At 44.9% G+C, this 142,098-nt stretch overlaps 5 protein-coding genes across 19 annotated transcripts; 1 reads left to right on the top strand and 4 right to left on the bottom strand.

Moving 5' to 3' along the window:
• Window positions 1-17,465: 17,465 nt before the first annotated feature.
• Window positions 17,466-35,370, top strand: LOXL1 (lysyl oxidase like 1). The gene is made up of 7 exons (XM_007434134.3): window positions 17,466-19,749; window positions 25,941-26,049; window positions 29,303-29,440; window positions 30,753-30,909; window positions 31,671-31,766; window positions 32,980-33,095; window positions 35,157-35,370. The coding sequence occupies exons 1-7, from the start codon at window positions 18,561-18,563 to the stop codon at window positions 35,161-35,163; spliced, it is 1,812 nt and encodes a 603-aa protein (XP_007434196.2). The 5' UTR covers window positions 17,466-18,560; the 3' UTR covers window positions 35,164-35,370.
• Window positions 35,371-41,426: 6,056 nt separating this feature from the next.
• Window positions 41,427-58,347, bottom strand: LOC112541360 (uncharacterized). Its single transcript, XM_025170460.2, has 13 exons — window positions 58,097-58,347; window positions 53,868-56,652; window positions 51,894-51,952; window positions 50,416-50,576; window positions 49,476-49,600; window positions 48,615-48,673; window positions 48,232-48,368; window positions 47,998-48,122; window positions 47,420-47,478; window positions 46,832-46,986; window positions 46,382-46,491; window positions 44,799-44,912; window positions 41,427-43,918 (listed from the first exon to the last, which is right to left on the bottom strand). The coding sequence occupies exons 2-13, from the start codon at window positions 56,640-56,642 to the stop codon at window positions 43,874-43,876; spliced, it is 3,924 nt and encodes a 1,307-aa protein (XP_025026228.2). The 5' UTR covers window positions 56,643-56,652; window positions 58,097-58,347; the 3' UTR covers window positions 41,427-43,873.
• A 2,069-nt stretch (window positions 58,348-60,416) lies between these two features.
• Window positions 60,417-79,721, bottom strand: PRMT2IP (PRMT2 interacting protein). Of its 4 annotated transcripts, XM_015889072.3 has the most exons (4): window positions 72,309-73,075; window positions 67,288-70,677; window positions 66,535-66,568; window positions 64,027-64,209 (listed from the first exon to the last, which is right to left on the bottom strand). In XM_015889072.3, exons 1-4 carry the CDS (start codon window positions 72,406-72,408, stop codon window positions 64,179-64,181), a joined length of 3,555 nt encoding a protein of 1,184 aa, XP_015744558.3. In that variant the 5' UTR covers window positions 72,409-73,075; the 3' UTR covers window positions 64,027-64,178. The 4 variants fall into 4 exon arrangements, with proteins under 4 accessions (XP_088004541.1, XP_025026220.2, XP_015744558.3 ...); XM_088148415.1 differs by lacking the exons at window positions 66,535-66,568; window positions 72,309-73,075 and adding an exon at window positions 79,148-79,721 and having other exon boundaries at window positions 60,417-64,209; XM_025170452.2 differs by lacking the exon at window positions 66,535-66,568 and having other exon boundaries at window positions 60,417-64,209; window positions 72,309-73,074.
• Window positions 79,722-82,524: 2,803 nt separating this feature from the next.
• PPCDC (phosphopantothenoylcysteine decarboxylase) lies at window positions 82,525-125,645 on the bottom strand. Of its 11 annotated transcripts, none has more exons than XM_088148435.1 (7): window positions 125,265-125,519; window positions 125,018-125,157; window positions 124,772-124,933; window positions 122,477-122,572; window positions 121,624-121,752; window positions 119,553-119,721; window positions 82,526-84,375 (listed from the first exon to the last, which is right to left on the bottom strand). In XM_088148435.1, the coding sequence occupies exons 3-7, from the start codon at window positions 124,901-124,903 to the stop codon at window positions 84,242-84,244; spliced, it is 660 nt and encodes a 219-aa protein (XP_088004561.1). In that variant the 5' UTR covers window positions 124,904-124,933; window positions 125,018-125,157; window positions 125,265-125,519; the 3' UTR covers window positions 82,526-84,241. The 11 variants fall into 11 exon arrangements, with proteins under 11 accessions (XP_088004563.1, XP_088004562.1, XP_088004561.1 ...); XM_025170456.2 differs by lacking the exon at window positions 125,018-125,157 and adding an exon at window positions 118,455-118,553 and having other exon boundaries at window positions 84,240-84,375; window positions 125,388-125,534; XM_025170457.2 differs by lacking the exons at window positions 82,526-84,375; window positions 125,018-125,157 and adding exons at window positions 94,570-95,521; window positions 118,455-118,553 and having other exon boundaries at window positions 125,388-125,534.
• A 2,113-nt stretch (window positions 125,646-127,758) lies between these two features.
• SCAMP5 (secretory carrier membrane protein 5) lies at window positions 127,759-141,588 on the bottom strand. Of its 2 annotated transcripts, XM_088148432.1 has the most exons (8): window positions 141,421-141,588; window positions 140,875-140,937; window positions 137,285-137,356; window positions 136,788-136,916; window positions 135,364-135,520; window positions 134,224-134,325; window positions 133,688-133,805; window positions 127,759-132,206 (listed from the first exon to the last, which is right to left on the bottom strand). In XM_088148432.1, exons 3-8 carry the CDS (start codon window positions 137,289-137,291, stop codon window positions 132,012-132,014), a joined length of 708 nt encoding a protein of 235 aa, XP_088004558.1. In that variant the 5' UTR covers window positions 137,292-137,356; window positions 140,875-140,937; window positions 141,421-141,588; the 3' UTR covers window positions 127,759-132,011. The 2 variants fall into 2 exon arrangements, with proteins under 2 accessions (XP_088004558.1, XP_088004559.1); XM_088148433.1 differs by lacking the exon at window positions 140,875-140,937.
• Window positions 141,589-142,098: the final 510 nt, after the last annotated feature.

The raw sequence follows: 142,098 nt of genomic DNA, 5'->3' as shown, positions 1-142,098 counted from the left end.
CACATGAATTAATATTAAAGGCACGATAGGTTAACTAGAAATGGCGGATTTTCTGCAGTAATTCCCAGATCGGGATACAGAAGAAGGGCTTTGTAAGGGGGTGGGAAGCAGCCAAGATTCTGTTTGAATTTAAGTTTTCAAGGGAAGGTGGCACCATCTGAGTTAATCTGAGATTCCATGAATGGCAAAGCATCGCAGCTGCTTGATTTTTGGAAGAAAGGCATGAAAGTTGCAAAGTGGGTAGACTTATAAGGGATATTGATCTTGAAGAGTTTCAATCAGATAGTTTCAAAGTTTAACCCCAATACATTGACTCTTTCCTTTTCTGGACTGGCAAGCTATCTCAGGGTTTTATTGACAAGGTTGGCACCTTCTAGGAATGATGTAGCATGTGCCACAAAACTGTACAACTTTTTTTTTTTAATAGTTTGAGAAGTGTATTTGTTTTTATGATTGTGTAGGCAATATACTATGATAGGAAGAACCTGAATGGAGCTATCCAGTTTCTAAGATTTGGCAACCTATCCCCTTTTCCTTTTCAGTCTGATCAATGAAGCTCTGATAGATTTCTTAGCTGAGGCTTGACACCCATTTTTATGGACCCTCCTAAGACTTCATCTTGTTAATCATTGATGTTGGGGGAAATTAGTTAGACCTAGGCTGCATTTAATCCCCTTAGGGCTGGATTAGTAAATTGAGTCTTGGAGTCTGCATACCACATTCCCCAACCCCATCCTAAGATAGTCCTTGTTGATATGAGTCTAGCAATCCCTGCCTTGATGCTAGTTTCTATGACTCCCCTGACTGTCACAGGCAGAGAATGGTATCACCCAAATTCAACTGGAAAGACTGGGGAGTATCTGGATCTACATTATAAGGGAATGAACGCTGGGCCTTCAGCATGAAGAACAGGTGCTCTACCACAAGTCCTCTCTCCTAGGAAGAAGACCACTGCTGTAGCTTGTCTGAATTTCCCATGACGGTAGGAAGGAGAAGTGTGAAACAATACTGAAGCCTGCGCACCTTTCAGTAGAGGGACAACAGTGTGACCTTCAGAAGGTTGTCACCGTAGATCCTTCAGCAGATGGAGCAAAATCTCTTTCCTCTAGAGACAATATGTTTTCATTCTGACGGATTTTCCACTCCTAATTCAGCTTCTTTGCTCTGATGAAAAGGGCTATAAAAATCGCTCCAAGGTATTATTATTACCATCAACCAGAATCTTAGTGGCTTTTTCCCCCCCCGACAAGGCTGGCATGAAAACAAGGAAGTTTAAAAAAAAAAAAAACAGAAGCAATGTTAATTATAAGCTTCATTAGAAGCAGAAGGTGTGGGGAAGGGTTGTTGGCCTGGAGAGATGGTGGGGAGGGAGGAACTCCATGTTAATTGCTAAATGGAATGGGAAAGGATGCAAAATTGCCAGTCAGGCGGAAGGAAGGAATGTTTTTTGCCAGATTTTGAAAATGCCAACAGAGCAAGGAGGGAAGGGGACAAGGGGGCTGTTTGGGAGACAGCCCAAGAGACAGGATCTACTTCATTAAATCTTGCTCTTTCCACTTTCACGTACTGAAATGTCGGAATGTTTCAGCTGGTCCCCACCCAGGCTGCATCTGTGCTCAGAAAACAGAGATAGGGAAGCTCAAATGAACCCGTGTGCCCATACAAGGTAGCGATTCAGCGGGTGGACTAAGAAGAAGGTATCCAAGGTTCAACTCCAGGCTCCAGCATAAAAGCTGACGGATCAGCTGCAAACCAGCCTACCACAGACAGCTGCTGGGGGGTGGGGGGTGGGCGAATCAGGAGATGGAAATGCTATCTATGGCACTCCTGGTGGAAAGGTGAAATAAAAATCAAACCGGTGCATAAATGAACAAAGTGATAATGGTGTAAATGAGAACTCTGCCAAAACAACAGTGGAGACACCCACCCTCGGGTGTTCTGGGTAAGACTGTGCCAAAATTGGTCATCCAGTTTCCAAATGCTTTCTTCCCCCTTGAAAAGGAGGCCTGTGTTCTCCTCCCTCCTTCTCAGAATGTTTCCAAATTTCTATGCCATGTTTGGTGAGGTTCTTTGAGGGCTTGTTGGAGTGGCCATGGGAAGATGCTTGAGGGAGTCGTTTTTCCTTTTCTTTTTGCTGGTCTTGCCATCGCTCTGTCTTTCGGGGCTGGCTGTACTTCCTGATCTAAAAATGGCCCAGGGGAGGGTGAATGAGCATTGTCAAAATTATAAAAGCCAAGGAAGCATTCTGCCCAATGCAATTTCATGCGAGCTCTACCCCTTTCTTGCCGACAGAGGGCAGCCTTGCTAAGGCACGCAGGGGTGTTAAAAACAAACGGGATCATTTCTTAAGCCAGGATGAATAGAGAGATGAACGGAGACACTCAGCCATCGCCTCGATGATCTGAAAATCCCAGGGGCTCTTCCTGTGTGCACCAACCTGCGTGTGTTCAAAGGGCAAGGCTTGAGAGCTCCAGAAGAACATGAGCTGTGCTTCCGGTTGGTAGGGCCAAGCATTTTTAGTGAGATGCAGAGATAAAGTGGTGTTGGAGAAGACTCTTAAGAGTCCCCTGGACTGCTAGGAGGTCAAACCAGTCAATCTTAAAGGAAATCAACCCTGACTGCTCATTGGAAGGATTGATACTGAAGCTCAAGCTCAGATACTTTGGCCACCTAATGCGAAGAGAAGACTCTTTGGAAAAGACCCAATGCTGGGAAAGATTGAAGGCAAAAGGAGAAGGGGACAGCAGAGGATGAGATGGTTAGAGAGCATCACTGAAGCAATGAGCATGAAACTGAGCAAACTCCGGGAGGCGGTGAAGGACAGGAAGGCCTGGCGTGATGTGGTTCACGGGGTCCCAAAGAGTCGGACATGACTTAACGACTGAACAACAACAAGAGATAAAGCATGTGCCATTCCACCTGACGCACCCATGAGAGTGAAAACACCCTGCCTTACATAGCATCTTTTGTGCCCTGGATAGACTTTGCCCACCTCGGCTGGTGGTCAGATCCAGGGAGCTAGCCAGACCATTAAGCGAGGTCTGGAAGTGGCCTCACATTGCAGAGAACAACCAATCTTAGCTCTTATATGAAGACACGCTTGTATATTTACTGCCAGCCTTAGAAGGGATTTTCTTTCTCCTGGGCCAACATAATCTGGCTGGCTGTGGGTGCAGGGCCCCCTGACTTGGGTGATCACTGCAAACAACGAATTGGCAGCAGCATCTTCTTGGTGGGAAGGGCTATATAGACTATTATCCTTTTATGTTTTATATCAGCAAACACCCCACATTTCTTCCCATTTCCATCTCCTTTTGTACGCACAATCTTTTCTCCCCATTCTTTTTCCTTCCCTTCTGTTTTGGGCTCTATCCCCTTGCTCCCAAGGTAATTGCTCTGAATCTGTCAGGTCAGCCCAAAGAACTCCAAGAGACAATGCACATACAGTTCTGTTGCATTTATTATCTTCCACCTCAAGACAGAAATCTCACCAGACTGAACTCTAGTTCCCAAGCCAGCCATCCACAACGCCGTGAATTCCTTAGGGAGGTGCCAGCCTCATCTTCCTGAACTTCCCACGCTCCTGTTGGGGGCTAAGAACACGCTTATCTCCCTGAGCCTGGCCTTCATAAGTCCATTCCATCACAGAATCATACTTTAAAGCAGTGTTTCTCAGCCTTGGCCACTTGAAGATGGGTGGACGTCAACTCCCAGAATGCCCCAGCCAGCCATGCTGGCTGGGGAAGTCTGGGAGTTGAAGTCCACCCATCAAGTGGCCAAGGCTGAGAAACACTGCTTTAAACACAAGAGTGCCAATTTTGCTATACTGGTAACAGGACTTCCCTTAGCACAGAGGGTAGATATGCATCAGCCCTTAGAGGAAGACCACACAAGGAAGCGAAAGTAATGAATACTAATGCTACTTTTATTATAGAATCTTGCAAGTCTGAATGCGTCTCCCCACTCCCAGACTTTATCGATAAGAGAACTAGGGAGGGTTAACTCTGAGACGCTTTCTCAAATTACATTTTTGCCCCAGACTCAGATTTCTTTTATCTCACCATTGTCTTGGTCTCCGCTGTTCCTGCTGTTCCTCAAGGTTATTCTCACAGCCCATTACGTCATGTTGATCAGAGCTTCCCACAACCTCTGGCCATTTGGGAATATGAGAATTGTAGACCCCATCTCAGAGAAGGGTCCAGATTATACACTTGTCCCTTAGCAGTTCATGCCCATTTATCAACGTGCTGTGGAAAATCTCATCAGTTTTTTTTTTAATATTTGATTTGTTTTAACCCAAGAGAGAAAGGAGAAAACCAAATCATATAATCAGACATACAAACAACAGCTCAATTTTTAAACATGGCATTAAATTTTGAATACACCCTAAGTAATATTGGTCAACCCATCCATTACATGGATAGATAGCAAGGTCTTTTGATCATTTATTTATTTATTCAATTTATATAGCCACCCATCTCACATACATAACTCTTCAATAATCTTCTCTGAAACATCCCATGCTCGGTAAATCCAAAGTGGTTTGTGTATTGATCAATTTCAAGTTGGCAGTCTATAATTCAGTGTCAGCCTTCCCAGCTCCACATTAACAAACTTTCAAATATTAAACCAAAAGAAGCAATAGTAGAACAAGCCAATAAATGAATAAATATCCTGCATCGTTTTAAAATTTAAGGGTAAGAAGGTTGTCTTTTCAGCTTATCAAGTAGCTATCGATGTGCAATGCGAGAGCAATCCAAGCTTTTTTTTAATCCTGGCCTTTTGGCCACTCTGTTTTGAAAACACTGGCTTAGAGAAGTAACATCCAAAAGATTGTAAAATGCCCAATGCTTCCATTTTATATGTTAATATCTGGAAATCAAGTCAATTAAATTCAGCGGCACATTTCTGAGTAGACACATGTATGATCACGGTGTTAACCTGCCTACATTTTCATTTAACAGTGTTGTGGAAAAGACTTTTGTCTAATATTTCAATACCACCCTGCACACTTTGTCCAAGTGCATGCCTCTCTGTGGTTTTATTTAAGACTTCAAAGGAAAACACACAATTCAAAGCAGGGAAAGGTGAAATTAAAGTAGTGAAACAGCCCTTTCTCAGAATAATTCTCCATGAAATTGTTCGATGGGAGCATGTCTTGAGAATTAACTCCATCAGGAGGAAGTGGAGAAAATTCATCTTTGATTTTCTTTTAATCTTTTCTTTTCTTTTTTTTTAAGGCCAGGTCAGAAAAATGCTTTTGATTATGGAAAGGTTTAGAAGGGCCAATGGGGGAAGAGATATTTTCTAAGCTAAGATCAGCCTCAAACAGATGGCAAAGAAATCTTGTTCAAAACTTCACCAGGATCACCTCTGATTTAGACTAGGAATTTTCTTCATTTCACACAGTATATCTTAGGAAGGGTCGATTCATTGCTGCTATTAGCTAATTTCAGTCAAAAATCCTGATGATCTCCTGTAAATTAGAGGCTTATCTCAAGGTGGTTTGCCCACATCTGAACCTTTTTGAAAAGTTTGTCCTCTGTAAAATAAAACTTACACCTGGACCCTTAATCTATATCCACATTTCTTCTCTGGATATCGCTTTACCAAAGCTTAATTCATGAAACACACGCATGGGTGCCCGTAGGATAATGCTATATTTTGCTTTGAAGCAGGCAATTTTAATCATGCAACTTGGAAAGTGAAGTTCTGTCTCCCTGTATGATTCAGAACTGAAGTGGAGAGGCCCAGGTGTGCTAGCAACACCTTTTTTAAGAAAAGGGGATAATCCTGTTCAAAGATCCCCTGTGTCTCATTAAGTTTCATTGCAAGTCAAATCTCTTTAAATTATGACTGGGCCTCCTCTCTCTCCTACCGTGCCTGATTGAATTTAATCATAGAAAACTTCATCTATTTTTAGTTTTTATCTGCTTTTGATTCCTGTGATCAAAAACAACATTAAGGTAGTTAATTATATTCTGCTTTAAAGTCCAAACACCATCATCATTGATGTTCTGCAGGAAAAACTCAATCACCATTTCATCATCTGTGTAGCAAAATATGATAGGATCATCTCCAATTCCTCTCCAGGCTAGGCTATTGTAAGCAAGCTGCCATACAGAGTTTTTTTTTAATGCAGTTACTTGCAAAGTAATTGAATCCCTTCTGATGTAAAGGAATGGAAAAACCCTAGCAATTATTTTGATTTATTTGAAGTTGTCACTGAAAATGGCAAGTCTGTTTAATCATACCTTTACCTGCTAGCAAACACCTGGGAAGATGTCTCCAAGACTTTGCAACCTCTTTTCTTAAAGAAAAGCAGGATTATTATTATCATCATCATCATCATGATCATGATCATCATCATCATCATCATTTCAAAAAAGAACTTTCAGTCCTCCAAATTATTGCAAAGAGCAGGATCACTTACATAAAAGGTGAAGCTGGGTTTTGGGTTTATTCATGGGGTGTCTTGGATATTTGGTTATTTCATTTTGCGTGCGTGTATACACAATTGTGTACATGTGTCTGTGTATCCGAAGCAGATGGGCTACACTTGATAACCACTGTTAGTTTTTATCAGTTCCAGCATGGTTATTGAAATGCCTAGATGAGATATTGCCGAAACGGGTAAAATAAAAATAGCAAGTCACAGGAAACAGACAAATCATACAGAAAGAGAAAATGGATGGTTTTATTGTATATTGAAATTCATATTATAATCATATTCTGCATGATAGATATTTATTCCCGTAATTTTTGGCTCTGTGCTCATTTATAACAGAAACAAGACTGGGGGAAGAAGAGGAGAATAAATCAGGAAAACAGAAATCCACATTTCCCACCATGTTATATTGCCAATACAGTTGTCTGGTTTCATTTTTACTGTGATGAACCTCAGAACTTCTGCATCTGGATAACAACTGTACCACCAGAGCCTGGTTATTAATTGTGTGGACAACCTCCTGAAGACAAAATGAAGCAGGCGCTGAAATGTCAGGCGGAAACTAGGGAGGCTCAATCCAACTCCCCCTTGCAGACAGGGGAAGCTTATTGGAATGGCCTGTTTCTCAGCCTCGTATGGTTGTTGTAGGGAAAAAGAAAGTACGTGGGAGAGAGAAATATATATGCTGCCTTTGGGCCAAAAGAGGGAGGGAGGGAGGGAGGGAGGGAGGGAGGGAGGAAGGAAGGAAGGAAGGAAGGAAGGAAGGAAGGAAGGAAGGAAGGAAGGAAGGAAGGAAGGAAGGAAGGAAATGCTGCTTTAAAAAAAGGAAGAGGAAGAGAGAAGACATATAAATGATTATCTAGTGAGCAACAGCTTATGAATGAATGAATGAATGAATGAATGAATGAATGAATGAATGAATGAATGAATGAATCTTAAAATGAGTGTGAGAGAGATTGTGGGGAGGCTGGGAAATGAGTGAAAGTGGCAGGAGACATAAAGAATCAAGCAATAAATGGGGAGTCCATTGGCAGCTTATATCATAAATGACAACTCAGCCCAGGTGGCCAGAAACTGGGGAAGAAGCATTTCGACTCCGTAAAAGAGACTCCGCCTGAATTGATTCACTGTAAAGGAGGCTGGGAAATTCTTCCACAGTTTCCAAAATGTACCCCCAAAGAGCATTAAAGATCCTTTACTGAAAGATGTATTGTGTGGCTCTTGCTTCCATGGTCTTGCCCAGCTGAGTGGGGCTTGGCGGGGGTCTTGGTGGAGGAGCCTCCCCAGGAAAGGCCAAGAAAAGGGCACCAACGGCCAGAAGGGGGTTGCCAAAGGAAGCAAAGGAGAATTCTAGAATGCTGCTCTTCCAACTGCCGTCCTTCTCCTTCTGGGGGCTGTTGAGACCCTGCAGCCCTGGACTGGAGGAAGAGCAAATTTAAGGCAGGGAGAAGCGAGGGAAGTACACTTGAAAGAGAAGCTGACCAGGAAGGCAATAACCCTGGCTTGGACCACATGTCGAGGAAGCCTGGTCAAGCGGCGGTATCTGTGGTGGGGTTTGTTGTGGCAGCTTAGGCTGAAGTTGCCGATGCCCCTGTTGGGCCGCCAGATGCACCAGAGGATGACCCTGGGCTCAAACGTTGAACCCATGAGAAGGAACAGTCAAGCCAGACTGCAGCGCCTCCAACAGCATCTGTAGGTCAGTCCCCAAAGGAGGCCAGCGATGCTGGGAAGGAGAGCAGGCAAGGCTGAGGATTAGCCCCCAATAAGAATGAGGCCATTTGTGTGCTTTTCCCCATGGCTTCTCTTGAAAATCCCTTTTGTTAGAAACTTATGGGGCTGGGAAGAAGGAGATTAACCCAGTTCAGGTTTCCTTGCAACCCACTAGATCACCACTTGCAGGGTTATCATGATTTCGGGCAACTTGGAAGAGCACGGGGTCCTGTGACACATACACAACCTTGCAATTTGAGCTGGCATAGGTTAAAAGATTAACAGAGTCTTCCCCACAGAGGGCTCCCCAGATATGTTGGGACTACAACCCCCAATTCCAAGCCAGCATAGATGTGGTAGTCCCAACATTCCATGGCTGAGGGGGGACTAGAACCATTATACCATCCTGGCTCTTGGCCTGAGTGGGAGGGACCGGCCCAAAGTCCCCAAGAGATCTTCCATGGCTTATGGTAGACTTGAACCTGGGACTTCTGAGTCCAAGTCCACCACCTTATTCATTATACCACACATTGTCTCAAAGGGGCAGGAGAAAGTTAGACAGACACTTGTTGACAGAACATCCCCTTGGGCTTATGATTGCACAAGGAAATATAGCATGGTTGTGCAGTGAACATAGACCAAGGAAGATGCAAGTTCCTGTCTCAACTTGGTAGTTATTATTCCCACCTTTCTGCCAAGATGCTTAGAGTAGAAGAGGCAAATGTGGGTTAACCTTCATTTTAATTCTCCTTGTAGTCTTGAAAGGTAGCTTAAGCTGACAGAATATATATATGGCCAAAGCTCACCCAGAAAACTTCCTGGCTGAGTGGAGACTGAAACAAAGCCAGGCCAAATTCCACATGTATACACAGGGCATGCCACACTGAAGGCCTAACTGGACCAAATCTAATAAAAATCAAAGGATAGAGATAGTTGTTCAGAACAAGACTGGGGATGGGTGGTGATCAGGCAAGAATCTGAGATTTCTTCCTTCCTCCTGTCTCTGATGCAGCTCTTGCCATAGAACTCAAAGGAGCTGGAAAACTTAATAGACTCACTAATTCTACCCATGGAACTGATCTACTACAGATTGTAACTTAGCTTCTGTTCTCATCCTTCTGATCTATAGAGTTTCCATTCAAGATTCTCAGAGGACATGGATTTTCCCACAAAGATATTCAACCAACGACAACAGGCTTGTTTGATTGACAGCATCCAAACCATACCACCTGGCTGGGGAAGTGTGTCTAGATGCTTACAGAAGTCTTACACATTCAGTTCTAGCCAGCTGCCAGATGAGACATGGAGTCTGGCATTCCACCTCTGTCATGTAACCTAGTCACCAGTCAATAAATAACATGTTTTTCTTATCCTGGAATCTTGCCTTGGCTAGCTACATCATGGGTAATAAGACAATGGGGTCATCTCAACAAAGCTGTTCGAGATGACATTACAATGTCTCAGTTCTTCTTTATAGAAATCCCCCCCTCCCAATGTTAAGAGCATAAAGAAAAGACTTGCTAGATCAAAAGTTCAGCATCCTGCTTGCCGGAATGAGATACCAAAGGATTTTGGCAAAGGGATGGGGTGGGGGGTGCCTTGAATGTGTCTTTCCATCTCCTAATCTGAGTAAGTTAAACTGGGAAATGTTAATTGGTCCAAATTCAAGTAGTGAGCGTCACGATCAGCAAACATTTAAATTCACATCTCCCTATTCCCAGTCTGACAATTGCTGTGTATTACCCTAGCTCTAGATCATGAATACAGGGTTTGGGTTTTTTTTTTTAAAAAAAAACAGGCTGAGCATTGCACTTTGAAAAGTGCGCTGAGCATCACGGTCCCCGAAGTTTGCAGGATAAAAATGACATTTGATTTAATTGACAGTAATTAAATGACATTGCATGATTGAAATGCAGTGCCAACCGGATATACTCACAGATAAGCTGAGAATTTTAGGTTCCAAAGTACACTCCAAAAATTGAGTTTGGCTTATCTCGTTACCAGAGTTCAGATGTTTTAAAACCCATCCTGGTCTTAAAATTGCACAGTTTTATCAATAAATTTTATAAGTAAACTTTATGAATAACTCAGTAATAACAAATGTTGCTTCTGTTGCTAAACAGGCATGCATTTGAATAGTAAGCTCATATTCACTGATTCTCACATGTATAGCCCCCCAGGTCAATACTGATACACATTTCTAGACGTGCACCCTTCTCTTCAGAAAAGGAAAAATAAAGACGATATTTGTCTTATGCAAAACCATGGATGTTCCAGCATGCTGGCTAGGGAATTCTGGGAGTTGAAGTCCACCCATGTTAAAGTGACCAAGTTTGAAAAACACTGATCTAATAGTACAGTTTCAGAGTGGATGTAACTGAGATGGTCATTTTATTTTATTTTATTTTATTCATTTTACTTCTTTGTAAAGTGCCCCATTTAGGGAGGAGAAAAGGAAGCAGGAGTGTCCCTTTTTAAACAGGAACAAGAGGAAGTGGTGGGGTTGCTTTGAAAAAGCCCTCCGCATTGTTCCTCGCTGTGGCCAATCTCTCCATATGGACCGTGTCTTCTGTGCTTTGCTAACCCTCTCTGTAATCAGGAGCAACCTTGTATATTTCAAGTCATGTTGGGAGCGCCAGGGGAGAGAGAAGGGTCCCGCTACCCTCGTTTCAATTCATTACCCAGTTTAATTGCATTTTATAAAGGTGGCTGTTGGGGGGTGGGGACCTATTAAGTGAAACAAACCCTCTGAAAAGATTTCCTTTCCTCCTCTTTGCCAATGTTTAGCTTGACCTCTGAGACAAGGCAGCTTCTGCCTCTCATTCCTCTGGGGAGGATTCCTTAGATCCAGTGACTGAGCTGCCAATGAACTGAAAAAGCGGGATCAGCATCCTAACCAGGGCAACGTGCACTTCCTGGATCTTCTCCCCCTACCCCCGGCAAAGTGCATATTGGCCTAAAAGGAAGACCATCCCAAATTTAGAACATTTGCCCAGTGCACATAACCCAGAGGAAGAAGGAAAAGATTATTCTGGAAACAAAAGAGACTTTAGTATTGTCTCCACCAATCTGTGACAATCCTGCCATTCCTGATGGTAAATTATTTGGAGAGAAAAGCTCATTTTCCATCCCAATGCAGACAGGATTGTGACAGAAGAGGAGACATTCTGGATCCATAGATGAGCACTATGTTCTCCACCAAGGTCAATCTGAGGTCTCTGGCAAAGCCACAAGCTGAGTAGAAGAGCATTAATAACCTACTGTGTGAGTCACACTGTTAGGCAATTCAGAGCACAAGAGCCATCACGTCCAGGGTCCGATCAAATTATCCTACCAAAGATTGGAGGGGAACCGTTATTTAGGTTATGGCACGTCATTTAGGTTTGTTCTTTGTTCTTTGCTCTTCTTTTCTCCCATCGTTGGTCCCATGGGAATTTCCTTGCAAACGAAACATTGTGAAGAAGATCTCCTCAACTGTTACACCAGGTTTCTATTTGCACTGTGGCAGAAAACTAAGCAAAATACATCATTCTGAGGGCCACGTACCCACCTCGCAGAGTCCTGACAGCGGCGCCTGCAGAATTCAAGTCAGCATCCACGTGAGGTGGGGGAAGCATCTCCATGGCTTCTTTGAGAAGTAAACAATGGATAATAGGTGCCTTGCCAAGATGTATCTGAAAGGTACTCATTTTGGCATAGTTTGATGAGCAAGTAGATTACTGGCCGCCAGGCAGTGTCACAATGAAAGAAACTGGTGATTTAATGACTCTGTTTTTCTCAACCAAGTTTCCTAAGTTATCCTGTCTCTTCCCTTTGAGGAAGTCAGCCATGAGAGACAGGAAGAGGCCTGCAGAGAGCTTTGACTTACATATATGATTGATTGATTAATTGATTGATTGATTATGTGCCATCAAGTCATTTTCGACTCCTAGCAACCACATAGATAGATTTTCTCCATGATGATCTATCCCTAATCTGTTCTTTCAAACACAGAGACCCCAACTGCTTGGCGTGGGACAGAGGCAAGCCCAGGGTTAAACAAATAGGTCTGATGTTGTCAAGTGTACTTTGAATCTTCTTCTTGAGATGTTTTGGATGGTGGAATTCAACAGTTGCATTATGGCACCATCTAGTGCACAGTCCAAATTTCCTTGCCAGCAATACAACTTTAAAATTCACAGACTTTTAGGAGGTAAAAGGAGATCCCATGGCAAATTTTTACATGACAATGTTCTTGGGCACACATAGCCCACGTTGGATTATCAATCCCTCCTGGATCTGGGTGGCTTTTTCTTCAGAAGAAAAGTGACCATTTAAGTTTTTAAGAAGTGCATTTATCCTAATGTTTAGCTTTGTCCTGAGAGAACAGCTTTGTTCACACACTCACGTGCAAAAAACATCTATTCAGGCACTTTCATTTCCAGTTGTTCACACCCAAAACATGAGCACCAGAGGATGAGGGCCTTATTCTGATTTCCCATAGAAGGGCCTGAAAATGGGATTCGTGCATAGATAGTACAGCCAATATTTATCAGTGACAGACATCATTGTTGTGCCAAGAACTCAAATCTGTGCCACAGGAGCTATCAACACACTCAGCAAAGATTAACACAGTCTATGGATCTTAGAAAGGCATACCTTCTCCACACTGGGGTGTTTCTGCTTTTGCAAACCAAATGAGGTCTTCTAGGAACAGGATTTGAATGACAGACTCCTTGGGAATTACAAAGCTGTTGTAATATTTGCTTTATTTAGAAGCATACAAGCATTATGTCAGAGGAAGCAAGCTGGCACTTGTGAGACAGGGACAGCCACCAACTTAAGCAGCTCCAAAAGGGATCTGACAGCTTTGGGGTGGAGAAGGCTATCCAACAGCAGTTAGCTAGAAGGGCTATGTAATATTATCAGGACCAGAGGAAGTATTTCCTGGGATATCTGTCGCTGAGGGAGGATAGCAGCAAGAGAAGGCTGCAGGCTTTAGGGCTCTGGTCTTCCAAGAGTGATCTGTGGAAAGAGCTATTCATCTAGGTCAGGGGTGGGCAGGCCATGGGCTGTGAGCAGCCCCTAGTCTATTTCAACACGTCTGAATTGCACTGCTAAAATTTCAGCTGTAAAATTGCCCTTTTGAGGTGGTACAATTTCTCCTATGTTCCTCCATCCCAAATAAAGGCAAAATAAATGCATTATAACTCTGTAAAGCAGGACTCATCTATTTTGCTCTTTAAACAAGGAGGAGGAGAAGGGGAAGGGGAAGGAGAACAGCCCTGGTCACCCTACATCACTGCATCATTAGCCATGACCCCAGTAGGTCATGGAGATCTGAAGTATATGCATACATTTAAACAAAGAGAAATGTTTGATTCAGAAAGTTTACTCCCACTGAATCAAGTGTGAGTTGGTGTGAACTGGATTATCCAACAGAGCCTCTTCTGAAGCTCTTGGTTCATAGTGTCTTGGTGTCTGCCTCCTCCTGACTCACATCCTCAAACTTCCCTTTTCTAGGAACCTGCTTATTCACTCTTTGGAATGAGCTCTTCTTGCCAGCAAAAGTAGGTCAACCCCAGCATGCTGTCTTCACTGGTGGGAAAGCTGCCTTCTACCATGGCAGATCATCTCAAGCCACCTTCCCACCTCCGTTGGTGGCCCTGCTTGTTCAGCAGACAGCACTTCTGCAAGACTCCCACTCCAGGGCTTCTTTTGGTTCCTCCTATTTTGGAAGGTGAGGTACCAGCCCTGTTGCAACCCAGCATAGTTGGGACATAGCCCAAGGCAATAGAGACCCTGTTCCTGCAGCCAAGCCAAACCCAGGAGACAGCAGCAGCTTGAGGGATGGAGGCTGTTATGTTTACATCAACTAGGATTCCTGGATAACAACCCTTGGACCGAAGGCATACCCAGATCTGTTTGCATTTTCAAAGGCTTAAGTAATCTGAAACAGGATCTCTAGTCTCCACCTCTTGTAGTCTTCCTTGCTACAGTGTGAGAAACTGCACTTATTTTTACACTGTAATGTTCTTCTCCAAATTTGCATCATTATGGCCCTCCAGATGTTGCACAACTCTCAGCAGCCCCAAGCCAGCATGGCCAATAAGGAGGAGGTGGCATTCTGCAACATCTGGAGGGCCTAAAATCCCCTATCCAGGATCTAAATCCATAATTGAGCCTGGGCACTTCTGATGCAAAGGTCCATCCTCAGCTTCAGGAGATGCACCTTTCTTTCTTGGAGACTGCCATGCTTAGGTGGCCACCTTCTGAGAGGGAAAAAAAGAACTGCAGCCTGTAATCTAGTTAGACCACAAGGTCTGGGCACAAACCAATCCCGTTGCAATAAGCTTGGATCGAATCCGTGTCTCAATTTTTAAATTAGTGTGCGGATTTGAAGCCGGGGGGCGTCTGTCATCGAAGGACAATTGTTTGAATAGCCGAATGCAAACCCTTATTGTTTTCCAAGCAAGCATGTTGGTTGACTTGATCCTGCACCATGTCAGGGGGTGGGGGGGAGGGACGAGGGGAAGATGATATGGATGGGGAAGAAAATGCCAGGAAAGGCGGAGCGGAGCCTGCGAGTTTATCCAAGATTTCATTTCTGGCAAAGGCTGTCTCCTCATGACATCAGCTCTGGTATTTCCAATCCCTGAGGGGAAAACGGGGGGAGCAAGGAGGGTGGAAAAATAAATAAAGTGGAAAATAGGCCGAGATAGGACACATTTCTTTTGGTTTCTAAAGGATGCCCTGGCTTGGGGGTGGGTTCGTTTTGAGAAATGGTTGGATGGCCAGCTGTCCCCCAGCTGCAACTTGAAAAGCAGTGGCCCATCACCGCCTTTCCAACTTGATTTTGAGCCTACCGCATCTCCCCTTGGCTTGGCTGAGCTGGCCCCATTCCTCCAGCCTTTGAGCTGAGAATTGGAAGCAGCAGGGGAAAAATAAATTAAAACACAGTCAGAGTTTAAAGATACAAAATCCTTCGGTAACTTTTCTTTCAACAGCCTGGCTCCCCAGGGTGCGATGGGATGCAAGGCTCTGGAGGGCGCTGACATCAAGTTTCAGGGCCAGAATTCGGTGTTCTCCTCCATGTTTTGGAGGGATTTCTTCAAAAAGACAACATAGTTAAGCCAGTGAAGGCTTAAGTACATGTATTTTGCTTCTTCTTTCCCCCTCCCTCAATATATAAACAACACAATAAAATTGCATCACTTGGATTTCTGCATTCTGCCAAGCAACTTCAGCACCCCAGGGATTCATTAAAAGAAGGGGCTAAGCAAGGTTCCACTTTTCCCTGCGCATGGAAAATGGGCTAAGATAGATTTATTCGTCATACCCCTCCTTTCTGCCCATAGCAAGAAAGGCATAACTCAGGGGATCTTGTACAGCCAGGATAGAAGCTGTGGATGCTTGAAAGCAGGGAGAAAATTGCTGATGGAGTTACTTTTACACAGGCACAGATGACTGAAAGTTAGGAGGGGGAGGTGTGGATTCTCAGCAGCAACAGTTAGGAGGGACTGCTAGTCTGATCTCAATGGTCCCTCAAGAATCTTTAATAAACAAGGCTGCTGGGTCAATTCCTTAATTCCCCTTCCAGCTGTAGTGGCTGATGCAGAACTCTTCCTCCAGGATGCTGATCTCCCTCATTCCCACTATCCCTAAGGTGCAATCTTGGGATTCCATTCAAGGAGCACGCTGAACACCTGGTTGTGGTATTTCTCTCCTATGCAATCAGGCTGTTTCCCTCTCAAGTTGCTTCCAAGCGCTAGAAAAACCAAGGTAGATTACCTTCAAGACTGGATCAGGTACAAAATAACACTGACTCCGATGCCCAAGTCAAAACCACAGGGGTTTCCCCATCACTCCCACTCTCAGCAGCCTAGCATCACTTAGCCTGGTTCACCAATCCGATGTCTTTTTCATCCCAACGATGGACTTGAGGCCTGTTTCTGCTTCCTAGTCTGTCCTCTAGGTCTGATTTATTGCTGTGCCTCATTTTGATGACTCCTTTTTCCCAGCACCTGGGTCATCCTAGACCTCCATGCTGAGTCCAGCCTTGGCCAAACTACATATTACATTCAGCTGCTTCAGGTGTCCTCCGTGCAAAAGAAAAGTGACAGCATCACTAGATGGCAACCATTTGTTTTGTTATTGCTCCTGTTCAATGAGCTATTGGTTTAAGGAGGATGTTGTTTAAGAGCTGGGATAGATCGACCAGGCACTACATCTCAACTGTTTAATGGCCTGTTTCACTCACAGAATATAAAGGAGGCCTGTCAACCTTCTGTTATTTTCCCTTACTGACACCCATTTTTTCAAAGTTCTTTATATGCTGCATCTTTTAGGCCAGTGTTGTCCAAACTTGGCCACTTTAAGATGAGTGGACTTCAACTCCCAGAATTCCCCAGCCAGCCATGCTGGCTGGGGAATTCTGGGAGTTGAAGTCCACTCAACTTAAAGTGGCCAAGTTTGGACAACACTGTTTTAGGCCATCCCCATTTCCATGTACATCCTACGTGCTTCAAAGTTACAACATGCTCAGTTCCACTTCTGGGACACTGCCGGGCAAAGACTAGGGAAACTCAGCTGGGCCATTTTCAGCAGTGAAATTGAACAGATTTTGGAAACTGACTTCAGAGCAGGCGAAGGCCCCAAAGAAGAGAAGGGTTACTGGGGTTCCTTCAACAGGAAACAGCCCCAGAGCATAAGAAAATATTGTTGGTAAGCTGACACTTTTGTGCTCTGCAAACGGCCAACCAGGATGTTCATCTCACATTACCTAATTGTAGGGCCAGCCTTGTTCAAGAAAGAAGTTACTGATGTGTCCTTCGCTGCAGAGGCTCCGCGTGGATTCACCCTCTCCCTGCCCTTGAGTTAAATACAACTAGAAATCTAACACCTTTGTATAAACTTCCCTGCGTTCCAAAATAGAAAAACATACAAGACAAGGCCAAAGGGAGGACACTGAGACATGTAAAGAAAATTCACATTATAAGGGATTTGTGTCCTCTGTGGTAGCAACGGATCCTGAGTCTATCTATGACCTCTGACTAGCAATTCTGCCTGTCCCCTCCAGATCCCCCATCCTTCAATAACTTTGAAAATCTTTCTCACAGGACCCTACTTCATCTATCTGACGCATCAGACAGGCAACCATTTTTTTTTTAGTCTCTAAAATGCAGCAAGGTTGGCTCTGTTCACAAAACTGTTAACGATTCTGCAGCCTGATTTGCCCAAGAAGCAAGCTTTGGATAGTATTAACCCTGGTTCATTTTTTGTGGTTTAGCATGTTACACAGACTTAGCCTGTTCACAGTGTATGGTTGAATAGATTACACCCAGAAGATAGAGTTAAGTCAGTACTGTTGTGGCAGATTCCTGTGCAAGGTGGGGAGGGCAGACTATATGATCTCCAAAGTCCCTCCCAACCCTTACAGTCTATGATTCAGATGAAAAAGGTTTCAATGTGGTTTTGCTGTCGCAGAGACAAATGCTCCTTTTGGAATTGCAGAGGGAGTGCTCGTATGAATGAAGACAAAACTTGGACCGGTTTTCTTTCATGAATCTTTTTAGAAGGAGATACTTTTGCAAAAGAATCCCCGTCGACTGAAAAGCGTACAGAAAGGGCGCGTGTTCGTTCCGATGTTCCCAACTAAAAAACAAAACAGTATTTGCAGGCTGAGACAACGATGCATTAAAGATTCTGTGCACATCAAAAGCTGTTCAGCTTCCTCAATTATAAGATGGGCTATAAACTGTTTGGTTTGGCTTGGAGAAGACGTGACCTTTCTCTTTTCCTTCACCTGGATCAATGAAGCACAAGAATGCCATCTCGATACAATAGGGTAACTCCTTCTCTGCCTATTGCAGGAAATGTTGTCTATTTTTTCTCCAAATCTTTCTTTTCAGAATGGAGGGAGAGAGCAATGCTGGAAGGCTAACCGAGTAAAACGGGGTGGTTTTTAGGACCCTGTGAGCAGATGGCTTGCTGAGAGTCCTAAAACATCCCCAGCATTTCTGAGAGCTTGTAGCTTATTCATTCAGAGCAGGAGCGAAGCCATCCAGCAACTGGGATCAACCAACGTCCTTTGCAAACAGGCATTGCAGCAATGTAAAAAAAAGCAAAAACCCAAACACACAGAAGACCAAAGTCAACAAAAACTTTTGAGGTTCTTCTCTCTCTCTTTTGCTCCTCATTCCTTGCAGATTCTTCTCCTCCGCAAGCTCGAGATGAAACTTACAGAGAACTGCCAGAGCAACTTAGCAGAAGCGAGGAATGGACAGCGTTGAGATTGGCTTGCTGAGGGAAGAAGAGAAGGGGAGAGGCGAGTCATCAGAACTCGACCGCTGGGCTGCTTCGCGGTGTTTTCCTTCTCCAACAAGCATCCACCGAGGTCAAGCCTGTTGATCTTGGCCTCGCCATGACAGCTCACAGCTTCTGGGACCTCTGGGTATTGGTGGGTTCTGCTGCGTTCCTGCTGGTCCGCGGACAGTATCCACAAAGTGGCACTGCGGATAACGGTCACTGGAGGCAGATGATCCAATGGGAGAATAATGGAAGGGTGTACAGTCTCCTGAACTCGGGCTCGGAGTACGTCCCGGCCAGCCACGTAAGAGCCGAGAGCAGTGCCAGAGTGGTCTTGGCCGATGCTGCCACGAACCAAGGACGAAGGGGTCCAGGGAACACCCGGAGGCAGGCGCCAACCTTACCGGTCAGATCAGGGTCGGATACGGTCCGGGGACAGACGAGGCACCCCTTCGGTTTTGGACAGGTCCCAGACAACTGGAGAGAGGGAGCCACCGGAGACAGTAACTCCAACTCCCAACGTCCGTGGTCACCCACTCCTCGCCAGAGGCAGGTTGGGGCTGCTTCCTCCTCCTCTTCCTATGCCGCGTTTGGACAGCTCTACCCGCAGGGCTCCTATCCTCAGCCCCCTTTTGTCAATCAGTACGAGACCTACGACCAGCAGGTGCCCCGGGTTTACGACGAGAGCTACAATTACTACCGCACCACGGGGGTGGGAGGGGGCGCTGTGGCTGCAGCCGCCGCCAGTGCTGGAGTTGTGTACCCTTTTCAACCCAGGGTGAGATACGAAGAGTATGCAGAGGACCAGAATCCCTACCGAGCTCAGCCCTACCCCCCTGTCCAGGAGAGACCTTACGTGCCTACTTCCCAACAGCTTCCAGCCTCTGATGGCTTAGACAGACGGTATTCCCACAGCCTCTATCACGACACTGGAACTAGTTTGGACCAAAATGTCCCAGATCCCTATGCATCCACCCAGAACCAGGGCCATGGGGTCCCTCTTGCAGACAACTTGCATATCCACTCTGGATCGCCTGCAAACGCTGGTACCAGGTATGGGAACGAGCAATGGGCAAGGCAATATCCTCCCTTTGGGGAAGTTCCTGAAGAGCCCTACGTTCCCCCTCGCAACGTGGAACCTCAGCCACCCTTCCGGCCCTTAGACCCCCATGGGGTCCCTCGGCCTGAACCCTACCTTCCTATCCGGAATTCTGAAACTCCCCAGTTGATTCCAGACAACCAAGGAGTCAACCAAGCCCGAGTGAGCGTGGGCAGCATCTACAGACCAAATCAGAATGGACGTGGTGAGTCAATGAACCTTTGGCTACGGGAAGGAAGATAGGGAGGAGAGCAGTGGGTCTAACTGTGGGGTGGTTCTTTTTCTGGCCTCCTGAAATAGCTTCCTCTTTGGGTTAGGAGAACCCAGGTGGGTAATGTCACATAGCAGAGCAATGAAGATTATAATCAAGAGAATATACTATCATATCTGGAATAGGAGGCACTGCCATACATCAAAATTAACTACGGCAGTGCTCCTTGGAAAAGGGACTAAAGATTCATCCATTCTTCTTCATGGTCTATTCGTGGTTTCTTTCTGTTTCTTGTCCATGCTAGGCACTGCTGTTGTAACATCTGTATGGTCAAACTATGGTCAACCATTGCTTTCCAAAGCAAAATAGGAAACCATGGATTGAAATCCTGAATGATAATGACGAAGCTTAGCTTAGCATCACAGCTGACATCTGAGCCAGATGTAACAATCAGTACCTTGTAAACCAGAAGTCTCCAATAGGGTTCCTATAGATATCAAGATGCCCACCAAGACCTGTTCTCTCCCCCAAAACACTTTTCTGTTTCCTTATTTAAATTAGCTTTGCACTTAATTGTCCTTCCATCTTCTCAGTTGTCAACACACTCATCACAGTCAAGATTTATGGATGGGCAACCCTCCCGTGGCAGCCATTTTCCAAAGCCTTCCTGGCACTGTCCAACTTGTAGATGGACTCCCGGGTAGCCCAAATTTTCGGGACTGTTGAAATAAGTAAGGTTGAATAGATCAGGATCATGGTGTATGTCATGAATTTCCTTCTTTATCCCCTTCTCTCCTGAAACACTCATCTTTATGAGCTGTGATCCTTGTTGTGAGGAAGACCCTAAACCACAGGTGAAGAACATGTGGTCCACAATGCCCCCTCAAGCTCTCATGTCCTTCAATCATTGTTCCAACCACCCGTTTTACCCAATAATGCATTCTCTGGCCAATGTTGTCCAGCTGTCTGCCAGCAGTGGCTCCGTTCACTCACATTTTCCTTGGATACCTTCCACATCCCTCACCCATCTCCACCCATCTCCACCCACTTAGATCCAAACCCTTTCTACCCAACTGATCTACCACCTGGATGTTTTCTAGCCATCCTTCCCACTCACCATGCTTCTTCTCCCCACCCCAGTAAGCCTTTCCAGTCTTGCTGCTGGGTCAATCCACCCCCCCCCCAAACTGTAAAGATTGAGTTCAATCTGTTCTAAAGGTTTTAGAAGGGTTTTTTTTTTAATTAAAAAGGTTTTTTCCTCAACGCAGTGTCATGCCATGGGGGGGGGGGGAGAGTTTCAGTATTCTAGTGCCCTCTACTGACAAAGAAAAATATTGCAGGTTTTCTTAATTGGGCTATTTTTAAAAATGTGTGTATTTTTTTAAAAAATCCAAAAAGAATGCTACAGTGCAATAGAAATAATTAAATAAAAGGCAGTGTGAAATGTTTTAAAACAAAAAGGGGCCCTGCCCAGTTTTTGGCCCTGGCCCTACTCCCTGCTGTGGCCTGCAGAAAGAGTGCGCCCCCCACTTTAAATTGCTGTTTCCTGTTTCCAACAATGGAGGGATCTGTCATTTAAAGAAGCAGCAAGCCAGATTAAGCATTGGTTTGGCTTGCAGATTGCACTAAGCCATGGTTTGTAAATAAACCACAGTTTATAGCTTACCGAAGGGCATGAATCAGGCCCCCTGGCTTCTTCTTCCACAAGCCTTTTGATTAAATCGATCGGAGCCACGTTCCCAAAGCCAGGGGTCTGAGAGCTAGATGGGGCCTTGGACAGGCAATCTACGGCCTCTTTGCAAACACACCCACTCTTTCCCATAAGCCACACCTGACCCAACGACCAACAGATGCAAACCGCTCAGAATTGGCACGCCTGCCTTGGCCACATCCACGTCTCTGATTAGATTTATTTCCGTTTCATTCCTGTATATGTACGGCGGTCACTTAGCAACAGCTCAGCTCGGCATTCTTGCCTCAGCGTCCCACTGGGATTTTTTTCATGCTTGAGTAGGCGTTGGGGTGATTACACTGTCTCCTTCCTCCTTCCCACTTACTAAACCGTAGGAAGGCCAGGCCTGGGGACCCTTGTGAGATAACCTGGCCCTCCAGGTCTTCTCCCCGCTTCCCTGTGCACCCTGAGCGCATGCAGGGAGGCCTTGACCCTCTTTGCTGAAGGTGGCCTGGAGCAAATCCTCTCTTGGCTTCTTCTGGGGACAGTAATTCATTTCTGCCTGATTGGAAATTCCTTCTCCAGCTTCCATGAGTGAAATCTTTCTGCTATAAACAAGTCAGATAACATCACTAAGCACACAAAAGCTGTCCGCTCTGCCTGAGAAGCAGCAGCTTTTAACGTGCCCAGATGTTCTCAGATGTTCTAAGAAGAAAGGCAGGGCCACGGGGTCATTTCTCCAGACCCAGCAGAGGCCCCTTCATTCTGGCCTCTTTTTATAAACAAATGCGCATGGGGTCCTGCTCGTTCCACATAGCTGAGGACCCCCCAGCTTCTTCCAACTTGGAGTCCTGACACAGCAGCACCGTCGTTGGAGGCTGTGTGGGCTGAGGAAGTCGAGACTGACCAACACGGTTGGAAAAGACGGTGTAGGATCATAGACCTGGGCTTCATCTGCATGTTCTCCTTGCCCTGGTACAAGAATGGCTTACTAACCATTTCTCAAGGGCAGGTATGCACATCATCCTGCACCCGACCCAGCCCACCGTGAAGACAAATCTTCATCTTTTCTTGCTCTGCTTCATTGTTTTCTGACTTCTGCTGGCACAGAAGGGCTGGTCAGTCCATCTGCTGGGTTTCATTTCATGCCTCCACTACAATTGCCTGTTGTACCATTTGACTACTATGTTGAGAATGCCCCCTCCCCTCCAATTACTAGTCACTACATCCATAGCCATCCAGTCCTGGTCTTCTGGCCCTCTTCTGAAGGGGCCTTCCTGTGGTGGACCAGATAAACCCTAACTTATGCTACCGAACTTGGGAACAGTAGCTTTGTTTTTTTCCAGGTTCACCGCAGACAAGTGAAACAGTGGGCCTTTTTATTTTTAGCAAACCAAATGAAATTGAGCCAGTTTCTCTCTCTAGCCCAATTGAAAGGAAAAACATTAAAACTAGTTTTACACACACAGACACACACACTGGTTCACCAGTAGACATGCCAAACAGGAAGGTGTCCGATGGCAGAGAAATGTGGAATGTGGAGATAACCTTGAAGAAGACATGCAGGAACAGTGAAGTCAAGATAAGCGACAACTGACTCCTGGAAAAGGAGAAATTATTACAAAGAAACCCCACCCCGAGTCTGTTTGGTATAAAGGGGATAGAGGGAAAGCCTAGGAGGCTTTCAAAATTCTGTTATTATACCCTACAGAAATAGAGTTCCAGGAGTCCTCGCTGTGCCTGTTTTCTGACCTGGCCTACCTCGAAGGGCCCCAGGAAAGCAAAGTGTATGAGAAGGAGACTCAAGATAACTCCACTTTGATTCTGTATGGCATAAGAGGGGGAGAGGGAAACTTCATTAGCTTTTGAGATTCTGTTATTATACCCTACAACAATACAATGGAGTTCCAGGAGTCTTTGTGGTGCCTCTTCTCTGACCTAGCCTAGCTCAAAGGTTTGACATACATATGAGAGGGAGTCAATAAAGTGGGGCTCACACAAAACTTTCTCACGTGTCTTTAAAGACCAATCCATGGAAGGAAAACCAGCATGGGTGGGAGCAATCAAAAAGCAGGGAAATCCACCATCGGACAGAATGCTTGGCCAGCTTCATTGTCAAAGGCGGAGAACAACTGAAATCCAGACAGTGATGCCTTAAACCAGCTTCATTCCCTGTTGGTTTCATCCCAGGAGACAAGCAGCCTCAGCCGGGCTGTGCAGAAGAGCCCTTAGACTGGGTTCGAAGATTATGCTAAGCTGTTGAATAATTCATCCTTGGATTAACTCAGTGTGTGCTGATAAAGCCAACCACATTATGGCTGAGAGTAACGTATGGACCCTAACTTCCTCTGTGAAATGTTAGAGGGTTATCCCAGCGACTTCTAGTAATAATTGCAAAAAAATCAAATAGGAGGAAGCCACTTCTAGTATGTAGCAGAGAGAGGTAACTCTTCTGCTGGAAGGATCCCCGTCTCTGTCTTGTGTCCCTGCGACATACTTCAAAGCAATGGGGAATTTTATCAGCTAAACAGTGACAATTCCTACCCCAACCCAACCTTCAAATGCAAGTTTTGTGTCACTTAGTTGAGATCATTCCTCCCCCTAACCCATTGACGATCAGCTTCAGGAAGAAGTCTCCTCTTGGTTTAAGTTTTTTTAAGGAAACAGCCCTGCTCAAACAAACCAAAAATGTTTTCCCCCACCCCCCTAATCCTTCTTTGACTACTCTTAAAGTAAGACTCCCCAGTGGCTTACATCAGCAGAAATGATCAAGCGAGAGGCAGGAAACAAGAGCTAAACTGGTGACGTGATCCCTCGGAGGAGAACAGTCTGAGAAACAAGAAGACATTGTTCTTTCTTTGCTTTTGGAAAAACAGATCAGGGGGCTGTCAAAATCCACAGAAGAGTTTTTGGGATCCAGTCTGACTAATCTCATTTGCTCAGTTCTTTTTCGCAGAATCTCCCCGCTTTGGGCTACCTTTTAGACCCACTTTGAAAAAAAAGAATAGGTGGCTTGTCAGCATCTCTTCGTACATCACGAGGGCCTCTCTCAAGGAGAGAAGAGTCAGCCCTTGATTTGGGGTATTTACGTTCTTTAAACAAGAACTTCTCCAACGACAGAAGGAAAGGACAGGAAAAAGATTGCAATTAAAAAAAGTGAAGGTGGGATGGGAAGGTTGAAACGCCATGTCTGCAGATTTGTTTGGGGGAATTTGATGAGAGTTGCCACCTCCTCTACTCAGGCTGGTGGCTTATCTTGAACCGTCCAAGGTTGTCCACAAGATATGGTCAGAACGGTCAAAATGGCAGAGCCACCACAGTGCAAACAGAGCTCCAGCTGTTCTCTGTGTGCCTTCTTGTACCATATCCTGCAGACACCCCTGAAAATCGCTGCCCTAACCTTTATAGAATTTGACCATTATGGGTAAATGAAAACTCCACCTGCACAGGTTGAAGTTTCTTTATTTAGAAGAACTTCTCTTAATTCATTTTCATAAATGGAACTGAAAGGAAGTGGGATATTGTGTTTGTGTGCATGTAACTTAAATGAACATGAGACATGTTTAGCCAGCATGAACAACAGTCATACTCTCTAGACCGGTGTTTCTCAACCTTAGCAACTTTAAGACGTGGGGACTTCAACTCCCAGAATTCCCCAGCCAGCATGGCTGGCTGGAGAATTCTGGGAGTTGAAGTCCACATGTCTTAAAGTTGCCATGGTTGAGAAATACTGCTGTAGACACTAGAGTGGAATTTTGAAACAGTGTTCAAAGCAAAAAATAGCTGTATGTAGTTTTTTTTAATTAAATTCAATTTATCCTATGCTTTTGACATCTAAGAAAAACACTGACTAGGAAAAGGGAGCTATAGAGTCAATCAGGAAGGACAGGAGAAAAATCACCTTAGGTACACCAAGTAAGTAAATGAAAATGCTCATTTAATCTGCCGTAGAAGAAATGCCCAATATATTTTTATTAATTTTTACGTAATATTTTGAAAGCATATAAATGAAAAGACTGTAAGTAAGAGAGATCGTTATGGTTCCTGGGCTTAAACGGAGTGTCCTTGGCTAACACAGTGTGAATCACTGACCAAACTATAAACCATAGGCAACCCTTTAGAACATTACTAAAAGTCCTAGATCAAATTATGATATTATTCCATGGATAAGAAAACCCACATTTCAGATGTGGCCCAAATCCATGTACAACATGATAGGCCAAGAATGGCTTCCAATCAGAGTTAAAGAAATGCCCAATATATGCAAACATATGATTCTGATATGTTCATTCCAAAAAGGGGGTTCTGATTCAGACTGGCAGCTAAGATGGACAACCTTGGAATGGGTCTTCTGCTCTGGAGAACTTAAAGAAAGTCAGACCAGCCAGTCCTGTTGGACTGCATATGAACCCCCCTGTCTTCTCCCTGCTCAATCAGTCAATCAATCAATCAATCAATCAATCAATCTTTATTACAGTCATAGACCAGTACATCTCCCTGCTTTCCCCACCAGGTCTCCCTGACCTTATACCTGATCCAAACTATGTCCAGGCTTCCACATATGTCCAGAGAGCTCACCTCTACTCCCTCCGTTGCGCAGCAGAAGAGAAGTGCCTTGCAAGGTAACCCTCTCTGTGTTTTATTTCTTTGCTTATTCATCATGAATTCATTCATTCATTTGTTCAGCTTGTATGGCCTCCCGACATGCAGCGTCTCTGGGTGGTATACAAACAAATTAGAAACAATCATTAAAAGAAAAAAATACATGTCAAAACAGCAGATCAAATTGGCAACTAAAGACACTAACCAATATGTTACCATAGATATATTATCTATCTATCTATCTATCTATCTATCTATCTATCTATCTATCTATCTATCTCTTTCTATCATTTTATTGATCTATCTGTCATTCTATCTACCCTTGTATCATTCTATCATTCTACCTACCATTTTATCTATCTATCTATCTATCTATCTATCTATCTATCTATCTATCTATCTATCTATCTAATTGTTCAATTGTTCTATATATCATTCTATTGATCATGGTATCTACTATACTATCTGTCTACCATTCCATTTCTCTCTATATAGTTCTATTTATCTATCATTATGTCTATCATTCTATCAATATTTTTTCTATTGTTCTTTCTACCATTCTATTTTCTATCGATCCATCAATCTGTCAGTGTCTCAGATTTATCTCCTGCCTTTTCTCAGCATAATATCACGTCTTCCCCACAACAACAATGCTATGGGATTGGTTGGGTTCAGCGAGAAAAAGACTTCTGGGCCCAAAGTCACCCAGAGAGGTTCTGTGTCTAAGGATGGACTAGAACAGTGTTTCTCAACCTTGGCGACTTGAAGAAGTGTGGACTTCAACTCCCAGAATTCTGGGAGTTGAAGTCCACACTTCTTCAAGTCGCCAAGGTTGAGAAACACTGGACTAGAACCTGGGTCTTCCTGGTTCTAGTCCAGTATCTTCACCAGTACAGTATGCTGGCGCACGTTCAGAGGATCATCATCAAACGAAAAATGGAAAAGGAACAACTAGTTTATTTCTTGGTTTTTTAAACCAGTATTGCATGCATAAAAGTACATTTTGCTTCTGCTTTACAATGTGGAAATCATTTCAGCCTGCCAGCCTGAGAATCCAAGCCATGCATGTTATTCAAGGCAAGCTCTGATGCTTTTATGGTTACAGAGAACGGTTTGGAAACATTGCGTAGGGTCCCATCCCACCCTGCCCCTCCCAATCACTCTTTCCTTGCCAAAATAACAGGAGGAAAAATGCCACCCATTACCAGATTTCAAATCTAGAATCACCAATGAAAGCTCAGCGCAGAAACTGTCTCGTTCACACAGAATTAAGTCTCGTAGAGGTGAAGAAGACCTATCCCCAAAAGACATATTTGTCAATAAGTTTAATCCCCCAAAATATGTGGGGCTAGCCTATGAAAAATTAAGGAAAAGTCCAGCGTGGGAAATATTGCTCCTAATCTTGAAGACAGGTCATGAGTGTCAATAGAACCAAGGAACAATAGAGAGATTTCACTGTCAGTAATATGGAGGAAACCCTGAGTTTTGCAGAAGGGGGGGACTTTTTGAAAGGAGGCCAAAATAAAGGGGGGGGAAAGCCGTCAGGAACCGAGCGTGGTTGGGAGCCATTAATATACATGTTGAATATATTTCCTTGCTAAAGAAAAAAAAAAAGAACCTGGGAAATTATCCAGGCCACATTGACTGGCCTCCAGACTTAGATTACCAACTGGCCAGAATGATAATTAAAACAAAAACAAAAAAACCCTCAGCCTGTTCAACTCCGTTAAGTGGAGATTTAATTGAAGAAGACTTGGACAGTCCTCTTGGATGCAACCGTTCAGGAAGGCCCTTAATTAAGCTGGAAGTTTAAGTCGAGGAGGCTGAAAAAAGCTTGAAAAGATACTTGCACTGATTGGAAGAGTCGTATCTTCAAGGGGGGGGGGGATGTTTGCACAGAGTTCAAACTTTGATGGCTGCATGGGATAAAGTAAGCTGTAGTTCACGAAAGCTTCTGCCTTTTCATAAAATGTCTTGGCCTGAAAAAGGGCGCCCAGACTCCTCCTGATTTGTGGCTTCCAGAGACTAATTTGGGCTTGACCACCTCACTATAAGAAGGATCTATTGTTCTAATTAGCAGTAATCAGTGGCTGCTTTTTTTTTAATCACATGGGACAAAACAAGATGATAATAAATCAGAGTTTCTCAACCTTGGCCGCTTGGAGTTGGGTGGACTTCAACTCCCAAGAAGTTGCCAAGGTTGAGATGGGTGGACTTTAACTCCCAGAATTCCCTAGCCAGCATGGCTGGCTGGGGAATTCTGGGAGTTGACGTCTACACATCTTAAAGTTGCCAAGGTTGAGAAACCCTGCAGTAGATCAATCAGCAAGTGCAAGGTCCAGACTGAAAGTCAGCCACCTTGCATCCAGCCTTTCAATTTGTTCAGTTGTGAATTGCATTTATTTTTTTGTTATAGTCATGTTATTAAAAATTACAATTAAAAAGAAAAAAAAGAATAAAAAAGAATAAAAATTAAAAATAGACAGTACAGAAAAAATAGGAAAAAAATAAAAAAGAAGAATGCAGAAAAGAAAAGAAATATATAAAGAAGTTCCCCCTTTATCACAAGTATAAACAATTTTAGTAACTTATTACCTTCTCTTAAAATGCAACAAATAATCTCTTCTTCCCATACCCCATCTCTGATCCTTAAAGCCTCGTCATTTCAGTCCTGATGTCAGCAAAAGTCCATTAAAGGCTACCAGAGATAACAACATACCTATTTTAACCTTGATCAAATAAACCAGCTTTATATTCCTTCCTTTCACTTCTAACAGTCTTGATCTTTAATGCCTTCAAATAATGTCCTAGAACTTGATTTCTTTTTCATTTTTTCTTTATCCCTTCTCACAAAATTCTTCAAAGCTTTAACAAGTCTCTTGTGTAAATCCAATATGGGAAAGTTATCCAGGTCACTCTTTTGGTTTGTAATTTGTACATCCCTTTTAATTATTAAGACATCAGCCGGTTTCATTTGCATATCCGGTGGAGCATCTTTTTCCATTTCTAACCCTCCTTTGCCCAGGGAGCTCAAAGCAGCTCACCTGTGGGTCTCCATTCTTCATTTGAGCCCCACAACAATAACCCTTTAAGATAGGAAGGGTGGAGACAGAGCAGCTGAAACAGAAGCATCCAAGGAACTCCAGGGTGGAATGGGGACTTGGGTCTTCCTGCCCCAAGCCCAGCATCGTAACCACTAGACCTCCTGGGCTGATTCAGCTGAGCAGCAGAACTACATTCCTGCCCTCATATCTCGGTTTCACTTTCGTCCAGCACCGCTTACACTCCAGAAGCGACAGATTACGACGTCCGGGTGCTACTGCGTTTCCCGCAGCGAGTGAAGAACCAGGGGACGGCTGACTTCCTGCCCAACCGAGCTCGCCATACTTGGGAATGGCACAGTTGCCATCAGTAAGTAGGGGTCATTCATAATCAGGGTGGGAACATGTGCAGTGCTCCTGTTGAATTCATCCCAGGGTTGTTCACAACCTAATAACTGCATCTCCATCCAGCACTAAACCTGGTTAGTTGTAAGTTGTTTGCTTCGGGAAGTTTAGCCTAATGAGCGACCCCTTCTCCAGCCTGTCTGCATGGCTGAGGGTTCAAAGTTTTGGACACATCCAGAAAACATATGAGCTTGGTACTTGCTATGATCGGCACACCTTCCTTTCTTGTTCATTTGCACTCTCAGACTAGGGAGCTATCAGTGTTGGGGCCTCCTACTAGAAGCCACAAGATCTGTCCCCCAAGGAGAGCTTCTAGCTTTGTAATCCCGGGGTTATGTTCACTACAGACCAATAGGAGGCACTATACAACTGGTCATATAACGCCCCCTAATGGTCAAAAGTGAACTTAATGAACGTACAATTCAGTATCAGAAGTATCCAATTGAGCTCATTGTGCAAACTGAGCTGTTTTTGTGTCTGGGGCACATGTGGATAAATATACCCCCAGAAATGCTAAGGTACACTGAACAGCAGATAGGTGTTTTCCTCACTGCAACGGCCAACATACATCAAGCAGACAAAGTATATCAATCTGTTGCTATAATGCAAGATTTCGGCAGTGTGATGACCTTCGGCATTAAAGCAACTGTGGCATCTCCAGATGTGGAAACTTACAAGTCTTTTTAATAGATTTGTACTATGTTTATTTATTAGATTGTTTTTCTCCAGGAGCTCTAAAGGCTTATCTAACTATCTCCCTTCCTCTTATTCCAACAACAGCTTTGTAGGATAAGTTGTAGGATAGGTTGGACTGAGAAAATTGGTCCCTATGGCTGCAAGGAGACTTCAACTTGGGTCTCCCCCAGTCACAGCCCAAGATCTCAACCACTCTATCACACTCTCTTTTTAAGGCCCACATTTCATGAGATTCCCAAGAGTGGAGTTTGCTGAAATCTCATGAGATGTTGGCTAGTTCTCCTTCCATCTTTCTTTTCCTTTTGGCACCTGAGCCCAAATGCTTGAAAACCTTGTCATAATCTGTTAGAACAGTTGTGATTTCATGGTAGAACTTTGTTTCCAAAACACAGCCTTGTGGTTCAGGCCAAAAAATAGAAGCCAGGGCTTCAGGAATGAGATGGAAGGTGGGCCCAGTTCTGACAGTCATCGATAGCATTCAGATTCAAAATCTTTTATGGGCACCTTCTCATGTGAAACGCTCAAAGACCTTCCTGTATCTGACTCTGGTTGTTCCTAAGCAATTGTTCTCCATTCCCTAGGCATTATCACAGTATGGATGAGTTCAGCCATTATGACTTGCTGGACGCTTCCACGGGTAAGAAGGTGGCCGAGGGTCACAAAGCTAGCTTCTGTCTAGAAGACACCACATGTGACTTTGGGAACCTCAAGCGCTATGCCTGTACATCACACACCCAGGTGGGTCTGATTTGGAGAGGGATCGCTTCTCAGAAATCCTAGTGAAACTAATGCAAAGAGATGGATGGATGGATGGATGGATGGATGGATGGATGGATGGATGGATGAGGGATGGGGAAATATCTTTTTTCTGCCATTATTTCTGGCCTCCAAGGGCTGTGGAGGTATGGTGGCAAACTATGACATCACCAGAGAGTCAAGATTGACATTTTGGGCCCAACTCTTGGAGCTTTGAAGGGTTGGTGCAGTTACTCAGAGCAGGTGCATTAGGGTTACCCAGGGTTAGGCACATCTCTTTGATATGTGTGTGTTTAAAACTGTGCTGCATAAAAAAGGCAGTTTGCTGCAAAATTTGAGCAGCACAATCTTGGGGGCTCTCAGAGGCTTCAAACATTTCATTTTTATAGCCAAAATGTATGTGTGGTAAGGTCTAGTTCGGTTGATGAGCAGTTGAAGTCCTAGGCTCTGTGTCTACCCTTGACTGAGGAGGAGGAGGAAGAGGAGGAGGGGAAGGGGAAGGGGGGAGAAGGAGAAGGAGAAGGAGAAGGAGAAGGAGAAGGAGAAGGAGAAGGAGAAGAAGGAGAAGGAGAAGGAGAAGGAGAAGGAGAAGGTCTAATTCCCTCTCTATCATGCCTATTTTCCCATCAAGCATCTTTTCCCAGTCTGACAACTATAGTCTTTCAAATGTTATGAAGATCTGGACTGGGATTTTTTTAAATTGTCCACTTGAAGGTTCAAGCCATGCATTTGTTTTCTTTCAGGGCCTGAGTCCAGGCTGTTACGACACTTACAATGCTGACATAGATTGCCAATGGATTGATATCACAGATGTTCAGCCTGGGAATTATATCCTAAAGGTACAAGGTTGTTTGCAAGACTGAACAGAGTGAAATACTGGCATTACATCAAAGCCATTTTCCATACAAGGTTCTGCTATGCAGAAACAGTCACAAGATTGTTTCCTGCAATATTGTTGGCAACTGAATGTCACGCCACAAAATTTTGAACCTCCCAAACCCTCATGTGTTGCTTTACATCCTTTAGGGAAGTAGAGAGCAGGTTATAGGTGAGGAGAAATCTAGTTCAAGTGGCTTTTGAAAATGGAGACCAGGAGTGGCCACAGGGTATGGTGAGAAAAGTCAAGATGGCAGACACGATAGTGCTTTCAAACTTCCGCCTGGTTGTGTCGCAACACCTGTAAAAACCAGGCAGAGTTTCAATCGCACCATCATGGTTATCATCTCAACCTTTTTACCCATATCCTACAGCAGTGTTTCTCAACGTCAGCAACTTTAAGATGTATGGACTTCAACTCCCAGAATTCCCCAGCCAGCATGAGGAATTCTGGGAGTTGAAGTCCATACATCTTAAAGTAATTGAGGTGGAGAAACACTGCCCTACAGGCACCCCTCATGGGAATGGGCCAAAATACATTAAGGAGCAAAGTGAGGGACAAAATGGTATCCCCTTCCCATCTGAGAAGCCGACTCTGAGATGGCCAGAGCAAAATAGTGATTTTTGCTCCCCCACCCACCCACCCATTTTCTTCCCACATCTATGTGACCTTTTCTTCTCTAACATTTTTCCCATTAAAGCACTGGTCCGATAAACAGGAACGTTGGGAGAAGTCCAAATACTGAAATAACTGGTTTGTTTCGCGGCCTTGAATGAGAACTATTGATCCATTTGAGCATTTCAGATATTGGATAGTGCTTTAGGTAGGCCCCAGTCCAGGTGTGGGGCCTAGGAAAATTATCTCTCACCCACAACTAAGCCCAGTCCCTGAATAATGACCTCTTTACTGCATTTGAAAGCAGAAGACATGTTTATGGAGTGCAGGACGTCTGCAAGAAAAAAAGCAGCTGAGAAGAGATGATTACACAGGCTTAGGGAGAAGTTAGCATCTTCTGCTCAGTGGCCGGGTTGGTTTAGCAAAAGTGTTTGTTTTCCTTATTGCAACCTTTGTTGTTGTTGTGTTTTGTTATGGGAACTTTCACCACCCTCCTCCCCACTCCCCAGTTCCATATCTAAGAGGTTGATTTGCTTTTTCACTTTCCCTCAACATCTCAGGTTCAGGTGAATCCCAAGTACATCGTGATGGAATCGGACTTCACCAATAACGTGGTGAGGTGCAACGTTCACTACACCGGGCGCTTCGTCGCCACCACAAACTGCAAAATCTCCCAGTAAGCCTCTGGAGCCACTTTCTCTTTGGGAGCGCGGACAGGCTGAGTCCAATTTTTTTTTTTTTTTGGCAGGACAGCCTGGGTTTGAACAGGGCCACCATGACACTCTTTGAATCAGACATTCTCCACTGTCCCAAGAACAGAGCTAGAACTCATCATCTTAAATCTGGTTCAGTGCTAGTAGGCCAGTTTGATCCGAGAGCCAACAACCTATCAAAATGATGGTACTCTTTATTGGCCTGAAGTCACCTCCTCCTATGATACTTCCAGAAGGAAGGCAGATTACTTTGAGTGGGGTGGATCCCTTTCCTGCCCCTTCCCCCCCTCCCCTTCATCATCAATCTAATCAAGCAAGGTTTTTCTGACTAGCCTTCCCCAGTCTGGATCACCTCCATAAAATCTGGATTACAATGCACCTCAACATTTCTCCTTGGCCCTGTAGGCCAGGCTTGGCAGGTATTGCAGGCCCAAACATCTGGAAGGGATCCCTTTGGAGAAAGTGTTAGAAAGCATTCTCAGAAGTAAGACTTCTTATATTCAGTTGGGTCATACCATGTTTGTCAGAATGCTACCTTTGGGCCCATCTCACACTTCTCTAGGCTTATCCTTCAACCCCAACCTTCTATCCATTCCAGTGTTTCTCAACCTTGGCAACTTTGAGATGTGTGGATTTCAACTCCCACAATTCCCCAGCCAGCAGGCTGGGGAATTCTGGGACTTGGTCCACACATCTTCAAGTTGCCAAGGTTGAGAAACACTGATCTATTCATTCTTAATCCTGATAGCTAAAAATGGAACATCCACTGTCAGGAGGAATCTGCCTGAAGATTCCAGCTGCTAAATTGGGAGGACCGTTGGCCTAATCCAGCTGGGCTGTTGAAATGTTCTCATGTTCTTATTTGGACAAGCACCCAGACGTCATGAATATGCAAATCTCAATGCAAATAAAGTGTTTGGGGCAATCTAAGCCCCAACCACTCCAGGTTGCAGCTTTTCTGTTTCCTTTAGACCCAGCTCTGCCTTCCCCCATGCGTTTGGCTTCCCGGGGCGGCCCCCGGTCTTTCTTTCATGTTTCTGATCCTGGGCACTGGACAGCCAGCATAAACAGCAGCCACCTCAAAAGCACGCTGAAACGCTTGTTGATCTTGACACAGGAACTGAGGGTCGAAAGAAAGAGGAAGGGTGTGATTTCTTCTAAAATTATATAGGCATATCACAGCTTTAAAAAAAAGAAACTCCTTAAAAAGAGCTTTTTTTTCTGTATTTTGCTGCAGTTGGGGTTTTCAGGGAAAAAGCATGCAAGCAAGCAAAATCCCTTGAGTGAGAGGGGGTTTCAAAGGCAGAGAAGTATAAATCTTAACAAAAGAAGCAGCACACGCTTCTGGGAGGCTACGTTTCGTAGAAAACTCAGCTGCTTCTGGCCCATTCTAGACCAGAGACCTGATCGTTGGACCCATTTCCAACACTAGACCTCAAGAAGTAGTGACTGGTGTTGCTCCATGGTGCATTCCTTCCAGTTTTCTTCCAAGAATTGCTTAATAGACCATGCCCACAGAAGACACATTCTTCCAGGCCTGTTCTGTCTGAAGCTTGCATGCTGAGTTTTATTTTTTCAATAACTTGCATGCTTTTGGAAAACCCTAGGGTCCCCAAGCAAGTTGATTGCTCTCCCTTTCTGGGGTTGACGGTGCCACTAAGCCACATGAGGACCAGCTTTGCAGAATCTGTGAGCTGTTTGTGTATATCTCAATCTTCCCCGTTCCAGATTTTGCTGGCTAGAAATTCTGGGAGTTGTCGTTCTCAGACAGCAGGAGAACTGGGGGAGGTTGGGGGAAGCCTGGCTTGATCTGAAGCAGTGTTTCTCAACCATGGCGACTTGAAGTTGTGTGGACTTCAACTCCCAGAATTCCCCAGCCAGCATGGGTGGCTGGGGAATTCTGGGAGTTGAAGTCCACACATCTTCAAGTCGCCAAGGTTGAGGAACACTGATCTGAAGATAATTCTGCTGCTCCTGGATTTACATCTGATTTTAAACTTTGCTTCCCGGTTTCTTCTTTGCAGGTCTTGATTCCAACCAGGATGGTAACAGTTCCTCTGCCTGTCTTAATTGCCCCTCATCTTCTGCAAAAGCATCTCTCCAGGTGTAGCCCGCTAAGAGGGACTGGCCTCATCGCACCTGGGGTCTACACAGAAATGGAAATTGTTCCACAGCTTTGTTTTGAGACTATGTTAAATGAAACGTGTCACTTTAATACTTTTATAAATACTTTTGTTCTTAATCTTGTTTTTTTTCACAAATGCAGAGGGCTGCTCATGTGCAGGCCTGTGAGTTGGGGAGGGGAATCCAGGATGTAGCTATGGAGTAAATACAGGTAGGCCTTGCTTAGTGACTGCCTTGTTTAGCGACCGTTCACAGTTACAACAGTGATGAAAAAGTAACTTTGCAACCCATTCTCACATAGATGGCCTTCACAGGTCTGTAAAGCAAAGGAAAGCTGAAGTAAAAACATAAGCACAATCCTGCTTTCATTTAGCAACCACTTTGCTTAACGACCGAGTTGCCAGTCCCAATTGTGGTCACTAAACAAGGACTACCTGCACATTTTTTTCAGGTTGTCTGGTTCTATACCAGCTTTTTCCCGGCAGATACTTCCCAGAAGGGGTTGGACTACAAGTCCCACAATCCCTTGCTGCTAGCCAGGCTGATGAGAAGATTTTGCTCACAAGTAAAGGGAGATATAGACAGAGATGGATGGATGGATGGATGGATGGATGGATGGATGGATGGATGGATGATAGATAGATAGATAGATAGATAGATAGATAGATAGATAGATAGATAGATAGATGATAGAGATGGATGGATGGATGGATGGATGGATGATAGATAGATAGATAGATAGATAGATAGATAGATAGATAGATAGATAGGGATGGATGGATGGATGGATGGATGGATGGATGGATGGATGGATGGATATGACAGAGTTTATAATGATCATAGACTAAGACAACAAAAGACCACCACCTCTTGATTTAGGGTTTAGGTTGTTGTGTGAACCCAGCCAACTGTGGCATATGCAGTTAACCATAGTTAAAAGGGCTATAATCCAAAGCTTAACACAGTGTCTGAACATATGGCTGACTCTGCAGTTACGTACTGATGGGCACTTTCAAAGATTTTCTGTCCCTTAAAAAGCTTGATTCTCACAATGATTTGGTGTGCAACATCAAGAGTACAAACCATCGCCTTCTCAACGTTCAAAGCAGGAAAAAAAAGACTCAGCTGGATTTTTTTTTCAGGGAAGGACACTGAAGTCCCCACTGGGGGAAGAGGGAGGGGAAGGGAGGTGGGGGAAACAGCTGAACAAAAACACTCAGAGCACCTCTGGCCAAAGCAACAAACTATGCCCGTTGTAGACCACCAAGTGTGTGGAGACAGAAACTTTGTGGAAAATGCTCACCCACAAACCACAAAAATATTTCCCTGTAAATCTAAATCTGCAAACCGGTGCCAAGCTGGTCCACAGGACCTGTGTTTTGCGCATACCTTTTTGACACAACATGAAATCTGCCCCTTGCTGAGCTGAGGTTGTCCTCAACCAATTCACAGAAGGCAGGAGAACGTTTCAACAAGGAAGCCGCATCAGAACTGAGTACTGTTTGTTCTCCTGCAAGCATTTGTTCCCATTTACATTGTAAATCGTGAGCTGGCAGTAGCTCTTCGGGGACTCTGGCAGCCTGATTTCATTTTTCGCTGAAGTACTTTTAACCCCACGCTGTAGCCAGGAAAGGCTTTCAGAACAGCTTAACAAGGATCAGGAGCCAGTTCTGAGCTTCCAATTGAAAAGGCATGGCATCAGAGGAGGTGGGGGGAGCATGCTCACAAACCCTTCTTAGTGTTGCCATTCTTATAAGTGGAAGGTGGTGGAGAAAGAGAGAGAAGGTGCCATCTAGGAGGAAGAAGAAGACCAGATCCATAATTGGGCAGAACGATCTATGGGACCAGGCCAGAACACAATCCACAGTCAGGGAGCAAGTTCTGAACTTTCCAAAACTCTTAAACCAGGTGGAACAAAAGCCTGGCGATGGGAAGCAGAGAGATCCAAAACTTCTGGCCAGAGGATTTCAGTTTATTGCCAGCCAGAGGATGGAGGAAAGAAGAACTGCATACAGAGCGCATTACTCACTAGGTGTGGCAGGAATCAACCAAACCTAGCCTTCTAGGAGAATACAAGAATGGCCCATCCTTCTCCCCCACTCAGGGCTGAAGATAAAAAACCAGGCACCTCACCCCAGCTCCAAAGGAACTGGTTCAGGTAATCTAGGGGATTAGCTGGGGAATGAAAGCCTGACAAAGACCTCTCTTGACAGAAGTGGTTAAACGGGGTCTCACTTCCTACAAGATCTCAACAAAAAAAAATATAACCCTACTGTGATGCTAAGGATGAACTCATTCTGCTCAGCTGGAGCAGATGGGGGGTGACTTTGCGTTATCAAAAGCTAGGTCAGGGTTGGGTCTGACATGCCAGTAGAACCAACAAGTTCTCATTTTGGGGAGGAAAATATTGACATTTTTCTTTCCCAACTCAAGTAAACTCTTTTTTTTTCCTACAGGAAACAATGCCATCAATCTGCAACGACTGCACCACTAAAATGGGCTAGCAGAGAAATTCAAGAGGCGTGCAAACAAGGGCGGGGGGGCGGGAGAGATAGAGTTGGTGTCAGCCTTACGAGGTAGTTCAGACAAGAAGCACGCCCAGATGAACGAATTCTACTTTATTGTAAGGTTACCTTAACAGAATCTTGCAAGTCTGAAAGTGCCTCTCTCTCCCCTTGCCTTTACAGTCCGAGAAACTAGGGACGGTCCCTTCTGAGACGTTTGCCACACCCACATTCCTCCTGCGGGCTCAGCTGCCGTTTATCTGACTGTTCTCCTGGCTGCGGCTCTTCCTGCTTTCTCCCAAAGTCATTCCCACATACCATTACAGTTGGCGAGTTCATATATGCACAACATCTACAAATCAGATAGCCTCCCTCTGCTTTCAATTTCTGAAAGGGGGTGTAGTCATTACCATCAAATGGCAGTAGAGGGCAAACTTGCCAAGGAAATTAACTTCGTCTGCTAAGCGGCTATGCTGGTGAATTGTTTTGTATCTTAACTTCTTCCTATCTGTCTTCCACCAGAGAGAGCAATAAGCTTGTATTTTTTTCACTCTTCACAAGATCACCTTTAGTTCTTGTTTTCTTCCTAGCAGTTTTCCTACATCTGGTTTAGAGCCCAGAGCTGAAGCTTCCATGCTTGTTCTTTTAAGGGATCTTGCTAGATTGAGTAGCGCTCAGGAAGATGGATCCCTGAAGGACTTTGATCAACAGGGTTCTCAGGCTGGTTTTATGCATCTGTCATAGCGTGGTGGGCTTGGCTTGTGTATCATGTGAACCTAATCAATTGTGGTTTAGTCTACAAACCACAGTCTGGCAATCCATGGTTAAGCAGCAATGCATGAAACAGGTTGGAGAAAGCCTTTCCTTGCATCTGGAGCCATGTCAGACAGGACAGAAGCTTGCATTCTGCTAAGTCATTTGTGGACTAGACCACAATGGCTGAGTCCCCACATTGCATGAAGCCAGAGTCTGTTTTCTCAAATGCAGTGGCTCATACAGCACATCTCGTGCAGAATATTTCTCCTTCCCGTTGCTCATCTGCTCAGCCACTGCAGAAGCAGAACTGAATTTGGGCTGAACTAGGAAGGCTTTCTGCCAACTCTTCTACAAGAGATTGTAAGGTTCTCGGCTACCCAGAAAACTTGAAATCAATCAACAACACTAAATAAGAGACTTCAAGCAGGGACTTCTCTAAGCAGCTTTTTATTTGGCCAAGCAAAAGTCTGGGTGCCCACACCATGCACTAAGAGAGAGCAGGGTGGCACATACTTGGAGACAAAAACACAGCCTCTTATAGTATTTTAAAAGGGCAGAACTTATCACCATTATAATGAAGATGAGTTATACAGCCAGTCAAAGAAACTTAAGCAGAATACATTATTCCCCGCCCTTGTTTGCTTACATTAATTCTATTCCCCCTAACTCTTATACCTGATCAGTCCCTGCAGACCCTTGTTCTGGGTCCTCCTTCCCCTTATCAGGCCGCAGACTTAATTTGGGGAGGAGTTTTCCCTATTATCTGAGCTAGTTCATCTGTGGTTAGTTGTTTCCTCTTGCAATTTCGCTAAGTGCCGTTAGTATTGAAGCTTGGCTATAAAGAACTCTGTGCATGCTCTGAAGCAATGAAGCTAACATTGCCAATTTAGATATTGCCAATTTAGTTATTGATCCCTTCAAGATCAAAGCTGGACCTACGACCCAATTCAGTGCAAGGGCCCAACCATGAGACTGTAAGCCCTACATTGTTTCTATAACTCGTTATACCCTGGGTTCCTTTGGTCTTTCAAAAGGTGGAACGAAAACTCTTCCGTAAAAGTGGCCCAATTGCAACACAGCCTCTGTTTTTCCTATGGATGGGTTACCTACAAAATTGATAACTCCACAACTGGCTTTATTCTGGTTTGTTTAGTCCTTTGATAGATTCCACTCCAGGGCAAAGGACACAATCCATAACAATCCTGAGGTCAACCAAGTAGCCCCAGTTCCAGAGCTGATCCTTTCCAAGCTCAACCTCAAACCCTCTCCTGACCCTTTCCAGCAGAGATGTTTTTTCGGCCCCACCACAGCTGCAGACAGCTCCAATACCACCGATGGGGGACCAGTTCCAGGAAAGAAAGAAAATGGCTTTTTCAAAAGCTGGTGTCTTTCCTCTACCTCCTACAATGCTCCCTTACGCTATACTAGCCATTTATGCGTCCCTTCCTCAAAAGAGCAGCCTTCATTTCAGCAGGTCCAAAAAATCAGCCACTGTGACTTTAAAGTGGCAAGTCAGTAGATCTTGGGGGAGGAAGAACCGAACCAAGTGAGGATGGACAATCCGACGGACTCAGCTCATTAAAACGTTTTGTAAGAACCGTGGGACTCAGTTCCCAACGAAAGCAACTCTCATTGAAACCAAGGCAGGTTCAAAGGAAAGTTCATTTATTGGAAAGTAGCACACAGCTCTAGAGCATTGCTGGAACTGAGTCCTGGGCGTGCCAAAACTTAGTTTTCTCTCACTCCTGTTTCACACACACACCCCTTCTTTGAATCTCTCTTGCGCATGTCGAAGATTTTCTCTCTGGTTCTCACGTTGGTACGACCTTGGGCATTCCTGAGAGCCAGATAATGGTCCATCTGTGCCTAATGGTTAACCTTCCAACCTTCCCTCCCTTCCTCCCCATTGCTGTAATGGCAGAAACGAAGCAAGCAAGCGATTGATTGCAAGGATTCTGACACATTTTCCAGCCTGGTGGAGGTTTTGTATAGCAAGTCTCTCAAGATGGCCCTTTAAGCCTGGGAAGGTCCTTCCACTGACTCTTATATGAATACGTAGATGCAGAGGCGTATGTTGCTTGACCCATGATGGGGCTTGGTTCACACGTTGCACTGAGCCATCTTATACTTGGATTATGTAGACTATGGCTTATAGGAGTATGCAATGGGTGGGTGGGGAGTCATCGAGCTGCAAATTGCCCCTAAACTAAATTTCTCAACCTCAGCAACTTCAGGTTCTGTGGACTTCAACTCTCAGGATTCCTCAGCCAGCATGCTAGCTGGGGAATTCTGGGAGTTGAAGTCCACATGCCTTAAAATTGATAAGGTTGATAAACATTGCCCTAAACACTCATTTGCAGCAAGGTAACATTGTGGTTTCCCAACCCTTTTGAGGCAGAAAACCTGGAGCCTTCAAGTAGGTCAGGTCTTCAAGTTGAACTTGACTCCTGGTGACTAACTTGGTCTTCCTGGCAATTCTGAAGAAATGTTTGCCACTGCTTTGATTCTTTTAAAACCTTCGAGTCTAGTCTAAGTCAGCTTGCCAGAGGGTTTCCCATCTCCCTACTAACCAGATCTTTGCTTAGCCTTTTGCAATCAACCAAGGTCATCTCAGCATGCCCAATGGAGGCAAATGAGGCCTATAGCGGTCATTCTCCTCTCATGAAAGCGGAAAACTTTAAAGCAAAGCCTAAGCCATTAAAATATGTGATAAAGGAGGTCTCTGAAGCTCCAGAGAATCAAACCTTTAAGTAAACTGGTTCTATCGGGGAAATGAATTCAAAGTTCAAGGTAACCAGTGACAAACAAGGTAGTGAGCATAGTGGAACGAATTCTATATAGAGAATGTGAAATAAACCCCTCTGAGATTTTTTTAGAAGTTTATTTAAGGAATAAGAGTATTATTCAAGGTTCAACGTGTAATTAACATTCTCACTGTCCAATTAGTAAGATAAAGCATAAGGTTTATATACCTAGGTTTCAATAAAAACATTGTTAACTTTCTCCAAGGTATCACTCAAACTTAAGATTATCTGTCCTGAATGGGGTTTTTTGTTCTGTTTGATCTCATGGGAATTTTTTGCCACTTATGAGGTTTTGGGGCTTTCAGTGGTTACCAATTATGTGAGCTGTGTGTTAACATGGTTGCCTTGTATCAGTCTAAATCAGTGTTTCTTGACCTTGGCAACTTTAAGACGGGTGGACTTCAACTCCCAGAATTCCCCAGCTAGCCATGCTGGTTGGGGAATCCTGGGAGTTGAAGTCCACACATCTTAAAGTGACCAAGGTTGAAAAACATTGGTCTAAATAGCCATTTGGTTATAAGTTCACACCAAAACATAGATCCACAACTGAACCAAAACCAAATATACCACATTTTGGTTTAGCATAACATGTGAACCCAACCACAGAATACGGTCTGTTTTTCTGATTTAGCATATTTGTGCGAGCCCTGCCAATTGTGGTTTATTCAAGAAACCATAGTTAACTTCCCAGGATTTCAGGCAGATATCTTTCTCAAGACACATCCAGATCCCCCAATAAAGCGCATTCTGAAGGAAAGTAATTTCTTACAATTTATTCAGAACTAGATTTTAATACAACCGAAGATTTTGAATTGGTGGCCATCAGCCTGAAAGAAGTCGGTCAATTCAGCAAGCCGGTTTGACTTGCTTGCTATTAAAACAAACAATAAAGTCCACCAGATGGTGAGACCAAGGAACTTAGGACAGAGCCAAGTGCCAGGGAAAAAAGCCAAATTCAGCCATTAAAAGTGGCAGCTTCTGTCTTGAACGGCAACTCAACAAAGTGGATATTTCACCTTTCCGAAAACTGCAGAAGGGATGCAGCTGTGACAGGCAACGGGTGAAACTTCAGGAATGTTTAGACTGCAACTCCCATCCTTCCTGGGACTGATGGGGGATGTAGATGTTAACAACATCTGGAAAGCTATGTAACAGAATAAGGCAATTAAGCTAGGACGATTGCCAAGCCAGCAATAAAACGAAAGGAAGAATTAAAGTTACTGGTTCTCTACATCATCACAATAATAAATTTAAGCAAAAGATCCACTTTGCCTTAGTTGGTTCATCTACAATTCTGGTTTGCTTGCTTCTTAAAGAGTGCGCTGGACATACAGTAAAGGTTTCGGAATTCCAAACAATCCTGAAAAGCAACTTTGGAGAATCGAGCTTTGGTTGGAAGACTAGTGTTGATTTCGTGCTGGTGTTATCTTAGGAAGCAAAAAAGAGGCAGAAAGACCCCAATTCAGCTCAGAATAGCAGCAAGGAGCTGGTACGTGCATACTCTGGTTCTGCAAAGATTTAATTTGGAGTCAATCCAATTCAATCTGTGCATTGAATCAACCTTACTGGAGAGCTGAATTGAGTAACTGCCAGGGTATTTTGGTTTGAGCACAGAAATTGTCTTTTCTCCATCAGTTTGGACATTTGGATCAGTTGTCCTGAACTGATCTGAATCATCCAATCGATTTTTCAAATCCAGCCAATCCTTCAAATTGCATTTTTCCTGGTTTGCACAGGCTATGAATATAATGTGTTTTAAAAAATAAAAAAAGCTGCAGTGCCAAGTTCCTTCAGATTCCTGGAAGGGTAATGTTTTCACAGCTTCCAGATTTGTAGGTGTTGAAATGTAACCATCAGGTATTTAAACCAAAAGCCATTTTTTTCCTACTCCAAGGCTTTCCCCACCTTAAAGAAAATTCAAAATCTAACTAACCAGAGTTTCCCGCCCCCCAACACTGAACTTTTACATCTGAAAAATTAGAAAAACAGAATAGTTTCATTCTCTTTGGTGCAAAGATAGTAAGAAATACTTTAAAGACATCGTTTAAAAGATCCAACTTAGTATAATAAAAGAAGCTGTGATGCTACTTTTGGAGAAAACATCTGCGTGTGGACATCTAGCCACGGATGCAGAAGAATGGTAGAAACTTTGGCCAGCCTGCATGAGTTCTGCATCCAAACTGCCCTTCCTTAAAAGCTCATAACAGAACAGAGCCAGCTGCCTTTGACATGTCTGGTTTCAGAGAGTTTGTTTTTCCATGTAATAAAACTCAAATTCCAATTTAATAAATTGTCCAGTTATGAATCGTGGCATTGACAAAGAGGAACGGCTATGTTTTTGTTCCGGTTCAGACATTCCGGTATCCTTCCAATCTTGCTGAAGATGCAGGAAGATTCACTTTGCTTTGAGATCTGTAGGAGTAACCCTACATATTTGGAAGTCACTGTTGGCAATTCAATACTTTGGGCCCTTCAGGAGTCACCATTGTTGATAAGGGCCTTAACTCAGGATGGACTAAAATGGCTCCTCTTCATGGGAAGATCATCATCCCTTTAGCCAATGGCTTCCATGAGAACGCAGGAATGGTTGCTCTCTTCCTATGGGTTAAAGGAGAACTAGTTAGCATCTCCATAAATAGTCCTAGGAGTAAAACCAATTGTCCCACTTGATTAATTGGCAGAGATGTTTTTGGGAAAGGGATTTCAAGGGCAGATCTTATACTTTGGACCAACATAGGCTGGTCCATCAGCTGCCCAAAGTTTGCTCAATATTCAGCCTTGGCTCTGGGTTCACACACTGCCCTAAGCTGTCATATTTTCGCTAAGTGCATTGAGTGAACCAAAAATGTAAGGGTCAGAAGTCTTGGAAATCATCTAGTTCAACTTCCTGCCCAATGCAGAAATCTATAACTAGAGAAACCAGCCAGTATGGTTTGTAAACTATGATTAATGGCTTAATGCAGTATGTGAATCCAGCCAACTGGGACTTAATTAAACAAACTACATCTTAGCATTATGGGCAAGCCCAATCAGAAGGTTCACCTTGCAAAAGAGGGCAAGGAGGAGAAAGAAAATCTCAGGTTTCTGTATCCCCACTCACCCACTGGCCGATCTAGTTTCTCCACCAGTAGTGTTGACGTAGCTAGTCAGAAAAGGCCGGATTTCTATTTACTTTGGTACTAGTAACCACCACTTTTGGAAATTTGACAGGTAGTGTCACCTGCCTGCCAAAATTAAATAGCCCACAGCTTCAGACAATATCTTCAGATTCTGAGTACACAGATCAATTCAAACATCAGATCTTGTGATGCATGGGAACTGGTTTGTCCTTAGAAGAAGGCCATAGCTGCCACCGATCCCGATTACACTCGAGAAGTTCACCGTAAAGTCTTAACCAAACTACCCCACTGGACTTGATATCTCACTAGATTTTTCCTCAAGGGCCTCCTTGCAGGGAATTCCCACATTCCAAATCTACCTCTTCAATAGTCGCATGGTATCCTGGATTATCCAGCTCAAATGCCTCTACATCTACTTCAATATCACGCGCTCCGTTAATTGTAATCTTGTCTCGCCGGCCAAGCGCTTTTGGCTTAAAAAAAGAAAGAATAAAGCAAGATGTGGGTTGTAACAAGGTAGACACCTTTTGGTTTTCTGAAAGCATGCTACAGATGCATTTGCAAAATGGCTGCCTTAAGGACTTGGCTGGTCACAAAACAGAACTTTCTAGAAGTTAGACCAAACAATTGCTCCCCACCACCCTTTTCTGGAACCTCTAGCATGATCCTCACCACTTCAGCTTTTCTTTGTCTTTCCTTTCTTTCAAAGCCTTGGACTGCAGCCGTTAATCATCTCTACTTGCCTGCAGGATCCACATAGAAATAAGCCAGAGGTGTCCACAGAGGAGTTCAAGAAAATCAAAGCGGCAGGGGAAATTGAGTGGTTGAACTCCTACCCCTTTTTACATGCATGCAATGCACACACGATACCGGGTCATATTTATTGAAAGGGTACTTTGGATATAAAGTACCCTTTATAAGGGCTGGCTGAACCAAAGAACATCCATATTTGAACAGGATGCAACCTCTCAGCAGACCAGCCCTACAAATGACATTTCCTAGTGATCATAATGAATCATGGGCTTAATGAACTATATGATAAATACTGTCTAATGAAATACGTACGGTCCATTTGAGCACAGGGGTGTATGGAAATGCAACAACATGTTAGAGTAAACTAATGTGCCAAAGACCAGGAGATCAAGGTATGACTGATGGTCAAGGCTGTATCTCTCCCCAAATTCTCTTCTAAATTGTAACAATATTCCATGAGAATGTTGATGAAAACCAGCCCAGCACTTTTAGACTATAAAACAAGAGACCAGAGGAACTCTTTGTGTAAACTGGGAAAGGTGTGAGAAGTAAGGTTGTGCATGTAGCATAGTGTGGAAGAGCAGCTCTATTCTACAGCTTACTAGTTTTTGCCTACAACTTCTTTCACTTTCTTTCCCATACAAGGGAATCTTTCTGGAATCAAGGAGCTACAAGACAACTTTTGGTAACTGTATCTACTGACTAATTTACATTCATTGGGAAAGTCCTGTTGATCAGCAATATGTACCTCTAGTTGTGTTAGAACTGAGAAATGTATTAAACTGTATTCAAGCTTTGATTCAATGAACCTATACAACTGTACTCTATGCCATTGCCTCCTGTAGCGATTGTGTCCAGCAAGGACAATGATTCTGAGATGGAAAGAAATGTTCTTTCTGTTTTCCCCTCCCAAGGGTACCCACCATTTTGAAACTGTTGAACCCCCTCTACAGAAGTCCCTGAAATAAACCATGATGCTAAAAACTGGTTCTTCAGTTTGCAACAGGCCAACAGCCCATGTATTTCTTTTCATTGAAAGAACCTCATAGAAATAAATTCAGGGGGACAAGGGACCGTGTTAGACGAGAGTGGCCTCCTTCTGGAGACTCCGGTGTCTGGGGCATAACCCTAAAATATAAACTGAGTCAAGGCATTAGTTCATCATAGCACATCCAAACTTCAGTCTTACCAGCCAAATGAAGATGGGGACAGCAATTAAAGCGAGGAGACACAAGATGATGAGGGCTACAGCATAGCCAGGAACACCTGATTTTTTCAAGGAAGGCTCCAGCCCAGCACCTAAGAAATTAAAAAGAGATAAATCAGGTCACATGCCTGTGGCAAACTTTAGTTCATGCCACATTATCCCAGACAGGATTAAAGAGCCTTCCCAATGTTGCCAGGCTAGAATTCCCAGCAGCTCCAGTGGCAAGCAAAGCCAGAAAGTTGAAACTCATGAAGATCTGCAGATTCTCCTTCCCCTCTTCTAGCCTTTTAGTTGTTTGGAAGCAAAACCACCAGACATTTTCCTAGGAAGCCAGATTCAGCAGGCTTGAACAAATGAGAGCTGTAGCCCAAAGTGTGTTTACAGGACACTTGGTGCTTCCTCCTATGCCAAGAGGTCCAAACTGAATCCCACCTGCGACAGTAAAGGAGAATGGATCCACTTGAAAGCTTGATGAATCCAGGTAACCCTTTGGGCCAACCGAGAATGCCAGGGTCTGTAGGACATCCTTGTTGCTTGGAGCTGGACGCTGGAATATCACATCCCCGTGACAAACCAGAGAGCCACCTCTACAACCGCAAGAGAAGGCATGGCTGAAGAGTTTGAACTGGTTCACACCTGATGTTAAAACTAGTTTGCTGACCTCACAACAATCAGTTAGATTTGCTCACTGCGCTAACCCAGAATCCAGAAGCCATATTACAGCTTAGTTCTCCGAGCCCAGCCTTTGTACCAGTTATTTTAGAGGCTCCCAGGGTTTGCTGGTTTCAAGAAATGGGTACCATTATGGCTTCACCTTAGACCCCAAGAAGCCCTCTAAGAGAAGCTCTCCATATAGGCTGGATACCAGTATGACCAGGCTACTAATTGGCAAGCCATAATCCAACCTAACTGGTAGGCACGAAATTAAGGAAAAGTGGTCCCTCCCTGTCTTAGATGTCCTTAGTAACAGGCTACCTAATGAGTAGGCTATGAAAGATAGATGGTTCACTGTTAACTTACGTGATCTTACGGATTGCCACTTGGAGGAGATTTTCATATTTGCCAAGTATACGTGTAAGCTGGAAAGCAACCATTTTCACAAGGTGAGCCCAGACTTCAGAGCCCTCCTTAGCCTTACCATCACTTTTTCAGCTGTTATACCTCTCATAATTCCTGCCCTTTACTACTCCAGTTCCACCATGTCCCTTGCCTTATACTTTTGGAACTTAAAAAAAGCAGAATGATCTATAGTTGCTTACCCAGGGCTAGATCTCCCATGCATTTCCAAGTCATGACTAGGGGATCTACAGCTTCCATTTCATCATCATCAGAAATATTAGAGAGATGAGTAATCATGATCTCTCCTCCTTCACTAGAAAAAAATTCCTACCATTCTCTTTTCAACCCGCACTAAAAAAGAACTTTGCATGGGTTGCTTTCAGACTTTACAAACTATACACCCTTTACTGTTTTAAACAGGCATAGAAATCTCCTACTGTACATCCTTTAAGATTTACAGTACCAAGCACCAAGAAGAATTTTCAATATATTTTGTAAAGGAAGAATTTAGATTTCAAGCAAGCATTCATCTCGCCTACTGTATCAGAAAGATCCTTTGCAATGTTCTGATGTTCTACAGAAGAACGGTCCAACATCTTCTCATTGAATATTCTGTTGGTTACCAAGAATGAAACTGGAAAGACCTGAAGACTGAGCCTTGAACCTAGAATCAGAAGGTTGCACTTAAGGAAAGAGGTACGCTCCCACCTGTACCCAACATCAGGCCTAAAGTCAGTCATAGGCAGTTGTTTTTTTACCCAGTAGCTACTGACCATTGATGGAGAGCGAGATGAGGTCCACTGAGAAGTTTGAAAGCCCAGTCAGTGCTTTCAGAGCCCAGCCAATGTCCACATGAGCATCACTCTTGATGAAGATATTTCCATTTATACCAATGCCACCTTGGATATTTCTGTATGAGAGAAAGTATGCTACCTTTTGTTGATTAAGACTTGCCTTGCCTTCCAGGAGATGTGAAAATTCAGTATTTGATATCCATTTGACTATTAGCAAAATATTTTCTGCTGTTTCAAATGAACACATAACCCATTTTTGACCAGTCAAATGTCTGGCTTGGAAAATGTCGAGACCGTTGCGTTTCTCTGAGAACTGATGCTCCCCATAAATCCAATGACAGGTATGCTATATTAATACCTACCTGAGGTCAACAAGTGAGATCAAATGAACTGCATATCGGGTTCCAAGCAAATGTTTCATCTGTACAGGCAGAAATTATTGTATCATTGAGTCATAAGTTCAGTTTGCAGATGTTAATCTTTAAGGATTAACCCTGCATCTCAACAAAAGTACTTAAGACCTTTATGGGCAAGTTCTTAATTTCTCATCCCTTCCCCCCAAAAAACCTAGAGCATACTTACAACCCATTAAGCTTAAGGTTTCCTGGCACGGAAGTTCATCAAGGAAAGTTATCGGAGATCGTAATTTTGAAGCAGTAGACCGATTATGGGTGTAATCTGTCCACGGTACCTATCCCTATCTGAAGATCTTTACTGAAAGCTTCAAAGCCCTTCTTGGTGTTCTTATCTCCATAGGCTTAAGCAAGTGCCTTCCAGGTAGAATGTCTATGGTGGTGTTCTCCATAGTTCTCCATTTCCTTCAGGCTTTTTTCTCCTTTTCCTCCTCCTCTCTACCACCTTTTAAATCAGCTTTTTCCAACCTGGGGTCCCTAGATGTGTTAGGTGGGGATGAGAGGAGATACATATTCTCTTACCTCAGAAGACCCTAGGTTTGAGAAAACTGCCTTAAAGAACATGGCTTCTGGCCAGTTTTTATCGCTCTCTTATTAGCTGAGACTATTAGACAGCCTTCAGGTAATTTTAAAAAGCTGCTTTGAAAACCATGGAAAAACAAAATAAAATTGAAAGAGTTGTCACTAATAAGTGACTACCTGGGCCATTTAATTTAACCAAGCAGGATTGGCTAAACTCATCCACACTGGGCTGTCTTCTATAAGCGATTTTCCATACCTGAAGTCAAAGGCCTCAGTTTCTTCCATTACCTTGATTTTCACACTTTCCAAGTGTTCTCCAAGGATCTTGTCACCAAAGGCTGATGTGGACCTCAGTCCCAGTAGAGTGAAAGATATGGCCAAGTTCTCAGGTTCTAGATTTTTCAAGCTGAATCCTACAGAGGAAAGAGAACAATTCTAGGAAGGATGTCTACAAGGAGATACTTCTTCCTCCTCTAGTTACCAACACAAGCTCTGAATGACCCGAATGGGTTAGGGTTCTCACACTGCACCAAGCCATAATGTATCTTCAGTTTTGGCTTCAGGTTAGCCTAGCCACCAAGCTGTCTCCATGTGGCCCTCCAGATGTTGCTGAATTACATCTCCTAGTATTCTTTGGACCATGCTGGCTTGGCCTCCTAGGAGTTGTGATTCATCCAGATCTGAGAGACCACATGTTGTACATCCACTGGTATGGCTTAGAATTAAACATAAAGCCCATCATAACTTAATCAAGAAACCATGGTTCAACTATGCCAAGGCTTAACACAAAGTGAGAATTTGAAAACACTGGCAACTTTTTCTACTTTGAAGCTGAATTTTGAGTTGCTACCCACCTATAACCCCATTCTCTTCAAAAGAGAGATCAAGTAGCAATTCCAATAGTGGCTGATGGTCACTGTTGACAGCCAGTGTGGTAGAATGGTTAAGATGTCAGACTTCCTATTGAGGAGATTCAGGATCAAGTCCACATCAGCTCTGGAAATCCAGCAAAGGACTCTAGGCTAGTCCCTGTTTCTCAGCCCAACCTACCTAACAGGGTTGGGGGAGTGGGGAGAAATTGCAAGAGGGAATGCTAAGCTGGGGGAAAGGAGGGCTATAAACCTAACAAACAAATAAACAAACACCAGTAAGCAAATGAAGTTTGCTACTCCCTTGTTGCAGTAAGCAAAGGAAGTTCCTTGACCAAGCCCACTGTTCAGCAACTCACCATTTGAGTGCAAAGATTTCACATCCATCCTCCAGTCAAAAAAGGCATCCATTCCCCGGAGCTCAACCTCTGTCACAATTGTCCGGATGATGTCAGAGGGGGTGGGAAGAGGGCCCGTTGCCCGGAAGACCACCTGGCTCTCCACTGTCACGGATCCATTGCTATGGAACAGAATTCAGGAGAACATCTCCATCCACTTCTTGCAAACCTCGTGGCCCAGCCTTCACAACACAGCCCCTTCCTAGAACGTTAGAACTACTCCTCCAGGAATTGCCAGTCAGCAAGCCAGGGCTTATAGGTTCAGCCATAGGAAGGGTGCTGGACAAAGCTGTTACAGTTCCGTCTCAAACATTGATGCCATTGTGAAAAAGAGCAAATCTCTGGAAAGAAAACTCTCTGCACGGATCACTCCATTTTTCATTCTACATGGGGAGACAAGACTAATGATGGGCTAGTCTTAACACAGGTAAATCCTTTGTCTTTTCTTCCCTTGACCAGGCAACTTTAAGGGGAACTGCCCTAGCCAGCCATTCTCCTTCTACTAATTGAAAGGGAAATGGCTAGCTAGGCCTCATCTCATCTTGCCTTTTTAGATACCTACCCATAACCATAGTCTCTACCCACAAGTCCAAAATCAGCAAGGTTCTCAGATCAACAATTAAAGGGACATCTTTCTCATTGTACCTCTATGGCAGACAATGATGCCCACAGCCTATCTCTGCATTGATGCAGTGCCCCCTGGATATCAGCTGCTAGTTTCCAGTGCCAGAGTCCCTGAGGGCTTCTGTGCTTTCCAGATAGATCTCCAAGTGAATCCAGAGAAACTAAGATGGAAGGGGCATGAAGGAAACACCCTTTCATAAGCCCATTTCAGGCTGCGGCGCTGGTCAGAGAGGTGGTTCTTCATCTTTAAATAACCAGCCAGAGATCACACCTAGTCAGAAGTTTAAGAGAAGGCAGTGTTTTTCAAATGTGGCAACTTTAAGAGGAGTGGACTGCAACTCGCAGAGTTCCGCAGCCAGCATGCTGGCTGGGGAACTCTGGGAGTTGCAGTCCACTCCTCTTAAAGTTGCCAAGTTTGAAAAACACTGAGCTAGAGTTTAAAACAGTACAGAAAGAGTCAGTCCCATAAAAAGGTTCATGGATTGACTCCCATGCAAATCACCCATTCAAATGATCCAACTGATTTGAATCTGCAATTGGTCTGGCAAACGGATTCAGAGCTTCAGCTCTAAGCATTCAGTTGGGGGAATTCTATTTAGATGTAAAATCAATTTAGATGGACCAATGAAAAAAGGGCCATTATCCTACCTGCCCTTCCAAAGCTAGACCCAATTCAGAGGCACCTGTTGCAGAAACCCAAGTCAGTGCAGGGACCTGATCAAATCTCCACACCAACATCTGGGACCATTCTGTACTTAATTCCACGGGTCCCTTCCTGCCTAGAAACCAATTAATATACTCAGCACTATACTCACAAGAAATGGAGAATCTTTGTTTGCAGAAAGCTCTCATAGGTAGATAGTATCTTGTTTAACTGGAAGCAGAACATTAAAATAGCTTTATTGTTAAGGGGCACTTTGTCCAGAAGGTTAAGAATGTAGGATTCTAGCAATATAAGCTCCACATGGATTATTTTGCTCAGCATTTCTTTCCTTGCTCAACAACCAGCCTTACTGCAGTGCCGGATGTCAAAACCCACATAGACAAGATCAAGAAAGCAAGAACTACAAATTTCAGTAAGGTCTCTTTAATGCTAGTCTTGGGGTAAATACAGAGACTTGGAAATTAAGAGAAATTTCCAACCTTCGTTGATAGCAACTTCATTAAGAGAGTCCCTTTGAATGATTTGAATTCTTTCTTTATGCATTTCTCACCACCTGGGCTGAAATACCATTTGTAAGATAACCTACCAATAGACTATCTTTCTCTTGATTATTTATGTCTCCTGTCCCTTCCATTCCTTTCCCAGCCTCCTTGCACAAGACACGGTGAGGAGACAGTGTGGTGTGACCCACATTTCCCTTGGTACCTTACATCAACACCATATGATCCCATATCACCCCATACTGTAGTACTTTCTTGATCCTGCACTCTAGTTCTGTAGACTGCCTTCTAATAACCTTATCCTGTACAGACCTTGATGCGCACACACCTGCTGTCCTAGACTTGTGCTATTTATTTCAACTTTAACGTTGTTATGGACAGATGTATAGCTCTCCAAAAGGGAGGATGAATTGGTCGATACCTGCCAAGAAAAGAAAATTCCCCTGGAATGTTCTTGGCAGGCATCTCCAGGTGCTAAATCAGATCACTCTCCCTCATGAAAACATATTTAAGCCAAAAGAAGTCAGGGTGGGATGGAAACTTCAGCATAGACCTAACCAGGAAGATGCTACGTTCCAGCTGGCACAACAAGGGACCCATCTACACTCTTTTGCAGAGTTCCTGTCTGCAGAAAGTGCACTTAGGTATACATGTTCCTATAAGTTATATTACTTTATTAAATTTCTGGGCTCTTTGCTCTACATGTCTATTGTCTTGAATCCTAAAGAACGTACTGGTTCTGGCACCCATTGGGTGCCAAAACATCTCCCCACAATCTCTGACAATGGGGACTGTTGTTGACAGCATCTTCTGTGTAAGAAAAGTTGCGCAAAGCCATTATTCTGACTGAAGAAGAGACTAAATTTGTTCACTCATGTAGATTTAGCTCAGTAGTCACCGCAGGTATCCTAAGGAGAAGGATCTAGAATCAACTTCCGGCAACTTTTCTTGATGGATTTCAGGTATAGCAAAGATCACCCTCTGCAATAACATATTAGCAGATCAATGATCCAATTGGGTACCCAGTACCTTCACATTATGGCCTGCCTCCTTGCCCATGAAGAAATTATGGATACAGTTTCATCCATAGATCAATGCTATCTAGATTGGTGATTGAGAACATGTGACTCTCCAGATGTTCCCCAACTCTAGTTCCTTACAGTGCTAGGCAACATCTCCAATGGTTAAGAACATTGGGAGTTGTAATCTGATTAAAATCCAGAGGATAGTTATGTCACCTACCTCAATCTACCTAAGTTAGACTGAGGAGCAATGTTGCAGAGGACTGCTTATCTGTTCCTGCAATCTCTCTGATGCTCTTTAATATCTTTAAAGCTAAGCCTTTAAGGTCAGAAGCTTTAGCCTTTTGAAAACCCTTTTTTTGATCTTTGCCATCCAGAGCTCTCAGTTGTACCTGGTTACGCTATACAATATAGAAAGACTCGCCTCTCCCAGCGAGTCCTTTGTTTTCTTCCAATTGACTGAGTGTCACTAAAGAACTACAGAAGCACTGTAGACTGAATCAATGGAGGAATACCCTAGCAATATCAAAATGGGATTATATTCATTAAAAAAAAAAGAAAGCTTCCAGGAAGGGAAGGGAAGAGAAGGAAGAAAATGCTTACTGTTAACTTAATTTCTTTTTCCAGTTTCATGTAGCTTTTAGAAGACCTGTTCTTCAAGGAGTGTTTATATTGTATTTTGATGAGACGAAACCACAAAGATAGAGTATGCACTGTTGGAACAGGTGAGATGGGTTTACTTAGGATCAAATTCTTCTTCACTGACTGGTTCAACAGTGGAGTTGTGAATTTGGACCTGGGCTGTTGTGAAGCGTGATCATGTTGGACTCCAGTCACGGTTTTTGTTCTGGGTAACACAGTTGTCTCTATCTCTTCTGACCTGGACACCCTGGCATCAAGAGCAGCAGGGGTCACATTCTTATTGGGATCCACTGTCCCCAAGATAGTAATCAAAAACTTTCTAGTCAAGAATGGTGAGGATGTAATGACTTGACCCGATGTACTCTGAGATGGTGTGAAGACACTCACTGGGCAAGGGATGTTCTCACAAGTGGTTCTTTTAGTAGATTTTGACTCAACTGGAAGAGTTCTTAGACTGGTCAATAGTGTAGTTGTAGCAGAAAACACAGGGGTTGCCTGGGTGGATTTGGTCTCGAGGACAGATGATGGATGTGCAGGAACCTCAGAGTTATTGGATTTGGTGAATCTCGAGCTGCGTATGTGCAAAGCTGTTGTGCCAATCCTTTGTAGGGCATCTGCAGTGGAGGTACCTGTAACCTTGTATCCCAACTCACTCCCCAAGTCAAACATCACAGCAGACGTATTTACACCAACTTTAGGAGCTTTTGTAGGTAAGAACGGTGCTACTCCACCCATTGTATTACTTGATTCTAGAGAAAGTGGTGTGGCTGTTTGGGTGGCACTCAACGGCAGTGTAGTTCTAGGCACCATCTGCCCCTTCCTAGCCAAATAGCCCTCTGTAATGTTAATATACATTTTCAAAGTTGACTCAGGAACACTGATTCTAGAGAAGGGAATGGATGTAAAGTTTGCTGATAAAGAGCCATGGGATGGCATGACTAACGATCTATCAAGTTCTACCAGATCTGGAAGAGAAACTGTGGCATGAGACAGTGATGGACTGGCATGTTTCTGTTCAGTAGAAGGACTATCAAAAGACTCCACTGTAGCACTAGTGGTATGTCCTCCTGGAAGACCAGTATGTGTCATTCCAGCCGAGATTGCTCTAATTGGCTGTAGAAACGCTACCGTATCTAAATATGGGAGTGATGGAAGAGTAGAGTCATTTTTTTCAGTACCAAGACTAACTACTTTTGTCACCAAGAAATCTGTAATTGTTTCAGGCTCAGAAGACTCCTTCGATGTTGAAGACAATGGAGTAGCTCCAGTTCCCCTCTTTGGCAAAGCATCTACTGGTTGAACACTGGCCAGTTCTCTGATTGAATCAGTCTCCACAGCAGTAAAAGGAGACTTTGAGGTAGGTATCTCTTTCATACCTGCTGTGGTCTGTCCCTTTCTTCCATGATATTCAGTCTTCAATGGCTTCCTGTAATCAATAGTGTTAGCTGTAGTTTCCAACAGACCTGTCTGGAGAAGGGGAACCCTAAACCCAGTTTTAGCACTTCCAGAAAGCAGCGTGCTAAGTGGTGAAGATCTTGAAGTCTGATGATTCAAGAAACCTACACCAATGCTGGCATTTCTCAATGGCAACGTAAAACCGACTTCAAGTTGTTGAGATCCCTGCAAGATGGAATCTGCCGTGGATTGTTGGCCTGAAGAACTCACTACTGTAACAAAGCTATGGATAGGTGGGACTATGTCACTTTCTTCATAAGGAACAGCTATTCCCATATGGATTGTTGTGGAATTCTCTGGATCAGGATGGGATCTATCAATTGCAGTTGACAGAGGAAAAACCTCATGTGACTCAATAATTCTGGAAATGGGTCCATGTGAAGAAAAATGGATGTTCAGAGGTTCCAGTTGCTGCCCAGTAGAAACACCAGTGGTCTTTTCTGACTCCAATCTTGTCAAGGTTATAGAAGTAGGCACAGCAACATGAGCTATGGTTTCAACTGAGTATCTAGGAGAGACCCAAAGGGAGGAGAGGTGTTGAGTTACAGGAATGGTGACACCTGTAGGGGGGCTGGTAGCAACCAGTTGAGCAGTATCATATTCTTCATTATACATGGTAGTCTGCTCAAAGAGCATCTTCCTTGAGCTTGCAACGTAAGATGGAATAGAAGTGAAACCAGGTAAGATACTGGTAGGAGGTTTGAAGAGCTTGGAAGCAGCAGAACTATGGGCTACTCCTTCACTACTTGAATGAAGAAACACTGATCCTCCCTCAGTAGTACCAAGAGAAGCTGTTCCAATGGGAGAAACTAAGTCCTGAAGACTTGTACCCATTGAGTTAACACTAGCTGATGTTAAGTAAGGTCTTTCGGTCCTTTTTCCCTTATCACTGAGAGTATCAGCATGTTCAGGAGGAGGGGTATGAGGCTGGCTAGCATTTATCTGACCTACCCCAGTTCGATGAAATGATCTAGTAAAAGCCGAGTCCTTTCTTTGTTGGCCCGGTTGGGTGTATCCAAGGTTTGTGGGTTTTTCAGTAGAGATGATTGTGACCCTAGAAGTTGGCCAGCTGGTACCAGAAACTGTATTTAAAAAGGCATGATCTTCCTTGCTCGCGGCAGTGGTAATGAAAAGAGCAAGAATGGTAAAGAGAATGGGCCATGTCTGTCTTTTGGCAACTCTTCCTGAGATGGTAGGAGGGCATAAAACTCTTCTCTGGGCAAAGGGCAGGACTCCAGGCTGTGCTCCTGTCCCTTGACATCCTGCAGAGGAACCCAACATGGCTGCTTCACTGTGAAGTAAGAGGAAGAAAGGTCACTTGATCAGATGTGATGTCCCAGAATATCAGTCCACCCATATCAAATTGGGAGCAACTGAACGTAGCTCCTAAACCCTCTTTTTGTGCCCCCCCAGCCAAGCAACCCAATTTGGGGGGGGGAGGTTTCACAACACCCAAATGCATCTGGCTAGTTTGGGATCCATTAGGTTGTACAAGCCATTATTCACTGCAACTCCCAGACATCTTAGCTAGCAAGTTTTGGGCTGTGTGTGAATGCATAGCCCCTTCAGTCGCAAAGTTTTGCAGTTTTATCAGTTTTTTGGAGACTGCAGTTTTATCAGCTCAGGTACAGCAAACCTCCCTCCCCGAGTGTCCTTCAGGTTTGGCTGGACTGCAACTCCCATCTTCCTCAGCCAGCATGGCCAACAGCCTTGCAGATTTAAGCTCAAGGATCCAGTCTTCTGGATTATGGAAGAAAATCCCCTTTTTTGCTGTAAAAAGGCTAGGCTTGGAAACTAAGCAGAGTGAGGTCAGGTTCATACAGGGATGGGAGACCACTAAGAAACCCCAGGGCTGGAGATAGAATAGGAAGTCAAAAAGTATCCCCAATGAAGGACCATAAACTGCTTCCCAGCCAACTGAAAGGCCTTGTCCTCAAACCCCAGAAGGCTGAACTCAACTTTAAGAAGTTTTTTTCTATCCTGGGGTCTCTCATACCTGTTGCAGATGCCAAGTAGCTGCCTTCTCCCTTCCCCAAGGAAATGGAGCTTCTTTTCTCAGCCAGCCCTACTCCTGGTGGGAGTATCTGATACAACCCTACTCCTACAGCAACCCTACGCCTACAGCATCAGATACAACCCTACTCCTAGCAGAGCCCTGAATGCTGGCCCAAGAAAAGGAACCTGCAACTGGAAGGCAGTTGGCTGAAGCTGCCGAGAGCCGGCCAGCAGAGGAGAAGATAAAGCAACGGGCCCGGGAGCGCCTGGAGAAGAGGAGAATCGGGAGAAGGAAGCGAGGCGCAGACCTTGGGGAGCCAAGAAATGGCTCTCAGGGAGACTCCAAATGGTTTAAAGCCTTTTGGATTCCGCGCGCTCCAGCGCGCACACCCCCAAAGCCGCCCGGCGAAGGACGCCTGCGGTTCACGCCCCTACACCTCCGCCCAGAGACACGCGCACCCCAATCCTCCCAGGTGCGCGGGCTGGTCCGGAGCACCTGCTAACCGCATCATTTCAACCCCGCTTGCCGAGCCTAGGAGGCAGCCTTGCTCCAGAAGCGTCTCGCCGACCACGCGGCGGACTACAACGCCTAGGAGGGCCAGCCAGCCCACCCAACGGGAATTGTAGTCCCCACGCCTTAGGAAAGGCTGGTCCTGGGAGACCTAAAGATGCGCGGGGGCTAGTGGGACCCTCAAAATGGGGCCCTCACCTGGCCCCATTTCATGCAAAGCGCCGCTTACCTGCAAAGCCGCGGCCTGGAGCGAGGCGAAGTCTCCGCGCCCCTCCAAAGCGCCTAATTCTTCGGTGGGGCTTTCGTGGGGCGGGGACTGTCTCGGATTCCCAGGAGGCCAATTAGCACCTTGTTTGCAACTGATGGGCGCCTCGGGCGGAGCTCGGGAGGGGGTCGCCGAGGCCAGGTTTTGCTCGTCCGAGTAGGCTGACCGGGGAATGGATGACCCAGGAAAGCAAAGCCAGCTCGTTGAGAAACTTTGCGTTGCGGGATTGCCAATTTACTCTAGTGCTTCTCAACCGTGGCAAGTTGGAGATGTGTGGACTTCAACTCCCAGAATTCCCCAGCCAGCCTTGCTGGCTGGGGAATTCTAGAAGTTGAAGTCCACACATCTTCAAGTTGCCACGGTTGAGAAGCACTGCTCCGAGCCCTACACCTACGCCTTTAGCAGAATGACAGTGAGTCCCAGTCTATGCCTGAAGTGAAACGCAGAGACTTCTAAGCATATGGCATCCAGATTTACGCACCAACTCTGTCCGCTCCGCTGAATGTCGAACCTGCGTCCCGGGGAAGCCAACGCGGTACTCTCCGAACGGTTTAAACTTAGTTTACTAGCCGTGTCACCCAGAATAGCCATGGGACCGGCGTACTACTGGGGGTAAACCCTCTCTCCTCCTGAGAACCCCCTCGATTGAGTTCACACGTTGCGTTAAGCTTTGGCGTGGCTTCATGTGAACGCGCTTGTGCATGGCCAGCTCATTGTGGGTTATTCACTAAACCGTTGTGAAATCAACAGTGCAATACCTGAATTCAATCACAGCCCTGATTTCGGAGGCAGGAAGTGAACTTGACTGACTGACTGGTCATATTTATATAGCCACCCATCTCACAATCAAGTGACTCTGGGTGGTGTTCCACACCTGGGTATAAAAAGCTTCTCTAATTTAAAACACCTGTCTATCTTTTATTTTCCAGGTTAGTTGGCAACTCTAATTCAATAGGATTAAACAAAACCAAGCTACACCTGTCTCTGCGATGCTGTGAAACTCCACGCGTTGGGTGAGGTTCATGAGATCTTCTGCAAAAAATAAATCCGTGGCCTCACCAACGAAGATACCGCAGTAGTTGTTCACCTAATTCCTGCTGAGTAAATGGGGTGGGGTTGAAATGGTGTACCTTTCAATAAAGTATTTTGAATGGGGAGTATAAACACGATCATTTGGTAACCGTTGCACTAAATCAAATTACTGTTCAAAGGACAGATTCCATTCTGGAATGGAAAGTTTGCTATTATTTGATTTCTATATTGATGTATTTTCTACTATAATTCAGATTGAAGAATCCAAAACAATAACTCCATTAAGAAAAAAAGTGGAAACTTCTTAGGAAACGTTAAAACCCAGAGACAGACCCAAACCACCATTTAAAAGAAGTTATTCGAAGAGTGACTTTCGTCACTCCTGCAAATCACAACTAAGGAATCAGCAGTTTAGGAGAAAGCAGAAGGAAAAAGTACATCAGGCAGGGGAAGAGAGACCAGCTTTCTTGGAACCCTTAAAAAAATCCCAGAGTTTAACAAAGATTGTGAGTTGGCAGAATCTTACTAAAGAAATTTAAAGGGGGGGGGGATAAATATGGGAGAAAAGGAAGGCTCCTCGTAAAGGCTTTGTATTTGAGTTCTGGTTTGTTTCTGTGCTTACGCAAGTAGAATTAAAAAGCAGCAACACTGAATTCGTCTAAAGACTTAATTGTCATGTCTATGGGCTCAGTGGATGTGTTAATTGCTCACAGATGCAAACAGTTGTTGTGGTGCCAGAAATCTTTTGTGCACGGCTGCTAATCTATAGCGATTATCTGCAGCTCCTCAGCCTCCCTTTGACCTCACCATTTACTCTTCCTCCTCCTCCATCCCTCCCCTCCTCCAGGCCCAGGATACACCTTCACCCAGATAATAATCCAGGCGTAGGAGGAAGTGGCCCGTGATCCACAGAAGCTTGCTTAGACCATCATAAAAAGGGTTTTAAGCTGTCACAGGCCCATAAAAACGGGTTTCTGCTACAACAGGCCAACACAGCTACCTCTCGGGAGACATTCTAAAAATATTTTAAGGTTTATTAAGTAAGTGACACAAGAAGCGATGGTAACAATGGTTAGCAAAGGTCTACCTAGTCCATAGAATTATAGGTGGGAAGAGACCTTGGACTCTTCTGGGGAATTCTGGGAGTTGAAGTCCACTCATCTTAAAGCTGCCAAGGTTGAGAAACCCTGCTTTCAGAGGGAACCGTGAATGGAGACAGGAAGAGTGCTTCAAAGAGAAGTCAAGGAGATAACCAGGTCCAAAACAGTTGCTTTAATTTTAACGAAGCACCTCTTAGAAACTGCACCCTGAACCAAAAGAAAAATTAAATAAAAAGGCACATATGCTCCCGGTTTATGTACAACGTTTACAGTATTATGCATTTCTTTCCAAATGGCAGCACAGTACAATTTCATCGTCTTTGCTTTTGTTGCGGTTGGGTTGGTTTCCCTGGCCAGAGGGGGCAAGTGAGGGATGGACCTGTGGCTTCCCCACCCCCCCAAATCTGGATTGATTTGCGTGTTCAACAGAGAGGCCCACAATTTAAAGATAAGCAGGTAGAAACACATGGACGTTGTTGGAGCAGAGGATCCAAAATGCGCCTGCTGCACGTCCGAGATAAAAACGAAGCCTTATGTTTGTAACTAGCACGGCTTCATCCCCTTTCCAAATTCTGCCACAACTGGGGGGAACATGCATGTTGAACAGGTCAGCCCCCAAAGGAGCCATCGCGAAATTTCATTGCCGTTGACCATCTCAATTGGTTCAAAACAGCGCAGCCAAGAGAGGACCATCTTCCACGCTTGTCCCCGGCTCATTTTGGCTCTTTAGAAACGAACCTAAGGGTGCTTTTAGAATTATTTTATTTTTCTTCTTCGCTGCTCCCCTTCTCTTTCATTCTCCAAGCTTCATTTCTCAGAAATGAACTTTTTCGACCTGGGTGCTTCAAGGGAGCTTGACCTATCCACGTTTGATCCTTCCCACCAGTTTTAAGACACGGTTCAAGCCTGGAGCTTCTAAAATGCAGTTGCAACTGAAATCTGCTACTCGTATCAAAAGATCACACACAAAAAGTATCAAACAGGAAGTCTAAAAAAATAAAATAAAGTAAAAACACCCTTGAAATCAGCAGCAATTCCTTATAAAGGCAAAACAAATCACATTTCTAAAATGTGGGAGTTTGTGCCATGTTTATGCCCGTCGGCGTCGTGGAACTAGCACAGCCCTTCAAAAATCAAATTTAAACACGTGCATGCTGTTTCGTTTCACTTTGTAGGTACACAAAGCCGGTCACATCGTTTTTTAAAATACAGATGTTCTCAGAAAAAAGTGTAGAGTGTTCTTTGAACTGTATATCTTCAGGGGGGCTAACAGGACTGAAAAATCCTTCAAGTTGGGTTCCCCCCCCAAAAAAGGCCTGTATGCAGAAAACTAGCACGTCAGGGAGAATGCCAAGACAGAATTTCTCTTCCTGACATGCGAGCTTTCTGCATGCAGGGATCTTGATTAGTTTGTTCCAGGAAAAGTGAGGGCGTTCCTTTCCTCAGCTCACCAGGTGCAACAGGAGAGAGAAATTCCAGATCTCCCATGAGTTTAATTCTTAACTTTAACAGTGGGGGAAAGCAAACCAAGAACCGCTGTCTCTTCTGCCAGCGCAGAAGACAGAAAAACACGCCACAGCTGTTGCAACTGCATGCACTTCTGTAGTCATTGGTTGCAACACTAATGTGGCCACCCTGCCAGTGACCGCAAAGGTGCATGCAGTCACAACAGCTGTGGCAAGTTTTCCCTGCAGTGGCTACTTTCATCCTTCAAGGATTCTCCAAGCTGCTGCAGCAAATCAATCTGACATCTCTGGATACTTGAGCACGGCTCAAATCCCTTACAGTGGAAAACTCCGTCACACTCTGAGCCCAGTTGTCGAACTGCAACTAAGTGGAATGCAAGAGCTTCTTCAGAGTCCCACCTTGCAAAACGGTCTCCCTGAGTGTGGTCTTTTTCGGGCATTTCCCCCTCAAAGTCAAGTCGCTGAGAGCTACACCCCCACCCTGCTAAGTGGTCTGGCCATCGGAAGACATCTGGAATGGCTTTGCTTTCAATTTAAGCTTTAGAAGGAGCCCCTTCCTCACACCTTCCCACAATTTACCTGGGACGTCTGCCTCAAAAGCACTCATCCCCATCAGCGGTGATGGTGGAGCAGGAGTTTAGGAAATTGTTCCATGGGGGGGGTGCATAAAGCACGATCCATGCGCTATGATGTGGCTCAGATCTATCAAGTGGAATTGGAGAACATCCGAGGATCTGGAAGCCCCTACACCTGGGGAAGATTCAATTAAAAGCAGCCTTGGAAAGATCTTTGCGGCTCCCCCGAAGGTTGCCTTCTTTCTAGTAGGGCCAACTCAAGAACCTAACAATTGCAGAGACTTACAAGTATCAGATGAAGCAGGAGGGAGAAGAGGAAAGATTACTTTCAACCAGAGGACAAGCAGTTCTGATGTCCCCCAAGTACCCTCTTCCTGAAGGAGTTGTACCAACACAGCTCTGTAAAAGCAACACACGAGCAGTGTGGTCTGGGAACTACAGATACTACTTCCATAGTGTGTGCACCACTGCTTTTCTACAGACATGGCTACTCCAGTGGGGTTGGTTTGGTCAAAAATGAAGGGCTGGAACTCATCAGGGTGACCATCAGCCAACATCCCAGGGTTCCTCTCCATGCTCCAAGAAGGACAAGCAACTATCAGTAGCCATCCTCTGGGTTTTCCACAATGCCCCTGGACAAGCTTCGTTCTAAGATATTCTGGGAACTCAACAAACCCGTTACTCATAGCTGCTGGAACAAGCCAGAACTGAGCACAGAGGATGGGCCCACCAGGGAAATTTCCCGGGACGTCCTCAAAGCTCCACCTATGTAGAAGATTTGTAAAATGTACAGTGAGATTCATATTTCATCTCTGGTGTCAGTTGGGACAATATGAGGCCGTTTTGTAGACCCAGCTCCAGTTCAAATTGTTTTTTGACAAAGCAGTGACCTGAAAGCTACTCATGTGTGGTGAGTTTCTGGAAGTGACATGGAGCCCTGAGGTGTTGAGCACCATAAGAGGACTATCTGAATCAGGCCAAGGTCACCTTTCTCCATAGTGTGTCATGTGGGAAAACAGTCTTAACCTTGAAACATGATTATCCTTTCAACTGTGTTCCGATCCAACAGCAGGATAAATCAAATTGCCCCTCTTTTCTTTCACACACACGTAAACACCCATCTACTCATTCAGCCAGCTCCACCCAACCTTTCTTATAATCCTGCAGAATCTCGAGGTAATATTGCCACTCTGGCTCACTGTCGTACTTCACCTCATAAACTGTCTTCAAAGGGTTTTTGTGGCGTTTGTGGACGCGAAGCACCACACCCTGATACCAGGCTTCTGTCTTGTCCTTCTCCTCATACAAGTGCCTGATTCTCTTCCCAACAAGTTCTGGATACTCAGAGGGCAAGGCAGACACCCTGGCACTACTGCATCTCCGCCGCTTGAAACTCTTCAGGAGGAGTGCTGGTGGCACTTTCTTTCTCTTCCTTGAAGGACCAAGAACCTGAGGTCCCTGAATATCCTGAAGAGCATTCTGGAATTGGATGTGAACCACGGACTTCCGCAGGTGAAGGATCTTTGAGGCTCTGGTTGTCCTCCTAGCAACCTTAGCAGTCAGTTTCAGCTCAAGAGTCCTTGGCCGTTTATGGGATGGCCTCTTAGCACCAGAGCAAAGAGCGAGTCCCTTGGTTTCCAAGGCTGTGTCTTCCTTAGGAAGCACCTTCATCCCATTTAGCATACAATCGTGTTGGAGGGAAGGTGAGGAACATCTGAGAAGGGTTCCTGTATCTACTGGTTGGTGAGTCTTGCAATGCAAGCACACAGTGCCAAGACAGGCTGCCAATCCATATGCTTTGTCTTTGGTACTCTTCCCTCTGAAGTCCTGGCCACAAGACTCGGTGGCTGCATCTGTTCCCAAAGCCTCAACATCACTGTTTGGGATCTCCCTCGCAGGATTCCCTGGGAAAACGAAAAGCACAGAACAGTCAACCGAATGAGCATCTTCTCTCAAGGCAGAGATGCTGTCCACAATTTTGGTCCTAAACTCTTTTTCCAAAGGTTCAACAGATCTCTTCATTCTCCAACTAATCTAATTCTGTTCTAAAGGGAGAATGGATCCCATTGGCCAACTTCTAATACTTCTTCTTTTCACATGATGGATTAGGGATTCCTGGGCTATGTTCCCATCCCAAAAGATCTCTCAATCCCAGAGTTGTTATCTCTTAACAAAAGCAAGCACTCCAGATGTGTTGGAATTACAGTCTCCAGAATTTTAGGCTGACAGCCATACTGGCCAGAAGAAGGGCAGGGTAGTCCCAACACATGCTCCAGGGAAGACACCAAGTTAGAGAAGGTTGTCTTAATTAAGAGCCCCCCACTATGCCTTCTCTTCTCCTGATGCTCCTGGGGGGCAACATCTGAGCAACATAAAAACTGCAGGGACACCCATTTCTGCTATATGCTAGAAAATACTTCCCTCTCACCAATTAGATCAGCTGCTAGGAGGAGAAGTGGGCTAGAACATTTAAGTGGAGGTTGGAAAGCTACAGCTGCACATTGTGTTGCAGCTCCTTCACTAAATTGGTGGGGAGGGACAAGAGGACCACACCAAAGGGACATAATCTGAGGTTCCCAGTGATTCACAAGAGCCCACCCAAATCCCTGCTGAATTCTGCAATTCTGCAAAAGAAGGAAAAGCTGTCAAATGCATGGAGAGCACTCACAGTAGCTACGTATTCAAATCCAACCAGTACCAGCTTTTTTCCCCCGCCCCCGCCTATTTTTTGGAACATGGCCCTCAGCACACAAAAGGCTAAGTGAGGCTGCACCCCCAAATCTAGTTAATCTCCAAAATCTTTCCTGTGGAATTCAGCCGTGTTAGAAGTTTCTGGTTGTTGCTGGTTTAAAAAAAAGTAAGCTATATAAAAACGGAGAGAGCCAGTTTGGTGTAGGGGTGAAGGCACCAAGTTAGAAACCAGGAAGCTGTGAGTTCTAGTCCCTCCTTAGGCACGAAGCCAGCTGGGTGATCTTGGGCCAGTCATACTCTCTGGCAAACCACTTCCAAAATCTTGCCAAGAAAACTGCAGGGACCTGTCCAGGCAGTCACCAGGAGTCAAGACTGACTCGAAGGTGCCAATATATATATATATCGATTCTGATATATAGAATGAATATATCAGAATCCATATCTATCTATCTATCTATCTATCTATCTATCTATCTATCTATCTATCTATCTATCTATCTATCTATCTATCTATCTATCTATCTCTGCATATATTCTGTATATATATTATACATACATATATATATGTAAATAAAAAGGAAGTCAGGCCGCCGCTGTTCTATATATCAGAACAGCCATTGCTCTTCTGTACACCAGATATCTATTAACCCAGGGAAGTCAAGGACCAAAAGAGATATAAAGCCCCACTATTTGTTAGAAGATGTTCCCCGGCTTGCCAGACTCGCAGAAGCACCATGCACCATTTGAGATGTCCTTCAGGGTAGTAGGGGGACCTTCAGCCCTGTCCAGCCGCACCACCAACCTCCAAGGGCCTGTATTTTCCACCTGCAGTGGTATGTGGGAATGACCTTGGGAGACAGGAGGAAGAGCCACAGCCTAGACAATGGTCTGATAAATGAAATCTGAGTCTGAAGGAGGGATGGGGGTGGAGAAAGCAACCCAGAGGGGACCCTTCTTAGTTTTCAGGAGAGTAAAACTGAAGGAAGGGAGGGATTCTTTCAGACTTGCAAGACTGATGTTACCCTTGCGAGGTGGTCCACAGAACAAGCACAACCAGGAGTACGCTCTATTTTTATTGTTAGGTTATATTAACAGAATCTTGCAAGTCTGAAAGCACCTCTCCCATCCCTTACTTTTACTCTCCCAAAAACTAGGAGGATCCCTTCTGAGACACTTTGACCACCCTTCTCTTTCGGACTCAAATTTTGTTTATCAGATCATTGTCTAGAGTGGTGTTTCTCAACCTAGGCCACTTTAAGATGAGTGGGCTTCAACTCCCATGCTGGCTGGGGAATTCTGGGAGTTGAAGTCCACTCATCTTAAAGTGGCCTAGGTTGAGAAACACTGGGCTAGAGTGTGGCTCTTCCTCCTGTCTCCCATGGTCATTCCCACATACCCTTACAGCCCCTGAGCAACACAGCTACCTGCCAAAATCACAAGAAGTCTACCACCTCCACTTGTGCCCAAAGGCATTCCACACTCAAACTAAACCAAGCAGCAGCGAGCAAGACACACCCACACAAAGAATGGATACCTACTTGGAGGCGTGCAGGCCCGCCTGTGAACTTGGACCTGGAAAAAATAAAGGTGTCGAGAATCATCTGAAATGACAGTAGCTAGGGGACAGTTGGTCAGAGCTAACGAAAGAGAGACAGTGAGTGTGTGCGTGCACGTGCCTGGGTGTACGTGTGGTGTGTGCAACGGCATCTTATGTTCCATCTTGCCCCATGCTATCTACTGCCAGCTTTGCTAATGTAGCACCTTCCAGCTGGACTGAGACTACAACTCCCATAGTTCCCAGCCAGCCCAATTGCTGTCAGGATATAACACGGGTAAGAAAGATGTTGCTGAATTATAGCTCTCAATATGTTCCTCACCTCTGGATTAAAGGCCATTTGCCAATACTACAGGCACCCAATTCCATGCCTTCTTAGCCAACAATCTCAGAACATCCTCCCCTCTACAGTTTAGCCAACCCCGGATCTGCCAGACAACTCTCTTAAGCTCCCTTTCCCTTGTCCTCTCCCCACTTAGAAGGCGGAACCCCAACCACCTCTGGAGGAGACACAGGAATTCTCTCCCAGGCCTCAACCCTGACCACTATGTAGATTTTCTACCCATATCTGTAGGGAAGACCAACCGAGACTGTGCCCATGCAAGGGGGAAAGGTGCAGAGATCAAAGCCCAAGAAAATCACAGTTTGTGCAAGACAGAGGAGGAGGAGAAGGAGAAAAAGATAAAAATATGTTTAGTTCAACACTGAAGTTTCAAAAGAAGGCCCACGCTCTTACCAAGCTGCTGCTTGACACACTCGTGCCAGTGGAGGTTCAAGAGGTCAGGGTAAATGTCCGGCAGCTGTTTCAAAGCCAGCAGCTTCAACATCCGAGAAGTACAGCTCTTGAGGTCCAGGTCCCTCAACAGCTTCTCTTCAGACAAGGTGGTAGGACGCAGCTCTACCTTGTGGTCCTGTAAGACATGGTCAACCAACACACCAGAAAGGTTGGGGAACAGTTCCTCTTTCACCACGTGAATAGGGATGAAGGTGGTGCCAGCTCGAATCACGTGAGGAAAGGGGCACCTGTGACTGATCAGGAATGTCTCCAGCTGAGATAGCAGCTTCCTGATAAGCACCGCTACATCCTTAAAGGCCAACCAGATCTCTTTGCCCCTGGAGGGTTTGTGAGCTTCAGAGAGCTTTGGACCATTTTTGGGCTTGGTGGAACTGATCGTCTTCTCCTGCAGCTCCACAGTGGACTCGGCCATCTCCAACCATTCCTTGAGTTGATCAGGGGAGGAGGCAGACACCGAACAAGAAATTATAGTGCAGACAGACGTATGCAAAGCAGTGAAATACTGCCTGGGTGAATGTTGCTGACCAAGAGGTTTTCCAGTGGTGGGATCCAGAACTTGGGCCTCTCTAAGCACAGGAGAGCCAGCAGGGGTGCTAGGTGGCAGGGGCATTGAAGCATCTGGCGGTTTAGCATTAAAGCCTTTGATCTGCAAAATCGGAGTTTCAGATGGAGTTACAGCCTGGGAAAGGTTGGACCCAACCAAGGGGGCATTTTGCTGAGTTATCTGTGTGTCAGAACCTCTTTGGAGAGAGACATCCTTGGCCCCAGAGCCAGCCTCAGCTGCATGAGTTTTAAGGATTTTGAATTTCTTGAACAGAAATGCCGCAGAGCTGTGAAAATGTCCGTTACCCCAAGAACCGCTGTTGACAGGCAGCACCAAGGCCTCTCTGCTTGTCTCTGAGACAGTCTCCTGGCCGTTGGCTGCTCTCTCTCTCGCTTCTTCACCTTTGATCTTTGAACCTCCGCTGTCTGGAGCCTCAAGCTTCTTGGGCAGCTGCTGAAGATCAGGTCCCTCTGCCAAGCTTTCCGTTCTAAAGCTGAGATCTAACACATGGTCTTCTTGGGCAAGTCTCTCAACTCTACCATTGGAACAACTGGTAGGGGATGGCTGGCAAGACACAGGATCATTTGGATTCAAAAGCTTGACCTTGGAGCTTTCCCAAGGCCCAGCATTATCTCCGCTATCTCGTTCTACCTGGACACTATTTTTACCCACGTCAGCATCTCCAGGTTTCGTTATTGCATTGCAGGTGGTTTCTTTCCACCCAGGAAGATCCACCCTAGACTCATTGGTCAATCTTTTAGAGCCTGTCCAAGGCAGACCTTCATCTTCCACACTGTTGCCTCTGCTCCTGGGAGACAGTTCCTCAGCGTGGCAACTTTTAGAGGCATCCAGTTGCACCAAATCGGCAGAACCTTCTAAGTACGCTTGGTATGGAGCCAAGCTGAAAACGTTATTGATAACAGGCATAGGAGGAGAAGAAGTAGTTGAGGAACCTTCACGCTGTTTATGAACTGCCTTTGGTTGTTCCTCTGAGGACCACTGTACATTAGATATACATTGGATGTTAGAAGCCTTGAGAACATTTTTGGGCAGGTCTTGCTTGGAGCAGGGATTGTGGGAGATAACTGGGCTATCGGAAATAACTATGCAGGCTCCTGATTCATCTTTGTGGGTGCTGGTGTTCCTAGATTCAGAGGTTAAGGAGAATTTTTTGTGTGTCTCAGAAGATTCCTCTTCCCTCACCGTCACCTTTTCTGGTGGGCAAAGATCCTTCTTGCAGCCACTTTCCTGTAACTTTCCAACCGTGTTGTAGCAATGAGATAGCCGGTCTACTTGGTAAACAGGATGGAAATCCTGTAGACCAGAAGAATTTGTGCTGGCTTCTTTTGCAATGCGGCTGCTCTCACACCAGTCTGGAAGACTACCTCTGCTGCGCCAAGGATTATAAGCTGGAGGAGCCTTTTCAGGCAGAGCACAGGCAGAAACAGGACTCTTTGGCGCAAAGTCTATTTTGGTCACTGAGTTCTGTGGGTGCTCATGTTCCCTTGAAGAGTGACGCTCAAGGGGGGTCATAGGAGATGGGCCAACAGCCTGGTAAAGATAGCTCTCCAGATGACCAGGATAGTAGCTGCGAGAGGTTTGCTGAAAATACGACCCAGGAAACAGCTGGGCGTCTTCACTGCTTGGAGACCCAAAACCTTTGCAGGCCGCCAAAGTGAAGACCGAGTTTGATTTTTCTGCTTGCATGTAGCTCTGGTGATACAACAACATCTGTTCGTGAGAGGCGAGGGGATAGGATCCCAAGGGGTAGCATGTGGGTGATCTCTCCTGATATGCCAGATCCTGGGGATTCACCAGTAAGCTGGGAGGAGGAGGAGGAGGAGGAGGAGGAGGAAGCCTGGACCACGTGTGTTTGCTGGGGTTGCTACCCGGGGTCTCCGAGACGCTTTTCTGGCATACGGCGGGGGAGCTGGCATCCAGGGAAGAGGCACTCTGAGACCCCTGGCATTTCTCAAATGCCTTATGGTAAGGCAAGAAGCCCGCAGAATGGGCAGTGCCCTCTTTGGGCCCCTGCTGGAACTGGATGACACCAGCATCAGGCACCAAGGCTTTCTTGGGCCCCACTGTGCTGTAACTACGGCTCTTGGTGCCGGTGGGCAAAACCGAGGGAGAGGGAGGCCATTCCAGACGCTTTGAGAGGTTTTCCATCTGCATTCGCAAGGCTAGAGTGCCTTTGGGGGAGTAGCCAGATTCCGCCCCGTAAGGGTGGCTTCGGTAAACTGGTTTGGGGGCTGCCAAGGTGGGGCAAACGGCAGGGGCTGCAGGGAGCTGCTGGGTTGGGTATCCCTGGATCCAGCCTTGCTGAATGACACCTGAGTGACCCATGTAGCTGGCCCACCGCTCTTGGGTGGCACATTCGCTGACCTTCTCAGAGCCCCGGACTCTCTGACGGGCTTCCAAACCTTCAGGTTCTGGCTTGTACGTGGGTTTCTCTGTCCTTGGAGACTGGCCAGGTGCACCTCCTGTGCAATGGCTGTAGGTCTCAGCGGAGGGCCAGTGAGTTAAAGCTTTGGGCCCTTCGTGGCACTGCAGTGGGTAAGTAAAATAGGAGCCTTTGTAACTGTAATGGTCTTCCGTGGTGAGGTCGGGCAGCCCATTCGTCCTGCACAAGCCCACTGGGTGGATGTGGGTTGGCTCCACCTCCAGTCGAGGGAGCTTGCTGTAACTCATGGCACTCACCGCTTCCAAGAGTCGCTTCTCCGCCATTATACACGCTTTCTGGCCACCGGGCTCAGACAGGAAACAGAACGGTCGCTCTGGATGTTCTGAAACAGGAGAAAAGAGAGAGAGAAAAGTCAGCCTTCGAACCTGACCCTGTTATTTATGCAACTGGCCATCAGGAGGAGCACACCTGGTTGACCCATCCCTACATCACGCTCATCCAACTGACTCAATTCAACTGTCTGGGGCTAGTGAAAGGCCCCAGAAAATAGAAGTTTGGAGGATCCCATCACCTTGTTCTTGAAAACTGACCCAGTCACCTTAGGTGACGTGGAAGCCTTGAACAATATCCAGAGGCTGCAACTGGTGTTGGTTCCCCCGTGGACAGTTATGTGCACCCCCCGGATGGCACGTTACACCTCTGCTCTGTGAGTTGCGTTGGCTGCCAGTTTGCTTCCAGGTGGAATTCAAGGTGCTGGTTTTGACCTTTAAAGCCCCACGTGGCATGGGACCAGGTTATCTGAGGGACCATCTCCTTCTGATCACATCTACCCGTCCCATCAGGTTGAGCAGGAAGAATATGCTGCAGATCCCGTCTACTACAGAGTCCCATTTAGCAGGACCCAGACAGTGTGCTTTTTCTGCTGTGGCCCCCACCCTCTGGAATATCATTCCCCCTGAGGTGAGGTCAGCCCCATCTCTGTTAGCCTCCTGGAAATCCCTGAAAACATGTTTTTTTCCAGCCACCTCGGGGATCCCATGGTGAACCTGCAAGGTGGCTGTGTGATGTCAAGTGATGGAGGTTCTCCCACAATCTTGGGTTATTTATGTTCTTATGGGTTTTTTTTTTCATTCATGTTTGAGAGTTCTATGGTTTTTAATGTTATTAAGTTTTGTATGCCGCTCAGACTCATGTTTCGTGAGATGGTCAGCTATATAAATCAGATGGATGGATCCAGCAAAGATCTAATAGAAAAAAGATAGAAAGTTCTACTGTTGTCCTGAAGACTCTCTTAACAGAAGATAATCTATTTATTATTCTGAAGAGAGGCTACTGAGTTCATTTTTGCAGATAGTTATTTATGAAAGGTAGAGTTAAGTTTGCTGCTAGCTTCTACGACAATTTATGTCTGTCCCTACTGTCTTTCTGCCTCTTCCCACAAAGGATGCACAATCTATAATCCAAATCAGGAGAGCTAATTAAGGAAGGGAGGAAACTAAAGGCAAATGAAGATGAACTTGTTTTTATTCACATAGCACAATTTCTAGCAACACGTCAGGAACAGAATTAGTCTCAGCACTAAGTTTCCAGCTTAGGCTTTTAATCCATCTCTTTCTCACCACTGGAAAAATCCTACCACCAGTTTTGACTCTCTTACTCCACAATCTCTTTCACTCCATCTGTTTTCCTCTGTTTCAGAATAGGACCTTCTTCTCAAAGCAATTTTCTCATCTCGGGTATCAGCTGCCAAGGGTCCCATTTGCGCCTAACTATGAACCCCCATGGGTAATCTGGGGACACCTAGCCTACCTCACAGGGTTGTTATGAAGGCTGGGTACATCAGCTGAAATCCTTGGATGGCCAGGCGGGCAAGGGGGGAGCAGGGATTAAAGTATATGCACATAAGTGAGCAAACAGTGTGGAAACCTAACTGATGATGCAGGGACCGTAAATGAGAATATCTATGCAGAGAAATCTATGCACCCTGTTATTTGAAAGAGAGGCAGGTCCCACCTGTTATAACCTGTTTCCTTGGGTGATGCGCGCAGGATGTTCCAGCTGATGGAACCAGCTGCACGAGAAAGAATTTATTTTCCAATCTCCCAGACCTCATAAAACACAGGCAGGCAAACCCACAAGCCCTCAACTGACCACTCTGGTTGAGGCAGATGGGAACTAAAGTCCAAAGCGTTGGAGGAAAGCATAATGTTCGCCCTCGGAAAGATGCTCGACTCCTGGTGACCACGTGGACAGACTCCACGTAATTGTCTTGGCAAGAAGACCGAGGTATTCTTCGTGCAAGATTTTAAAGGTACGGCCCTGGAGGTTTCCTTGTGGTCTCCCATCCAAGTACTAACAGTGGGCTAAAATACATGGCACAAGATGGGTTTCTCTGTTTGAACCCCCAATTCAGTCCCCTTTGTGGGGGAGGAATTGGAGAAAAGATTAAGAGAAGTAGAGAGTACGTTACAAGACCGAGGGAGAACCAACAGAACAATATTTCGATCACAGGTTGCTGATCCGAACATTGCAAAAGTTAAACGTGTTCACCGCATTCCCCTCTACACAGTGACATGCCTTAGGTTAAAATCAGAAAATCAATAAAGAGCGTGACAGGCCACCCAAGGTCTGCACAAAACTTCTCAGAAAGCCTTCAAAATGCTTCGTAATTGAGATATTTTTGGTCCCTTGGCTTTTCAGAAACTGCCAAGTCAGAAGAAAGAAGAGGAAAGAAGGTATGAGTCATATTATCTAGACCAGTATTTCTCAGCCTTGGTGGCTTTAAGATGTGTGGACTTCAATTCCCAGAATTCCCCAGCCAGCCATGCTGGCTGGGGAACTCTGGGAGTTGAAGTCCACACATCTTCAAGCGGCCATGGTTGAGAAACGCTGGATTAAGCTAACCAGCCTTGGTGGTTTGGTGGTTTATCAGCCTTGGTGTCTTTAAGATGTGTGGACCTTGGTGGCTTGGTGGTTTCTCAGCCTTGGTGGCTTTCAGATGTGTGGACTTCAACTCCCAGAATTCCCCAGCCAGCCATGCTGGCTGAGGAATTCTGGGAGTTGAAGTCCACACATCTTCAAGTGGCCATGAGAGTTGAGAACACTGGATTAAGCTAACCAAATGACTCCAACCTTCAATTCCAAGGTTGAGAGTGACATCACCACTGCTTTATCTACTTATTTTTCAAGGATGAAGGAGGCAAATCCCTACTTCACAAAACCGGCACTATGATTTCTCTCCCAAGCGCAGCTGCAGGAGTTGCAGGAGGGGAAGGTACAGGCTCCCTCAGATGAAGAAAACTCTTCGGAGGCTTTCCCATCCATATGAAGCATTTGCAAGCCTTCCAGGAGATACCTGCTGACCTGGACTATCAACCCCATGGACCGCACTGAGCTCTACTTCTGGATCAAGCGATATGGAAAGTCGCCTTCATTTAACAGCCTGCTTGAGATCACTACAGCAGGCTCAATCACATCATTTCAGCCAAGGAGGAAGCAAACACTGGGGTCAACACAAACTATAGTAATCAATGCCCCAACACGACTTTGGCCAAAAGGAGAACTGGTCCTCCTGTTTCTGGGCCAAGTGTAGATGTGGTTTGTTGTTCTCTCTTCCACCAGTCCAGCCAAAGGCTGTAGAATTGACAGGTGCTCTTCCATCTAATTACTGAGTTAACCCTACTTAGCTTCCAAGTTCAAGCAAGGTCAACTTGGCAGCACCACCTGCCACGGCTGCAGGTCAACACGGACACCATCATTGCAAATTGGCAACCAATTCAGATCTTTCAGTAGAGGCATCATATGATCCCTGTATCTTGCACCAATGAGGGCCCCAGCTACCACATTTTGCACCAGATGCAACTTGGGGACACTTGTCAAGGGTAGCGTGTTGGCTCTTGGAAGTCTCCAGAGATATGAGATGGATGCTACTGTAACCTAAATGACCATCGTCGGTCACTCAGAGATATCCAAGGGTAGATGGGCATTGCCCTATCCCACGGCAATCGTTTGCCATTTTGTCTCTTGGCCTGCCACACTTCCACATAAAAATTAATCGAGCCTTTTCTTCCTGCTAGATCCCTGACAGCATTGAAATGGAGGTCCCTCACTTAAGGACCTTAGCTGCTATATCACTTTTCCACTCTTTGCCGGCAGCTATCGTACCACCAACCGTCTTGCTTCATTTTGTGTTTTTAATTTAGTGTTATATTTTGTAAGCTGCCCACTTACAACATGGAATGGGCATCTATATTAAATCTAGAGGAGGAGGAAGGAAGAAGGGGAGAAGGAGGAAGAGAAGGAAGAGAAGGAAGAGGAGGAGGAAGTTTCCCAGTGCTTAAATTTTGCAAGTTTTTTCTGGTGATGGGTCACCTACACCTGAAGCCTAACCTCACATCTCCTCCCTAAATGCAGCGTCACCATTAACTGTGCCAAAGTGAGCTGGGAATATTCAGGCAAAGAAAACACACGATTGCTAAGGCTTCCCATCAACGTGGCCTTGGCCGGGTTTTACAAGAGTAGGAATGTTGTAACCAGCTTTTATGATCGATTCTGTTTGCTAACTGATTACACGCATATAGAGAGAGAAAAAGAGAACTTATAAAAGACTTCAAAAACCCTCCGGAGGGGGAACTGACCGTAAACAGGGAGAGAAATTCAACCACATGCAATCAGAAACGTGTTATAGAATGATACAACTAGGATACATCCAGTATCACTCACACTAGTGTTTCTCAACTTTTTTTTCACCCATAGCCCCCCCAACCTTGTTTTAATTCTGTGCCCCCCTCCCCCCGTCCTGGATTAAAGACATGGGAGAGCAACTAGTGTGTTTTCTAGTGTCAACAAGACACTATTTGCAGTACTGCACACTTTGCTTTTCTGTGGCCCCCTCAGCATGTGCAATGGCCCCCATTACACATTTTTCACCTGTGGCCCTCTTGAAATATCCTTGGGCCCCACTGGATTTTTTTTTTAAAACTTTTTGTGGGATATATAAACATTGAATTATGTTGTATAGGTTTGATGATTAGAAATAATATGGGTTAATAGAAATAATGGAAGTTATGTAGTAAATTTAGAGCAAGACTTTGATGTATATTGTTACTTACATCTGTTGGGGGGTAGGTTGGAAGTCAATTCTTTTTGTGGTTATTGTTTTTTCTTTTCTGTAGTTTTGCTTTTTATTATTTTTCTTTTTAAATTTTTTTCTTTTTTCCCCGCTATTTTTTATTCTTAGTATTAGTCTTGGTTAGTTTTTATTGTTTTTTATTAATAAAGATAGAACAAAAAAAGAAAAAGAAATATCCTAGGGCCCCCAGTTGACAACCACTGACTTACCCAATATTTCATTTTAGCTGTTATTGAACCTCCTTTTCAATATGTTAATGTGTTTTATTACGTCTAATACTAATTTTAAAATATTCATAACCAAGTAGCATGGGGAAACGTAAGCTTGGGTTTTTCTAATAAGTCAACAAAGACTGCATTCTTCATCCTTAACAATCTGGGTGGCTGGTTATTGTTAATTAATATTAGTATTACCCCCTTTCCCTCTGGGGTGGAGGGGTTGAATTGAGCAAATTCTGGCAGTAGAGTCCAGCACTGGGAGATATTCCTCCCCATTCAAAATTCTCTTAATCAATAGGAAACTGGTAGCACCTTTTCAGACAATTATTAAAAGGCATAAGCACTCGTGAGCTGTAATTCACAAAAGCATATGCTTTTTTATAACTCTTGTTATTAAAAGGTGCTAGCAAACTTCTGATTTTTGGCTACCACAGGCCAACACAGCTCTCCTCCTGCAACATTTAATCTCCTAATGTGACTGTTTTGGCTAAGTGATTATTTATGGGAACATCTCTGGCATTTTGGAAGTCCAGCATCGAATTGCCCTGAGACCTATGTTCTCTGGAGTGGTAGACACACCTAATTTATTTTTAAACTGTTCTCTTAGGTAGTGTACCTTCCTCTCTCTTTTTTAGTTTAAAGATTTAGCCAATAGTTATCAATAGAATGGAATGCATTAGCTTATTACAAACAAATATTTCCTTATCTAGAGTTAAAACAGATGTCTTCTTATTTATAGTTAAAACAGATGTCTCCTTATCTAGAGTTAAAACAGATGTTTCCTTAAATGGGCATTTTATCTTTCCTATATATGTTTTTCTATACATAAGATATATGTTTTCCTTTACATAGGTTTTACTATGTGATGTGCTCCTTTATTTATAATGGCAGGAGCAAGCCTTTTCCTTTTATAAAACGGCATTACTACTGTCTCTACAATTTTTCATCAAGCCTTGATTTAAACCAATTGTAAACATATAAGGAAAATATTCCAACAATACATTCCTGGGGGAGATTAATGTTGGCAAAAACACACTCCCACATTCTGAGACCTTGGTGCATTATTTTCAATCATTCTTTTTAACAACTTTGCATCACTTCTCAGATGTCTCTTACCCAAGAAATGTGCCATGAATTTATGACCTTGACATCTTAGACTTTAGGGGTTCTCAGATCTGGTTTCACTAACATAGTACCAGAAGATCCTGGGCAAATAAATGTAAACTGCACGGATGGCTGCTGCTCCTTGCTATAGATGTCCTTCCATGTTTGATGTCATAACTCAAACCAAAGGAGATGATTCCTATTTTGTCTTCCACCCGCTTCTTTCAGGTGGAAAGAAGGCCTGTGCTTTGTGTAAAACCTGCAGAGCATTGCAGCTAAGACTCACCTAGGAGTGATTTTATAGAAATGTTACTTCTGACCATGTATTTGTTGTTCTTTTGCTTGACAGGTTCTCTGGGCAGATCTTAAAGTACTGGGTATTTGTGTTGTACATGGCTTATCTATATGTGAAAATCAAGACCCACAAACCCTAAAAAAAATAAACAAATAGCAAGTGAGCAAATATATAATTTTTGCCATCTATTGCCACCCCAACTGAAATTTGGGCACTAAAAACTCCATCAGCATCTTAAAGAGCTGGAAGACAGGACCTATTTCCATCTGAAAAGATTCTTCCTGGCTATTTTCCCCCAAAGTGCCAGTACTACCCTACTGAAGCCAGTGAACTCTACTCATAAGAAAATATGCACAAGACAGAAGATAGGCCCACGTCCTAGCTGCATTAAAAAGAAAAAGCAGAGCCAACCTGAACAACTGGGGTTCAAAGTGCCAGAACAAGCTACCTTGTTCCTGATTTCTTGACTCTTTATACAATTGTGTTTTTCGGAACAGCCCCGACCAATCAGGACCAAACAAACGTGAGCTTCTCGTCCAATCGTCGCTCACTAACTCACAGCAGTGGCATTTCCTACACTCCCCCCCCCCAGCACCTTTGTGTACCCAAGCACTATAGTTACTGCAAACATTGCTTCTGCGGCTTAACCCCTGCCTGCAACTATTCGGGGGCCACATGTAGCCTTTTAGAAGCACAGCAGGCCACGTGTCTGCAGAGAAGCCCTAAGCATGCATTATGTGTGTGCAAAGGCATATATACACACATATACACACACCCCGGCTATAAACCACAGCCGTCACTTGGGCAATCCCTAAAGAGCTCAAGGCCACTTTTTGTAACCCTCCAACAAGAAACAGATGATCTTGGGGGAGCGCATAAGAAAAAGGAAATCTCCTGACACTCAAACAGGAGGGTGTAGTCACAGTCCCTTTAAACACTTTGTCGAATGCAGAAGAAAACCAGCTCCCTTCCGAGGTGGGACTGATGCAGAGTGTGTCAGCTAAGGCAGCAGATGTGGCAAAATAAAGGCATAACAAGGAATCAGTTTGTTTGCTTTTTAAAAAAAGCACCCCTACTTTTTCTGCTCGCTCCAGAAACTCAGCGCCACCATCTTTGTTGAAAACCCAAGCAAAACTGACATTAGCAGGGCTCCTCCAAACACAACGCAGAGGCTTGGCACCCAACTTTAGCGCAGCCGATTTCGGGGAGTGGATCCTTTTTCCCACCTTCCTTCGGCGCTACCCATCTCGGCAGTCCCTTCCAAATGATCCTGGTTTAAAGCCGGCCAGTTGCGCCCAACGTGGAGGAGGAAGCGGGGAGTCACAGAGCATGACGCCGGTATCCAAGGTTCCCACCCCCAAGGCAGTGTTCTGGCCGCCTTCCAATCCCACCATTAACAGACTAAACAGGGCTTTTTTCATCGTCTTATTTTTTTAAACATCTATTTATCTGGGAAGAGACACTCGGTGCCAGCCACCACCCAAACAACACCCCCCTCCCCGCAGAAAGAACACCTGGGTGCCCTTGGACCCCCCCCCCCGCCGCAAAGTGATGCAACAAGAGAGCCTATCCTGCCAGATCTCTTTCGACACAGGCCCGTGCAGATCAAACCTCCTTCCCCAGCAGAGGCGCTGGCAGGGGATGATGGGAACCCAAGTCCCACGGAGCTGGAAGACGTCCAGCCCGGGGGGAAGCGGACGGGAGGCGGGCGCGCCTCCAAGGCGAGAGGGGACCCTCTGCACGGTCGCCCGCGAGCAGCTCCCCGCAGTCCGCCCGGGACTCCTGCGCAGAGTTGCCCGAAGTTACGCGCTCCCCAAGCCGCGGCCACTGCGACTGCAGCACCAGCAGCAATAACAATCACGACAACAACAGTAACAGTAACAACAAGCCCATGCTTTGGACCGGTCGGGATGGGGGAGGCGCCCCCGACTCCCCCGCGCCTTACTTCGGTGTAAACACGCCTCTCCCTCTCTTCCCACGTTGCGCCTCACGTGCAAAGCGGAGGCAGCCCTCCAAGCGCCGCGGGGGCCCCACTCCCTTCCTCCGCGGCCCCCGCGGCGCCCGATGGGGGTCGTAGTCCCCCCCCCCTTCCGGCGGCTCTTACCTCCCGCTCCCGCGGCGGCTCCTGCCCTCGCCGCCGCCGCATCTTCCTCCCCGGGCGGCGCTGCGCCCCGGGCGACGGGGGCGAGGGCGAGGGCGAGGGCGGTGCGCCGGGCCGGGCCGGGGGACCCGCGCGCGCGCCCGCTCGCCCGCCGCCTCCGCTCCGGAGCCCGCGCCCGGCCGGCACTCGCTCCGCCGCCGCAGCCGGGTCTGCTCGCCGCGCGCCGCGGCCCCTGGCGCGAGGCAGGTCCCGCCGGCTCGATCCGGAGCGGCGGCCGCTCCTCGCCTCTCGCGCTCTCGCCGGTCCCTCCCGCGATCGCAAGTCAAGGGCGGGGAGGGGGAGGAGGAGGAGGAGGAGGAGGAGGAAGGCGCCCGCGGGGGAGGAGGAGCCGGGACCCGGGCGCGCCCAGCCAATGGAAGCCCCGCGGGCCGGCGGCCGCCCGAAGTTTGCGCTCCTCGGCGGGGGCTCGCCCGGGGAAGCCGCGCCTGCCCTTCCTCCCGCTCGCGCCCGCGCGGGCCTTCCGGAGGGTCTCCCCCCCTCCCTGGCACAACAGCCCTGGCAGGTCAGCCCGTCGCCGAAGGGAGTCCTCGCTTCGCTCCCCCCCGCCCCGCCCCGCCCCGCCTGCAATTCGACTGGGAGGCTGCCGGTCGCCGGCTTCGTTCCTAAGGCGGAATCCGAGCTGCGACGCGGGGAGGACGCCCCTTCCTCCCTTCCGCTGCACTTCGAGGGCAGCCCGCCCAGCGTGGCACTTCCAGCCCGGCCCTTGCAGGACGCGCGGAAAGCCAGCAGAAGCTTGGGGGGGGGGGCTGGGGGGGGCACCCGCCCTCTGCCTGCCACCCGGGGGCACGGGGAATGAGTGGTGCGGAGAGGCGCGGGTGCGCACGTGCCCTGACCCACGGGGGGGGCACGGGGGGCGACCTCAAGACCAGAAGACTAGGAAATTGTTGTACGCCGCCCAGTCACCTCGTGTGAGATGGGCGGCTATATAAATGGATGGATGGATGGATGGATGGATGGATGGATGGATGGATGGATGGATGGAAGGACGGAAGGAAGGACGGAAGGAAGGAAGGAAGGAAGGAAGGAAGGAAGGAAGGAAAAATGTAGACAGTGCAGACAGGGAGAGATACCTACTAAGACTACTTCGGACGCAATATGTGGAGACCCAGCTCTCTGCAAAGGGCTGTAATTTTATTTATCTATTTTATTTATTTATGGTATTTATATAGCTGGGAAAGGGAAGAGAAAAGAAGCAGAGGACAGCCAGCAGTGAGGATTAAAATGTATATGCTCGGCCACTAGGAATAGTTTCCTGTCTCCTCACCTTCACCCAAAGAGGAAGAAAAATAGGATAATCCTCACTGGCAAATCGCTGAATTTGTCTTGCCTCTGTTTGAGGCATGGACTAATTATTTCTGTTTAGATTTCGGCTAAATCAACAAGCACTTGCTTGGCAGGGCTATCCTGAACCCATCAACTCACAAATAACTCCAAAACTATGAACGGGACTTCAGGGAAGGGAACATGACATACTTTGTAACCCTTTGAAAGAGAGCAAGTGGATCTCAAAAGTTTGCTAGCAAATGGGCTCCCCCAGCCCACTGAACCACAGACCCCCAAGCCGTCCTTTGGTGGGTTCACACAACTCCCTAATCCAGTGTTGTCCAAACTTGGCCACTTTAAGATGAGTGGACTTCAACTCCCAGAATTCCCCAGCCATGGCCATTCCCCATGGGCTGGCTGGGGAATTCTGGAAGTTGAAGTCCACTCATCTTAAAGTGGCCAAGTTTGGACAACACTGCCCTAAGCCATCACCCAAGACTTACAAATGACAACGCTGGGTACACACAGCCCTCAACCACTCAGCCACCCCAGGGATTCATTAGCTGGGGGCCCACCAATCAAAGCAGGGTTAATTCAACCCCACTTTATTATTCCACTCAATTGTTCAGAGCTTGTGCAAAACTGTGCACCGTACCGTGAGCCCCAGGGTTGGATTCGCACAACCCCCTAGGCTAAATGGGGTTGATGGGTTGACAGTCGAATGGACCCTGGGTGGAAGACCATCCTAGTGTTGCATCCCACCAGCTAAAGCATTATTACCCGTTCCCCAGCTTCCCCGCACCCCACTTTTTCCCTCGCCTTCCTCTGGCTACCCTTTACCAACCAGGGAGACTTCCAGCATGACGCAAGGCCCTTCTAGCTTCTGACAATGCGCCAATTCAGAGTGGAAAGTTTCATCTAACAAGCCCCTCGGGGAGGAAGCCTTTGAAATCCTGCAGAAGGAGCCAAGTCAGAGGAGCTCGTCCCTAGGGACAGGGCCCAGTGCTGGCTGGATTACAGCTTCCATGGTGCTCAGCCAATGCTTGGGTTGATGGGGACGGTTGTCCAGGACCCCTAGGGGACCCTGCCTGGGAAAAGGCCGGGCTCTAGAGCAGTTTCTCAACCATGCAACTTGAAGAGGTGTGGACTGAAGCCCACACCACTTCAAGTGGCCAAGGTTGAGAAACACTGCCCTGGAGGGAGGGTTAAAATGAGAGTCATGCTGTGAGATGAGCCTATAAACGGATTTATAAAACAGCGCTTCTGTTCATACATTTCTGGATGGCAGGACCTCCTCCGATGCTTCAGCTAGAAGACTCTTAATTTCTTTTCTTTTTTTATAAGAATGTTATCTTTCCAGCGTTTGCAAGCCTGGCTGCCCCTGTTTGTGCAATTCCTGATTTTAAAAAAAAAAAGTTTATTAATGAACCTATTTCAGCAATTCCCTTTTGGAGTATTTATCATTTTACCTATAGACGTGGTAAGCCACTTCTCACTGGTGCAGATCTCAGGGGTTTAACCATCACCATCCTATTAACCATGGCTATAAAATAAAATCATCCCAAGCAATTACAGATAACTTGACCTGGATCAGGGTGAAGTCTGGTAGTGTATATGAAGGACCCCAGTGTCTTAGCCTTGGATTAGAGACACAGGTATATTAGCCGTGGATAGGGCTACACACACTTTAATAGACAATTTAATCGTACTGGGGATAGCAAAACCTTTGAGTAAACCATGGAAAAGCATGCTGCGTAAATTGGTTGGGTCTGCCTAAGCTTGTTATGTAAACGTTTATTCCTTGAATTATGATTAAGCAAACTCTGGCTTTGCACAATGTACAGATCAGGTCTGTACTTTGTTGTATCAAAAAGTACAATCCGAGTCTTATTGACTCAGCAGCAGCGCCTATTGATTTAATGGGACTTGGACCCAGGTCAATGATAGAGAAATAAAATTCTCCCCGGTTATTTTCTGGTTTGCATCAGCCCTCTTCCACTCCACACACACACACACACACACACACCCAATTTTTTGTTGTGCTTATTTTACTAAGTGGCTTTTAAGTGCCTGGTGAAATGGCTTTTAGAGGTTTTGCAGTATCTTTTGTGTGGGGTCTATTAACAATCCATCTGCTTTCATTGTTTTAAACCTTTTATTCAACTTTGTTTTAGGCAACTTCGTCCCTAGAAATTCAGGGACCGGATGCATGACAACAATTACTATGATTAAGACTGACGCTTTCTTATCCTTTTTTTAAATTGTGATTGCTTGTGGTGTCTAGAACTAAACTCCCTTACAGGCCAGGTTTTATTAAGAGTGGCTTCTCTTCTCCCGGAAAGGAAAAGATGATGAAAATTCAAGTTCCATAAAAGGGGGGGTGGGGGGTGGAAGGTCGGTGTGGGACAACATCAATACTTAAGCTGCCCCAAAACTATGCAGTGATCTCAGTTTACATAATAGAAGATGCCAAATGACAAGTGGCTACTGCTTCCTTAATTCCCTTCTTTTACTTACACAATCACTGACTGCCACGAGAGGCCAGGCCATTGTTCAACCAGTGTGCCTACTTTCCGGTCCTCTAATTGTTCCGCCACTAAAAGGAACAGCCAGGCTCCTGGGCTAGATGGAATAATTGCATAATACATTTCCATTATAAACCTGAACTGGGGCTTCATTAAGGAGAACTATTCTGTTTCACCCACCCCCTTGGCCTGTCTCAGTGAGTTGGACACTTGCAATGGTGTCTGAATCTATCAGAAGCTTGCTTGCTTGCTTATTCCTTCCTTAATTAATTAAATCAATGAATCCATTTATTTGTTTATTTATATGTCACACTTATAAAGCCGTCCATCTCACACAAAGCGACTCTTTAAATGCAATGAAATCAATTAACATTTATTACTTATGATTACTTATTGGGGCGTACTTCTGAGTAAATAAGGTGTAGCATTGACCTGTTACCTCAGTGTTGTCCAAACTTGGCCACTTTAAGATTGAGTGGACTTCAACTCCCAGAATTCCCCAGCCAGCCATGCTGGCTGGGGAATTCTGGGCGTTGAAGTCCACTCATCTTAAAGTGGCCAAGTTTGGACAACACTGTGTTACCCCAATGATTTTCAAGCTTGGCACCTTTTAAGATGCGTGGACTTCAACTCCCAGAAGTCCACACAACTTAAAGTTGCCGAGGTTGCAAAACACGGTGTTAAAACTGTTGTTCCTGCTCATGTCATCCCTTCTTTAACCACATTGTAGGTCATCTCTTTCCCTGAACGTTAGCCTTGATTTGGGGGCAATATCTGTTCTGCCTCATCCCAGAGAGCAAGACCCAGAATAGCGGAGTGAACTTTCAGATTCTGACTGTTTAAAAAAGATTTTTAAGAAGTGCAATTCGGCACTGGAACCAGTTTCCCAGAAAGGTGGTAGGTTCTCCTTTGCGGGACGGGTTTGGGCAGAGGCTGAACGACTGCCCCACCAGGCCTGCTTTGGTTTGGATTTCAGTTCTGCACACAAGTTGGACTCCTCCTAACTCTGTAAGTTTAATTCCAACATTCTCGTGAGATAGGCTGGCAAGCAGACGGCAACTTTGAGTTCAAGGCCGTTCAAACAATGGAATTCTGATCAGGCTCAGGCTCAGAAAAAGAAGCAGCTTTTTATCATCAAACCCTTGTCTTGTTTTGGCTGGTTTGCTGCAGACTGAAGCCCACCTCCTCCTCTTGCATGGGCTGAGCTCTCTGTTTGCATTTGGTCACGTGAGACACGCTTCTGATGGGTTTAGCGATAAAGCAGCAAATGCCCGGTGTAACCACAAGTTTCACTTTTTAAAGATGAGTTAAGACTTTGTAGCTCTTTCTTACAAAGTTGCCACCGTCCCAGTGGATGCATTGGTCCTTGCAAGCTGGTCACACCTATTGGAGGAAGACAGCTGCGTTAGTCTATGGTGGCAGCTTTTCTGACTACTGCATTTTATTCAAAAGCATAAACTTTTGTGAGCTGCTGTTCCCTTCATCAGATGCTCTGTGCAATCTTTGGGGAGGAGGGCGAAGGACACCCTTGCCCTTGGAATGACAAACTGGGGGCTGCCCTCCAAAAGGAACGTGGCGCTGAACTCAAGTTTAAATTGGATTGGGTTCAAATTGAAATGGGACTAAACTTAAGACTGAACAAGATCCCCATACTGAATAGATTCCAATAAAGCCGAGGTTCCCAAACTCTTCAGCTCATCGACCCCTTCATGAAATTTCAGGTTGTTCGCTGAGCCCCCCAACATTGATCATATGAAAATAATTTAATAAATATGGCTTTTAACTAATCGTACTACTAATAGCAGCAGCAGTAGTGGCTAGTCCCATCAACCCTTGGGGGTTGAGACTGACCACCTGAAGACCCGTGTGTCAAACTCAGTTATAACCGGGCAGCTACTGGACGTCACAGCCACATTGGCACTGGGGGTTGTATTTTCTTAGCAGCAGGTGCATGGAGTTAGAAGTCCCCACGGTGTGGTCCAAAAAGTCAAGATGGTGGCTGCAGTAGTGAAGCTTCAACTGCACCACTGAGGCCACCACATTGACTTTTTGGACCCTACACTGCAGACATCTTGCAAAGGAGCTCATGAAAACAGTCTGGCCAGAGGAGATGGGTTTTTGAGTGGAATAAGGAACTGGAGGGTGTGTGTGTGTGTGTGTGTGTGTGTGTGTGTGTGTGTCATGCCCTCCATGAACAAAGCCAAGGTCTTGATGAGATAGGCTCATATACATCTGCTCCACCTGAGGTCCATCATGGGGACAACTTTTGGATGCTAGTCAACTGATGCCCCTTTGGGGTAGCTAAAGAGGATAACACCTGGGTGCAGAACGCAACAATCTGGCGTACTCTGCAAACACAGGAACAGCGTGGGTTTATCCCAGGGCCCGAGTTTGGAACCGAGGCAAGGAGAAGGAATAGGTAAATACCACTGAAGAACAGTGTTAGCTTTGGAACAGGATTTTATTGAACCAATTAACTTTCTTTCACTTTGGCTATTAATGAGCTGGATATGGTGTCTCAGCTGATGGCTTAGATAAGGAAGCAAAGGGCAGAGAGACCTATACTGGGGCATTCACCATGGATTGCACTGCCTCTGAATACTTCCACCCAACACAGGTAGTTGTGTGGGCTCATTGAACACACTCAAGACTTCCTGGGCTGGTTTAGGGGTTGGGTTTCTCCTCCCTGCCCCCAAAACCCTTTTCTGCCCCTTTGAAAACCCAAACTTCCTGATGCCTCACTTCTTTGTCTCAGCACTGCTGTCTGCAGTGGAGCATGCTCCATTTTTAAAATAATTCTTCCACGACCTACAAATCTTGGACATAACAGGAGCAGCAGGTGGGAAGTTTTGTCTCTGAAATATACCCTGAAGGGCATACGAACTAGATTAGGGATGAGCAGAAGGTAGTTTTGGAATAGAAGTGTGCCTTGTTTAATGTTAGCCTGGCAAGGAGTTTTAATTCCTAAATATTCAGCAATGGCAACAGAAAAATGGCACGTATGGAAACACGCGCATTCCTGTATTTTGAAGCTGAAGATGTAAGCAGGAGTGGAGTTGCGTGTTGACTCTTTGATTCCTAAATTCCAAACCATCTTTGAGCAAATTCTTGTCCTGGCTGGCATTGGGTGAACCTGGCCATCGTCGTTGGAGTACCACTTTGAAGGCTTGACATCAGTGTGACCCCAGCCAGTTGTGGTTTATTCAGCACACCACAGATCAGCAAATCATGGCAGCACCCTGGGCTGTCAGTGGTGGATCCCTCTCGGGGTTTATGCAATAACTCTGAGTCACAATAACTCTGAGTCACAAACTTCCAAAGTTGCAGGATTTCACCCTTCTGCTGCAATGGAGAAATGCTGTGGTTGCCATCACACAACACATTAATTGAAGGGGTTCGGTATAGCAAGGGCGACTCGGGCAGGGCTGTTTGTCAGCCAGGCTTTATGGCATAGCTCGGGGTTCAAACTCAACAAGGCCTCGGCTCGCTAAAATGAGAAACGGATTTGTGTGAGACCCCCCCCCCCGACCCTGGCCGAATAGAGTTGATTATTTCACTGGGGTTCTGGTTGGGCAAGAAATAAATACACCACTTTGAATAATCTGCTTTCCATCATAAAGCAGCTGGGAGCCAGGGTGTGTGTGCAAGTATTCTTGGCACAGATGCCCTTTGACGTGAGGATCCTTCTGAGTCTTTTGCTGTCACAGGCGGTGAGCACGATTGCAACAGCACTTTCCTTTCAACAGCAATCTGGCTCCGCGGCGCAACACACAGGGCCCATCACAAGGTGTATAATATAAAGAAACTCCCTCGCCACCAGCTGCTTGTTTTTCACTCTGGGCGCTCTTCCTGCCACGTTCGCTCCATGCAGCAAACATTCAGCACACCGTTAAGGCCTGCGCGGTTTTTAGGGCTGCCAGATCGTATCTTTCCATTTTCCAAAAAAAGGTTTCTACTTCCTCAAAAGAGGCTTTTTTAAAAAAAAATTTCTTCCATGTTTTTAGAGTGCATTGGAATTTGTAATTGGGGGGTGGGGGGCATTCTGCTCACCTTTAATGGGGGGGAGCACAGATCTGGAAGCCAGCAGGGTGAGGTGTTTAACCTGTCCACTCAAGGCAAGGATAGAAGGCTGGATAAACTCCAAATGACAGTCTGGACAGCCAGCGTCTGTGCCAAGATGTCCTTAATACGTCTTTTAGGGAAGCTTGATTTTAATGACTCCTTGGCCCAGTTCACGCTGTTCTTTTCAGTATTGAAAGAGAGAAGGCCCTAACTCTAAGGGATAATTGACAATATTTCACAGATCTCTAGATGTACTTTCTTGTGGATTTTAAAACCAGATTATGGAGCCAAGGGGCTGTGCCCTGTTGCTTGCGAAGTGCCTGTTCTTGTTTAGCTCCCTAGATTGATTTATTCTTAAATAGAAGGGACTCTGCATGATTCTGAAGCACATCTTCTTACCGTTCTTAAGGCAATGTGCAAATATCAACACCAAAGAATACGAATATAAAATTGGCGAGAGATACTCAAATCCTGAACTGAAAAAAAATCAACAGAAATCTAAAATCAACATAGCCTAAAATTATCTGTTATGGCTGCAAGGTACTCTCTCTTGATGTGTCAAGTCCTTCGTCACCTAGGAGTTGGTTCCTCTCCTAAAACAATGGCTCTCATTCCATTTATCCAATCAAAAGGACATATGGGTGGCTTAATTCAGTTTCCATGTTTCACCACTTGCAGTCTTGGTACTACCTCTATGAAAAACATGCGTTTTTTTTACATCTGCAGAGAAAGAGACCTAATTAAGCTAGGGAGGGAGGGAGGGAGGGAGGGAAGGGGGAAAAACAGATCAGTTCCTAACCTTAGAAATGAGTTGCAATTCTTTGACCCAGAATTCTTGGATAGATGGATGGATGGTCCAGACAGAACTCACTAATGGCCAAACTGACTTGTTTGATTAGGGAAAAGACAATATCTACATTTTTTGCTGACTGGAAACCCCTTATGGACTTTTTGTGTAAAACAGGGGAAAAAATGAACTTGTGATTCATGGTTTTGATGACTAGAAAGGATAGATTATAGAAAGAAGAGAGTCATGATGTAACTTTAGAGAGAGGTAAATTTACCATTGTACTTCTAACTGCTGTAAAGAAGATTGGAAGCCACTTCTATAATTTTTCTTGTACTTTAAGCTTTTTCTTTCTTTTTCTTTTCTTTTTCTTACTTTATATTAGTTTGTATTAGCTTTTACCTTTGTTTATAAAACTCTGAATTTACCAGCCAGACCTCATAATTTGGCGGCAGGTCAAATCCATTTTCTCACCACCTCAAAGGAGATGGCACTCCTTACCATTCAAGCAGATCTAAGATCTCTTCATCACTGCCTCAGTCCCCGGTGATTTAACCTTCTTATCCCACAATCTCTGGCCATGAGTCACACTGGCTGAGTCTGATTGGAGTTGAAGGCCAAAAAGGACCTTTTTCAGACTAGATGCCCTTCAGAAGTATAAGCATATTTCCCAGAATTCTCAGCAACAGCCCTGCATGCTGGGGGATTCTGGAGAATAAACTCCGCATATCTGGAGGAGAAATCTGGAAAATACCAAGTTGCTTAACCCTGTAATCAAGGCATTACCTGTGAAATCTTTTTTTTTTTTTTCTTGGAAATATTTGGTACATATTTTTTTTTTTTTTTTAAAGATTGAGTCAGTAAGGGAAGGAAACGAACACACTTTTCTTTTCTGCCCAATAGCATGTATTGGTGGGCAAGCCGCATGTGGACGGGCCAGGGAGCAAGAACAACATCAACTTCAGTAAGGTATCTTTCATCGTCTGGGATAAATTCAGAATTTTGGGAACTACAAGAGGAATGTCCACCCTTCGTTTATGGCAGTGTTGTCCAAACTTGGCCACTTAAGATGAGTGGATGAGTGGACTTCAACTCCCAGAATTCCCCAGCCAGCATAGCTGGCTGGGGAATTCTGGGAGTTGAAGTCCACTCATCTTAGAGTGGCCAAGTTTGGACAACACTGGTTTATGGTAAACTCATTAATTTAATTTAATTAATTAAGTCCACTCATCTTAGAGTGGCCAAGTTTGGACAACACTGGTTTATGGTAAACTCATTAATTTAATTTAATTAATTAAGTCCACTCATCTTAGAGTGGCCAAGTTTGGACAACACTGGTTTATGGTAAACTCATTAATTTAATTTAATTAATTAAGTCCACTCATCTTAGAGTGGCCAAGTTTGGACAACACTGGTTTATGGTAAACTCATTAATTTAATTTAATTAATTAAGTCCACTCATCTTAGAGTGGCCAAGTTTGGACAACACTGGTTTATGGTAAACTCATTAATTTAACTTAATTAATTAAGTCCACTCATCTTAGAGTGGCCAAGTTTGGACAACACTGGTTTATGGTAAACTCATTAATTTAATTTAATTAATTAAGTCCACTCATCTTAGAGTGGCCAAGTTTGGACAACACTGGTTTATGGTAAACTCATTAATTTAATTTAATTAATTAAGTCCACTCATCTTAGAGTGGCCAAGTTTGGACAACACTGGTTTATGGTAAACTCATTAATTTAACTTAATTAATTAAGTCCACTCATCTTAGAGTGGCCAAGTTTGGACAACACTGGTTTATGGTAAACTCATAAATCTCTGAATGATTTGCAATGCTTCTTCCCGTGTTTCTCATCACCTGGGCTAAGTCGCCATTTATAAGAGAAGCTATCCATGGACTCCCCGTCTCTCTCCATTCCTTTCCCAGCCATCTCTCACAACATGGACCTTGGTGCATTTCCTGCCCCCTCCCCGCCCCCCGAACTGCCTGGTTTTGGTGTTTCAGCTGGTAAAACAGGGCAGAAAAAAAGAACTGATCTTTTACTGGGGCCTGCCTCGAACCCAAATCACCCCTACAGCCATTGTTTATTGGGGGGGGGGGGAGACTCGGAGATCCATCAGCAGATTTTCTGTTACGTTAGGTTTAGGACAAGATAAAATTAAACTGCCAACATTTTTTTAAAAACCCTGCTACGCAGATGTTGGTAACAATAGCAAAAGAAGAAAAACCTGTTGAATGTTCACTTGGCGCCGAACCACAGAAAGCAGCGAGGGAAGGGAAACCAGCAGCCTTGACTTGTCCAATGCACGACAAGGCTAAAAGAGGAGGTGTGGGCAGGAAAAAGAGAAAAAGCCAAGCCAAGGTGCATCTCTTGATCTAACAGGTGGGCAAGTTTGGGGTCTTAGATGACAACGCTTGGGGGCCGCACAGCCTCCCCCAAAAGTAGGTGGGGTCAGAACCAAGAAGGGGGTAGAAGCCAAATCAACCTCTTCAATTTACATTGAATGAAAATAATACTATATTAAGGAAAAATGTTTTAATGGGAATATTCCCCCATAGGTACTCCTCTTCCCTACCATACTAAAAATTACTCTTTGGGGACAAAGTTCGGGGAGGCCGTGGAGCAACATCCAAGGCTCTTAGGAGCTCCTGCGGTCTCAGGACTTTGCACCAGGCCCTGTGCGTTTTAACACACCCACCGCAGCCCAAGTCTATCCATCAGTGCCAAAGCACACAATGATGTCCTTGCCAGCCAAGAAAGGGGGGTTGGTTTGCTCTTGGCAGGAGGGACGGTGTAGCAAAAGTGACTCTGAGCCATGCTTCTGTATCACCAGGGGCACAATTATGCGTTCGTGGCACTGGAGGGTGAGCGTTCTTAAAGAAATCCCTCTGGCATCATTACCTAGAGGTCATGGCAAGGTCTCCCTAAGACTCACCCTGGCACAGTTGCCCGGGGGGCAGGGGGTTGGTTCCTTTAAGCAGATGATAGGAGCCCTTATCTCAATCTTGCGGGAGGCATGCTCCGGCATGAGATGGGAAGTCTTTGCATTCTTTAAAAAGTGTTCACCTGCTGCTGCAGGAGACAATAAAACTAACCCTGGAACAGAATTCCACCAAGGAATTCTGCAATTGAGAAAACCACCTTTTAATATTAACGGGATAAGAAGCAACATCTCGCAGACCAGTCACTGATTTGGCCCGTGCCTCATGCTAAGTCATGGTTTGTTTGATCCTAGTTTACTGAATAATTTGCAATGGCTGGATTCACACACGATCAGCAACAAACCTTGACTGACAAATCACATAAGCAGGATGGCTCAGTGCCTTCGCGTGAAGCGGACCTTAACAGTTGCAACAGATTCATAAGCAGCAGACAGCACGCTCGCTTACGTTCAGAGGGCCAGGGGTCTTATTCCCAGGTAAATGGGTCAAGTAAGTGGGCCTTATTCCCAGAGACATGCCATTTACAGCCTGAGAGCCATTAGCAGACCTTTAGGCAGCCCCTCCAGTGAGGGAAGGGGGGGCAACAGCAAGGGAAAATAATGAAAAAAAAAGCATTAAAATTAAATATTGTTAATACAATGACATGCTCAGCTCTTCTTTGGGGGTCAGTTATCGGGGATGTCCACGGGGTGGGGTGTCAAAAACGTCGGCTTGGTTCACATGGTTCTGGCCGCATTCTTGACTTTTTGACCTCCGCTTTGCAGAGGAGTCGCATTCTTACTGGGGGGGGGGTTGCAATTTATGGCCAGTTGCCCTTACTGTTATCATTTTTCCATAGAGATATCTGTGAGTCATCTATTACTCCTTGTAATATCTGTTTGCTGCCCGCCAGAGGTAGAACCCAAACTCCTTTCTCCTTTGCTGATTTCTCTTTGTGGGTTTCTTTTTCTTGAAGCAAAAGCTTTGATTTGACCCTTGATTTCCTTGTAACCTAGCGCAGAAAACACAGGTGCCCAGAAAACAGCCCATTTGCCACCCCTGATTAAAAATGAATGAATGAATGAATGAATGAATGAATGAATGAATGAATGAATGAACGAATGAATGAATGACAAATCAAGCCATCAAGGGCCCCACCATCAGTGCATGGGGAAGAGCCTGGCTGCATTATGAATTGAAGCTGGCTGCTAAGGCCTCCACAGCTTGCATCTGCCCTCCCATGAAGAGCGAAGCAAGAGAGAAAAACCCTCTTTCCACCCCCAACCTGCTGCTGCCTTCCTGAAAATCATTCTGGATCATTTGTCCCACCTTCCTCTGCAAAGAAAACCCTGGGAATTGCTCGCTAAGTAGCAAGCCAAAGATAAAGGAGTCCAAGATTATTTTTCCCACCTGTGTGACTTGCCTAGAGGAACCATTCTGGATACCTGACACCTGTTTCCCTTCCCTACCAGGTGGGCGACAGCATGTTCCTGGAAGCACCTCTGCTTGCCGGCATTCAGGCCATCCCACTGGGAGAATGGAGTTTGTCCAGCTTGCTGGCCTGTTCTCAGCAGACTGTCCATTCAGGAAAAAGGAGGGCGAAGACAAGAGATCAACCTGGCCTCTGCGGCCATGGAACATTTATAATGCGGACACGCAAGATCAAAACTTCTGGCATGCGAGACAGAGTGTTTATGACAGCACAAGCCTTTGAATCCACTGGGATTTATGCCCCTGGGAAGCCTGCACTGGATTGCACCCCCAGGGGTGCAATTAGGGTGGGGGCTTGGGGCCAAAGTCTAGGACCCGGTGGCCCAGGGAGGTTTCAGATGACCACCTGCAAGAGCAGATGATCAACTGGGTCAAAAGAGGCCCAGCGTCTGCAACTGGGCACGCTGGGGCTTGGCTGGAGCTCGGTCAGCCTCAGGGGGAAGATTACGGGTTGATTTGATTGGATTGATCATTTGTTCGTTCATTCATTTTTAATTGGGGGTGGCAAATGGGCTGTTTTCTCTGCACGGGTGTTTTCTGCAATGAGATACAAGGAAATCAAGGGTCTAAAACAGTGTTTCTCAACCTTGGCAACTTGAAGATGGGTGGACTTCAATTCCCAGAATTCCCCAGCCAGGCTTGCTGGCTGGGGAATTCTGGAAATTGAAGTCCACCCATCTTCAAGATGCCAAGGTTGAGAAACATGGGTCTAAAATGACCTACCTGTGCTATCACACATACTTTAAACTGGGTAGGTCACTGACTCCAAGTTCACCTTCCTCAAAAGAAAAGAGAAATGATGATGGTGGAGGCAGCTAGGTGATATGGTGGAGTACTCAAGTCAATCCTTGAGAGGACACATACTTTATTTACTGCCCTGTCAAGGGCTTAACCACCTCTGTTTCCATGCCTCTGGCTGTTAAGGAGAGGGCCATTGCCCCCTCTGTGTCCAGCATGGAACTGAAAACTACAAGAGTCTGTTTCAGCAGGTGAGCATCTAGCCAAGCTTGTCTGGGTTCAGGAGCTAAGCAGGGTCAGATCTGGTTAAGACCTGGATGGGACAATTCCAGCACCATAGTTGAAAAATTCCTGGACGGAGGCAGTGCCAAACTGTTTCTATGCTGCTGCCAGGAACGCTGCATGGCTACGTCAACAATAATCACTTGGGGTGGTGCTAAATTCAAGGGCACGTTTATGTTTACAGCCTCAATTATTTAATGCAATCAAGCTTAGCCCCGCCTACCCAAAAATGGAAGATTCTAGTGCCCACAAGTGAATAAAGACACTTGCAACCCAAGAACGCCTGGGAGCTTATTGACAAAGCTATAAAGACCTGCTCGGGAAGTTCTGTAGATGTTGTGTCTGGGCCCAGAAGTCTTTTCAGCAATTGCGCTCAGGGCATGGAATAAAACATTGCAGCAAGCTCAGAAAAATATGGCAGGGGTTCAGCCTTCTGGCATACTGATATTTTATGGCACTTTTCACACGCTCATGAAGTATATGTGGCTCGTTGCGTGTTTTGTTTGGTCTTTCCCTTTTTCTTATCAGCCATTTCCGTTTCAACCGTAAAGGCTGAATGGTTTTACTGCTTTAATTGTCAATGAATGACTTTCTCAAGTGAATGGGTGGGACTCGCCCATACTGAGACAGGAAGTCCAAGCTCTTGATATCTCCTATTTAAAACAAAAAAACAAAAAATGAAGGCATTCCTGGAAGGCGATATAACAAGGCCGACGTGCCACCAGCCACACATTCACCCGTGTTACAAGTTAGAAGCCGGCTCTCAGAAAGTTTCCCTTTCTGATTGAGAATTCTGTGAAAAAACGAACACTGTGCAATTCTGGATTCAGGTGAGCTGAGGATATGATGCACACTCCTCTTCACTTCCACAGACCTCATGATCTCTGTTTTATTTTGTTTTAAGCCTCTCACCTCACAGCGTGGAAAAGAATGGCTAAAAACATTAACCTGTTTCTGACCTTGCAGGACATGGACCCTTTTTCCTTATTTTGCAAAATCGAGGGCAAGTTATTTTTACAGTCATGTTTCTGATTGTTTCTCCGACGATATCTTCTCTACTCTGTCCGAATTAGCATTTATCTTCTCTCCAGCAGCAATACATCTCCCATAATTGTGTGGTGTTTTATTCTTACATTAACAGACACAGAGTGTTTTCAACAGTGAGAGTTGTTGGCTCTTCCTGGAAGGTTGACAACGAATTCAGGGTTGCATTTTTCCATTTTGAGGCATGTAATATTTGTAAAGGGTGTGGAAGAAGGACAAAGTCAGATATTATTCATCATAAATAGATTATTGTAAATTGCTGACATTTATTGTAACCTATGCAACTTCCGGACCTAACACTTAAACCTAGGATTGCAAAACAGGTTGGACACATATTGGCCACAAAGAAGCCAGCAAAAATGTAATATTTATGGTACAGTTATGGTAACACCCAACCTAAATTAATTTTGGAAAGTAACAAGAGAGTCCTGCCGCAAAATATTCACAAACGGAATACATCCTCTTCCACCTTTTAGCAACTTCATCCCCTCTAGTCAGTCACCACTCTATGACTACTGAGCATGCTCAGTCTTCCCCCAGAGGTTTTGGGGTCTCCACTCCCCTGACTATTCTCTCTACATCCGCAAAATATTTTCTGAAAATGTTGGTGTTCACCCAAGCTTGCCAATACCTCTGTCTTGTGCTTCAGTGGTGCTGCTTTGACATTTACACTGAACACTGGACATTGAGGGAGCAGTGATGACAATAACAACCACTGGGTTACAGTTTCACAAAGATCTGTGGCACACCTACATCGCCAAGCAGGTCATCTTTAATAGCAGGGAGAGATTCTGACGCTTTTCTATTGCTCACCACACAGCCTACAGGGATAACTTTCTTTCCACTAATAAACCTGGGTGAAATTAATTCAGCCCATGGCCCGTTAGGAGAAAACACCAGAGGCTGACGAAAAACAATAATCAAAACAGCGCCCAAGCGTTCCCCGGGGCAGCCTTTTAAAGAGCTCCATATCCTTCTCTTGGCAAATAAGGAACAACAAAAGCAGAGCCGCTGGGGAACTGCATCTGCTGGCTGATAATAAGGACCATGATGAAACTCTTGTCCAGGCTTGCAAGAGGTCGGGTACAGAAGCAACACCGCCTTCCCCCTGTGGCGGCACCTTCATGCAGCATGCGCTGGATTGTTCAGCAGCAAATCAAGCTCCCTTTGTCGTTCAACCGTAGCGATGCTGCAACTCCTGGCAGGGGCAACAAAAAAGGCATTGAAAGTTGGGACTCCCTGACTCAGGAGAGCAGAACAATCCCTTCCTTGGAGGTCTGTGGCCAACCGGTTAAGATCTTCCAAACAAGGAAGTTGTGGGTTCTTCAAAGATGGGGAACGGCCCTGAATGTGTTACTTTATTCATGAGATCTGGGAATTCTTCAGGCTGACAGGAACTAATCTGTAGGGTTTTTTTCACTAGACTTGTAGGTCTGCCAACAGGACACAAAATACTGGCTTGGGAGTGTCGTCAGATACAAAATAGGGAGTAAGAGAGCAATCCCATCTCCTCATCCTGGTATGACCTATGTATGAAAATACAACTCTATATCTAAATGGCTACCGTTTTAAGGACCCCAATTTTGGGGAAGGGCGGATGGGTGGCTTTTGTTGTTCCAACTGCTGGGCAGTGGGGCGGGGAAGAAAGAGGAAGAGCTTTCAGCAACTCCATTGAGTCCCCCAGTAGATTCTGACCTACTTTCCACCCATCGTAGTTCTACACCCAGTGGCATGATGGAGATATTACATGAGCAAACAGCACAAGATGGGCATCAGTTCCTGCCGTTAAATCCTTAAACCAACAAAATCAAAAGAATACTCTTCTATAGATAAACAAAAAAACCCAGACACCTTTACCTCCCAATTGCATCTTTCCCACTCAAACATCTGGCAATCCTGTTCAAATCTACGCAAACAGCTGGATGTGACTTTTTCCTTGGGAGCTTAAAGGGCTATACGGTCTCTTTGCCGCTTTGTCAACAGAGTCTTCACAGTCCTGCTGCTTGCATTTACAATTCCTCCTGTCTATCACCTAACTTAAGCATCAACATTCACCCTGAACTTTGAAAACTGAAAGTATTAAACCTTGAGGAGATCAAGGTCTATCAATAAAGGTGGCTGGTTTTACAGACTTATTTATTTAAATGGTTTATAATTTAAATACCCATTTGCAACACTGGGTAGCTAACAAGAAATTAAAACCAGAGAGCAACAAAACAACTCCAATTAATTACAAAAGAAATTACTACCACACTCAATCTATAGATCATGTGCCTAGGTCCAAATAGCTCATTTCATCTTACAATCAATAAGAAATTACAGCCAACCAGCCAACTAACAGAGCTCACCTAATACCCCAGCACCAGTGTCTGATGTGTACCAAAATACCACAAATACTGTCATCAATCTCAGATGTTTACTCTAAGTCTTCCTTTGTCCAGCTGTGCAATTACAGATCTCAGCTTTGCAAACGACTGTCCATTAAAAAGCAACACTTAAAAAACACACACACACACAAATTCTGCCTACATTTGAAAATCAGATGGTGGAAAGTAATGCAAAATAGCAAAGGGAGAGCAGGTACCAAATCAAAAAAAGCTGATGTGGAAGGTGTGAAAGTGGTGGCTGAAACTAGATCGGTTGAGATCAGAACACGCAAATGTGGGAATCCCCCACTGTGGTGGGCATTTCTCACAGAGACGGCCGGCTTATACAAGGAAGTGAATCATGCCCATTCAATTCTGAGTCATTTTCCAAAAGATAAACTCGAATTCTCAAGCATTACATCAAAGTAATGTTAGAAGTCTGTCACATAGGCCAAACCAGAAAGCCATTACAGCAAAGAAATTATTTTTAAAAAGTATCTTGGCATCTTATTGCATTGCATTCTTTTTTTTTCTTTTTTTCTTTTTAGCACAACCACATTACAATTTTCATTTTTAAAAAGGCCCCTGGCAAGGTTTCAAATAATGCACTGAAAAGTGGCAAGCAAAGCAGGAATTCATCAAAAATCCACCTTTCTACAATAGCAAAATCTTTGCAGCTATCTTTGCAGTGGCTGAGTCTCTTGTCCTGTTTGCAAACATGGAGATGGCCTTTAATAATTATAACTAAATTCAGAGTAACAACTGTCAATTCAGCTCACTCATGCCTCAGAATATTAGATCTGTAGAGTTTGGCAGGTAGACCTCTTGACTGTTTCCACATATCGTCTCTGAACCCCATAGATCAGGGTTTAATTCTTAACACGTGAGGCCAAAATATCATCTTTTCCCAACACTGGGAAAAGGTCATCTAAGGTCAGATGCATTCTTACAGAACCAACATCCAAAGTCAAGGATGGTCAGCTCGGAAGAAGGAAAAAGGAAAAAACGATCAAAGGGGTTAAACTGAAGTTCTAGTCATCTTCCAAAGTGACACATGAAATGCTTCTTGGCCACAGGGGTGTCATCAAGGAAGGTCAGAAAAGTCAGATGGTCACCACAACCACATGGGTGGCTTTTGATCACATGATTGCAGCAGCCACCTTGACTCTTCTGACTCCGACCTGCTTATGGAGGCTCCTTTCTGGAAATGTGAGAGGACTGTAAGAACCAAATAGTAGGTTCAGACTTAATCCTTCTAATTTGGAGTTTGTTCCCACGGTGGCCAAGCCAATGTCTTTATGAAGTCCACCAGCAGGACGTGAACTGTTGCTGATCTCTCCCATGTGTATATTTGGGCTGGTTTTGTTTATTCATGTATCATATTTTTATGGCCACCCGTCTTACAGGCATAACTCTGGGCGGCCAAGAACCGTCTGTAAGAAAACGGTGTCATAAAACTTCTAGAAACAAAATTAAAAACACACACAATAAAACAATCATAAAATCATAACTGAGGCACCACATGACAAACTCACAACATAAACCACACCTATATCTGGCTGTGCTTTCAGCATGATCTGGAAATGTAAAGAGCTGCATTGTGGACGTTTATCTAGGACATTGTTTCTCAATCTTGGCAAGTTTAAGATGGGTGGACTTCAACTCCCAGAATTCCCCAGCCAGCCTGCTGGCTGGGGGATTCTGGGAGTTGAAGTCCACCCATCTTAAACTTGCCAAGATTGAGAAACACTGATCTAGAACAAGTTTTCTTACTGGTACAACTTCAGAAAGAGAAGGGGAGATGACATATCTAAATATTGTATTTGTCATCCAATGCAGAGCCTGCTTCTTATTTAGGAGCTCAGGGTAGCCTACATAGCCCTTCTCTGAATTCTCCCAACAACAATCCTGTGAGGTAGGTTGTGCTGAGAGAGAATAACTGGCTCAGAGTTACCCAGCCAACGTCTAATGGCTGTGCAGGCCTTGAATCCGAGTTTCCACAGTGCCAATCCAACATCTTAACCACTATACCACACTAGCTCTCCTATGATTTAAAAAAAAACCTATTGTTTTAATCAACAGATTTAACATGATTCCATTTAGAGAAAAAAAATGCTGGCCAGAAAACTATTGGATTAATGCTTTCAGACAGGGAGAGAAATCCAAGATAATTTCGAGCCAACTGTCCAAAATCCACCATTTGGAGACAGGGAAGAAAACAAATCAAAAACTTTGCACCCTAAAATAGTTAAAGGAAAACCTGCAGTGCAAACAAAAATAGAAAATCCCCATCTTGCCTACGCATTGGATATAAATCTCTAAACTTTAACCGCAGTTCCTTGACAACGAACAGTGGCCAAGCTCTGTCAAGAGTGTAGGAATAACTTCAACAATACTAGCTGGTTGTTAGCCTTACATTACGTTAACCCTGCACTGTAAGTCAATGTCATCACATTGCAATTGAGAGCGCTGAGGAGAAGAGATTTCAGTTTCTCATGAGTTTAGTGCTGCGCTATGGAAAAAGCTGCGCCTCTCTCCCCCAGGTTTGAAAATACTTCTACAGGGCCAGTCTTACCGCAAAAGCAAGGCAAAAGTTTTGCTTCGGGCACGCAAGTGTTGAAATTGTCTCTATAGGCTTAGAGATAGAAGATCGGTTCTTGCTGATTACAAAAAGCAGAGGAGGAGAATTCACCCACTGAAACTGATCTTCAGATTAGCAGCCTGCAGTAAATTACCTGGGGAAAACATTAATATCCGAATCAGAACATCCAAATCAGAGAACGATGCCTGTTTTATAGAGTTGCCTTGTCCAGGCCTCATCTCCAACCTCCCTTCTTCTTGCCACCCTCTGAATTGTGAATATATTTGAGATTTGGGTAAGGAGAACATTGTCCCTAGTTGAATTTTCCAAGAGGAAAAAAAAAAAATGCCTATCACACCCCTGTTCTTCTAAAGCATCATTTCTACCACCATTAGACCAGGTAAGCTGATGAGAGGTGGTAGAAAAGATTATATAATGGGGTAGGGGGACCACCATTGGTTATTCTTGCTGGGGCTGCTGGGAAATGTAGTTCAGCTGCATGTGAAGGCCACAGGCCTCCTGTGACTGAGGCTGGTATACTGGAAGAAGCCCAGGAAGACCTGGGTTTGAAGTTCCACTCAGCATATGCTTCCTGGAAAGACTGAGTGCCAATTATTTTCTGCAAGCCTAATCTGTCTCACTGGAATGTTGTGAGGGTAAAAGTGGGAGGATGAGAGCCACATGTTGTCTTAAATCCATGGAACAGGGTTCTGAGACCACATCTTCTGGGCCTTGGGTAGGAGAAGACACAACCCATCACTTGCTGTTGATCTTTTGAATGGCACCTGGCAGGGATCAAAGCAAGAGTTCTCTGTACCCAACCCAGGTACTCAGCCACTTCCAAGTACTCAGGCAATAAGGATGAGTCATAAATATAATCAATAATCATCATCATCACAGCTGAAGACCTTGCCATCTGCAGTGCATTCTGGAGATTTGCAAGAGTTTCTCTTCAACTGATTCAAAGTCTAGGAGAATGCTTGGATTTACGATTAAGGGGGAGGTGGGGAAACTTTTTCCTGTCCAGGAGTCTCCAAAGAATAATCTGTTGCAGATTGTTATATTAAGGGGCTTGCTAGAAGTGAGTGTCCCCAGAATCAACAGTGGGGAATGATCTCTTTCACCTACTTTTTGCCCTCTATTCCATGAAAATAATTCTTCTGCTAGCGTTCTGAACGGGCTGCTTACAATATAGTGAGCTTATTAAATTATATTAAGGGACACAGGTGGCCCGCCCTTGGATTAAAGACAAGGAGGGAGGGAGGGAGGGAGGGAGGAAGGAAGATCTACTGGTCGTGCAATAGGCCATCAAAGTTCCCCAGAGTTACAATGAGAGGACAGAGCAGCTGGACAGTGCACGGTGACCTAAGATCCCACATGCCATCATTCCTGATTAGAAAACCAAGACTGTCCCGTAATAAACAAGTGCAACTGAGGCAACTGAAAGCAACTTATGCTTCAAGAGCCAAGAAAACTATTCATGAACAGTCCTTTTGCAAATAAACAGGATTCTTCCTCTTTCTCTCTCTCAGCACCTGCTCCTGTTCTTTCCCCATTCTAGCAGGAGGGGAGTGCCCTGTGGCTTGAACGCTGGCGGGAAGAGTCTGCCACATATGGGGCCCAGAGGGACAGCCAGAGGCTTTTGCCCTCACTACACTCATGGGCCTTTAGGCTGTAACCTGTCTGAGCTGCAGAATGCAGCTTGCAAGTTGTCTGCCCAGTTGCAATGGAAAAATACACTTCCAGCCACCATTACAATCATTTCAGCCCCAAATGTCTTCAGCAATCAGCCTCTTGCAGTAGAAGACATTGTGTGCACCTCACCAGGCTCAACATTCCAATATATTGGATGTTTTCAAGCAAAGGTGAGACACCCATTTGTCTGGGATTCTATAAAGATTCTTACTCTGGGCAGGGGTTGTCCTCGACTTACAAACACAATAGGGACTGGAAATTAAGTCATTAAGCAGTGTGGTCATTAAGTGAGACATCACATGACAGTGATTTGCAACCTTCCCTGCTGGCTTCCCCCAGTGACTTTGCTTGTTGGAAGCCCCCCTGGGAAGGTCACAAATGGCGATCACATGACCCCAGGGATGCTGGGACAGTCATAAGTGTGAGGACCGGTCGTTAAGTGTTTTTCAGCACCATCATAACTTTGAACGGTCAGTAAATGAATGGTCATAAGTTGAGGACTACCTATGTGCTTTTACATCAAAAAGAAAACTTCACCTTTCTATACCCAGATGCTCTAAGACTGTTTCTCAGCCTCAGCAACTTTAAGCTGTGTGGACTTCAACTCCCAGAATTCCCCAGCCAGCATGGCTGGCTGGGGAATTCTGGGAGTTGAAATCCACACAGCTTAAAGTTGCTGAGGTTGACACACACTACTCTAAGACAATGCTAGGATTTCTGCTACAGTGACTTCCAGCAGCTAAGCAGTCTTAAGACACTCAGCAGGTTTTGTACAGGCTACATGCTTGCACACCTGCAAGAAAATAACATTTTCTGAACTGTTGTAAAACCTGTTCCATTAGAAAAGTTTGGCTTCTCCAGTCTGAAACTTGGAGGTCAACAGGTTGACTCAGTTCAGCATAGCTTGCCATGTTTCTAGATGAGTAAATCTTCCGCTTTATTTAAAAAAAAAAAATAGGCCACACACCACTTCCTCTGCTTTATTTTGTCTACAGATATAAAGGTCCTCGCTCTGTAAGTATTCCTGTATTCCTGAGATAAGGATCCTGTGGCTCTCCAGATAATTGATGAACTACAACTCTACTAGCTGGGAACTGAATCCAGATGAAGGATTACAGCTTCCCCACGCCCAGAGTACTGGAATGTCAAAGTTATCATTTGGAACTGCAATTTCCCAAGACTTTTTCTCAACAATTGGTCACTTTGGAAGTTCAGGTTTCTAATAATCAGAAGGAACCAGGATTTTAGATTTTTGATCATTGTAATTGGCAGTAAATTTAAAGAGCTGATAACTGGGGCAACTGGTATGCTCCTTGCTCCTCAGTTACAGTTCCTATCTAAGGCAAGTTCAAGGTTCTCCAGAAATATGAAGTGATTTCAGATAACTAAGAATGTGGGGCATGAATCACTACTGCACACAAAAAGAAAAGAATCAGTGATGATCTGGTTAGCAGATACAAACTGTTGTAGTTCTAAGAAAGAAGAAATTTCAGACAACACTGGTATTAGCAATATTATATGCAGATCTGCTGTGGCAACTCCTCTGAAGAACTTACAGTAATTTCAAAAACAAATTATTCTAGCTTAACTCTTTGGGAAATATATTTTGTCATATAGTTCCAGAGCTCTGGGGAAAAAATATTATTATTATTTTGTTATTATGCAATTTGTATCTTGCCTTTCTGTCCAGAAGGCCTCAGGTCAGCCAAGAGTAAAAAAAACAAAACAGTTAAAATCCAATGAAGAACAATTAAAATCACAGTCAACTAATTCATGCTGAAAAGAGGAAGATCTTCGCCCCATTGATAAAAGCAAAAAGTATGGCTTTTGTATAACCAGACTGGATTCATGCTTTCTTCTGCTTTCACATCGGTTTGGTGGATGGAGTTGTGGGGGGGCGGGGAAAAGTAATTCTGCATCTGGAGAATCATGATGCATTGCTTGCATTCTTCAAGAGCACATCTGATGCATGGATAGCTTTGGATGATTGTCTGATATTGGATCATATAAATAAAGATTTGAATGAATTTAATTTCAGAGCGTTAGTGCCTTTTTGGGATTCTTCTTGCAAGCTGTTTGCTTGTAGCTTACGGAAGATGGCTTTCTGGGTGATCAATGGGTATTACATGAGCACGTCAGCTTTTGCACAATGCGGCTGCACGTTCTTTTTTTTATGAAGTCATTTATTTACTGCAGATAAAATAGTTACACCATTGGCAAGCAGTCTTAAGCACTGGGTTAGAATGGTTTCAACTTTAAAATAGCTCTTCTTGTGAAGGCACGAACAGGAAGCAGCAAAACTATTTTTTGTTTTTTGAAGTGGGGAAGGAGGAGGAATGAATTCCCCTTCTCTATAATCAATGAGATTAGGAGGGTTTTTTAAATTAATAATTTATTTGTTTAAAACATTTAAAGAACAGAATAAACAGGAATTTAAAATAGAATAAAGAGAAAGGGACATTCAATAAGTCTACATCCTTGAAGCTTTTTAGCCTTCCTCAACATTCCTGGTTTCATCACAAGGACAGAGGTTAGGCAATTGGTGGAGGCTATTTTTTTTCTCAAGTCTAAAAAGAAGTCTAGTGAAATAATAACAATATCAATGGTGGTATTATTATTATTATTAATATTATTATTATTATTATATTATTTCCTTAATAGTATGCTTATCTGTACATTCTGCAAAAACCAAAGAAGGGCAAAGAAAGTTTGATAAGAACTGGTTCCATTATTAAACAGAGGAAAGATAAGCTCAACTGTTGTATTATATGACTCAATAAAGTAATTTAATTCTATTTATATATAACCAAAGAGCACCTTGAGGCCTAGGGAGTCTAGCTGATTAAGTTTGTTACTGTTGTTTTAGGAAGGAAGGAAGGAAAGAAGGGAGGCCTCAGAAGGAAATGTTGATCAAGAGGCTGATGATCTTAACCAACAGTCCAACCAATTTCTGCATTCTCTGAATCCTCAAACTTTTTGCATAAGGACAAATAGATAGAATCCTGCACTCTATGCTAGAAAACATGTTTTCAGATCCTTACCTGGTGATAAGGCTTTATCAATCATGCTTTGAGGCACCAAGATAGAACTGGTGTGAATAGACTGCCATGTATTATCTGCTTTCTCAATGTTCAAAAGATCTTGCTTGCACCACCGTTTGTTCACTAGCAAAGGCCATGGATGATTTTAAACATTCGGATTTGACTCATGACCTGCACTGCAGTTTGTCGTTTAAAGCTGCATTTTTGATAAACGTGGCAGACTGCCTGAGATTATACAAAATGTTGGAATAAACTCTTCTGTTCTGGGTGGTGCTATAAATTTCAGACCAAATTCTGCTACCCTTCTGATTATTCTCTTTTGGCACTTCCAACTGACTCACTTTTCCTTGGAGCCTGTGGAACAGACAGAAATGGGAGTCAGCTATCGGTAGGAGAGAATGAACTTTAAACACACTATTTCAGACCTTTTGGTCTGGCCATGTTCTTTCCACTCTGAATGGTATTCACACTCCACCCACCTATATGTGAAATGGGAACTCTTTTCCTCAAGATAAAATAGTCAAAATGATACCTGTGCAACTGTGATTCTCAGAAAACTGGCATATTTAAAGAGAAACAGTAGCCCCAAACAGATCTGGCCTAAAATACTATAGCAACTGAGGTGAAGGACAAGATGATATCCCCATGTGCAGAACCCAGAGGGATAAGCGATTCAATCTTAGCTCAAGGTAGGGGATAATATCCACGATCACACTTGAGTTTAGGAGTCTCAGTATGGGGGTCTGTCCTCTTTAACAGAGGGCAACCCAATAAGGAGGAACATCTAGAAGCTGCAACTGTTGGTCTACTACAGAGAGCTGCTGCTTGAGACAACTGCTTTCCCCTGTCCAATGTCAGAGCTGGTCCAGCCAAAAAAGGATGCTAAAAAGATGGCAGGGCTAGAACTTTCCACCCAAGTCAAAAAGTCAAAAGCTGCCACATCTTCTGTGGACTCCTGTTAGAACACTGGGATGGGGAAATGAATGGGATATGGCTTAAAAAAAAATAGGAGGGAGGATGGGAGAAAGAAAGGAACAGCAACAAGGGGAAAGGGAGTGTAAGTTTGATTTGGCAAAGTCCAAAGAAAGGAAAGACAGAGTCTCCAGAAGCAACTGAGCCGAGAAACAAAGTGGAGAGGAGAAGGGGGTGGAGGACCCATTTCTATCTTGCCATTCACCATCCTGCCCCTGAACAGGAAATATGCAGGTACGAGGAGTTGCAAATTGGATGTGTATACAAGGAGTTCATTTAAGCCTCCTGACTTATAGAACAATAATGACAGATGTCTTGGAGCTACAAGATCAAAGGGCCATTGTGCTTAACATCTCAGCAAAACAGGCCTTGTGCTTTGTCCAAACCCACAGGAATGTGAACTGCACAGCTCCATCATTTTGAGATGGGCAAACAAACCACAGAACCCATGAGATCTGGTGTGGGAGCATATATTTATTTCAATTTAAAGATCTGGGGTCCCAGATCTTTAAATTAAATGCACCCAAAAGCAGCTTTCAAAGAACATCTAAAACAACGAAACACAGCATCACCACTACCAAATAAGAAAAGAGCAATGGGGTGAAGGGGTATCCCCATCCTGCCTAACCAGATGAGATCTCAATCAGCCAATAAATTAATCTATTATTATTTTAATGATTGCAGATTAATGTCACTTTTCTCAGAATAAAGTTATACAAGGCAGCTCATGGTATTTGTCAACCCCATTAATTTTTTGAGATTCATCTACACAACAGAGTCCAGGTGGCATAGAGATACTGTTAAAATTATGTAATGATAATAAATCATGAGACTGTAATAGAATAAAACTACTACTGGTATCAGTGACTCCACAATTAATCCCTGCAGAATTTCTGGAACAGGCATGTTTTTACCAGCATAATGAAGGCCATGAGAATGGGGCCATCCTCATCTCAAGTGGTAGACTGTTTTGTAGCAATGGAGCCCCCACAGAATGCCCACTGTTAGGTCCTCTTTCATCTCATCTTACAGCAGGTATGGACCCTTAGCAAGTATGGTCTGGTTATCTGTCTGGTTATCTGGAGGACAAACCCTGCATGGAAAAGGTGATCTCTCAGATGGCCAGGCCCCAAGCCAAGACCTTGAACTGCACTTGGGAACACCCCAGTAGACATATTGTTGAGTAGGTACAAGACTATGCTCTAAGCCAAAAAAAAAAAAGCTGGTAAGATCAACCTAAGTTCTCCAAAGAGGCATCTTATGCACTCCCTCAGGAAGAGCTCTTGATCTGTTTGGCCATCACTGAAAAAGGCCTTTTCTCATATTCACAAATCTCACAGCCCTCCAGGATGGTCAACAGAGCAGCATCTTTGACGCTGAAATTAAGAGAAAGGTGCAGTCATAGGTGAAACTGCATTCAGAGGATTGAATTCAATGCTGACATTTTAAGTTGAGCCCCCAAATGAAAAGGCTGCTTTAGTGAGATTGGCACAGGATTGGGGAAATATGAATACTTCCTTTTGGCTCAACTTGTTTGCATTAGAGGAGTTTTCAATCTATTCTTAAATACAGGCTCACACCAACAGCAAGATGGAATACATGGACAAGAACAGTCTTCTCTGTTTTGATGTCCTTCAAATGGACTGGCTTTCAACTTCATAATATCCAGCCAGCATGGGGGACATCAAAAGTGCCGCATTACCCTTACCATTCACTCAATTAACCTCAGCACATTTTTGGCTCAACTTGTATGTCTTTTTTGCTTTGGGGAAAGGGACCCCACCTCTCTATTACTTATTACCAATGTTGCTAAAGTTTGAAATGGTGCATGCACTGCATGTCCAGGAGAAAAAAACCCTAGTTCATTATAATCTGAGCCAAAATTTTTGATGGGCTTCTATAGGAGGGCAAGCCAACATGTCTAGCTCATCTTTCCCTTAGAAAGCTCAAGGTGGCATACACAACATTCTTTCCTCCAATTTTTCTCCAAACAACCACCTTGTGAATGAGACTGGGCTGGGAAAGAGTGATGGACCCAAACCCATCCAGCATAAGGGAGTACAGACATGACCTCAGAGAAAATACACAGCGACCATTAGTGAAACAAGAGCTTAGCCTGGGAAAACAGGAAAGGGTGAGAAAGAAACTCAAGACAGCCCTATCTTGACTCACTTTGGTGTAAGAGGGAGAGAGGGAAAACTCAGTCAGGCTTCCAAGGTGATGTTATTACAGCCTGTATCAATATAGTGGAGTTTTAGTATTTCTTGTGGTTTCTTTCTTGTGCTTGATGGGCTGACATCCAGCGAGCTTGAAACTAAGACTTCCTATATGCAAAGTTAGTGAGCCACCAATGAATAAATACTTTTGTCTAAATATGAAATAAGGGACAAATCCTCATATCTATGAAAAAAGAAATGAAACCAGGCAGGTGCATTCTATCCTCTCAGACCACTGATCCATTAAGGTAATATTTTTGACATTGTTTGCTGATCGCTTGTTAGAATTTCAGAGATGTTCAACCTGGGGTTTTCTGGATGCAAAGTTCTATCACTGTTCTTTGACCAAGACCAGTTTTCTCAAAAACAAAAACCAAAGAACAACCCACTATGCCAAGGTCTTAGTGGGTTTGTCGGGGCTTCAGGATCCTTAATAAAACCTTGAAGAGGAAACCACAACAAAATTTCTAATTTCCTTTTGGTAAAATGTAGAAACCTAATCAAGGTAAGGTTTTTATCTATACTTCCACCTTTCGTCTCTTTGGTCTGGCGGTTCATTTTGGAGAAAAGGAATGGGAAGGTGTTCCTCTAGTTGTAGGGAAAAAGACGACATAGAAAGTTGACAAGGAAGAATTTGGAATGAGCCACAGATTTTCAAGATTTTTATCAAGGCAATAATCTGTTCTTTTGCAAAAGCTTTTCACAAAGTTATCCGAAAAAGTGTGCAAGAAGCAGCACATTCTGGTTGGAAATGTTTCTCCTTTCCTATGTATCTCCAGATACTTCTGCCTCCCATTCACATTTTGCAGAATGAATTGAAAAAGCAGAACTAGAACACACAAGAGTACACCTGTGCAAACATGCTTCCTGAGATAGAACTCCAAATGTTGCAAACAGAAGTATTACCAGGTTTTGAGAAAGCTTAGAATGGGGTCTTAGCCAGCCAGTTGCACAAAGAGTGCTGGCCACAACTGGCCTTAGTGAGTAAAACTGTGAAACTGGCTGTGGAAAGCAGATGTTAAACGTGTTGCAATACATCAGGATTCTGAAGACACTGATGAAATAAGAATGGTATTAGATCATCTCAACCAGCTGCCTGTCTTTTTCCAAGTCCAGTTCCAAGTGCTGGAGTTGATTAAAAAAAACACAAATCATTTGAGGTCTGGATAGTTTTAAGAACTGCCTCAGCGCCCCTCTGAATTTATTTATATGGCTAAAATTTCCAGGGAGAACGTGTTCTGTTGAGATCACAGCAACAGTGCCCCCGAGCAGAACCTTCTCAGTGTTGGCCCCCCTTCTGTCGCATTATTTGACAGAGGCAACAATCAGCCCCTTGTCCTCTTCTACCAGATCAAGAGGCTATAACTTAGCTTGCTTATTAGACTATGAAAAGTTGGTCATCTGATGACACGTTTTTTACTTGGTCTCCAGTTTAGCTCCTTCCTTGTTTGAACTGAATAAGCATTTAATTTTAACCGTGAGAGTACACGGATACTCAATCTGATGTTTATTGTGATGAATTTCATTTATATCAGATGTCTTGAAGGTCCACAGAGATAGAAAATACTTGAACAAAGAAACATCAGCCTTCTTTGCATTTCATTCAATGCAGATTGATTCCGATTCCAAACTGAGTAAAGCCGTGGATCCAGATAACAAAGGAAACACCAGCTGAGGTTGATATCTCCATGTCTGATTTTAACGTGGTCCTTAGAGCCAGCAAAGCAAACTGTGCTGTGGCGTTAGTGAACCCTGTAAACAAATACCCAATTAAAAGAAGAAACAACACTTGCAAGTCCCTAAACCTTAGCGTATAAACACCACCAGCGTTGGAGGACGTCCAAGCATTTTGAGCCAATAGGGGATGCAATTTTCTTGCTTTGTTAAGCAATTAAAATTCTGTCAAGCTAAGATTTGAACCCCTGCCTGCCTTTTGCTGTGGCTTCTTTCAGTATCCCTGTGAAATCTGGGACATAACCAGGTTCAGACCAGCTTCCGACCAGATTGTCCATCTAATCAATAGATTCTGCTGTCTACTCTACTCAGCCAAGGCATTCCAAAACCCCGGACAGGGAACATGGCATCACTTGCTACTCGATTCTTTCTAAATTAAGAGGCTCCAAAGCTTCAAGCCAGGGGTCTTCTGTTCATCAGCAGATGTTCTACAGTACTTTCCATGTGAAAACCTATCACTGTAGGTAGGTGAGTCTTCATAGATCTGCATTTTGGAGCTGTTTCCAAAGCAGATATGGTTGACAGCAAGATCCAAATCAGGTTAACTCCAGATGATGGCCCATTAGAGGAAGGTGGGTGTTGCAGGGATCCACAAAGATTCACCCCCAAAGTGATTATATCTGAGCTGAAGCTAAGAGACGATTTCCATGTCTCCCAGTGTACCAACCCCATGGGACTCTCTTCTCTTCTATGGCATACCCATTTTTCCAAACCTAGATGTCTTCCTAAGATGTCAGAAGATTAACTCTCAGAATTCATAGCAAGGTTTTTATTTTAAAAAGCCACTAAAATATTGCAGTCAACTCTTTTTTAAAAAGAAAAATAATTTTTTGACACTTGTTCTACTGACTGGATAGAGCTGGCAGAACTCTTTACAGAAGGTGGCTATCTTCTAAGGGATTCGTGGCTGATGAAATAGTGAGCGCTGGTTGCCTTTCCTTCTGGGAAACGACACGAGCTGACACTGTCCTTCAGGGATGAATAATGTAGAATCCCACGAGGTCAGGAGGCTGACAGAGTAATATCCCTCTAATTGCTACCCTGCCCCTGCCAAGCAGCCGATGTACAACTACAATTAATCTGAATACAGGTCTGAGCTTCCTCTCCTTACAGCACCTTGAAGCACAGCAGAAGTAGAAGGTTTTTTTTAGGGAAGCAGCCCAAACAGCAAAAGCCCTGTCTTCCAGCCCAGGAGTTTCTTCCTTAGTGCCCAACCAGATGCCTCTGGGGCACTCATAGACAGAAGATGACACAACCCTTCTTCCACCACTGTCCTCCTGCACACTGCCCCCAATCGGGAGGTAATAATGAATCTTCAAGACTGCCTGCCCTTAATAGACATGTCCTCCATGAATCTATCCAATCCCTCTTTGAAGTCACCCAAATGTGTGGCCATCTTCAGGCCCCGTGGTAATAAATTCCATAGGTTAATTATATGCTGTGTGAAAAGCTCTAGACTACATTGATGTGATAGACAGATGCCTCCAAATCAGCATATACTTCCTGAAAGGATGCACAACCCAGTGGAGATTGTAACGCCTCTCCTTCCATACATCTACCCAGAGTAGGCAACCTACTCATTTAGATAAGGATGTCTCTGCTGCAAGGAAAGAGGAAATTGTAGCTTAGTTTTCAGGGGAATCAGGAAAACTCGTGGGAGATGTTTATTGTTACAGCAAAAATGGAGTCTCCAAGTTTAGGGGCGGTGCTATTTCTTTAAACTCAGGAGCTTGGAAGAAAGAGCAAGAAATGCCCACCTTCTTTCAAGCTTATTTATGGGTTTTCTGCAAGAAAACAAGACACTACTGTCAGGGAAAAACCACGTTAAACATGGGAGACAGACACACCAGAACATAAGTTACTTCAAAGTTCTAAAAGCTTTATTAAAAGTTAGTTCAATAAGCAAGTAAAATTTAATCAATAACATACATGGTACTTACTTAGATGCATACTGCAATGCGGACCAGCTTGACCGAGCTGTCAGGTAAGACAGCTTGACCAAATGGTACTGACCCCCTTGTTGCAATCCTTTTTATCCTCAAAAACCACAGACCACAGACATGACTCCTAGGTTTAGCAACTGATTCACAACTTCCTTGGTGCTAATTTTACCATACTTTACCATACTTTACCATACTTCCCTGTTCTATTCGTCCCTGTCATGCTCTTCCCATCAGCAGTTTGCTTAGTCCAGCAAGTTTACCCATTTCCTGTTATTGCCCTAAAGGCCACAGTTTAGCTAACTTGGCTTTATTAAATGCAATCAAAACTAACATTAAAACATATAGAAGGCTACTAAGAATTTTCCTCTCACACTACTTTATGTCGTTGTTCTGGCAGCACAATATCCTTAAATAGAAGTGCACAGCATCCAATGGTGTAAAGAAACAAAAAAGATTGGAAGAGAGGTTGGGCGAAAAGGAGGCATGCACAGTTAAAAGCCAATCAGTGGGCAAAAGACTCCAAACTGGCCTGCTAATTCCAGAGCCCAGACAATATCCATTGCTAATTTTGCTCTCTCCAGAGAGAACCTCAACGGCTTGTGAGATCAACCGCTTGCTTGGAATTAACTCCCACCAAGTGCAAAGAGGCCAACTCCCAAGGAAGCAACACAAGGCTGCAGCTGGAGCTTTGCTTCCTCTTCGGTCATGCATCCCTACCCCAACATCCGCTCTTTCCAACCACCACTTTAATCACCGTTCCTGATTCAGGCCACAAGCAACTCCATTAGTTCCTATTCAGGTAGTCCCCAGTTTAAGAATGAGTTCCGTTCCCAAGGTCTGTCCTTAAGGCAAATTTATATGTAAGCCAGGACAGTATTATTGTATAATACTGTATAAGTAGTATGGTGTAATGAACTCAAACCATTGTGTATTTAACTCAAATCATTGAGTATTTAAGTTGGATTTTGCTACAATAGGCTCCATTCTTAACTATGGGTCAACTGTAACCCAGAGGCTACCTGTACACTCAGAGCAGAAGATAAGGACTTTCCTAAGAAACGGCTTGAATTTACATTCGCTTTTGAACTTCTTTTGGGGAAGTATAGGGAAATCCCATTCTTTACATGTTGAAAAGAAAGCAAGAAAGCAAGAGGAAGGGAGGGAGGGAGGGAATAGTGCTTTGTTAAAATGAAAAAACGAACTTCCTATAGGAAGGGGGGGAGGGGAGGGCATCAATGGTGCTTCTAAGTCCAGAAATTTGTTTCTTGCAGGGTCCATCCAAACAGTGCAAGGCTTGAGGTCAACAGATCCTAAATTGTTAGTCCCATCAGCAACTGGTATTTGGAAGCAACAAAAAATGACTGGCGGGAAGAGGAATGAAGCACTCCAGTAATATTAGAAGATATGTCCCATGTGCTTTATGAACTGCAGAGACCCTAGAAATTTGATAGAGTCAACGCTGTACAGAACTGCTAGCTTTGTAATGTAACATTCTCAAACATGAGCGAGGTCAAACTGCCATGGAAGTAGCAAATCTTCATGACACTGGCAAGGCCCACATTCTTTGCTATGTAACATCCTCTCTGGGTCTAAAGAGAGCTTTGAAATTTATGTCAGGGATCCCCGGGTTATGCTGATTTACTCAAGGATAAAGATAACAAACTCACACTTTCCTATGTTTAGAAAATAAGAAGAGTCACACTGTTACAATAACAAGAAAGAGTAATCTGCAGGGTATCTGTACTTTCAATAAGCTGCGCCAATGTGCTGTGACCTCTCTTCCCTGGAGAAGCAGGCACCCCCACTTCCAAAGATGGTACCCTTTAATCCTATCTAGATAAGGACTGTAAATTATTCAGTCAGCCTACATCCCTTAGAATTTGGTGGAACTATCTAAGCTTTGCCTGCTCAGAGCCCACAGTCCCTTTATTTCTTTGCTAGCCTAATAAAGAAAAACCATTTTGGATCTCTTCAGTCTTTTTGGCTTTCTTTGAGTTTTTCCACCATCCCAGCCAAGGAGCCTGACAACTCCAAATGGCCCCTCGGATCGTCTCCCTTCTCCAGTTGTTCAGCTTTCTTGAACTCTGAGCAGACCACTAACACAAGTTATTGGAAGAACAGCGGGTGGGTATTTTAGGGCACTGTTTGGATTTTCTGCTGACACCTGGATTGGAAAAGACGGTGCTTATTGGATTTGCTTACTACAGTTAAGAGTTGCATTATGGGATGAAGAGTTTTATATCTGCTAATTGTGAACTAAGAGGAGGTGAAGAGATAGTGAAATTGTTCATACTTGTCGTGATGAGGGTGGGAAGTTGCTTTCTTAGTCTTTTTCTCCCTTTATTTTTTCTTTCGTTTTTGCTTTCTTGCACTTTTTATTCTCTTTCTATTTTTTTCTTCTTTTTAATTTGTATTATCTTTTATCACTGTCGTCAAAACTAAAACGGAAGAACAGCTGGTCATCAACAGGAACACAGAGATAAATAACATTCACACCCCATTCAAAAGAGACAATAAAAAGCTAAAAAGGAAACAAAAAGACCAGAACACCTCCTCACCAGCAACCAACACCCAGATAAGCAGGGATTAACACCAGGATCAACACCAGACATACAATCAAGCAGTAAACAATATGCTAATCAAAGAACTACCAATTCAGAAAAACAATCAAGCAGTAAACAACAGCCTAATCTAGGAACTACCAAGGAGAAAACCATACTCTCACCAACACTGACAGGGCAAGCTACTATATATAAACAGGGAGCAAACCCCACACTCATTGGCACTGAAGATGTTACCTAGTTGGGTCATGAAATGTCTGCAAGAAAACAACCAAGCTCAGAGAACACCAAGGACTCCACAGTTCAACCCTGAGCTACAGAGAGTCTCTTCTACTGGTACAAAGGGGAAGACAGCTCCTGAATTCTGATCCTTGTACAAAAGCCATGCAGATTGCCACTGGCTTCAGCACCAACAAGGGGATAGCACCCGTCACCCACCATGACTAGTGCAGTAAGAATACCCAAACAGTAATCAGAGAGATCCACCAACCAGAGAACAGAGAAGAAAAGAAATGCCAGGATGCTCAGAGGAGGACCTTGGACAAATGGACAGAGAAACTGTAAAAAAAATGTGTTTATTATGTAGCCATACAGATAACACTGATTCTTTTTCCATTGGAATGTCATGATAAAGCCACATCTAATGTTCATTCACCATACGGATCGCTAAGTGCTTCAGGTGCATCAGGTCAGGCTGGTGGGAACATGCAGTGCTCTGTCCTCTAACTTTCATGAACCTCAGCCAGTTTAACAAGCCTAGAGGACACAAGGTTGGGAAAAGCTCTTCATTCTCACACCCACCAATGAACATACAGTTGACACTTAGAACCAGCTCCAGAACAGCAGCCACACCCAACCACGGTGGTGTTTTTACAGCTCAAAATTCCCCCTTTTCCAAGAATCATATCCTGTCAAAGGAAGACCAAATCAGAAGGTGCAGAATTGGGCGGGCTTGCAGATACCCAATATCACTCCAAGCTGCTCACTCAAGGCTGGCTTCTTGGAAATGTAGAAGCTGGTTTCCAAAGCCCTTTCAAAAATTTCATTCAATAATTTCCCACAGCAGGAGCAGAACAGTGTAAATTACAGCTCACTGAAATCTAAAGGCTGACTTTCATATTTTTCTCAATGTTTATTTTTCTCAATGTTTATTTGTATACCATTTATTTGTATTCCATTCTCCCCTGAGCCCGCACAGTAACCAAAACAATAAATCACATTTCAGTAAAACAATCCACCCTAAATAGAAAATAAAACTTCATACAGACAAGACAACCACTCAATTCCAACATTCAAATCTGTAATTTATGCATGCTTTCTGAAAGTAAGAGCAAGTCATCAAGTCATCTTTAGCCTGGTAATAGGGTATTATATTATCCCTTAATCAAGAAAGACTTCCTTAACGTGACATTGGTTAAGGGAATAGAGTGCCTTGATGTAATAGCTTCGCCTTTCATTTTCAGCAGTGCCTTGATACCATGGCAATTTTAGCAGGATCCTGGGCCGGGCCAGAGATGAGTAGATTTCAGGCTTGTTCAATTAATTTTGCATTTTGCTAGAATCCCAAGGTCCACCACACAGAGCAAGATGCAAAAAAGATATACTTTGAATTAAAGAGAGGATGCCTGCTCAGCAAATCCTACCCCAGGGATTTATCTTTAGTATCAGAACTAAGGTGCGTGGTTTCAATCCAGAATCTATCCCACTGAGCCACCCAAACGTAGACAATAATTAGAAAGAGTTTAAATGGGGACGATGGCCCTCTACGGTTCTGAACTACAATTCCTGTCGTTCTTCACTGTGGAGCAGTGCATCAAAATCTAGAGAGCCCCAGTTCCCAACTCTGAAGACAAATGGGCAGATGAGCAACATACATTCTCAACTGCATCATCTAACTCCAAACTGCCATCTGCTGGGGAGACTGTAGCACAGCCTTCTACAACCTGGATGGCCCCCTAGGTACGTAGATCAACCTCAGAATCCTCCGTCAACGATATGCCTGTTGCTGAAAATTGAAAAGTTGAACTCCATACGTGGAGAGGGTTGTCGTAGCTGTAGATTAGTTGCAAGAAGCAAAGGATTAGACTAATCTTTTGCCTGGACCTTTCTGAAAAAGGTACCAACAAGGACTGCAAATCCCATGCATACTTCCATCAAAATGTGATTAAATGTGTATAGGGTTGTACTGAAGACACTTTGAGGCACACTCTGTGGCAGTTTTTCTCAACCACAGCTGCTTTAAGCAGTGTGGACTTCAGCTCCCAGAATTCCCCAGTCAGCAAGCTGGTTGGGGAATTCCAGGAGTTGAAGTCCACATGTCTTAAAGTTGCTGAGGTTGAGAAACACTGTTCTATGGAATCAGCACACTAGGGATTCTCCTTGCCTTTTTCTCAAACAGGGCAAGTGCGAGAATGTTATACTCAATGACCTCCTTCTATTTTCATACTGCCAAGCTTGTTCTGTGGGGAAACAGAACCTGATTTTCTGTACAACATTCCTTGGCGTGTCTGGACTGAAGGCAAAAGAGCTGTATTTTCAACACTGCAGAACAACCTGCAGAGCAGTGGGGGCTCCCCATACCTTTATCTGCTTGGCCTTGCTTGCACAACGAGGCAGACAAACATCCGTCAATATTTTTGAAAACTCAACTTAACTGACTGCCCGCCTACAAGGCCACTTTGCATGTGGCTGCAATGGTGTTTGCAAACATGACCTTCCCCTACCTTTTGGGTTTTGGACCACAACATTTCACAACAGGTATAAAAGTCCTCTTCACCCTCGGAAGACCAGAGTCAGCAGGAGCAATGTGGCTGGCAGCATTTAAAGGCCAAACAAGATGTGAAGCAGGAGGTCTGGAATAAGTTTTACTAACAGGGTAGATGAGTCCATCTATGCCAGCAATGTCTACTGGATGGCAAAAGACCTTCAGGCCTCAAGCTGTTACCTGATCTTTTTGAGTGACAGCCTCACCTGCTACTTGCTCACCTACCTGATCTTTTTGACTGATGGCCTCACCTGCCATTTGCTCACCTGCTACCTGATTTTGGAAATCACCAAGGGTGGGAAACATCCAACTAGACCACTATTCCCAGCCCTGACTAGCAGCAGCTCTGTAGAACTTCAGGCTGGAGTTTTCCCAGCCCAATCTGGAGATGATGGAAGTTGAACCTAGCACCTTCTTTACAGAAAGCCGGTGTTCCATCACTGAGCAAAGGTGCTTCCCATAAAAATAAAGGTTCCAGTCCTGTTGTTCCTGAATAAAGGACTATTTACTTAGAAACACAGAAACCTGCCTTAAATTATTCAGACCTGAAGCCCATCTAATGTAGTACTGTTCACAATGACATCAACAACACAAGGTGTGGCAGGAGGACTCTTGAATTCCCCAGCCCCACTGACTTAAGACCGAAGCTAGGAGCTTTGGCATGTGAACTTAACACTTGGCCAGCTCTGTAAGGCTAATTTCCCAAAAGCTTAGCGCCCTTCACACAAGCCCTCAAGCCTTGCAAAAGTTGTAGTGGGCCTGGAACCAAGCATTAAAAAAAGATCCAGGGAGTTTTTCACTTACTGCAGGAAAAACTGTTCAACATGTTCCTTATGCTGAGCCCTTCAATGCCCAACCTGAATGAAGCATACATATTTGATAGCTGTTGTCCTGTTTGCGGGGGTGGAGGGGGGGACGTGTTATTTGGTTTTTTTTTTTTTTAATGCACTCCAGGATATGTGAACGAACTCTGACTTTATGTGACAGGCCACTGACCCATCCAACAGTCACCCATGGGCGCAGATCAAAAGGAATAGGATTGGCTTGGCTCCCTTTTCCTAATCAATTCCAGATGGCACAGGTCCCTTTCTGAGTACTCCTGTAACAAGCTGTTAATCTTCAGTTGTGCTTTCAGAAGATTGATCCTCTTTCTCGGCAAAGGAATTCCTGGGCAGTCCCACCCCCATCCCCACCCCTTGAAGCCCCAAATCAACACGCTAAGAACACCATGTGTATTGGCAGAAGCACCATCTGACATAGGCATTGTTTGCTTCCCTCTTTGAAGTCAGCATTCCTCACACCAATGGGTCCATCGGAGCAAAGGGCAAGCCCTCCTGATGGTCACCTCCCCAGGCGATCTGGTGCCCCATGTTCCCTGCATCCTGAACATCCTCAGAAAGGAATGCGGGAGCGGGGTCATTGATTCTGGCAGCAGGCCAGAAGTACATTGCTGTGTGCAAGGCAGAGGTCGAGGACCTCTGTTGTGAGCCTAAGCTGCCAATCCAGGAGGTGAACTTTGCTGGAAAACCCGAGTTCCCTGTCTGAATCCACACATCTTATCTCAAGTACTTTTCAAAACCCTCCAGAAGGTCAGTGTTTCTCAACCTTGGCAACTTTAAGACATGTGGACCAACTCACCATGCTGACTGGGGAATTCTGGGAGCTGAAGTCCACATGTCTTAAAGTTGGCAAGGTTGAGAACATTGGTGTAGATGAAGTCCACACCCCTTAAAGCTGCTGTGATTGAGAAACACTGCCATAGAATGTGCTTCAGAGTGTCTTCAGTACAATCCTATGCACATTTAATCACATTTTGATGGAAGTGGATGGGATTTGCAGTCCTTGTTGCTCTTCTTGGTACCTTTTTCAGAAAGGTCTTGGCAAAAGATTGTACAGTCTAATCAGTGTTTCTCAACTTTAGCAACTTTAAGACATGTGGACTTCAACGCCCAGAATTCCCCAGCCAGCCGGAATTCTGGAAGTTGAAGTCCATATGTCTTAAAGTTGCCAGGGTTAAGAAACACTGGTGGAGATGAAGTGCAACCCTCTCTTCAGGCTGAAATGAGGACTGAAATTGTCAAAGAGAAACAACTGAGCTTTTCACCTGTCGACCCCCCTGAGGTACATTGTAGGAGAACCTAAACGCACTGAGTCAGAGGCAGGGAGGCTAAGCACTAGCCCCTGTCTTCTGGGTTTCCTTTCCTAATCCGCTCTCCCCAGCTGGACGGAGCAAACTTTCCGTGAAAAGGGGAAAGTACCTGAATCTTCTAATCAACTCAGCTTCAGCAGGCCCCATTCCAACAGTATCGCCTTTGCTTTTTCCACAATGGTTGAAATTTCTGCCATGGCGCCTCGGCCTGTGTAGCCAGAAAGCGAGAAGGTGGTCATGATCTGTTGTTTCCTAAGGCAAAAATTAGTGCTTTTCTCCTGCCAAGTCTCTTCTATCCATTGGCTTCAGATTCCTTGGTGGTGATTTTAAAACATCTGTGCCCCATGTCCCAAGATTCAGTTTGCACAAATGGACATGACCAGATTTGGCCTAATAGACCCTAATGAACTTCCATAACTGAAGATAGATCTGAACCAAAGCTTTCCCTGTTCTTGTTTTGACCCACTAGATCACAACAGCTGTCTTTTTTATTTATCTGCATGTCCAAATTCAAACTGGTTGCCCTCTGGATTTCCCTTACTAAAAATTAGATCTCTTATATTCTATTATTTAAACTTCAGGGAGTTCCTGCTCACCCTGTCTTCTGCCATTCCTGTTAAGCATGGACATCCCTTTGAAGTATGTTTCCTGAGAGTTATCCTAGGTCTTCAAAGAGGAATCTTTGGAGTTCAAAGTCTATAAAAACCAATGGATGAATAACAGAATAGTCTCGGAAAAGTAAAATAGCTGGGTCATAAGGCATACAATCTCTGAAAAGGCCTTTCTTTGTGAAAAGAAGGCATGTATCGTCTAAGAAGGCACTTGCTTAACTAAAATAATTCATGCTTTTATTAAGTTTTAGAAAACCCATTGTCCATTAATTAGGGTCGTCTTTCTAAGTGATCAAAGCAATTAAAATCAATCAAATGAGTTTACCACTCAGGTTGCCACCCTATGGTACATTTCCTAGAAGCAAGGCATGCTGAACTTAATGGGGCTTACTTCTGAGGACACACATACAGAATGGAACCAAAAAAGTTGCAATGTCTATATAGGACCCAAACAAAAAAATTGGAAGCGCAAACAACATTCATGGGGAGCAAAGGAAAGCACATTTTCAGAGCCCAGTGTCACAATCAGTCTACAGCAGAACTCTCCGAATCTTTTCACCTCGCCGCAATTGCACAGAAAGGAGAAGGATACCAACCTTCATCCCCACAAACCAGTTTCTTCACTGTACAAGGAACCTCTATGTAGCCAAATTCTTTCAGCTGCTCCACCTGCCGAGCTGTGATGGGGTGCTCCCACATAAACGTGTTCATGGCAGGACAGAAGAACAAGGGTTTGCTCAGGTCCCAGGCACGGATGACACACGTCTGCAAAGAAAGGCAAAACCTTAGGAGGAAATGGCCAAAGCGGGGGACCGAGGGAAGATGGCTGACCACAAGGGGAATGCAGTCAGAACCTTGGACAGAGGAATGGAGGGTGGGGCTGGTTAATCTACAGGATATACCAACCCACACAGAGCTTGGAAGGTGCTCCAGTAACAGCCTGGAGCCAGTTGCAGACTCAAATAATCTTGCAGCCAGATGGGAAATTTCATTTCCCCCCACTGAGCAGAACTACCTAGGCATGTTCTATTTCAGACTTCCCCAAATCTGGGGTCTTCCAGATACGTAGGGCTAAACATTTAGAGGGCAGCAGATATGGAGAGTTTTCTAGCCTGAGAGCACCTATTTGTTGGTCCAAGAGACCCCTAGATTCGTGCACTTGGTGAGAAGCCCAATTATCACACAGAGTGGGAGAAATAACCGTCTCGTTTACTGAAGATCAACATAAAGGAGGACGCTTCTCAAAAAAAGGAAGAGTCCCAAACAACTCCCCATCTCAGTTTTTATAATCAATTCCACCCCCACCGTTTACAGCAGTTATAGACATTATATCAATCATTTTCTATTAATAATTCTGCAGATAACAGTGCAAATTTTTGCTTTGAAGCTTTTTCTTTGTGTCCAGTTCCCTACCTGAAGGTCACCTGGCCACAAGGCCTTGCATTGTCTCAGCAAACATCCTGTTTTTTCCCCAAAACCCCTATTCAAGCACTTCTTTTCCCACATTTCCTTGTTCTTTTCCTAATTTTGTTGTGAACCGCCCAGAGTCCCTCCTTGTGGGGGAGTTGGGTGGTGATATAAATTTGATATATAAATAAATAAATAATTTAGGACTAGCCTCATCCTCCTTTTGGCAATCAGGACAAAAGCACATGACATTTGTCGCTTCCTCTAGTTCAACACTCCCCCACTCTGTGTATCCCCCTGTGCTCTGACCTTCCAATTGCACATAATTTTCTTGATCACGACCCTCATATCTTAGCAAGTCGAGAAATCCTTTAAGGGCTTGGACCTATAGGGTTGCTTCTAGAGCTTCAGGATATTATGGGGGATGAGCCCTCCAAGTCAGAAGTGGGGAATATCCCCCAAAGTCTGACCCCAAGAATTTTCCCTCTCTGAGAAGACACCTGTTTTCAAGATTCTCTCCAGGGATAATTCTTCAACCAAACCTTCCCCATTTTCTGTGTGATTGGTAAGAATTAGACATTTTAATTTTTAAATACTAAAATCTTTTTTAATTCATCCACAGAGAAACTGTTTCCTTTTTTTTCAAAAAGTAAAAATATACCCAAATGCATCAAACACAATAATTAACCACCTGCATCAGCCCCACACACTAAGTTGTAGCATGGAGACCATGTCTATGGGAGAGACATGGGGGGGAGGACAGGCAAATGACAGCACGTGCATCTTTGCATCATCACTTAAAGAACTCAATTTACATCCTTCCATCAAATACCATGTAGAGGGTAGAAGGAACAGCCTTGAGGGACAGGAGGAAGAGTGCAACAGTCAGATAAAAGAGGTCTGAGTCTGAAGGAAGAACATAACATAAATAAACGTCTCAGACCGGCCCCTCCCTCATTCTCACAAAGATAAAGGGATGGAGAGGGACACACATTCAGACTTGCAAGATTCTGTTACTATAGCTTTACAATGACCGAGCACTGACCTACATGACATTGGTTTCCTAGTCTACTCTACCCTGAAGGGCTGACATACCATGACGTCATTACATAATTGTATCATCTGCGCACATATCATCCTCTTGATGTCCTTATGGTTTGTACAGATGCCATTAATGCAGATGGTTATGAAACAATCTACCACACAGGTCATAGTGAGGAAGATCTTGGGTCAACCATGGAGCACCTTCCAGTAACTCACCAGTAAGTTGTCACAAATGCCATTTGCAATTTTGGCAAGGGTATTCGCATCCAGAGGAGCCACCAACAAGAGGTCAGCCCAACGCCTCAAGTCAATATGTAGCACAGGATCGGTGCGCTTTTTCCACATCTGAGGAGAAAATGCAGCTTAGATTTAATGTAATCACCCTGCGTGCTTAATCGTGTTCCACATAGGTACAGTCCAAGATACTAAGCTAACATCCCTTTTCCTTGTATGTTGTGGTGGAAAGTATCTACTAGGAGGAGGGTGATGTGGGAGATCAAGGCTATCAGAAAGGAGGGGGTGCATTCCAGCAGGGGAAAGGAGACGAGAGACAACTCAGTCCGCAGGGGGAGCGTGGGAAGAGTAAGAGGTTCAGGGTTGCCACTCCCTAGAATCTCCCAGGGTATATCCGCTACTTGCTGTAGTATAGATTTAGTCTGGCAAGATTCTGTCTATATGGTGTAAGCAAATAAGGGAACTGTACTCGACTGGACTGTTTCACCGTTGTTCTTAGGCTGGGCCTGACATATGTAAAAGTTGCAGCTGGAAAAACGCAAAGTCGAAAAAAGACAATTCTCTGCCATGTTGATAGCTCAGAGTGTGTTTCTTTCCTGCTGATCTTCCTAGGCTCGGTAAAACAAAGAGCAAACCAGCAGTTATCCCAGTGCAAACAGTGCAAGGTATAAAACATAAGATAGTCTGTTGTTGGTCCCCAACCACAACCAAATTCCAAAATGAAATGCTGCAGTCAGAAAATATTAGGTTCATTCTACAGAGTTTGTGAGCTAGGGCGCAAATAAGAGCTCCTTAGCCATAAAGGACAAGCTAAACGTGTCTGAACAATGCTAACCTGCCACTCATCGGAGTCACTGTAGATTCTTACGGGAATCTCTTCAGGATTATAGAAGTGTTTTGCATTCTCTGTAGTCACCACCTGAACTTCCAGCTAAAAAGAGAAGAACAGCGGGAAACGGATGGAATTACAAAAAGAGCCATTTCTAATTTAAGAGTTTGACTCTATAATGCTATACACCAATGCCAAAGAATGAACTAGACCTGTTATAGCAAATACGTATATACTCCCAGTACAAAATGACCAGGTTTGCATGTCCCACTAGGCCAAAAGCAGATGAATTACATTTTAGCTTAGACATGTGAACTAAATCAAAGACTCCTAAAGCATACTGTAGATTATTTGTTGAGGAGCATGTTTTTATGGACTAAAGACTTTAGAGATGCATGAAATGCAATCCTCAGATAAAAAAAACATAAAAGTCTTCCCTTTGCCATGAAATGCTTTATTGCATACAGCAAATTAAGTGGCAACCAGATTTGGGCTGCAAAAATCCAGAAGACTGAGAGGGAAGGAGACAGAGAGGCATCTCTAATTCCTTGACGCCATCTAGTGGTCATTCAGATTTTTGCAGAACAAATCTGGCAGTCGTAACCAAACTAGATACTAGTGGAATAGCAAAGCAGCAATGGTTGGTTTCATGAATAATGCTATGAAAGGAAGCCTTCCCTTGGCATCCTAGGGTTTCAACTTGATTACATTTAATGATGAAATTATTGATAGTTGGCTATGATCTTTAATTGGCTTTTTAACATCTACAGGTCTTTGTTATCAGTGTTCCGTTACACACAAAAAACCCTCTGACCTACTTGTATAGACTTCATTTCATCCAGACACTGTCCCAAGCCCTTTGTTATAATTACAAAAAGGAATACTTTAATACTTTTGTTAAGCTATGCTGCATTCCTTGTCCAACGGATACATGCCATTTCTTGTCACAAGAGAACAAAGAAAGTATTAAGTGCAGCCTTAAGCAATATACTTGGATAACAAGATTCCATGTGACAATGAAGTAATGATTTGTAGCCAACTAGCACTGAATAATCTCCTGACCAGAGAGTACTGGCAAAGGGACCAGTTAAGCAATAAACTTTCAGATGATCCATTCTTCTAGGAACTATCATCTCACATCTATTCAAACAAAATACAGATGGGTGAAGACTTTTGTAAATTAATTAAGATCCCTAATCCTGCAATAGTTTCACCATATGGGTCTCAATATTCAGGAAGAAGAGCTGTAAATCTACTTAGCCATGGTGAAATTCTCCCTCAAATTAACTATGACTCCAAGTGACTCCATTGGCACATCCAGGGAGTCTTCTTGGCCACAATATGGATGTGGTTTGCTACTCTCTTCTTCCAGGAAATTTTTTCAACTGCATTCTCTAATTCAAAGCCTGATATTTCTTGTTACTTCTTGGGATTACTGTTAACACAGTCGTTCTGAGGAAATAAATATATTTCATTCATCCTCACAGGAGCTCCAAGAACTACCAGTTCAAAGTTACTCTAAGAAGCATTCAAAACAGACTGTGATCAAAATTAACTCTGGATCCTAGCTAGAAACCTCTACTGTCCCCAGACAGAAATGCCCAGGATTTTTCCCAGAAATGTATCTGTAAGACTTCTATCACTAGTCTCAGATCCCAAGAAACGGCTTCTAAATCAAATGTGTTCTTAACTTTTATGCAGAATGTGGACTCCAGAGTAATTGTTGTATGCCGCCGAGAGTTGCTTGTGTGAGATGGGCAGTTATATAAATGTGATGTATAAGTAAATAAATAAACCCCAGTTAATCACTCTGAGCCAAAGCAGCAATGTCCACTGAAGGAGTAAAACAAATACCTGAATCGAGACCTAAAAACAACCAAGGCCCCTGAACTCGAGTAAACCTCCTTAACAGCTTGCTTAGGCATTTGCAAATGCTGGCTCATGAGTCATCTTAAATCAGCTCTTGTATTTTAAACCGGAACTAGGAAGTAAACTGACTCACGCCAACCTCCATTTTATTAACTGTGTATTCTCACCATAAGCAGAAAATGTAACCCATGTTATCAAAAATAAGATGAACTGACATCTGACACAATTACTGGTCAGCATTTATTATACAGCTTGTTTGGACTCTCCCTCAGTGGACAGAACCTTGTGGTGTGTCCCCAGCGCTGTTCAAATAAACTTGGCTCAGCAGATTGCGCTCTCTCCTCTCGTCAACTGCATCGTGGGGAATTTTCCCCTTCAGCATCCCCCCCCCCCACTGAAAATACCAAAACTGGTTTATGTGAAACTGCTCACTCCAGGTATCTTCAGAAGCTCTGCCACCAGAAGAGGCAACTTTAACGCAGCTACGCTCCCCGTTACCCCTACAAGGATGTGGGCATTCCTCTTGGAAGCAACGGGGTGGATTTGTGACGCCGCAGGATCCATGATGAGGCCCAGGGAGCAGTCCTTTTCCACCTGCAAGTAACAAGAAAACGTGAGGGTTACTATTCCAGATGAAATGCCTCCATCTTGCGTTGGATCGATTGCAGGAGGACTTACTGGTCAGCCTTACACTTCGAAACGCTTCTCCAACTGAGGAGCAAATCCAGCTCGGTTTCTCAAGTGCCACGTGGGGCTTTTCGGGGGCAAAATCCGCACAGGCCGTCTTTATTAGGCCAGCCGTTGAGCTGGAAGAGGCCCTACAAGAAAACCGCAAAGTGGGAACAACGCCATGAGAGGCTCAAATCTTCGGGCAGCCATGAAGGTTCATCGGGGGGCAATCGTTCGTTCTTGCAGGTTGGCCTACCTTACAGGGAGGGCTAGTGTGAACCTAAAATGGGGCAGGGAGGAAGGTGGACTTCAGCCTTCCCTTTCTTCAGAGGGTAAGAACGGATACAAAAATATCTAAATATACATATACGGTACTAACTCGAATCATTGTGTATTTAACTCAAATTTTGCTATAATAGGTCCACTCTAACGATGAATCGTCTGTAAACGGGCGTTCTTAACCCGGGGACTATATATATGCGTGGAGAGAAGAGGCGGGGGGAAGCGATAAGCTTACCCAACCCACCGACCAATAAGTTCCGGGCAACGGACATCAATAAAGATAGTACCTTCCGGTTCCTTCTGGACCATAAAGAGCGCGGAGACTTTCAACGGGCTCAACTTCCGTCTCCTTTCGGAAGAGATTGACGATAGATATAACGCCTAGAACAAGCAATTCTGACTCCACTTCCGGATAGGATGACCATAGATAGGATTCCTAGACTCACACCCAACTCGCTTCTCCCTCCCTCCTCCGGAGGACGGCTGAGAGCAAGTAAAGGCCGAACTCAGAATTTTTCTTTTCGCTGAATGGGGACTGCAGAGCAAACACACACTGCTTTTAAGAGAAACCTTATATTGCTTCAATGGCTCTCTTAATGCCAAATTTGCTGGATATGGTCTTCATATTACACATCTTGCAGCTTGGGGTTGAAACGTGTTTTTCAACCTCGGCCATTTTAAGATGGGTGGACTTCAAGTCCCAGAATTCCCCAGCCAGCATGGCTGGCTGGGGAATTCTGGGAGTTGAAGTCCACCCATCTTAAAGTGGACAGGTTTGAAAAACTTCTCTAGACTAATGTGCACTTTTGTCTCATCGGAGCAGAAAGAAATTTTTTTAGGTTTTATTGCTTCTTCTCTTTTAGCAATGTCTTTTTGCTTTTGAGAACAAGCTTATGCAGAAACTGCCGCTAGCTCGAGGCGAGAAAGACACCTCAGCAAAAAAATTTCGCAAGAGAAGGCATCTCTGTAAAACTGACAACTTTCCATTTTAGTAAACGTGCATAATAGAGTGCACAAAGGTATAAAAAGTTTCGAAACTCGTCTCTGCCAGGATTGCGACGCCCATCCGGCTGGCCGTAAATAAACCGAGCTGTAGTTTAGGTCCGATCCAATTTTTAAAACCCCCTTGTGAAACATATGGGGGAGATGGGCGGCATACAAATGTAATAAATAAATAAATAAAATATGTAAACATGACCTTTGTTTTATTCAGAATTGCTCTATGATGGATGTTCTTCACAGACATGTGGAGAGGTCCCACGGCTCGCCATTGGTGATAATAAGATTGCGTCGTCTGCGTAAAGCAGTACAGATTCAGGTCTGCTGTGCAGGTCGAGGGGATGGACATCTTCCTTGTTAAGGATGCTGGCCATTATATTAATATAAGAATTAAAGAGTAAAGGGGCGAGAAGACAGCCTTGCTTAACCCCCTTGCTGGTTCTCTGCTGGTATCTGAGAGATGCCCGGCTGCGGTACATCTCACCGTCAAACTGGTTCCTTTCTATGGAGTGTGTATTCGGGTGAGTTGCCATCTATTGACGGCAGAAGCTTTCAATGTCTTCCAGAGAAGTGCCCTGGAAATAGAATCAAAAGCCTGCTTGAAATCAGCGAACAGGCATAGTTACTTTTCCAGTTGGGCTACTTCTCGAGCGAGCGAGAGAATCAGCTCCTGATCGGCCACTGGGCGACCTGCTTGGACTCCCAACAATTCCTCAGTTAGGAGTCTCTCTTCTTCCATCTAAGCATTTCCAGGCAATGGGTTTGACTTCCTTCTTTTCCCCGTGCCCTTGCTGCCTCTTGATTGCTTTCACGGTGGTCATAGGACACAACGGCCTCCCATACGATCCATAAAACGGTCCAGAATTATTATCAAATCTCATAGCCGATAAAACGGAGCTGAATAGAAATAAAAACTAACTAAATAAAAAGCAGTGGAAAAGCAAAGCCGATAAAAAAAGAGGATTTGGACTACAGAGAGGTGTTTTCACATTGCCATCTTTCATCGCTCCCTCCTCACCCAAAGCAGCACTTAAATATAAATAATTGATTGACTGATTGATTGATTGATTGATTCGATTTGTATTTATTTGATTTGTATGTATCTCACCTAAACCACTCTGGGTGGCTCATACAAATCGAATAAATCAATACATTTATTTATTAAATAGCTGTTATTTATTAAGCCATGTTGTCTGAATCCAGTTATTGTAAACTATAAATTACATAATGCATAATTTAACAGTGTGTGAATCCTCTCGGATGCGGCTTGACTGTGGCATATGTAAACCGAGTCCTCCTCTCGCTCAGGTACACGCAACCCACTTTCTAGCCGCTTCACGCAATTCCCCTGCAGTTTTCATCAGAGCTTCCCACCATCGCTCCAAAGTGCCATCCTGCGTTTTGGCATCCACGTTTCACTACCGGGGCCACTGCCAGCTATAGAAGATATGAAAAAAGTATTCCTTTGATACAATTTAATTTATTCATTAATTTCCAGGTTGACACTGTTTCATCAGGGACAGACATGGAACAACTGTATAATCACATGTGGTTGGATGTTTTAAAATTCCCTCTCCATTTTCCATTGAGATATCTATTTTTGTACAAAAAAAATATGGTGAATTAGATACAGCATCAGGATTATGATGACCATGGCTATTCTGGGGATCGGTGGGAAGAAAAGTAGGTGAATAGATCTGTTCTGCACCAAGGGAAGACTTTGTAGGAGAACAGACCTCTGCAGTGCTAGAAGAAGAGGAGCACACCTGGAATCAATGCAAATATGCAGAAGTCCTTCTCTTTTTGGAATAATAGTAACATTCTCAGCTTCTGCTATCAGACTGTTGCAATCAGCTTACAGGTAGTCCTTGATTTACGACCGTTTGTTTAACAACCATTCAAAGTTATGATGGCGCTGAAAAAAGTGACTTACGACCAGTCCTCACACTTATAACCACTGTAGCGTCCCCGCGGTCACGTGATCAAAATTCAGGTGCTTGGCAACTGGCATGTATTTACAGCAGTTGCAGTGTCCCTGGGTCACATGATCGCCATTTGCGACCTTCCCAGACAGCTTCCGACAAGCAAAGTCAATGGAAGCTGAATTCACTTAATGACCACGCTGATTCGCTTAATGACTGGCAAAAAGGTCATAAAATCAGGTGTAACTCACTTAACGACTGCATCGCTTAGCAATGGAAGTTCCGGTCCTAATTGTGGTCGTAAGTCGAGGACTACCTGTAGTCCAACAAATAAAAGCAATCTACAAATTGAAGAATATATACTAATGGTCCAGAATAGTCCTTCTCAATATTGGCCCCGCCCCCCTCCTTTAAGAGCTTCCTTGCATAGCTGTTGCACCACTAAGATCACTAGGAAAAATCCCCAGCATCTCTGGCAATTATGTGCAAAGGCTGCCACTTCTGAGGTTCAGTGTCTGACACAACCTCAAATGCAGGACAAATCCTGAGGACATGATCAGGTTGCCAAAGGAGCTGCTGATTTCCCCCGGAATGTAGCCACCATGAGTAAACAGGAAAAAAAAACCCAACTGAAGAGGAGATAAGCCGAACAAAATTGGAACAGGAGCACCGACAAACAGAAATAGGAACCACAGGCTGGCTAACCATGAAGTTTGCAAAATTAATGGCCGTTGGACTTTCTCTCCCTTCCAGACATATCTCAAGGATCAGAAATTTGGGGAAGGGAAAAAAAATGTTGCGAGACGAAACGGAATTTCCGGACCATTGTGGACTTTTTTTCCAACTCAGCTCCAAGCACCCTTTCCTCAACTACCTTTCCAGGGATCAGAGACGTCCCCCTCTCTTTTGAAACCCGAGGGAAATGAAAGCTGAGCCCACAGGATTTCTTTCACTTGTACGGCCTCCAGTTGAAAGCCGCCGAACTGGACCCCATGCTATATTCCCCAGGACAGAGTTCTGGCAGAGGACTCCTTTGTACCACAAGACCTGCTATTTTTTAGGGTTTGTGCCAGCCCTAAAGGCTGTTTGGCCACTTACAATCTGCAAGATCTGCATGAAAGAACGGATTAAGCCTCTCTCCCTCTTGCACACGCACACACACGCCATCCAGTTGCCACTAGATTCTCACCGAGCTGAAAAAGTTGGGAACGGAGCCTAACACTTGAGCCTCTGGAGGCAAGGACGGACGCAGACGAAGGAATGCTCTCCCATACAAAAACAAGCTCCCTGCACAGAAATCTAGCTTCTGAAGGATCAGCGTGCAACTCCAGCCTTGTCCCTGTCCTGCTGGTTTTCTCCATGCAAGTTTTTCCTTTTTTTATAGGAGGAGCGTTCTGCCTGGCGGTGATCTCCCATCTTCAGGCCACAGCAATGTTAACACTTCAGCGGCAGCTAAACTTTTGTCGGGCGCTCACCTCGTACTTTTCTCTCTTGACAGTGGGAACTGTGTTCTGCTCGGTTTACAGCTTTGATCTGCTTTCCTATTTCCAGCAGTACACGAGTCAATCACCTCTTCACACACCCTGAGAACTCAATGGCTTCTTTCAGAATAACCTGCTCTTTTTAAAAGGGGGGGGGAGGGAAGAGCAGAAGGTTCTGTATTTCTAAAGCCTGACTCAACTGGGAAGGGAGATAAACCGAGGCCAACCCGAAGATTTCAACTGCGCCCACCAACTCCACGTGCTGTGGACGGTGAGCTGCGTTCACCCCATCTCAGCCACGAAACTAAGAAAATGCTGCATTTAGCTGACGTGCATTGGAGAGATGGCTGAGATCAACAGAGCGGCTTAAAACAGCACAGCCCAGAATGCTCCCCCCTCAACAGAGGCCCAACCCCATTTCACAGACTTGACAGATGCTGGAAAGGAGTGGAATCGTGCAAAGGAACAAAGCAGATGGGTCTGCAAGCGGGCCAAAAAAAAGTCAAGGTGTGATGTACGTGACAAATGGGCAGAGCTTGGTTTACAAAGTTGCCTTGACTTTTTTGACCACCTCCCTGCAGATGCCCTTGAAAGGAAAGGAGCTGATATTCTGCAAGAAAGTCAGGCCAGGTCCTAGGTCGCTTGGCTGCTTCAAGATGCATTGCAAGATGAACCCGCTTTTAAAGCGTTAAACCTAGAAACGTTGATCGTGCCATTTCGGAGAGCAAAAACACAGCGCAGGTCCTCGTGGAATGAAGAGTTGGGTTGGAAATCCACCCTAAAATCCAAGTTGGGGGTTGTTTAGTCCTTCCAGATGCTATTAAAGGCAGGCCTGCCTTTTCAGTGTCTTTACTCTGATATTCATAAAGTGTAGATTCATAAAACGTGAACGAGCTCAGGCTGAAAGGGAGCAATCGGGGAAGGTAACAGGATAGAAACGATGAGGAAAACATCCAAGGCAGACTAGGTTGGTTTGGCTTCCATCTCGACAAAAATGCCCTTTCCGGGAATCTGAAATGAGCCCATTTTTAACCAGACTTCTTCCCTGGGTCTTTGCTGTTGGGGTTATGGGGAGAAACCATAATTGAGAAAAGGGGAATAGAGAACAGAGGCATTCACACAACATCTGAACCGAGGGACCAAGTGAAGGCATTATCTGGGCTCATGCAAGACATTAAACCATATAGTAATGCGATGGGCTTGGATCGGTCCAATACGTAAGTCACAAATAGACCTCACCAAGCTCAGCGCTCGTAAGCAGGCTTCTGCTCTGTCAGTTAGTCTTCTGACCTGGTTAAACTGGTTGGGCACACACAAGCCAAGAAGCCACCAGATTCAGTTCAAGGAAAAAGCCATAGAGATTTAAGTGCAGGTGTGCGAGGGATTAATGAGCACCTCGCCCAGGGCCAAAGCATTTTGGGAGCCTCACCCGAGCAAAAACGCTTCTTTGAGGGTCCCCTTCATGGTTACTGAATGACTGTTCCGATCAACTTGGTGAGGAATTGGGTTTGAGCTTGGAGGTCTGCCTCAATGCAAACAAGGGAGAGCTTCGCGGTGCTGCTCCCTCCTGGGTTTTTGAAAGCCACGGGTTGAATACGGACTTCCTGCCGTATCAAAAATGCTCTGGGGTCTTTTGTGGACAAGGGCACATCGAACTAAGCTGATGACTGAAGAAGAGCGTGCAGAGATGGAGTGGGGTTGAAGTCACGGCTTCGAGAGGGAGAAAGAGCCAGAGTGAAGGGTTAAGAAGCCAGCAATCCACTGTACAGCAGGGAGAATCGATGCCAAGGATGGGAAAAGTTCTTCCAGGAAGCAACAATCATGGACTGGAGAAGCAGGGAAATGCCTAAGGCTTCCCTCTCAGAGAGGGAAAGGCCGCTTTTCTGCGGCCCCTCTGATGCTCCAATGCGGCTAGAAAGATCATGATCACCACGAGAAATGTCGAAAAACACCACCGTACACAGTTTCACAAAATAAGGAGAAATGAGCACACACGCACGCACAGGCACCACAGCACAACACAACTGTCCTGCAGGGCAATGCGTTTCTTTGGAGGAGAGAGGAGACGCCGCGGGGTCCTGAGGACGGGGACCCAGGATCAGCCCCACGGGCCGGAAGAAGGATCAAAATCAGAGGTTTTCTATGGAAGTTACTCTCCCGCCCTCTTTTCTCCCCCCCACACAGCCGGATGGTGGGATTCATCCCTCGGACACCGACAGAACACACCCGCACCCACACCCGCACGCCTCCTTTCGCTCTTTCTGCCCACCTACAAGCCAACACCTCCTGGGGTTCACATCTGACGGGGGTCCTCACACCTCACATGTCATTGGGGTAGTTATAGCTAGGGGTGGCTGAATACTGCGTTTCGTGCTGCATCATGGCGTTGTGGGCAGCGCCCACGGCCACATTTTGTGCTGCCTGCTGGACTTGCGGGTTTTTCCAGGCGCCGGTGGTCCACTCCTCCTGGGCCTTGCTGAAACTCCCGCCGCTCCCTCGGTAAAACTTGTGCACCTGCATGGGAAGGAAAACATTGTAGGCAGCCTTTTTATGCAGATGTTTTAGCTCAGTTAATATGGATATTTATGTTTTTACTGTTTGCATTTTAATTGTCAGCCGCCCGGAGTCACCCTCTGGGGGAGATGGGGGAAGGAAGGGAGGGAGGGAGGGAAAAGAGAAGAGGAATAGAGGGAGGAAGGAAGGAAGGAAAAAGAGAAGAGGGAGGGAGGGAGGGAGGAAAAAGAGAAGAGGAAGGGAGGGAGGAAGGGAGGGAGGGAGGAAGGAAGGAAGGAAGGAAGGAAGGAAAAAGGAAGAGGAAGGAGGGAGGGAGGAAGGAAGGAAGGAAGGAAGGAAAAAGGGAAGAGGAAGGAAGGAAGGAAGGAAGGAAGGAAGGAAGGAAGGAAGGAAGGAAGGAAGGAAGGACAGATCCTGGAGTCGACAGGCTCCCTGATTGTTTGGGCTAGGTTGACAGGGCTAAGCTAATCGACCTCCAGTTGTACCATAAAATGGCATCTGCCCTTTCTAGTTAAGTGGCATTTGGGGACTTTTGAACGATCCACTGTCCTGCTGCTCAGAACAGGAAGGTGTGTAAGGCAGCTGGGAAAATTTAAATCCCAAGCACAGGGGTTTCAAAGGGCACGGGCCAATAACCAAACAGCAGGACAAAAACTCCGAACTTCTAAAACAGCAGATCACCCTCCTGAGCAAACAGCTACACAGAAGGATCTCCTCCTGGATCCCCAACAGTGCTAAATGTATTTCCTAGGGATCCAATACCCCCCCTACTTTCCTTACATTTAGGGAGTTGGTAAAAACAGACCTCTCCTGCCAAGCTTTTAAGTATTAATTTAATTGTCTATTTATTTATTTTAATATTTGCTTTTTTTAAAATTGGGTTTTCAAGGTATTGTTGCTATGTGGTTTACATTTTGTATTGTTTCTTCCCCTGCTGTAAACTGTCCTGATTGTTGCATGGGTAGAAAGGTGGAGCTTAACTTCAATAACAAATGAATAAATGATGCTGAACTGCAATTAATATGCATAACATTTGCAAATGGTATGCAAATTACAGCACTGTGGTTTATTAAAGACATCATTTAAAAAATCCTCCAGCATCTTGGCCAGGCTGGTGGGAATCTCAGAGTTGAAATCCCAACAGAAATGGATGGGGAGGCTGTTTTAAGGACTCTTTGTGTCGCATTTCACAAATAACCTTAAGACGCAGCATTTGGTTGCTACAAAGCTAGGAAGATGAAGAACACTGGCATTTTTCTAAGGTTTCAAATATGAGCCAGTGCAGTGCTGTAGCTAACAGGGTATAGTGAATTAGGAACAAGGAGACCCAGTTTTCCTCTTCCCTCCAAACCTTCCTTCCTTTCATGCTGTGCCTCTGGTACTGGTAAACCCAAGGCAGGGTTCTCTTTTTTGTGGATCGGCACACTGCTCTGAAAAGATGAGAGTATAAAGGTTTTCAATGAATAAAACTACTCTCTTACCATACTGAGAGCAATGAAGGAGAACACAGACATGGCCGTGAAGAGAATGGTGGGAATTAGCATTACTACAGCCGAGCCCACATTGGTCCCAAAGAAAGAGATTGCTGCGATCCAGCCACTGTAGCAAAACAAGAGAAAAACACTTTTTAGAGAAATTTGGGGCATTCTCGCCATCACTCAAGAGCTGCTTATTCTGTCTGGATCCATTTAATCCTGTGATGACAAGGATCCTAGCCAAATGATGCAAGTCTTCAGTTTGAAGCAGGTGAAGAAAAGACATGCCTTTCAGTACAAGACTGCAAGTTCTTCCCGCCTTGGGAAAAAAACAACCATCATTTAGCCTAGTCCATCAGCAAATGTTCTGCCCCTGTTTTCCAACCGGCTGTTTTGCTTCTCCTCTACAAAACCCAGCCCCCTGGTAGTTCTGGGCACCGAGCTCCCGCGGGTGACGAAAAACGCCAGGCTGGGAAGGCCAAAGCGAGCGAAACCATGAACCGACAGCGATGCCTTTCACCAGGCGGTGTGGCCCCACTTACCAAACTCCCCAGCCGGGGATACCCACTGCCTGAATGATGCTGATCACGAGCTGCGCCATGAAGGTAAAGAAGAACGCCATGAAACTGAAGGAGCTGTCCGTCCTGGAAGAGAAAGGAAGTCTCACCGCCTTTGCCATGACAAGGATGGGCGCTGCAGAGAGAAAAAAGGCTCTTCATCCTGCAAAATGTCCTTTGGGCCCAACCAGCCCCTTTGGAATTTCAAGGGCCAGCCCTGCAGAAGCAGAAATGTCTTGCGGAGACCACGTTGCAATTCTGCTAGATCAGCTCTCTCCTCCGGGTAGACCAGCCAGGGCTGGATGAAGGCCAACAGATTCCCCGGGCACAGCCCAGCAGCGCTGCCCCTTGGCCGTTCCATGGCTTAACAGACAGGACACAGAGACTCAGTCAGGGCAGCAGGTGAAACAAGAGAGGAAAAATTCAGTTGTCTTCCAGGTCAGACCCCACAACGATGCAGTATTAAATAAAAACTTTTTAAAAATATATTTCTTTAACACTAAATAGCTGTAAGCCATGTAAGCAAATTATATACTTGTAATTGGGGTGGTAGAAAAACGCAAATTTCCAAGCCTTTTTAATGCATGTTTTAATGAAATCGTTATAAGGGGGGAGGGGACACAAATGCAAACATTTATTGAAGATCAAAGTCGGGTGTGGCGGTGAAAGTGTGAAGGGGGAAAAACTGCAGTGCCCCCCTTCCCTTGGTGCCCTAAGCACGTGCTGCTTTGGCTAAATGGCTCATCGAGGGCTGAGGCCAGCAAGGGGATTTTAAAGCATTCCTGTCATTTCAGACTGTTCTATGTCCAACATACTCCACATTCCATCAGGGGAACCATCTCCCTATGGAGGTTGTGGGTTCTCCATCTCTGGAGGCTTTGAAGGAGAGGTTGGACCCCCCCCCCAAGGACAGTTGAACTGGTTTGGTTAGTTGTAAACGCAGGCATTGGTCGGCAAATTAATTTTTTTATTCCTGTTTATTACTGCCGCATTTGTGAACGGTCGCTAACCGAGGCGGTCACTAAACAAGGAGTGGCTGTAAAGAGGAGGTTCTGATGAGCCAATGGACGCCCTTGCAGAAGAAGGAGAGAGGAACATAAGCCAAGACCCCGCCCTATCACTTACTTGAAGGCTTTGTAAATGGGTCTAAACCAGCAGACATAGGAGCAGGGTGTAAAGAGAATTAGCCAAAGGATTGCCAGTCCAAAGTTAACGGCTCCGCCGCCTCCAATCATCCATGCGAGGCAACCGATCAGATTGACCGCCAAGGTGATGCTATTCACTGCAAACACATTTATACAAAGAGACCGATAGAGAGACAGGGAGAGAGAGAGAGAAGGAGCAAAGGAGCAGATCACACAGTGGGAGACAAAGGGAGGACCCCGAAGATCCTAGAAATGCCCCAGTTCAGAAACTCAATGCAGGGCCATTCCCCATTTCCAAGCTGCACATCCCAAGTGGCTTTATGGGAAACTCATGCATTGAGAGGCCAAAAGAAGAGAGAGATGCCATGAAATAGGGTGGAAAAAGCAAGATGCAATTCTATCAGGCACTTCCTAAATGCAAAGTTCTAATTCAGCAGTTCTCAACCTTGGCAGCTTCCAGATGGGCGGACTTCAACTCCCAGAATTCCCCAGCCAGCCTTGCTGGCTGGGGAATTCTGGGAGTTGAAGTCCGCCCATCTGGAAGCTGCCAAGGTTGAGAAACACTGCTCTAACTGAACCCCAGGAGCCCCTGTGCCACCAAGAAGGCTTAGCAGATCTAGATATGAAAGAGATGTTATAGGTATTTGGGGTTCGGGGGATTTTTGGGACTTGATTCTGAAGTGGGACTAACGGTAGACAATCAGGGTTGTGATGGCTTGCAGAAAAGCAGGAACAGTGGCGGGGGGAGGGAATAGCAAATACATCACCTCCCCTACCCCCCCCCCCAGCCTTCACATAACTTTAATCCATAAGATCTGCCCCTAGCAGTCCTTAAGATCTCCTCTCGGATTACATCGCTTCCCACCAAACCTGTGAGATCATCCATCGCCTGGGGTGGGACCCTGTTCTGCTCAGAGAAGATTGCTCCCCAAAGTCACAAGATCAGCCACTAAAAAGCTGGAGGGGTTGAACATGGCATGGAACAGCTACCGCCAAGATGCACGGCATGATGGGAGCTGTAGTCCAACGCATTGTGGTAGGGCACCAGGTTGGGCAAGGCAGCTGGGACCACACCTGGTTTGGAGAAGGCAGGATTCAGATAGAGGGGAAAAGGAGGCTGCCTCCAGCTGAAATGTGTTCATTTTCCAAGGGAATGCCGATAGATAATAGCAACACATTTTTACAAACGAAACCAAATGGAAGGATATTATTTCAAGGTTATTGTCAGTACGGCCTTGTGCATATAATAGGGAATTTTGCCACGGGAAAATAATATAGTTTTAATTAGAGCAATATATTCTTTTTTTTCCACTGCCCTTGTCTGGGTTTGAGTTAAAACAATACATTCTTTTTTTCCTGTCTGGTTAGTTTATTGCCCCTTCTGCCCGCAGACCCCAAACTCACACATCCAGAGGTAGTAAAGACGTTTGACTGTGGTTCTGTGAAGGGGTGGAATTTCCTCCTCAAAATCCTGGTAAAAACATGGCTTCAAGGGGATGAATCGGGGGAGAGGGGGGAAATTGTTCACTCTTTCTGCAAGAAAAGCGAAAAGTCACTTTGGGGGGGGGTATCCTCCATTCCCAAACTGAAAAGCAAGACTGAAGCCTCAGCATTTCTCTAGGATAAAACACACACACACACACATTTTATAGACTATGTGCAAAATTACTGCTCAGGTTAAAGCAGTATTCCTCAACCTTGGCAACTTGCTGGCTGGGGGATTCTGGGAGTTGAAGTCCACCCATCTTAAAGTGGCTAAGGTTGAGAAACACTGAATTACCTGTTGCCTCCTCAAAGGGGACCCAGAGAAAAAGGGTTAAAGTCTTCACATTCCCAAACTTTGTTCAAAGCACCAGTCAAAGCACAAGGTTTAGTTTACAAGGAAATCTTCACTCACTTACCTCCCATGGTGTTTCCCTGTCTTTTATTTATTGTGTAGCTGGACAAGAATTGATCTCACGTCACCACGGAAGCTGAAGTAAGAACAAATGGGTGGATAGTGTCATTATAACATTGAGTCACTAGAGGGCGATAGATTTGTTTGCACACGGATAGACTCTGAATATTTTTGTATGATTGTCCTCTTCCTCTTAAAGAGTAACCAAGCCTGGGTTGTGTTGCCACATCACCTTCAGCCACAGTGTAGCCTGGGCTAGATTTAGCTTTGCATCTTGGGTAAGCAAAGCCATTGGGGGAATGCACTCTGGTTTAGGACAATCTGCCGTATGAGCCCCGCCAATGGTGGCTTATTGTGATGGAATGGACTTATGAAGGCCAGGCTCAGGGAGATAAGCGTGTTCTTAGCCCCCAACAGGAGCGTGGGAAGTTCAAGAAGATGAGGCTGGCACCTCCCTAAGGAATTCACGGTGTTGTGACTGGCTGGCTGGCTGGCTTGGGAACTTGGGTTCAGTCTGGGGAGATTGATGTCCAGTTCAGCCCAAAAAACTCCAAGAGACAATGCAAATACAGTTCTGTTGTGTTTATTATCTTCCACCTCCAGACAGAAATCTCACCAGACTGAACCCTAGTTCCCAAGCCAGCCAGCCACAACACCGTGAATTCCTTAGGGAGGTGCCAGCCTCATCTTCTTGAACTTCCCACACTCCTGTTGGGGGCTAAGAACACGCTTATCTCCCTGAGCCTGGCCTTCATAAGTCCATTCCATCACACTTATTCAGGAAGCCTTGGTTGAACAACTTGTGGCTTGTTGGATGAATGAATCCAGTGAATAGCCTTGCCCAGCTTTCTAAACAGCACCACAAAGAAATGCATCATCGAAAGAAAGAACAAAAGAGGATATTGATCTGGCCAACATGAACATCTTCTCATACAAATGTGCAGATGAAATGTTGGAAACCATTAATTTAAGGAGAAATGCAGATCAGCCCAACATAGCAAGCAAAAATGCAAATTGGCAACGGTCAAGGCCCCGGTGTGCGTCCCTCTGGTTTTTAATCTTTAAACTTGACTTAGATCAGATAAAGGTCATAGCTCCTTTGATTTTTTTATTTAATTTAAAAAAATACTGAAAGAACGGAAATAACTTTTTTGCCGAAAATGGATAAAAATGACTTGATGATTTCTGGATTTGCTGATTGAAAAGGGCTGAATGTGGGAAGAAGTAAGCTATGTGATATAACCTGGATGGGAGAGGAGTGACAATAAGTTTGTTTGCAACTGCTGCAAGGAAGATCAGAAGTCATTTTTAAAAATCTTTTCCTTTTTCTTTTCTTATTTACTATACTTTTTCTTTCTCTTTTTCCTCTTTCTTAACTTCGGTTTTTATTTTTTTCATGTTTATCTTTTTATCTTTCTAAGCCAACATCTATGATGTTAAAGGAAACAAGCTGAGAAATAAACGTTTCTGTGACCTGCTTACTCGCCCACTTCTGATAGGCCAAGCCAATTTGTGCATTTTACAGTCCTCCCTGGTTGGAATTAATCAAAATCTCAATGACTCTGAATCAGGGAAAGCCTGTGGCCATCCAGACTATGCTGAGCCACAACTCCCAGTACCCCTGTTGGCCTGAGGACAGACACAGCCCATCTACTAAAAATAGGAATACAACTCTCAGAGAAGGGCAGATTCTCTGCCATGGCTTTAAATGTGGATTTTGGGGCTCTTGCATAAGAAAACACAACCGGAACCATGACTTGTAACTAGGAGCAAATGAGACAGGGCTCTTAGTAAAGCTATTCTGGTCCTTTGGCGAGGGCTGCTTATCCTGCCTGTGGATTAGACAGTAAGATGGTCAGCGCAGATCAGACGTAGGCTATTTCAAGGTAGCCAGATGCTAAGTCCCTCTCTCCTACATTGGAAAGTCTTTTTCACTTCTCCTGAAGCCAGTTGTTCAGCAACATGTGCCTGAAGCCTCAGGAGATGGTCAAAGTGACTTGAATGAACTTGGAGGTGACCCTGGTCCAACTATCTCCAAGGGAAAAGAAGCAATAGAGTTGGTATCTATCAATGCAGCATCACCATCAGCCATGGTGGTAGTACAGAGATCTGGCAGAAGCCACAATGACATCATGTGCATTATAATACTGTTGCACCAATAACCAACTAATTCCTTTGCATGATGGTGATATGGTGCATATGACATCATTGTGGCTTGTACTGGATGTCTAGGCATGCAAGGTTTAGCTAGGTTTTAACCATCTTTTCAAAACCCCATGCATCGTGTTAAGCCGGGATTTTCAAACTGATCACAATTTGACGACTCAGCCACAATGGGCTGGGTTTACACAACACACTAAACCCAAACTACCATGCAAACTATGTTAGGGTTACTGTTGTATGGGGTTGTACAAACAGAAGATTGAGATTAGGGCTAGGATTAAGAGAGAGGCAATGTGAGTTTTCCATATGTCATCCAGTTCTGCGGTCGCTACAACCTCTTACTCCTAGTCAAGCATTAAGGACAACAATCTGCAAAGCTTGAAGGATCTTGCTTTGTTCTCATGCCATAGGCAAGAACAGCCTTGTCACTTCCAGCTCAGTTACAAAGACCACCACGAAGAACCTTGCAGAAGACATCTTTCTCTCTCACCCAGCAACCACAGCAGCAGCAGAGAGGACAATGGACAAAACTCCATCCCCTTCTGTATGCACATTGTGACATCATACACGTAAAGGGTGGGACTTACAATGTGACATCACAATGCACATTTCATCATACCAGTTTTGGCTTAGAGCAGGGTTTTTCAAACTTGGCAACTTTAAGATGTGTGGGCTGGCTGGGGAATTCTGGGAGTTGAAGTCCACCCATCTTAGAGCTGCCAAGGTTGAGAAACCTGGGCTCAAAGCAATGTGTGAGCCCAGCCAATGTGGTTTATGGCTTAGCAGTTAAAGTGAACCCTGGTAACTATGGCTTCTTTCAAACCAAATCTTTATTACAGTCATAGAGAGCATACTATGGCTTATTTAACAAACCTTGATTAAATGCTCAGTAGTTTAGAATCATGTAGGAACTGAGCCATAGGCAGTTTCTGCAACAGCCTCCAAAGATGATATTGCTAGCGCAGAGAAAGTTCACAGCACTGGGTTCATCTGGGCAACAGCGCTCTGCACACTGCTTTCAAGGTAGGCTCCCTGTTCTCTGGAGGAGTCTCCCGTGAGAATCTTTGCACTAAAAATCTGCAGTACATTTCCTCACACCCCTTCTCATCTTGGAGAAGGACCTTTTCACCACCACTCTAAATTTAAATACACGCATAACCAAAATACATCCGCACTGAGCTTAGCGGGTGCAGGTGATAAACACGTCATTGCCTCAGAGTAAAAGGGGAGGCTTTGGAGACGCCAGGCAAGCCCCAGTCATCAGTGGAGACCCCCCCGTGCCCCCCCCCCGTGCCTACTGGCTGGGTTCACACATTTTACTGAGCTGCAATGGGTGGGTTGGTTAGCATCATATGTGAAGCCAGGCCTTCCAGCTGGGAATTGCAAAGCCATGGGGTCCTTAGGACTTGTCCGGCCCAGCACGGTGAATACCTAGCAAGAAGGGTGACTCCACCGTTTGGGCTTCAGCACCTTTGCACCCTCCAGCAAGGAAAACTGCAGAGAAGGAAGAGGAAGAGAGAGGAAAGGCATTTGCCCTGAATCCCCCTAGCCAAATCTTTTGCTCGCTAGCCGCCGCAGCTGCTGCCCTCTGAAGGACTTCTCTTAGATCCTATCAGGGCTAAGAACCGACGGCGGGGGGGGGGGGAGCAGGAGGGAGGCTCCACCGCCACAGACCTTGGCAACTGTTCGCGGCTGGGGAGGAGAAGGGGGGATTCATCCAGGGAAGGTGAGCGGATCGGCCGGTGCGCGGAGCCCCTGGACCATGTCGGCCGCGGGAGGAGGAGGGGGGCACGGGGAAGGACCCTTTCCAGAGGCCTCTCTTTCCAAGGGCTGGCAGGCCTCCCCGCAAACCGCTCCGCCCTCGCCCCCATCCTCCCCAGCCGCGTCCCCCTCCCCCAGGAGGGCGCGCGCGGGCGATGCGGAGGAGGGCCGGTCTTCCCCGCAGCCGGGGCCCGCCGCCGCCGGCCCCAGACTCACCACCGACCGCCGCTGCTGCCCGGATCCCGGCCCGCAGCGCCCGCCCGCCCGCCGGCCGGCGCCTCCCGCTGCTGCAGCGCCGCAGCTCTCGCGAGGCTCCGCACGCTGCCCTTCCCCGCGCCGGCGGGCGGCTGTCTCCGGCGGGGCGAGCGAGGCGGAGCGCGGCGGAGCTCGGCGCAGCGCAGCTGTCGCCGCTGTCCAGGGTGCTGAGGGTCGAGGGGCGGGGCCTTCCGAGGAGGAGGCGGGGCTTGGGTCTGTTTACCGTATTTCGAACAGCAGCAACAACAAGCAGGCTGGGAGCGGGGTCTTCAGCTAGAAAGCGGGGAGGGGGGAATCGATGGTCCCTTTCAGCAACACGCGCAAGAGTTTGGGGGCAACCCAAGCTCGAATAAATAGGTAAGTAATATGAGTCGTAAGGAGAGCCCGTTTGGTGTAGTGGTTAAGGTCGCAGGCTAGCAATCGGGTGCAATGGGGGGGGGGGGGATTGTACTTTCAGACTTGCAAGATTCTGTCAATGTAGCTTTACAATAAAGTAGAATTAGCTCATCTGGCGGTGATTCCTGTCTGGTTTACCCCACGAGGCCGACATCAATCTTGCAAGTTTCAAAGTACAATTCTCCCCCCATCTCCTTTATAGCCCAAGAAACTAAGGAGGGTCCCTTCTGAGCCTCTTGCCCC

Source organism: Python bivittatus, unplaced genomic scaffold (genome assembly GCF_059951505.1).
Source record: "Python bivittatus isolate LINGU-HERP-01145 unplaced genomic scaffold, Pbiv_v1 ctg000530_np1212, whole genome shotgun sequence".
NCBI classification, from domain to species: domain Eukaryota; kingdom Metazoa; phylum Chordata; class Lepidosauria; order Squamata; family Pythonidae; genus Python; species Python bivittatus.
Note: the sequence above shows the minus strand (reverse complement) of the source record. Positions and strands in the feature narration are given on the sequence as shown.

What these genes read in the sequence shown, in the direction of transcription:
- LOXL1 (XM_007434134.3), top strand. Translation starts at nt 18,561, where the DNA reads ATGACAGCTCACAGCTTCTGGGACCTCTGGGTATTGGTGGGTTCTGCT. An exon ending in GAATGGCACAGTTGCCATCA is followed by an intron (nt 29,441 to 30,752) that starts GTAAGTAGGGGT and finishes TCCATTCCCTAG; the next exon opens with GCATTATCACAGTATGGATG. An exon ending in CTGGGAATTATATCCTAAAG is followed by an intron (nt 31,767 to 32,979) that starts GTACAAGGTTGT and finishes TCAACATCTCAG; the next exon opens with GTTCAGGTGAATCCCAAGTA.
- LOC112541360 (XM_025170460.2), bottom strand. Translation starts at nt 56,642, where the DNA reads ATGTTGGGTTCCTCTGCAGGATGTCAAGGGACAGGAGCACAGCCTGGA. An exon ending in ATCTCACTTGTTGACCTCAG is followed by an intron (nt 48,369 to 48,614) that starts GTAGGTATTAAT and finishes TCTCTCATACAG; the next exon opens with AAATATCCAAGGTGGCATTG. An exon ending in CATCTCGCTCTCCATCAATG is followed by an intron (nt 48,123 to 48,231) that starts GTCAGTAGCTAC and finishes TTCTGATTCTAG; the next exon opens with GTTCAAGGCTCAGTCTTCAG.
- PRMT2IP (XM_025170452.2), bottom strand. Translation starts at nt 72,408, where the DNA reads ATGAGGTCTGGGAGATTGGAAAATAAATTCTTTCTCGTGCAGCTGGTT. An exon ending in AAGGAAACAGGTTATAACAG is followed by an intron (nt 70,678 to 72,308) that starts GTGGGACCTGCC and finishes CTCCTGTTTCAG; the next exon opens with AACATCCAGAGCGACCGTTC. An exon ending in GTGTGTCAAGCAGCAGCTTG is followed by an intron (nt 64,210 to 67,287) that starts GTAAGAGCGTGG and finishes TCGTTTTCCCAG; the next exon opens with GGAATCCTGCGAGGGAGATC.
- PPCDC (XM_025170454.2), bottom strand. An exon ending in GTGACTCCGATGAGTGGCAG is followed by an intron (nt 121,753 to 122,476) that starts GTTAGCATTGTT and finishes TTTTCTCCTCAG; the next exon opens with ATGTGGAAAAAGCGCACCGA. An exon ending in ACTGGTTTGTGGGGATGAAG is followed by an intron (nt 84,376 to 119,552) that starts GTTGGTATCCTT and finishes TTCCTCCAATAG; the next exon opens with GTGTGACCAGCTTGCAAGGA.
- SCAMP5 (XM_088148432.1), bottom strand. An exon ending in TCTTTACTACCTCTGGATGT is followed by an intron (nt 135,521 to 136,787) that starts GTGAGTTTGGGG and finishes ATGTGTTTGCAG; the next exon opens with TGAATAGCATCACCTTGGCG. An exon ending in CCTTCATTGCTCTCAGTATG is followed by an intron (nt 132,207 to 133,687) that starts GTAAGAGAGTAG and finishes CTTCCCATGCAG; the next exon opens with GTGCACAAGTTTTACCGAGG.